General features: G+C 39.5%; 9 protein-coding genes and 1 long non-coding RNA gene across 19 annotated transcripts in view; 7 read left to right on the top strand and 3 right to left on the bottom strand.

Annotated features, from left to right (window-relative positions):
• Positions 1–6,700, top strand: part of epb41l2 (erythrocyte membrane protein band 4.1 like 2) — a 48,711-nt gene extending 42,011 nt beyond the window's left edge. For all 6 annotated transcript variants that reach the window (XM_054618852.1, XM_054618850.1, XM_054618851.1 and 3 more), the window contains 5 exons: positions 547–675; positions 979–1,077; positions 1,370–1,450; positions 2,831–2,945; positions 3,261–6,700. In XM_054618852.1, coding sequence (XP_054474827.1) covers positions 547–675; positions 979–1,077; positions 1,370–1,450; positions 2,831–2,935 — 414 coding nt within the window. In that variant the 3' untranslated portion in view covers positions 2,936–2,945; positions 3,261–6,700. The remainder of the gene's footprint in view (positions 1–546; positions 676–978; positions 1,078–1,369; positions 1,451–2,830; positions 2,946–3,260) is intronic.
• LOC129107374 (uncharacterized) lies at positions 6,692–12,002 on the bottom strand. The gene is made up of 3 exons (XR_008531872.1): positions 11,609–12,002; positions 10,410–10,597; positions 6,692–7,665 (listed from the first exon to the last, which is right to left on the bottom strand). It is a non-coding gene; the product is annotated as an uncharacterized LOC129107374 (long non-coding RNA).
• A 33,633-nt stretch (positions 12,003–45,635) lies between these two features.
• tmem200a (transmembrane protein 200A) lies at positions 45,636–61,952 on the bottom strand. Its single transcript, XM_054618864.1, has 5 exons — positions 61,700–61,952; positions 48,656–48,790; positions 48,098–48,396; positions 47,805–47,968; positions 45,636–47,192 (listed from the first exon to the last, which is right to left on the bottom strand). Exons 2-5 carry the CDS (start codon positions 48,781–48,783, stop codon positions 46,068–46,070), a joined length of 1,716 nt encoding a protein of 571 aa, XP_054474839.1. The 5' UTR covers positions 48,784–48,790; positions 61,700–61,952; the 3' UTR covers positions 45,636–46,067.
• Positions 61,953–67,441: 5,489 nt separating this feature from the next.
• tmem244 (transmembrane protein 244) lies at positions 67,442–74,222 on the top strand. The gene is made up of 6 exons (XM_054618648.1): positions 67,442–67,522; positions 72,120–72,205; positions 72,303–72,379; positions 73,046–73,171; positions 73,332–73,376; positions 74,113–74,222. The coding sequence occupies exons 1-6, from the start codon at positions 67,502–67,504 to the stop codon at positions 74,208–74,210; spliced, it is 453 nt and encodes a 150-aa protein (XP_054474623.1). The 5' UTR covers positions 67,442–67,501; the 3' UTR covers positions 74,211–74,222.
• A 957-nt stretch (positions 74,223–75,179) lies between these two features.
• On the top strand, positions 75,180–91,173 carry fkbp6 (FKBP prolyl isomerase 6). 3 transcript variants are annotated; one of them, XM_054618645.1, is made up of 9 exons: positions 75,180–75,415; positions 76,162–76,279; positions 76,371–76,460; positions 76,547–76,749; positions 77,103–77,222; positions 77,341–77,538; positions 78,245–78,354; positions 78,593–78,687; positions 91,097–91,173. In XM_054618645.1, exons 1-8 carry the CDS (start codon positions 75,341–75,343, stop codon positions 78,663–78,665), a joined length of 987 nt encoding a protein of 328 aa, XP_054474620.1. In that variant the 5' UTR covers positions 75,180–75,340; the 3' UTR covers positions 78,666–78,687; positions 91,097–91,173. The 3 variants fall into 3 exon arrangements, with proteins under 3 accessions (XP_054474620.1, XP_054474621.1, XP_054474622.1); XM_054618646.1 differs by lacking the exon at positions 91,097–91,173 and adding an exon at positions 79,013–79,376; XM_054618647.1 differs by having other exon boundaries at positions 75,400–75,437.
• arhgap18 (Rho GTPase activating protein 18) lies at positions 83,539–103,178 on the top strand. Of its 3 annotated transcripts, none has more exons than XM_054618643.1 (18): positions 83,539–83,840; positions 91,097–91,328; positions 92,592–92,730; positions 93,354–93,436; positions 93,721–93,873; positions 94,779–94,851; positions 95,379–95,497; positions 96,487–96,558; positions 96,760–96,853; positions 97,143–97,234; positions 98,227–98,304; positions 98,448–98,607; positions 98,699–98,781; positions 98,892–99,098; positions 99,861–99,995; positions 100,982–101,103; positions 101,245–101,300; positions 101,429–103,178. In XM_054618643.1, the coding sequence occupies exons 1-18, from the start codon at positions 83,707–83,709 to the stop codon at positions 101,518–101,520; spliced, it is 2,124 nt and encodes a 707-aa protein (XP_054474618.1). In that variant the 5' UTR covers positions 83,539–83,706; the 3' UTR covers positions 101,521–103,178. The 3 variants fall into 3 exon arrangements, with proteins under 3 accessions (XP_054474618.1, XP_054474616.1, XP_054474619.1); XM_054618641.1 differs by having other exon boundaries at positions 95,376–95,497; XM_054618644.1 differs by lacking the exon at positions 83,539–83,840 and adding an exon at positions 89,405–89,434 and having other exon boundaries at positions 95,376–95,497.
• Positions 103,179–105,199: 2,021 nt separating this feature from the next.
• On the top strand, positions 105,200–115,463 carry sel1l (SEL1L adaptor subunit of ERAD E3 ubiquitin ligase). Its single transcript, XM_054618150.1, has 21 exons — positions 105,200–105,700; positions 105,854–105,891; positions 106,808–107,003; positions 109,285–109,452; positions 109,696–109,801; positions 110,208–110,370; positions 110,493–110,546; positions 110,651–110,710; positions 110,804–110,885; positions 111,021–111,175; positions 111,690–111,746; positions 111,838–111,906; positions 112,302–112,379; positions 112,634–112,696; positions 112,926–113,013; positions 113,260–113,408; positions 113,532–113,697; positions 113,833–113,907; positions 114,044–114,216; positions 114,373–114,501; positions 114,674–115,463. Exons 1-21 carry the CDS (start codon positions 105,595–105,597, stop codon positions 114,953–114,955), a joined length of 2,457 nt encoding a protein of 818 aa, XP_054474125.1. The 5' UTR covers positions 105,200–105,594; the 3' UTR covers positions 114,956–115,463.
• Positions 115,464–120,282: 4,819 nt separating this feature from the next.
• On the top strand, positions 120,283–123,448 carry si:dkey-177p2.18 (phospholipase B1, membrane-associated). Its single transcript, XM_054619073.1, has 6 exons — positions 120,283–120,359; positions 120,963–121,044; positions 121,254–121,355; positions 121,610–121,705; positions 121,950–122,021; positions 122,947–123,448. Exons 1-6 carry the CDS (start codon positions 120,307–120,309, stop codon positions 123,070–123,072), a joined length of 531 nt encoding a protein of 176 aa, XP_054475048.1. The 5' UTR covers positions 120,283–120,306; the 3' UTR covers positions 123,073–123,448.
• Positions 123,449–126,805: 3,357 nt separating this feature from the next.
• chga (chromogranin A) lies at positions 126,806–133,588 on the top strand. The gene is made up of 8 exons (XM_054619101.1): positions 126,806–126,851; positions 127,175–127,224; positions 128,152–128,245; positions 130,001–130,069; positions 130,186–130,272; positions 131,218–131,532; positions 132,299–132,726; positions 133,505–133,588. The coding sequence occupies exons 1-8, from the start codon at positions 126,806–126,808 to the stop codon at positions 133,586–133,588; spliced, it is 1,173 nt and encodes a 390-aa protein (XP_054475076.1).
• Positions 133,589–135,965: 2,377 nt separating this feature from the next.
• ccn2a (cellular communication network factor 2a) lies at positions 135,966–138,768 on the bottom strand. Its single transcript, XM_054618284.1, has 5 exons — positions 138,508–138,768; positions 138,112–138,328; positions 137,747–137,998; positions 137,414–137,625; positions 135,966–137,297 (listed from the first exon to the last, which is right to left on the bottom strand). Exons 1-5 carry the CDS (start codon positions 138,568–138,570, stop codon positions 137,001–137,003), a joined length of 1,041 nt encoding a protein of 346 aa, XP_054474259.1. The 5' UTR covers positions 138,571–138,768; the 3' UTR covers positions 135,966–137,000.
• Positions 138,769–142,079: the final 3,311 nt, after the last annotated feature.

Genomic DNA, 142,079 nt, shown 5'->3' with positions numbered 1-142,079 from the left:
CGCCCATATTTGAATGTCATCTTTGCATGCTCGTTTACATATCAATCACCCGTCTTTTGTTCGCCGTTGTTCATTTCGGCGCCGCTCCTTTTTTTTTTCCACGGGCTCATGTGTTATGCATGTTTGTGCTGTGTCGTACTTTTGAGTCGCATGTTGACACCAAAAGATGTGTTGTTGTTTTTTGTAGTTGTGCTGCTGTTGTATCTATTGCTTGTGCACTGCTGGGAGTAGTCGTTGTTGTGTTCTGCATTTCGTGGTGTTTACTGGCATGATTTCTATTATTTTTTTTGCATGAATTTTGTTGCATTTACTCGCAAATGTTCTTCTTTTACTGCTATGTGTACCACTTTTGAGTATAATTAAGCACACATTTACATTTTTTCTGATAGTTTAACACAAAAAAACTGTAGAAATTGACTTCCAAAGTTAGTGCGTAGATTCCAACATGTTTCTTTATGCTTCCTTAACTGTCTCAGGATTAATGTATTAACCCTCTCTGTACTCATCCCTCCCCCCTCCTCACTTCTCTCTCTCGTCCCTCCCCAGCCACCCGTGGTAAAGACAGAAATGGTGACTATATCAGACACGTTCGCGGCCCAGAAAACCGAGATAGCTACAAAAGAAGTGCCCATCGTACATACGGAAACCAAGACCATCACATACGAAGCCGCACAGGTGCACGCTTGAGAAACACGGGGAGCTTTTGTTCATTTTGTCACTTTTTCGTGTGTCAGAATTCATATTGTATTTGTGTGAAACATTTAGAAAATCATTGTTATTTTAAGGCTTATTGATGTTCTGTTTGAAAGCATGTCCCAAAAGTCTTTCTTTCCTAGAAACATTGCATGCCGCCGTTATCTCATTCCTTCTTCCTCAGGGAAATCGTTTCTTAGTTTGTGACATAAAAACGTTCGACGGGGAAATTCTAATGCTGACGTACAGCTAAATGATCCTCTGTTTGGTCTCCTCTGTTATCAGCTGGATGGTAATGGCGATGGCGAGCCTGGAGTGTTGATGACTGCTCAGACAATCACCTCTGAATCTCTGTGCACTACCACGACCACACACATTACCAAGGTACACACACACACAAACAATGCAGTATGACATCACATCACTTTCATCAGACGCATTGATGTGTGAAATATATATATATAGACAGTGTTTGTATTCTTCTGTCATTTTTTTTTTAGTCAGTTTCTCTCTGATGTTTTGTTTTCCCTCTTATCTGCTTTGACATGTTGTCACGGCAACGCTATCCACTCAGCCGTATCCCACCAGCACCCTGAGCAGCTCTTAATAGTTCACAATAAACCCATTATAACTGGCACCAAAGCATCATTGTGGTATTTTTTTTTTTTTTTTGCAGACGTTAAAGGGCGGCCTATCAGAGACGAGGATCGAGAAACGCATCGTCATTACTGGCGACTGTGACATCGACCACGACCAGGTCAGTATTTCATTCACACGGCGTAAAAACGACGACTTGCTTGGTTTTTCAGCAGCTTGGTTGATGGGTCGCTTTATTCTGAACAAATGGGGCCGGTGTGAGACTCTGGGAGCTCTCAGACTATCATTTTGCAGAAGTTTAATTTTTTACCTTTTTACATTTTGTTTCCAGAATGATATATTTTTCTGGCAAACGAAGCTAGCTGTTGATGACTAATGACATTTGCCTAATGAAACACTTCTGGTGACATGTCTATAATATTGCCCACAGTGAGATTTATTAATCTCTTATTAGAGAAACCCACATGCCATTAGTCCCACTCAGACTCCACTCATTGGCTGTGATCTGCTACATCCATCTCTTCACTTATTCATCCATTCATCTAGAAAATGGTGTCCTAACCTTTTTCATTTTGCCTCGTCCTGTCTTGATTTTTGCTGCTCGTCTTTGTCTTTGATTGTCAGATTTCCACATGTTGTCCCAGATGTGATGAATGCTACATGCTACATGCTAAAGCTACTCTAAGGATATCACATCTGAGTTAGTGCACTCCCAGGTGTATTTGGGCAATGACACTGACATTTGTTCTATTCACAAGCATATTGCATATTCAGCTTTAATATGAGGATCAATACATCCTGATGAGTTCCAACAATATTTTAACCAATATAAGTGTCTCTGTCCCCTTATTATAGAGGTATTTGGGCAAATATGCAAGGCCTGTTTTGCAACCATTGACACTAATGCATCAACATTGGAAAGGAAGGTTTAAAATTGAGACTCAAAACAATATAAAATGTCTCATTGTCCATAAACATGCAGACCGCTTTAAAAGATTTATAAAACCTGGCAAAGTTGTTTTAAGACCCGATAGGATAGGATTGGGTGACTCCCTCTGCTGATACTTTCTTATGGGTGGCTTTCACTCGACAGGAAGTTGCATGCAGCACCCTGAAAATATCTGAAATATTTGAGATACAAAGAAAGAAATCTATTCCAGGTCTGGATCTTTATGCATGATCCCTCGTCCACCGGTTTGTGTATGTTGCCTGTCTTGTTTGATTTGCTGGATTTACATTTATTTTGAGATGGAAAACAGGATTTATTTTTGAATAATTATTTTCCCACTCGATGTGTCTGAAGGTATTTTACTTCATCCAGTTTACATCCGCCCCCCCCAAGAATGTAAACATTCAGTTAACCCAAAGAAGTAAAATAGCACAAGGCACATCGATCGTAAATCCAGCATTCTTTGTCATTTTCTTTATGCTTGTTATTTTTGATTTTTCATTTAACTCCACCATTTTCCCTCCCTCCACCTCCTCCACTGCCCCGCTGTGCTCGGTGCTGCCACTGTGTGGTTGCCCCCCGGTACTGCAGGCACTGGCCCAGGCCATTAAGGAGGCCAAAGAGCAGCATCCTGACATGTCTGTTACCAGAGTGGTGGTTCATAAAGAAACTGAACTGGCTGAGGAGGAGGATTGACAGAACGCAGGTAATAATAATAATAGTAACTCTTTATTATTATTATTATTCACGGTGAACGTAATATCGGAGGTCTTTATTAACAGCGGGGGGGATAATGTGGTTTGTTAACTGACGGCAAAAACTGAATATCAATGAGATGGAACAAAAAAACTCCCACACATGAAGGAAGAGAAAGGATTATTACATTTAGGAAGGTAGGCAGTGACTGATGAAGGTTTTTTGTGTGGAGGACAAAAGGGAATATTTCAAGTAGGAAAACAAATGTTGAGTACCAATCATCACACTACTCGCTCTGACTGCCTTCACCTCTTTTTTCCCCCAGAGTTGAAGGGCCCATCATGACAATTTTCTCTGTTGACGTCAAACGACCTCCATCATCTTACGACAACCGACCTTGACTGACTGAAGAGGAGGAGGAGGAGGAGAGCGGAAAAGCAGAAGCAGAAGGGGTAGACAAACGGGAGAGAAGTTGCCAATCTCTCTCCCCAAATCAGTCTCTCTTACATGTCTGTGGTGCGTTTAAAAAAAAAAACCCCACTCCAAAAAACCAAGTAAAACTAAAAAAAAATAACGTCCCCTCTCTCTCCGAGGGAACGAAAAAGAACCACTTCGTTAGCTTAATATTTCTAGCGTGTTTCTATTTTTTAATAGTGCTTTTTTTTTTTTTCTTTCTTTTAACTGTCTTACAAAATGAGATATAGTGTGTCTGTTATGTTTTTTTTGTTTTTTTTTCAAACCTTAAAGCTGCAGGAATGCACCGATGACCAATCCTGCTGAGATACGAGGCTAAAATATGATTATCGTATCATTGTAACAGTGACCTTCAATAACTCACGCACTCACTCAAAAGTCAAAGCAAAAACGATGTAAAGATGTGGGCGATCTGAGATAGAGAAAGCATTCTAATAGTCATTATTCATTTGTTTAAAGTTTAATTAATTTGACGCTGAAGTTTTTGTACTCTTTTGTTTGGAATTGGTGCATTCTTAATTATTTTTTTGTTAAATTACAGCTCCCTCTCACACTTCACTATGTTGTAAATGGAGAGTAACATAATATAACAGTCATTTTATAAATTGTTACAGTAACAAGTAGGACTGCAGGAACCACAATCACACAACCTGATTTTTTTTTTTTTTTTTTTACTATTTCAGAGCGTAACAAAATCAAACTAATTAAAACACATTCACTCTCAGATGAATTGTAGCACCAGCTGTGTCACATTATCACACTTTATTACTAACGATTACAATAAACAGGGAGCTGTAACTTAAAATATTGCGGTTAAAAAAAACAATCAACCATTTATTGTTTTATTTTTTTTATGATTGTCTCGTTTTTTTTCTTCTGTAAGTATAGATATTATTCATCCACATTCCGTGTGTGTCGACTGGCGGCTCAGTGAGTTCATTTTCAGTTCACTTTTTACTCGACTTTAAGAAGAGAAGACTTTTTACCATTTTACTGTAGCTGGGAATGGACATTGACATTAATTACGCTCGAGACGCCAGATGATGAGTTAATTCCTCGTGATATATTTGTAAGTTTTACTGTATTTTAGAGTAAATTTTTACTAAACGGACTGAAAATGAACTGACTTTAACGCTGGTGTATGCACCTGTCTGTACAGTGAAAATGAAGGTTATTAGATTGGGAGCAGAAATGCAGTTTTTTTTTTTTTTTCAGTAGCTAAACGCTCTCCCTGGGCCCGCCCACTTTGCGACACTAGCCATTCCCATTGGGCCACAGGGAGGCACGGGAGCAGTAAACTGACTTTTGATTGGGAGAGAGAACCAGTAAACTTAAAGCATAACTGGGAGATGGAGGCGGGGCGCTGTGTAGTGCCAAGTATAACAACGTGGGAGTGAAGAAGAATCCGATGCATGTTGCATGTTGCTCTCTAACCAGGGCAGAATTCAAACTCATTAAGTTATTTTGCATCCTGAAATGAGTTAAAGCTGTTTGGATTTTCTTGCTTAAAACACAATCTGCCATTCGAGCACAGGTACCAAAATGAGGACACACAGTTGGACGAACACTTCAGTCTAAAATTCAGAATAATGGGATTTCTACATATTTGCTAACTCTGCATCAGAGCCCGTTTTGTCGTCATAGTTCAGCACTTCATTTCACTCCCATGTTCTTTAAATACCAGATTAGATAAAAGCAACAAACCTTTTTTTTTTTTTTTTTTTTTTTTAGATACAGTGACACCTGGGATTAAAGTCAGCACGTCTTCACACATTTGAGCGAGTCTAGAGAGAAGGCTACTGTGTTGATTGGTTTGAGAAGTGTGTAGATAACAGATTATCTCGGCTCGTACAGTACGTCTCTAGATGAGATCACCTTCGACCCCACGCCGGCTGTGTTGTGACTGTTTTCACCGCAACCAAATATTCTTCAGCACTGAAGTGATTTAATGTTGTTTTTTTTTGGACCTGTTTCAGTATGACGTTCAGCTGTATTCTCACATCATTTTAACACACAAGAGCACAACACTCTAAAACATGCCGGTACACTACAGACAGACAGAAGAACGCAGCTTAAAGGGAAGTGTATCCGAGGGTTTTGAAGTGCTCTTGAAAACCCCTTAAATGGAATCTTGTGATCTTTTATTCATTTTTCGGTGGACACTTTTACTAAAAACAAAAAGTGACTTTGTGTAAATATTGGTGGCATTGAATGAGTTAGAAAGAGGTGCTTGGTTTAACGTATTGAGTCGACACATATTTTCAGTGTGAGCTGCGAAAAAAAAAAAAAAAAAACCTATTTTCCTGAAATTTAAACTGCTTGTAAGCAAAGAAGTGCCACAGATTGATACGAAAACATTCCACCTGTACCTGCCTGGAGTTGTCTTTACCCTGCAGCCACACTGGACATGGAGGCATTTTGAATTGGAGTAATTTATCTCTTTTAAATGAGGAAATATTAACACACACCCTCCACATTTGAAACAGCATGTACCTTGTATTTCAGCCCCAGTTTAAGGGTTTCTTTCTGGACAACCAGACGGTGGAATGGTAATGACTGTCCAGGCTTTTTATTGGGAAAACACTGCTCTGACCTCTACAATGCAGTTAAATCACATTCCAGATGAGGGGGAAGCTTTAACCTCTGACCCTCTTGCAAAGACACAAAGCAGCAGAAAAACATTTAAAAAAAACAAACAAACCGTGCAACATGAGGCAGCTTTGGAACTTTAAAAAAAAAAAAAAAGCATTGGTTATAATAACACAGCAGCTATATTTGTAGGTTTTCTGATAATTCGTCGTCTTTTCTCTGTGATCTAGTTGCGAAAAAGTGGGATTTATTGTGGCGTCCGCTTGGATATTTTATTTTTGACGTTTAAAGGTAACACCACTACAAATCAAGTTTTGAGCCACCATTTCATTTTTTTTTTGGTGCTGTTCGCTCCAAGTTTAACCTCTTTTTCGGGAGGTCCGGGCTCTGTTTTAACCAATCACAGGAGCTTTGACAGCAGCAAGGGGTTGGTTTTCCAAAATGTTGAATTTTTCATGATATAAATAAAGAATAAAAAAACTCAGAAATGAGTGTCTTGCCATCAGAAATCTTTATTTAGTTGAAAAAGATAGCACAGACTGAAAGAAAAGTCAAATGAAAGTTTTAAGTTGTCACCATGGCAACTCCGTAACGTCACACTAAGCAGCTGATGATGATTCTACGCCAGCTGATCATAATACTGTCAGGGATTTCAACGTGGTAACATTATGGAGGACAGTGTTATGTAAAAAAAACACTAAATTGCTATTCAATTAGATCTAATTAAAAAATGCAGATGAATTGGATGTTTTAAAAGTAAAATGATAATTGGACTACCTTCTTCTTTACAGTTATATCTCAGGCTTTGTACCACAGATGAGGCAGTGTCCACTAACACCAGCATCATTTTTGTATTTTAGCTACTTTAAAAACTCCCAGAAAAAAAAAAAAGACTTTGTACACAAACACATTTTGGAAAACCAACCACAGCTGCGTCATCGTTTCCTCTGTAGCCAACCAATGATCACCGGTAGGGTTTTTCTATCTAGCAGCTTGATTGTCTTGTGTCTCCCCCACCCACAGCCACTCCTCCCACCCTGTGTAACACTGTTTAAATAAAGGATTGTTATACTCTGAAATCTGTTGACCTGATCATTTCTTCATTCATTCATATAAACTTAAATCCTACATGTTCATTTTCATACAACTAACCAGAGTACAGTATTTCCAGCTCAGGTTGACTAATGATGAAACTTTAGTGTGCAGTTATACAATAATGATAATTTACAGTTTCTCAAACTTTGTAAAAAAAAGAATAAATACAATTCTAGAAATGCCTTTGTCCAAGCTCAATAATGTTATTAAAGAAGGTCACAGACAGTTGTCATGATATTTCCAGATGTTCCTGAGGGTTTTAAAGACGAATGGACAAATAATCCCACAGATCTGTGACAGGTTTTCTTTTTTTTTTCTTTACAGGCGTCAACAATTTTTTTTTTTGTCTGAGATGTGTCCCTCCCTGCTGGTGTTAAACATTGGTCACATTTCTCTGTAGAGTTTGTGTTCATTTCAGCAGGTTTCAAGTGTCTGGTCTGTTGATGCAGTATGTGTCTTCTGTCAGGTGTTGGAGTGAGAGCCAACACTCCTCGTCCTCTGGTGTGTACTTCTGCAGTTCTGCCTGTAGATGGCGTGTCTGTCTTGAGGAAGCCCCGACAGATCATTCTCAACTGTGGTGGATGAAAGGAATATAAAGTCAGGGTTGAAATGGGTCTCAAAGTACAAACAATGTGGATTATAGTTTATTATATCAATACACTTGTTGCCTAAGTGTTTTTTTCTTCCTGTTTTCATGTTTGAATAATATCCCCACCTCAAACAGGCTTACAAGATACCAACATTTAAAAGAAGAGACCAGAAAGCAAAGTTACAACCATACATAACAAATAATGATAGACAAGTAACCACCCTGGAGTTTTTCCAAGCTTTAAAATCAAAGGTAGCCAATTTATAAGCATTCAATAAAATAGCCATTCCATTGTCATGCTCAGTGCATTAAAACATTTCTGGATTTTGAACGGGCATTTCATTTACTATAGATATTCTTAATTCATCATAATAAGGAGAATTCAATAAAAAAATGTGATTCATTCTCAACCACCTAATTGGCATAATGCAGACAACCCAATGTCCTCTTGGTTGTCTTTAAATCTGACAATTCAGGCGCCAGAGGTTTCCTTTTCTCAACTGTGAAATTTAAGACCTTTGAAGGAAATATATTTGGTAACAAAGGTAACAGCCTAAAGTAGCCTGTTTCAACACTTTTCCTTGGTTTATTGCACTTTTACTATTTAATTTCAGCTTTGATAAATGACTAATTAGCTAATGAATTAGGTCCTCATAGTATATAAGCAGCATGTATAAGCTGTCACTTTGGCTTTCAGTTCTGCAAAACGGTAGATGATGGACAGCTAAAGTTTACTGTTTGGCATTGCGCAGTGAAAAATCAATCAACTCGCCCTACTCCCCATTAGTCATGAGAGCAGGTAATAAATGTATAATTTAACTTTTATTAAATTGAATGTGAACGGTTCCCATGTGAAAGCTACCAAAGAAACTTCAATATAACAATTTATTATAAGTTTCTAGCCCATTTTTTAATTTTATTTTAAGACTTTGCTCAGTTTACTAATATGATGCTGTTCACTTCCTCTTGCTGGAAACAGGCCTGTTTTTAGAAGACACACAGAATGGAGTTTAATGTTTTACGAGCTGGAGAGTTTCCCCTGTGGTTTGAGGAAGGCTGGACGTTTTCTCACAAAAATCAACTGGACGAAAGGCAACAAGGAGGACCTTCACATTACTGAGTGAGTTGATGTTAAAGTAGTGTGGTAATGTTATTTAAACCATCAATAACTCAGTTGAAATTCAACTTTAAAAAGATTTCTCATCAAGTCGGTAAAACACTGAACTCTAAATAGTTTTCTTTCATTTGAAAACCAGTGACAAACCCCTAAACTGCAGGTTTAAGATTATACTAAGCTTAATTGATAACAATAGGCCTCAGAATAAACAGCAGATGATGCACACAGAACATTCACACAGACACACTTGTTTGATTTAAGCCCATGTGTTTCTAAAGAAGAAGTTAATCTTTAAAAAGGTCACAAAAGAATGATAAGTTTGGATTTAAATTGACTGCTCATCTTGTTGATGGCCTCAGCCATAAATCAATATTGTGGTCACCATCCATCCATTTTCCGTAACCTGCTTATCCAGTAAAGGGTCGCAGGGGTGCTGGAGCCGATCCCAGCTGTCAATGGGTGAAGGCAGGGTACACCCTGGACAGGTCGCCAGTCTGTCACAGGGCTGACATATAGAGACAGACAACCACTCACGCTCACATCCACACCTACGGGCAATTTAGAGTCTTCAATGAACCTAACCTGCATGTCTTTGGACTGTGGGAGGAAGCCGGAGAACCCGGAGAGAACCCACGCTGACACGGGGAGAACATGCAAACTCCACACAGAAGGTTGTCTGGCCCGGGAATTGAACCCGGGCCCCTCTTGCTGTGAGGCGACAGTGCTAACCACTACACCACTGTGCAGCTTGTAGTCACCATGAACATTTCATTTTTAATAAAAAATTGGGGCTAATCAAAAGAAAAACTACATAAAAGTAATTTCCACTTTCATATATCCAGCAATGATCGGTCTCGGATGTGTCCATTACTGAGTGTTTCGGTATTTTTTATGTCAAAGCAAAGCACAGAGGTATAAGGTTCACCCATCAAAACACTTGTTATCAGAGCACACACACAGACAGATGAAAGAAAAGCAATTTCTCCATTGTGTTCATGCTTTGAAGGCACTAAAATCATCAGTAAACCGCTTTAACACACATTTATGTACGAACACACACACACACACACACACACACACACACACACACACACACACACACACACACACACACACACACACACACCAGGCCAGTGTAACTAATCGTCTCAGTGATTAGTATCTTCACAGTGAAATTTAGTTTCATCCTGAAAATGTCACTTTGTCAAGTTTCTTTCCTTGGAGCCTATTTTGGATGAATTTCATTATTTAGAGTGCAGCTTAGTGTCAGGGCCCCGAGACATTTCCTCTACCTGTGAGCAACATGAGCTGTCAGGCTATTGTTGGTTGCAATGGCGCAATCCATGCTTTTCTGTCAATGTTGTCATGAAATGATTATATTGTCCTGACAGTGGCATGGTTTGTAGTTGAAGTTTTCCCTTAAGTTTTATACATTTTTTATGTATAAATCCTTAAAATGTGATTATGCGTGTATGTATTTATAGGATGACCGCGGAGAAAGACGTCTCCCTGCGGTATCCACTTATCTACACAGCACCATAAATGTAACATAGCAAGAGGTGTGGATCATGGGCTAGACATGTAAAGTTAATGACATGACCATTGCCTACCCTGTCTGAGCTTCCAGCTGAGGTAGATAACCAGCTGCAGCATCAGCAGACAGACGCACAGAAACAGCAGCAGGCCGAACAGCCAGAGAGGAAGAAAGCTGTCCGTCTCTCTGTCCGTCTGCATGATAGTCTGTCGAAGGAGCAGAGCCAAGTTGGCCCAGGGGCCACTCAGCACCTCCATGATGCTCCTGCATGGGAGGAAGCAAAGGGAGAAGAGAGGAAGTCGGGATTAACTTATGATTTGATACCCGAGGCTGATAACATTAAAGTAGGAATTCATTTAGTGATGGGTAGGTCAAAAGACATCTAAGTACCAAGATTAAAATTGGGCTGTAAAACGTTCTAAAAGCAGAAATGTCTTCTATTTTTATGTCACATAACGCTTAAATAGCATTTAAATTATATTAATGTGAAGCAGGTCATATCTACATGTTGAAATAACTAGGGTGGGAATAAACCCTTTAAAATGTACTTCAGTAAAATAAACTTACAAATACAAAGTATTTCTAAGAATATACTGCAGCAAGCAGTTACTAAATATACCAAAAGCAAATATATTTGAATGTACTTTTAATCACATGGAGTAATTTGAGAAGTGTAACAAAGACTGTTAAATAAGGAAAAGAGTCTGAGCGTGGCACATATGTTCCTTTGAAAACCTTTGACAGATTTACCATTAAAGCTGAGACGGAGGAAATAATGTAGTTGTAGTTTCACATTATTGTACAATTACATGTAGAGTGATCTAGGTGCCTTTATTATTATGTTGATCTGAACTAAAGCGAATAGTTTATGTGGATTCCAGGTAGGAAATTAGAAAAAAATAATCCGATTATTGACTTTCAGTGGTGATGACGCATATTTTTAATGTACTTTAATGAACATCAGTTTGATGTAACTATGAGGTTCTCCATACATAAGACATATTGTGACATTTATTTTGATAAAATGTTCATCATCCCTTTTATTTCATTTATATCACCCACCCCAAATTAAAACATATTTTGAGAATAAAGCACTGTAGTTATGTGTCTTTTCCTTAATGTTTTAAGGGATCAGAAATAGAAAAAAACAAACCCCTTCATACTAGTGCAGGGTCAGAGTGACCTCAAACCAGTACATACACTCACAGGTACAATCTTTTGATTTATCAAAGGCACAGCAGCTGTTATTTAGTGTATTTCAAAACTTCTACTTACAGTTTTCAGGTTCCCCAAAAAGGCAGGTTTGAATGAATGTTGGAGGAAAGGACTTGCAGATGGCTATAATATTACCAGTGAGCTAATGCATAGTTGTCCTGACAGTTGTCCCTGCTGATAGGAAGTAGTCTTCAGTAGCCATAGAATTGAGTGGAGGTCAAAGGTGATGTTTTGTTGCGATGGGAGTCGGCAAAGTTTAAGACTTCAAAGTTTTTAAAACTTGTTCAGTGTCAATGTGTCACATCAGGTTTCACTGCTGAAGGTAGAGAGATAATCCAAGGAAAGAAACCCTTTGGGAATAAAGATAGTTGGTTCGGTCCAAAGGCAAAAGTTGTGATTTTCTCTTTGTCTCTTCTTTTATGTCTGTCTTTCTTTTTTATCCGTCTCTTTCATTTTCTTTACCTCCTGCCTCCCTTTTTCTCTCTCTCTCTCTCTCTTTCATTGGCAGAAATACCATCTCTGTTGTTGTCGATGACCATATGAACTTTGCTCTGTTCCAAAAGTCGAACCTTGTGATTGCTAAGAAGATTAGCAATACTGGCCAGGTCTACGTGTGTGTGTGTGTGTGTGTGTGTATGTGTGTGTGAGATACAGTAAGTAGATATATATGTGTGTGAGTGTATTGCTGGAGGTTTACTGAAGGTTTCAGTGTCCTCAAAACAGGAATATGTGGGAAAAACTGTGTGTTTGCTTTGGGGCCTCGAGTAATGTTTCATTGAGCATTAGACCTTTGTGCTCACCGTGTAATAAAACACACACACAAACACACACAAACATACATTTTTACCTCTCTGATTGGAAATAGGTTTCCAATTTCTTCCTCCATTCTCTCTCCTTCTCTGTCGTCCTTTGTCTTTATTTTCACCAACAGACACTTGTACCTTTTAATTCAGTGGCAGTATTGATTACTTTAAAACAGGAACTGATAGCATCAACCTTGACTGTATTGTTACAACACAATGGGGAGTAATACCAGTCATTTAAATACTAAAGCTCACATCCTGCCACAGTGTGACGCCCCCTGTTGGAAAGTCACACACACACGTCTTTGTTTCTAGTTTTATAAACACATGAATATGAAGTTACAATCTTAAGGGATCCCTGTTCTGTTCTTTTTGGCAGCATCTACCCTAACCCTAGTGATCCAAACAGTGTCGCTGCTAGTGATTTCTCACAGGAATGTTTTCATAGGCACAAAATCTTATTACTGCATATGAAAGGGCTTTCCTTAGAGGGCAAGAGGATAAATCACCATTATGTTACATTCATCAAAAGATAGTGACTTAATAGACTTAAATGATTAATACTTGACAATATGTTGGCTTTGATATGCGTTTTACAAATCACCCCATATCAAAGCTGCAGTGGAGGAAAAAAATGATTGATTAATACATTTTATCAACACTTTGTGTCAAATCCAGCTGTATTTTATTTATTGTTCATATTTAACAAAGCTTTTTTTTTTTCAATGCACATTTGCATTTCACTGTTCATGTTATGCTTTTCTTACAGTAGCAACTCTGAAAAATTAAAATAAAGGTATATAAAAGGTAGTTTATCAGGTATTGAAAGATAATAAAAAAATATCCGGCCATTATTGTCTATTTTAACTTTGATATTTGCAGCCTTTGTAGTCTAATCATGTCCTATCAGCGCTGACATATTATCATGGAGATCCATCAGAGAATTAAATGTACTCCACCCATGACTGAATTTATAAAACTACTGATGGAAACAGATTTGTTTTGATGTGGGTGTAGTTATAAATAAACAGTTAAGATATCTGAAGAGACAGATTTGGGTTACTTTTCTTCCACTCTACCCAGCTGTCAAGAGAGAAAAGTAACCCAGCTGTATTTATTTCACTCTGCTTTGTCTATTTTTGTCTGTTGTTTTGTTCTAAATTCACAAAAAATAACATATGATAATGCCTTAGTGGCTTATTTAAACATAGAAGTTCAGTAAACTATTGTTAAAAATAATAATAATCTGAATTTAAGTAATCGACTGGGTAAGTCTCTAAGTGATGTCTGTTAAAATTTTAACCGTAATCACCTGGGGTGTCTCTTTTTAACAACCTTACAAGCTGGTAGTAAACCAGAAGCAGGTCGTGTTTACTCTGAAGTAACGTCAGCTTCCTGTTGTGTAATATTTTGCAGCCGACACGTCTTTGTTCTCACTAGAAAAAAGCAGGAAGTGTCCCTGCTCTCTGTGTAGTTTGACACCAGCTCACTCAGATCTCAGCATCAGTACTCTTGTCACGTGGAGACTCGTTTAAGAACAGCAGTCTAATTTGGCTGTGGTCGGTGAGAAGTGCTCGCAAATTGATTGAGGCTGTCATCAACGTCAATAATATCGATCAGCTTTGTTGTTGCTCTGATTGATCAGGACATAATGGGTTCATTCTTGGAGAAGAAGTGTATGTGTGTTGTAGTCTTTTGTGTGTCTATTTCCCTTAGTGCTTGGTTTCTGAGTGACTGGGGGTAAAATAGAGCTATTTATGGAGAACATCTGTGTGTGTGTGTGTGTGTGTGTGTGTGTGTGTGTGTGTGTGTGTGTGTGTGTGTGTGTGTGTGTGTGTGTGTGTGTGTGTGTGTGTGTGTGTGTGTGTGTGTGTGTGTGTGTTTATGCTCTATGTTCAAAGAAATAATTAGCCAGGGATCAGTATTCTTGTATGTATGTGTGTGTGTGTGTGTGTGTGTGTGTGTGTGTGTGTGTGTGTGTGTGTGTGTGTGTGTGTGTGTGTGTGTGTGTGTGTGTGTGTGTGTGTGTGTGTGTGTGTGTGTGTGTGTGTGTGTGTGTGTGTGTGTGTCCGTCTCTCTTATTGATCCATTTGTGGAGGCTTGTTAGAGAAAGATGGGGGTGGTGTTGTTTTGCATTGGTTTGATACGAGTTGACTTTATATTCCAAAATGTCATGTTTTATTAAGCATTACATTACATTACATTACAGTCATTTAGCAGACGCTTTTATCCAAAGCGACTTACAGGAAGTGTATTCAACATAGGTATTCAAGAGAACTACGAGTCACCAGAAGTCATAAGTGCATCTCCTTTCTTAAACAAGCATCTTAAAGCATAAATCAGAGCAAAAGTATAGTGCAGAAGCAAATTACTACAAATACAATAATTGCTACAGACTAAGACGAATAGGATAAGTGCATCAAACTAATACGAATACAGTAAGTGCAGCAACTAATACGAATGCAATAAGTGCTACGAGGAAGGCTCAGGGTAGTACTTCTTGAAGAGGTGAGTTTTCAGCCTGCGCCGAAAGATGGGCAGCGACTCTGCTGTCCTGACGTCAGTGGGGAGTTCATTCCACCACTGAGGGGCCAGGACAGAAAAAAGCTGTGACCGGGTGGATCGGCCGCAGGGACCTCTGAGCGACGGGGCAACCAATCGCCCCGAGGCCGCAGAGCGAAGTGGTCGGGCGGGGGTGTAGGGCTTGACCATGGCCTGGAGATAGGAAGGAGCTGTTCCTTTCACTGCCCTGTAGGCTAGCACCAGAGTATTAAACTGGATGCGAGCTCTTACAGGGAGCCAGTGTAGAGAACGGAGAAGGGAAGTTGTGTGGGAGAACTTGGGGCGATTGAACACCAGACGTGCTCCAGAGGTCTGATGGCCGACTCCAGGGCTCCGGCAAGTAGTGAGTTGCAGTAGTCCAGGCGGGAGATGACCAGAGCCTGGATGAGCACCTGCGCCGTCTCCTCAGCACACAAAAGACACAAACTGTGTAAATATTTATTATTTATAAAACATGACTGTAAACTTAAGTGTGCAGCTGATATTTAACTGTGTCTTGTTGGAAGGAGGAAGTGAAACTCTAGTTTAGAAAAGTCTCTTCTGAGCAACAATATTTCTGTGTGAACGTTTCCCCTCCAGATCAGATTAGACTGCTCCCACGATGCCCGGGAGGAATTTTGGATCATTTAGCAAGCTTGTCTCGGACAAAATAAATAAATAAAAATAAATTAGGCTTGTTTTTTGGGTTCTCTGCAGCACCAGAGTTGTTGTCGGGCTAACAAGCCCATTTGACAGTTTGCTTTCTATCTCGTTATCTCTCATTTTCTCATGTGTACTGTTGCTGCCAAAGCGCTCATGGATGATATGTCTCAATTTCCACTGCATGGTTCAGATTGTCTCGACCCAGCTCTCTTTTGATACCAGTTAATGTTCTCTATTTTATTTCACACTACAGATAGAAGCCCCTCAGTGTAGGTTTGATTCCCAACAGATCGTCTTAGCGGCGCCACGTGAAACTGATAAGACATCATCTTCAACGCGACACTTGCTTAATCCTTGAATTGTTAAATCCACCTTCTAGTCTCGGCTCAGCTCGCTTTGAACCTAGACCCAGGTGGTACCACAAAAAGTACCAGGTACTATCCACATCTCAAGCTAACGGAAAACCAAAAGAGCTAGCTGAGTACAAAAGAATCTTGCCATGCAGTGGAAATGTGGCATTAGGAAGATTTCACCAAAAATGTACAAGCACTAAACAGAACTATTCATATCAGTTATTTATTGATAAACTTTTGCAGAACAAAACGAATCAATAGAAGCAGTTTGTGAAGCTGCTGCATCACGGTTGTGTCAGAGAAGATGTTGGATAGTGACGGAGGTCATACGTCAACCTCCTTTGTTTTTCTAACATTCTGCCTCATCCCTCTCTGTGTCTGCTGGCATGGTTACCAGGCAGCATCCACTTTGATAAGTGTTGTTGTGTGTGTGTGTGTGTGTGTGTGTGTGTGTGTGTGTGTGTGTGTGTGTGTGTGTGTGTGTGTGTGTGTGTGTGGTCTGATGTGTGGGTGGTTGGTTGTCTGTGTACATCCTCAGTACTGTGGGAACGGATCATGTGTTTCATTGATCGTACGGTGAGATGAAACGACCTCTCCGTCTCTCTCTCATGATACCAAGGGGCGGTCTAATTGATAGGAAACAGAATTATAAACTACTCCTGTCCAACAAGTAAAGAGACATTTCCTTTGTGTTTATCACAGCTGTAAATTGTTGCACATACATACCTGTCATAAGCCTTTCTGACTTGGGTTATGTTAGATGTTTGGTTGATTGATTTTTGTTAGTGATATGCTGCTTCCAAAACCACAAATGCACATAATTGCTGCAAAAACAATCTGTTTGATAATCATTTTTAGAATGCTGTTTAAACATGTGAGAAAAGTCAGATTTCTATGTCCCACAGGACTTTCACTGTTAGCTCCTGTCTTCAAAGTATCTTCTGAATTTCATTAGGAACAGGGCAAAGATTCCAACTCAAACTTTCTTTTCATGACCTACAGAGAGTTTCCCACTTTGATAAATTCTCTGTACTAGATGAAAAGCCGATTTGGACTCAAAATGTTGTACTTGTCCCAATCTTCGGGTGAATTCTTTTTTAAAGGGGGCAGATAACGGTATTGCAAGTTGTTTAGAAGATAGAAATCACGGTTACAGTTTTTTGGACTCAGCACATGTACATAATAGATGTGTTTTTCTACACATATGTAGAAGTGTTATTTTTTGCAAACTCTTCCAGCCCGTAATTAACTTGCAGAGAATGACAATATGCTGCAGGCAAAGTGATGTGTTTCAGCGTTAAAGTGCAAATACGTCCCATGTTTAGTAGCTTAAGTAATGTTCTTCATGCCCCTGGCTTTTATAAATAGTGTAGTTATTTCGTTTTCCTTTCTTGAATAAAGTGTTTATTTGTCATGGGACATTAGTAAAGGCAGAAGTGAGACATTTTGGTTAACAGTCTGCAGTTATTTAATCGTGTCACTATTTAACTGCAGAGCTAAAACAAGTAGTTGATTCAGCCATTAGTCTGTAACTATTTTGATTACATTTTTTAAGAAAAAATGCAAAAACTATAGCTGCTTTTCTCTCTCTCTCTCTCTCTCTCTCTCTCTCTCTCTCTCTCTCTCTCTCTCTCTATATATATATATATATATATATATATATATATATATATATATATATATATATATATATATATATATATATATTGGGAACTGTGTCTAAATATACACTCTAATTATATTTTCCCTCAACAGACCTCTCTTCTCTCCATGTTTCTATTTCTATTTGAGACTGAATCAATTTACTTACAACCAACCATCCATTTTCCAAATTCACTTTCCCTAATTAATTTACTTCTCCTAACTTAATATCATCTGTTTTCATGAGAAGAGCCTCTCTTGGGTTTTGGTCTGCGCCTGGTTTATGTCCTCCTCTGATGCAAAGTGTAATAGATTTTCTCCTTTGTCTGTGTGTGTGAATTGCATGTTTTTGACTTAATGCTAGGGCAGCTAAAGTTAAACATTGTTGGTTTTATTGGGTAGGTGTTGCAGGTTGCAATCAACGATCTGCTCGCTTATGACATGTAATAATACCTTGCTACATCGTAGTCCATTATTAAAAGATGAAGGAGACACTTCTCTTAATCTTTATCTTCTAATTAGGACACACAGGTGGCAGGAGGTTGTGACTGGTGACACAGGCAGGCCACTGGGAATATATAGGGCACAGGTCGGGTCACGTGATGCAGTGAATTTACACTCATTAGAAAACATGAAGACGATGTTGGAGATGGAGTGATATACTGCAGAGAGAGGGCATCTCAGGGAAATGATAATAGACCATGCAGCAGAACAAAATGTTCAGCTGTTGGTCCTAATCAACATTCATGTGAATTTTCTCTACCAAGCTGGAGTCAAGGCTGTCACTACAGTTTCCCTACAGCGTGTGTGTGTGTGTGTGTGTGTGTGTGTGTGTGTGTGTGTGTGTGTGTGTGTGTGTGTGTGTGTGTGTGTGTGTGTGTGTGTGTGTGTGTGTGTGTGTGTGTGTGTGTGTGTGTGTGTGTGTGTGTGTGTGTGTGTGTTTGTGTGAGTGTTGGTATACATGCTGGGGGATGGACCTGGAGCAGATGATGATGATGATGATAGAAACGGACTGGAAGAGACATTTTGGGTCGATGAACAATTTACTGCCACCGACCACTTAGCCCGACATCGTGATTTAAAACTGTCCTTAAAAAGTTACTCATCAACGATGCGCAACTACTTACATGATAGTAGTTCATTTATATGTTAAAAGAATGTCTTCCTATCATTTTCTTTACGTGAGTGGTTTCTGAATGCAGCGTTCAAGGAACCAGCTCCAACTTTCTCCCCGTCTCCCTTGTTTGTTGTCATAGCAACCTCTTGGCCTTCTTAGCATAAGTTACATTGGGGTCGACAATGAAGCACATTGCCATAGTTACTGGGGCTTTTGTTAATGAGATTTGGTGCTTCTGGCATTATGTAAAATACAATGTGTGACTTTTACCTATAGTCGCAGACACTCTGCTGGAGAGTGGATTCACTAAGATATTAGGGGTGACGGATGGACTTTCTTTCACTGTAGCAGAAATGATTATTTTTGTATGTATATATAGCAGATTTCTCTTTAACTTGCTCCATAAAGTGGCATAAAGCACATATTTACATTGTTTTTGTAAAAACTCCCACTGCCAGAAGCAAAAAGATCTGCACAGAAATATGTAAATTAATATGTAAATTGCAATTTAAACCAAGCTGTCTGTCTAACTAGTTAGCTATTTAGATATCACCAAATTTCTGGCTCTTGATATAATTTATGATTGTTATTTTTTTGGCCATGCTGACCAGTGTCCTTCAGGCAGTAAGAGTTATCACAAAAACACTGTCGGCATAAATGTTCAAATAGGCTTTTTACCCATATTATGATTCTAAATGGTTAATTTCTCAGCTGAAAACTTATTTAAACGCCACAACAGCTTTTTATAAAGCTTGAAAACTTGAGAAAAGTTGAAAATGATGAGCTGGCGCCTTCTGCACTAAAACAGAATAAGTTTAGAAAATGACGTAAAGTGAAAGCACTCTAGTTCAGGCAGAGAGTAAGGTGAATTGCTCCATGTTTTCTTGACAATCAACTTTCTTTTCTTTACCAGCATCAGAAACTTTTTGAAAAAAAAACCCCGAACAGCTCACACTGAATGATCACAGTTCTTGTTGTCTCCATGAGCTATCTCAGTGTTACCATCAGACTGTGGTTACATTTTAGAGTAAGTGAACATGAGCTCTGATATGACCATCGTACAGCGCGGAGACTGATAGTGAAGATATTGCAGCTAAAAAACATCATGTATTAAGCGTTGTTTTCTTGCTGTCAATACATCAAACTACATGAAAGAAAGAATATTTCATTTCAGCACTTGGAGATAATATATTCTATATATATATGAGACATATTTGTTGATCTCTACGGTAATCAGTAGCTCACTGAGAAAAACAAGACATTTATCGTCGTGTTGTTCCACCAATGTTGTTGCAACTCTTCCCGTTTGCTCATAAAGGCCACGTAAATGACTAAATTATGTAATCTAGAGAGAATCATTCACTCTTTGATCTCTTTCTCTTTCTCTCTCTTGTATTTACTGTAGCATTGCTCTTTTATTTTATTCATCATCCCAAACGTGTGAACATTTCCAAGTAGGTGCTGCAAACAGATGAAATCCTACCTCTCCAAGTCTCTTTGCACCTTTTAAATTGTTAAGGACAAGTTGTCTTAAATAGTATAGCATTTCTTACTCTCACTTTTCACACTATACTGTATACGCACTCCTGTCTGGGCTGTTTCTGCCTGTTTTCTGTAGAGCATAAATAAGGAAAAGAGCAGAGGCGAGATTGCAACTTGAGGAGAGCGAGCAGTCAGACAAAGACGAGCAGTGAGTGAAAGGAAGCATAAAATCAGTCGGTTCTTCTGAGATGTTCTTGGAGTTTTTCCTCCCGAACGTGCACTCAAACATCCATTACAGCACGTACGGTTCATTACCGCTCTGCTGCTCTTTCTCTCTCTCACAGACATCCACATCCTGGTGCTTGATTGTAAAGCTGAAGCATGAAGGACGGGGACAAAAGACAGTGAGATAAAGACAATTAAATTTAAGGGTAATGCTAATTAGCTTGCAGTGAGATATGAGTTCGAGAGGTTGGGAAAAGAGGAATGTGACCTAGAAGGAGGCAAAAAATCAGGAAATCTCTTTTACATTAATCTGGTCATAATTGGTAAAGGTAAAGAGGAATGAGAAAGTGTGTTCAGGGAGAGTAGAGCTGCCGAGAGACTAATAGCAAGACAAAAAAACAAAAAAGGATGGTGGGTGGAAGTGTGAGACAGAGGGAGAGGAAAAAGTGATGAAAGTGAAGAACAGCAAACAGGCAGAGAAATATTTGGCATTGTATCTCATGTTAATTAAATCTATCACGTTGTCAGTCAGGGAGATCGAGAGGAATTGACAGGGACAAAGGTGGGGGTGAGGCAGAAACTGTTAAAAATGATAATTAACCATTAATTAAGATGTTGTCTTAAAGAGAGAGATGGATTGACAGGGACGAGTCAGCTGAGGAATATCGGGGAAAGAGATGACGGTGAAACATGAGCGGTGGAAAGACCTGGTGGGCGGATGTGGCAGAAAGAGAGAGAGAGGGAGATGTGGTGAAAGAGACCTGAGGAAAGGAATGATACAGAAGGGGAGGAAGGGTGAGGAGAGAGAGAGAGAGAGAGAGAGAGAAAGCAGCTGGAAGTCAGGAAAGTGGACCGAGGCGAAGAAAAAGACAGAGAGAATGCACCTGCATATTTAATTTCACCCTAGCCGGTTTATAGTGAATAAAAGAGAGACGGAGGACAAGGGGAGGAACAAAGGTGAGGACGGAGAATAATGAAGCAGATAGAGAGGCCGACACAGAGGGGGGGAGACAGAGAGAGAGAGAGAGAGAGAGAGAGAGAGAGAGAGAGAGAGAGAGAGAAAAGCTTTGCAGCAGCTAATTCTGTTGCCAAGGCAACGATTTAGCATCAGGGCCGACAGGGTTGTTGCATAAGAGCGGCCAGTAGCACTCCTTTATTATGTTTACACACACAAACAGGCAAACAGCAAGGGTCCTCATCAGCCAGTCACCGCTGCATGTGTGTGTGTGTGTGTAATGAAACACACTGTACACACACACACACACACACACACACACACACACACACACACACACACACACACACACACACACACACACACACACACACACACACACACACACAGGTTTCATCCTTTAATCTGCAGTTCCTGGTCACAGATCTACTGTTGTAATCCCCGTGATTAACTACTGTCACAGTTGAGATAAACAGCATTAATATTCCAGATGGAAATGGGAAAACATTTTGAGTTTCACAATATCGCCCTCGGCAGAGATACGGATGAGCCGGTTGTCTTAAATGGATGAAAAACAATGAGCTGATATGAGAAACGTAAATTTGATTAAAAATGACTGTTTGGTTTAAAGCCTGTTGATGACATAATGCAGGGCAGGAAGCGTTTATCACATGAGTATCTGCAGAGTATTTACCCGCCGTATGATGTTTCTTTATCGTTAACAGGTTCATTATTCATGTTGCCCCAGAAAAGTCTCACAGTCCACATAATATAGTTATTGGCTAAATTGCCCATTGTCAATGGATTTTAATATCTACTAGAAGGAACAAAAATGAGGTGTAACACTTGCTCTGTACAGGAAAATATCTGTCTATTGATGAAGAGGGAGGGTTGGATAAAATCTGATATCAGTGGATGTCATTTTTATGCCGCCGCGTCTGGGATATGTTGTTAGGTTGTCCGTCTGACAGTCTTTCCTATTCTTATCAACATATCTCAGGAACGCCTGGAGGGAATTTCTTCAAATTTGGCACAAACATCCAATTAGACTCAAGGATGAACTCAGAGATCATGCTCACTGTGACCTCACAAAATACATTTTTATAACAACTCAAGAAATAATTTGCTATTGCTTTTTTTGACAATTTCACAAAAATGTCTAATAGTATAAAATGATCAAGTGATGACATTTTGGAGAGACACACATGGATATAAACTTTAACTTGACTGGTTGAGGAAGGCGTACAACTGCGAGGATGTTACTCGAGTCCATTTTTCAATTAAACAGAGAAACCATTTACAGATAAAACAACCAGATGTGACTCTGTATCACTGGCTAATCCAGTGGATTAAATACCTGACCTCATCACATTGATGCAACAATCCTGTAAATCTAATGTTGTCAGAAAGAGATATTGAAAAGGTAGAAACAGTATAGACACTCTCTTACAGTCCTATTCTACTGTTGACCCAATGTTCTGTATATTTCATGTATGCATAGGTTATGGTAAAAGTATGACAGGACTAAAAACATGAGTATGCTCTCTCTTCACGTTTTTTTGCTGAATTGAGAAAATGTTTAAATGATATAATCTTCTAATCTATCCATTTTGGGCCTAATTTAAGTAAAAAATTGAAACATTTGCTCAGGTAATTACATTTTTATTCTAACAAGTGGCCTCCCTGTAGAAGTCTAAACGCTAACCAGTTAACTCCACCCGCCTGATTAATTAAAACCTAATAATACAAAAGTTTGAAGCCACACCAGTGACCCTATGAGGCTTTGAATATCTTGACGGATATTCACTTACCTACATCAGTATGTTTAGCAACTATATATGTAAACATATACATATATATATATATATATATATATATATACACACATTTATTTTTTTCTTCCTTTTGACAATAAAAACTGTTTAAAATACATTTGAAAAACATGTTGATATATTTTTTAATACAAAAAAGAATGACCAAATATTTTTTAGTTGGACTCTAAGAAGCATGTTCACATTCTAACAATTGGAATTTCAGCAATATTTCATCTCATCTCAAAAGAAAATACAGTTTTGGCTCAGAAAAAGATTTTCTTCAATTGATGGAAGACGAGCCAAATCTGACAAGATGTCCACTGTCAGAGAATAAACGTTGCTTTTTCCATCACACCACCTTCAGGCCAGACTTTAACATTTTGCTCCGCTAGTGTTGAGGATCTAAGAAGTGTAACGTTGTCAGTTCATTTATTTCATCCATCCGTCAAGATATTTGAAGGCTTTAAAGCATCCTTTTAAAAACCGAGTGGCTGAATTAGTGTGTATGTCCGTCGGGGAGAGGAGGGTGATGAACTGTGCACACAACACTTCTTCACCCGAGGGTGCTGAACCAACAGTCCAGCAGAGAATGAGTCTTGTACTGCTGCCCAGAGACGAGCACATGATGAGCTCCAACAAGGATCGCATTAATTCAAAATGTTTTTCTGACACAACCACTTTGCTGAGGCAACCCAGAAGGCAACAATCTCTTTAAGGAGGAGAGAACATATGAAAAGATATGAATTATTCAATGTAATATTCATAAAACATTAATTTGTCTCAGAGAGAAAGAGAGCAGTGATGTGAAAGGGTGGATTGTAATTGAAGTCTCCTATTAGCTACTTTGACATTTGAGTCACACATTCACACACAGGCATCTAATGGAGAAGAAAGTGAGAGATAGAGTGAGGCAGGAATACATAAACAAAGAGAGGATGTGTCTGTGTGTGTTTGATAGATTAAAAGGATGGACTCAAAGGTTATCTAATCCACCTGATGCTGCTCTTCTGTTGAGTGGGGTCGGACAAAAGAGAGGAGTGTTCAATAAGAGGAGGGGAAATAATGGGGGAGTAGAGATAAAGAGAATGAGGAAGATGAAGATGGAAAATGGGATCAACTCTCGTCTGTCTCAGTTTCACTCGTCCATTTATTCCTCCCTCTTTTTCTAATCCACATTCTGAGTCCTCTCCATTTTTGTCCTTTCATCTCCCTTGTCGGCATTACACTTTGCTCTAATATTGAAATTCGGAGACAAGTGCCAAGCCCATTGCACGAGTTGTTATTTAAGCTGTAATGTCAAGTTACAACAAAAAAGACTATCATTTATACAGTGAGAAAAAATCAGAAAGCTAACATGCTAATGCTGCCAAGAAAATATCTCCATAGTCTGTTTAATCTCAAATGATCTGTGCCCATCCAACGGTGTGGAAAACAATTGGTTTCACTGGTTCTCGCTTTGCAGCAGAGACGCTGTTTTTCTTTCACAGCTGGAGACGTTACATTAAACCAATTATGTTGGTCAGCAATGTACACTTAAATGTCATAAATCTAAACAGGTAGAGGAATCTTAAATGCTTCCAAATGATTGCATTTAACCTTTTTCTCTGCATTTTTCTGTTCAGTCAGATAGTGGCTTTCATCTTGAACAGTTCAGGTTGGTCTCATCCAGCATTTATAGCTATACCTACAAAAAATATCCGGCATAATTCGTAGATATCCCTCTAATTATTGTTGTGTGTTATCCATGTAATCATCAACGATGTAGGATATAAAGACAGTAAAAGTTGACACAGGGTTGGAGGGAGTGGAGGTGGATGGGTCCAACAACCAGCGATCTTTCAGCCAGGAGATCGCTGTTTGTTCCAGAAACAAGAAGTCAACATTGATTTATTCTTCACGACACTTGCGTACTTCAGTTATGGCACTTCCGTAGTTACTTTAACTGAGTTGTTTCCTGTGATGATGGAAGTTTATTTGGAAAGACTGTCTGCAAGTAACGAGCGGAAATAGACGTGTTGCTGGCTTTCGTAGGAAAACACACAAAAAATGTTCGTAGGAAATTCATACAAACCGTTGTATAAAGATACGTCGAACAGTTAGGTTCATGTTAAATATTGTAGTTAAGTGAAAAAAACCCACAAGTGGATGGTTTGGCTCAAATAGAAAACAGTGAAAGAACCACCCAAAAGCAAAAATATAAAAAATATCAACCTCATTGGTAGAAAGAATTCAGCGAACCACTGAAATCAGTAAGATTCATCCCTGGGAGCATGAATATCCAAACACAATTTCCAAACAATCCATGCAATAGTTGTTGAGACCAAAGTATTGGACCAAATAGCCAACCAACAGTCCAACATTGCCATCCACACAGCCAACAGCTAAATAAACACAAACAGTAGCAAGTGAAGGCTCCACCCAGAATCAACCCAACCTAAATATCTATTGATCTAAAGTAAAGCCTTCATTTTCACAAAAGTAGTGAATCACATATTTAACATGTTGTACATTAAGTATCATAAAACTGTGCACATGCACAAGCCATGCGTATATGTTAGTAGATTCCTGTTTAAACCTTATTTGGATTAAACTAAATGTTGTTATCCACTAAAGCAGTTTTTTACTGAACTCAGTAGAATGAGATCATGATTGTTGAAAGAAAATGTTGAAGTAAACATTTCTCTGATGCTCTGAAAAGATTAAGCCTCCCCCCGAAAAAAAAAGTGTCTTCCAAATTCACAGCGAGACAGTATTCTGATAAATAAAAAGTGACTGTGTGGAAAAAGCTCTTATTTTAAAGCATTAGTTTTGTGTGTGTGTGTGTGTGTGTGTGTGTGTGTGTGTGTGTGTGTGTGTGTGTGTGTGTGTGTGTGTGCGTCATCTCGCCTCCGGACTGTTCCAGTTCATCTTTTTGCCTCTCTCATCCCTTTGGTATCTTTAAATCATCACAGACCGGGCAGTTTTCCAAGCAGTTATTTCTTGCTGCTTTTTGGAGCAGTGTGTAAAAAAAAAGTAGCTTTGTGCAGATTTATAGCAAACAGTTACTTGAGTCTGGCCAGTGATGATGGTATAGATAATTAGTTTGAAATTAAGCCACCAGGCACACACACACACACACACACACACACACACACACACACACACACACACACACACACACACACACACACACACACACACACACACACACATATATGCACTGACACATTCACTGGTGTCCTTTTATTTTTGCTCGCATTTAGTTTCTCTTTTGAAACAAAAGATATGAAGGTATCCCTATGATGAAAGGTATACCTTCTGTTAAGACCTGTGGGATTGCTTTAAAAATACATTAAGGATTAAACAGAGGATCACAGTTTCTCTAATCCTCTTTTGCATTTATTAGTAATTTGGGAGAGGATTTATAGAGGAGTGATAAAGGCATTTTTTTTGGAAGGAAAGAGATGAGAGAGAAGGAAGGAAGCAGGGATGAATGCAGAGAGGAGAGGAAAAGACCGAGTGAGAAGGAGATAAAGTGTTTAAAAAGGAGAGAAGCAAGTTCTTTGAAGGGGAATCTAACGGTGGAGGAAAATGAGGATATTTAATATTGAATGAATCACTTCAAGCCCTTTTGCTTGAATGAAAAATGTATTGATTTGCTGAAGAAAATAAGTAATTTGCACGTGAAATATTTTGTACAAAGGGATAATGAAAGGAAGTTGCAGAAAAATGTCTAAAAAGCAGTTTGTACATAGCTTGGTCATGATTTTTCTAATAATGTAACACTTGGCCATAAACAGCCTGTTCCATAAGATTAGTACAATTACCACTACTTTACTATTTTAGGAGTACTGTTTAAACTTCCACTGTTACTGCTACGCTAACTGCGATAACTACTGTTATTAATATCAATATTTCTCTTTCAGATTATCCAGATGCAGGAAACAGAAACAGGAACTCGGTAAGTATCCTGTAATATACTTTCCTCTGTGGACATGTGTTACAAACGGTGTCCGCAATACAAAGAGCAGTTTTTATTCGTTATGTTTTCTACATTGTATTCAGGATTGTAATCTTTTAAACCAGTCTCAGGAGGACTTTCCTGTTACATTTGTTTCTTATACACTGTAGTTATATTGACTGTGTGTTGTTTCAGAAGGACATGCCGTCTACTTAACACTTTTTATTAGCTATGATAGCAGCTTGGCCTGAAGGACGGCAATATCAGTCAGTACTTGTACAACTTGTACTATTTTCCTCTGCGTCTTGAAGGCCATCAATGCCAGCGCCGTCTCACCAAGCACTTCTTTTAGGGGGAAAATCCTCACACAACCAGACCTTTTTTGCCTTATGGGATTTCTAGAAACCTACAAATCTGTTTTTTTCATAGATAAATTGTATGATTGAGTGAAGTGAAGTCACTGGTTTCCTTGTTGGTGTGTTTTTCCCCATTGTGGTTCCATCATTTGGTTTTCATTTTATAGGTGATACTTCATATTGCATTCGTATTAGTTGTTGCACTTATTGTATTCGTATCAGTTCGCTGCACTTATTGAATTCGTATTCGTTTACTGCACTTATCCTATTCGTAGTAGTTTGTAGCACTTATTGTATTCGTATTAGTCTGTTGCAATTATTGTTTTCGTAGTAATTTGCTTCTGCACTATACTTTTGCTCTGGTTTATGCTTTAAGATGCTTGTTTAAGAAAGGAGATGCACTTATGACTTCTGGTGACTAGTAGTTCTCTTGAATACCTATGTTGAATACACTTATTGTAAGTCGCTTTGGATAAAAGCGTCTGCTAAATGACTGTAATGTAATGTAATGTAATATCGTCTTTCACCATCACTTGCTCACTACTAACTAAAGCCTCAGTTTGTGTGTCTTGTTTGCCACTTAGACAAAGAGAGAGAGAGCACAATATTCTGATTCAGTTTCAGGGACCAAAACAGAGACATTGTTAATGCTGCAGCTTCTACATCAGAGCAGCTCCCACCATATTACTGTTCCAGATAGTAAATTACTACGGTACATTGTTATTTGTCCACTGTTGTCTTCATTTGTTTTGCCCCCAACACTCCCATCCAGAAGGAAATATGACCGAATGTTTTATTGCCTCCTGCCTTTATTGCTCCAACTTGCTCCTGTTTCATCATGATGGTTAATATCAGTGTCCCGCTGAAACATTATTCTGTATGTATGAAGAGCTTTCACTAGTCTGACGTTAGGTTTTATTGAGGAGCATTTATTCGCTCACGGCTGCCTCATGCACAATTCAAGTTTAGTCAGAGTTGTCCATCATTATCATGTAGCTTATTTCTAGTTATTGCTTTTCACTGAAGGGCCAGAAGAGGCATGGAAGGGAAGCAGAATGCAACAGTGAACTAATGGGAGGATTTACACCTTGGTTTATCTTTAAATGAGGAAAGCTTAATTTTTTAATTTGCATGAAAAGTCCTTAAATCCCTTGGATATTTGTGTAATTGGAAAATAAATAACTGCTCTGTTTTATAACAGTTAATACAACATTTCAGCATCAGAGGCAAAAGTTTTTTTGACTTGCGCCAAGGCCATTATGTCAGTGTCATATTCAAGAATTCATATGCTGATTATGCAGCATACAGTGGGGCAAAAAAGTATTTAGTCAGCCACCAATTGTGCAAGTTCTCCCACTTAAAAAGATGAGAGAGGCCTGTAATTTTCATCATAGGTATACCTAAACTATGAAAGACAAAATGAGAAAAAAAAATCCTGAAAAATCACATTGTCTGATTTTTAAAGAATATATTTGCAAATTATGGTGGAAAATAAGTATTTGGTCAATAACAAAAGTTAATCTCAATACTTTGTTATATACCCTTTGTTGGCAATGACAGAGGTCAAACGTTTTCTGTAAGTCTTCACAAGCTTTTCACACACTGTTGCTGGTATTTTGGCCCATTCCTCCATGCAGATCTCCTCTAGAGCAGTGATGTTTTGGGGCTGTCGCTGGGCAACACGGACTTTCAACTCCCTCCACAGATTTTCTATGGGGTTGAGATGTGGAGACTGGCTAGGCCACTCCAGGACCTTGAAATGCTTCTTACGAAGCCACTCCTTCGTTGCCCGGGCGGTGTGTTTGGGATCATTGTCATGCTGAAAGACCCAGCCACGTTTCATCTTCAATGCCCTTGCTGATGGAAGGAGGTTTTCACTCACAATCTCACGATACATGGCCCCATTCATTCTTTCCTTTACACGGATCAGTCGTCCTGGTCCCCTTGCAGAAAAACAGCCCCAAAGCATGATGTTTCCACCCCCATGCTTCACAGTAGGTATGGTGTTCTTTGGATGCAACTCGGCATTCTTTCTCCTCCAAACACGACGAGTTGAGTTTTTACCAAAAAGTTCTATTTTGGTTTCATCTGACCATATGACATTCTCCCAATCCTCTTCTGGATCATCCAAATGCTCTCTAGCAAACTTCAGACGGGCCTGGACATGTACTGGCTTAAGCAGGGGGACACGTCTGGCACTGCAGGATTTGAGTCCCTGGCGGCGTAGTGTGTTACTGATGGTAGCCTTTGTTACTTTGGTTCCAGCTCTCTGCAGGTCATTCACTAGGTCCCCCCGTGTGGTTCTGGGATTTTTGTTCACCGTTCTTGTGATCATTTTGGCCCCACGGGGTGAGATCTTGCGTGGAGCCCCAGATCGAGGGAGATTATCAGTGGTCTTGTATGTCTTCCATTTTCTAATAATTGCTCCCACAGTTGATTTCTTCACACCAAGCTGCTTACCTATTGCAGATTCAGTCTTCCCAGCCTGGTGCAGGTCTACAATTTTGTTTCTGGTGTCCTTTGACAGCTCTTTGGTCTTGGCCATAGTGGAGTTTGGAGTGTGACTGTTTGAGGTTGTGGACAGGTGTCTTTTATACTGATAACAAGTTCAAACAGGTGCCATTAATACAGGTAACGAGTGGAGGACAGAGGAGCCTCTTAAAGAAGAAGTTACAGGTCTGTGAGAGCCAGAAATCTTGCTTTGTAGGTGACCAAATACTTATTTTACCGAGGAATTTACCAATTAATTCATTAAAAATCCTACAATGTGATTCCCCCCATTCTGTCTCTCATAGTTGAAGTGTACCTATGATGAAAATTACAGGCGTCTCTCATCTTTTTAAGTGGGAGAACTTGCACAATTGGTGGCTGACTAAATACTTTTTTGCCCCACTGTATATAGCATCTAATTTACTGATAACAATTGAACGGATGTTGATGTAAACTGCAACTTCACCTGTTGGCGGAGTCAAACAACCATGAGGCGGTTATTCAAGTTTTTCCTCAGACTCAGTGGAACGGTTCCCACAACATAACATATTCATTGATTTCAGCTCACCATGTCCATAAACTTTATTTATTATAAACATTAGATTAAGTTTGTACTGATTATCATGTAAAGATGAATTATTTGTGCATTTCCACCTTTATTGGATAGTTTAAAGTGGATCTTAAAGGAAAATTTGGTGTCTGAGAGATGGATGACATGCTGGGATTTGTTTACTGTTTACAGAATGTGACTCACCTGAACCAGCTGAGCCAACAGGACACAATCTTTGTCCTTCAGGTGTCAGAATCAAAGACCTTAGCCATCTTTGTGTATGTGACACACTCTCTCTCTTACACACACACACACACACACACACACACACACACACACACACACACACACACACACACACACACACACACACACACACACACACACACACACACACACACACACAAACATAAATACACAATGCAGCTTTTAAGTTCTGTGTAGGCTGCTCTGTATAATTCATAACTCTGACTTCAGATCAAATATGCATTTTACCAGTGGAAATAGAATGGTGATTTCTTGTGCGTGTGTGTGTTCGTGTGTGTTTGTGTGTGTCAGAGAAAGGGATGTAGACAGACAGAGCAAACGAGGTAGAAAAGGAAAAGGGACAGGGCTATAATTTGTGTATAAATGTTAACTTGATCTTCATTGTTTGTCCTCTCTGTTTCCTTTTATATCTTACTGACCTTCTTGAAGTACACAACACCACAAACTGGAAAGCCAAGTATGATACAACTGTGCTTTTTCTCAAATTTGATGAAAATAGAGGTAAACTAATGTAAGATGCACTGTGTCTAGGACACTAGCTTTGTTTTGAGCAGATTCATTCATCCATGGTAGATGAGCGGGGTAAATGTACTACAACAAGCGAATTTATCGTTATTTATTAATAAAATAAAATCGTAGCATTGGCCAACTATGAGCAGGATCTTTCCAGGCTTGTTTTGTGAATTTCAAGCTAGTAAAGGTTTAAACCGAAGTGTTAAAGTGATACCCATTACCCTGAGAGGTTATCATGATTACATCCCTTTGGAAACACTTTAGTTGAACTGCATTTTCCCTTTTAGATAATCTTGTAACCTTGGCAACTAATGCCGCTAAATGACTATTGAGCAAACACTCTCTCAGTGTGCATGTGAGAGGAATGTCTCAGAGAGCTGTAGTGATTACTGCTTTCAACCTAAAAACAACTCTATGAACATTAAGAGGCACTTACGGTTATCTGTAATGTCTGTGTGTGTGTGTGTGTGTGTGTGTGTGTGTGTGTGTGTGTGTGTGTGTGTAGCAGTGGGTGAATAGTCGTTGCCCCTAGTGAAACAATTATGGCAGGCAGCTGGAGACATGGTGAGACTGATATTTCTATCTCTGTCTGTCTCTCACTCTGTCTGTCACCATTGAGACCATTTCACTCCGGTCTCTTCCTCTAACTCTCTCCGCCTTTTCTCCGTCAGTGCGAAGACAAACTAGGCCTCAGCTCCACATCCCGGCTAAATCAAATCAAACATTCATTATTTATATTTCCACGTAGAACAGAGTCATTATCGTCACAATCAGGTTATATTGAACTTCTCTGTGATCTTTGTAAGAAAATAACTATTCTGTATATATTTGGGACGGAGCTCGCTTGCCTCTGAAATTCTAATTTTGGTGAAAAAGAGGTTGACAAAGCCTGAAATATTTAAACCTTTATCCTTAGCCAACGCTTTCCAATTTGCTCTAAACTAAACGCAGAATCCACATGTTTGGAATCCTGATCATTTTAACCACAATAAGATAATTTATTAAGGTTATAACATAATTTACAGGATAAGTGAGACAAAAGCCAGATCCAGAGGAGATAGGACAATATGCTGGCATCACATGACTCATGTTTAGTATGATCGAGTAATAAAATAAGAGATAAGATAAGATAAGATAAGATAATCCTTTATTAGTCCCGCAGCGGGGAAATTTACAGGATTACAGCAGCAGAGAGGATAGTGCAAACAAGAGAATTAGTAAAGTATTATAAATAAGTAAATAAGTAATAAAACAGTAAAGAATATTAAATAAGTTAAAAAAAGTAAAAAAATCCACAATAACTAAAATATTATATATACAGACAGAATAATTATTGTATTAATTGTATTGTATAATGTAATTATATGAGACCCTCAGTATTGTACCTGAGTTATTGTTTACCAAATTTGAAATTCAGAGTGTATCCATTGACTCCACATGGCTCTCAACATGGAGACGGCAGAGGAGGCGCCTCGCAGCTAACAGTGCTAACAGTGCTAACAGTGCCAACTACAGCAACATGGCCGACAGAGTTAACAGTGTTTAAATGACAGTAGGGGGAGCTTATCCTGCCTTCTAGCCGGCTGCTAAATTAGAACCATTAAACAACTTAATGCTTCATTTACACACTCTCCTCACAGAGCAGGAAAGCACATAACCATCGCCAGATAATCAAGCATCAACACTGATTCACCAGTTTTTGTAATGTACTCATAGCTTCATTTCCAGCACACAGAAAGGGCAGAAATGGGCTTGTGCTGTGCTGGGATTGAAATGATACACAGTTGTTATTAAAAAAAAGTGAAAAACAGGGTGGGGTGAGGCGAGGCGAGGGCGTTAACAGTCTTTTAAATAATGTAAAATAGAGAACATTTAAATGCCAGACTAGTTGGTCTGAAGAACAGCGTCTGCCTCTACGACCCCCGTTGAGACTTTTGGACTAGGCCTGTTTAAATATGCATAGTGGCCCTCCTCAGATCTGCAGCACAGCATTTGATCTGAATACCTAGCGACAAAACCAGATGTTGTGTGATTTCCTCCCATTGAAATCCAGGCCCACGAGAAAACACTACAGATGTTTTCTTGGATTGTGGAAAGGAAACTAATTTACTGGCAATTTGCTGAACATAGTTTGTCGTTGTTGTTTCTCATCATGAAATAAGATGCTTGACAAAAGCTTTCAAGTACACAAAAGACTACTAACTATGACTGAGGACATGTTTCAAAGATAACGTTTATATTCCTCTCCTCAAGTGTTCTGTTGACAACTAACTACTAAAGGACACTGATGAAGCTGCCATCAGGTTCCTTCACATCTGCAACAATCTTGGCATTCAAATAATACCGTCATTCCTATTATGCGTCATTAAACCCCATTTTACGTGAACACACCATCTCCACCAGCCTGTTCTGTTTACTCAAATCATGGTGGAGTCATGGATTCGGGTTATTTATGCCAATTTCTCAGCCCACTATCGGCATGTTAGAACAGAAACCAGCATTGTTTGTTGTCTCTTTCATTATCTTCTTCTGAGCTTATCTGGCTTGGTCTTCTTCTGCTGTCCATCTGCGCCAATGCGGGAGGAGTTGTTTGTTCAGATGCTCCGCTCCACGTCACTGTTTCTGCTGAGAGATGTTGTTCGCAGACTTGTTCCCCACCTGTTGGGTGGAAAATATTACCATTCTCCTCTAAATTCTCTCAGTATGAAAGTGTTTTTTGTTGTCATGGTGGCAAAACTGGACGTTTTCTGGTTCTTTGAATGTTTTTTGGTGAACACGAGGCATATGAGTCCATGAGCAAATGTCTCTCAGATGCTTTAACAGATGTTTCTCACCCAAACAATACTGTAAACCTAATTGAGTGGGACATATATTGAAGGAAAAACGGGTGACTCAATGGTTTGATGCGTATAAAAATGATATGAATCACCAGATCTCAACCCAATTTAACACCTCTGGGATAGATGGCTCTCTTCAGCACCATTTTCAGGGAATATCTGTTAAAAAATGGTGTTTCATAGACTTGAACAATCAGTGCCAGCTACCCTTGACACTGCTCATTAATAAACCACATCCAAAGTTGATTAAATTGTCCTTCCTTGTTTTGTAAATTCTTGACCTAGAGCAGGGTTTACCCACATATATACGGTAGCCACCTAATGTACTGCGTGTGTGGTATATACATAAGCAGAGGTCGAGATACAATCGAAAATTGTGATTCAAAAGACAGATATAGACTAACTTGTGCTGTTGTGGCAATGTTTCCATGCTGAAAAAAGAAATTGTTTAAGAAAAACCTAGTTTGAAGATGTGTGTGTCACGTACTTCTAGCAATATTTGAATCAGTCAATCAATCATAGTTTGGTGACTGGAAATCCATTCTGTTCAAACCACATCCACACAGTCCTGATGATGCAGAGTGGCTGTTTATTTATTCATTGAGCGGATGTGGAGAGACGTAGCATTCATTTGGAGTTATGCTTCTGACCAGCTGACTATCTTTGTGTCTTCCAGAAAAGCTGTGCTGGAAGAAGTACTCAGATCGAAGTAAAATTTGAAATATCACAGTGTAAACATACTGTGTGACATATAAAAGTCCTGCATTCAGAATCTTATATTACATTAAATCACTAATGCTGCAAATGTTAAAGATGGGGCTAATTTCAACCACTTTATATAATGCCTATTAATCCACAATAATGCGTCTTCATTTATTGGTTGATTTCTATTTTTTATTAATATTCAGAAATGAATAACTAGTTACTAATGTCGTCAAACAAATGCAGTTGAGTAAAAGTACATTATTGTCTTCCAATTGTAAGTATAAAGTCGCATTAAATGGAAAATCTCAAGTATTTCAAATTGTATTCAGTACTGTACTAAAAAAACTCTTTTGCGTTTGGTGACAATTCTCTGTGGGTTCATCATAACAAACTATTCCTTTCACATTAGCCGTAATCATTTGATCTATAATTCATGTTAAAATATGGATTAGAAAGTTGCTTTAAAGCTATAACAAACAATTTGTGATAAACTTTTCCTTTTACTCTAATCACATAATGCAGCAGTTTGAAAAATCTGTGTGTGTGTTTGAGTTTGTGTCTCTTATTGCCAATCTACAATTCAGCTCTATAACGAGTCAGATGACTGATGAGCCCAATTAAGCCGGTCAAAGCCAGAATGGATGAAGGACACAACGGCAGAGTAGCTGGAGAGGAAAAGAGAGAAACATCTGGTGAGACGGAGAGAAACGAGAGTAACGAGAGAGAAGAAAGGATGAAGGGTAGAGAGAGAGACGAGAAGAAAGACAAACAGCAAGAGAGCCACAGATGGGAAGATAATATATATAGAGAGAGAGGGAATAGCAATTAAAGAGAGAGAGAGCAGAAAGAGGAGAGGGGGGTTTAGTGCCCTGAGGTCGTTCCTTTCAGCAGCACTAATTTAATTGGCTCGTTAAGAGGGATGTGGGATGCTTCCTCCTGATTGGTTGAGTAGGCAGATGATGCCTGTAGAGACAGGAAATACAGGAGGGGGCGTTTAAACTTTTAACACACACACACACACACACACACACACCCATGCTTGTCCGTAATAGCGATACATTTGCTCCATAGGCAGACACGCAAGTCCACATTCACATATATGAACGTGTTTATGCGTGTGTGAATCATTACGGTTAGTACACACATCCATTAGGACACAATGACGACACACACTAGGGCATATAATTATACAGACGCTGAGAACACACACACTTACTGTTTATTTTTAACTCTCTTTTACACACACTCACAAACACACAGATTAGCTCATTCATGCATGCACTGTAGTTTATTAATGAGGACAGGGACCAAACATCTTCCTGCAGCGACCATAACATCAGCTGTGAGTGTGTGTTTGTGTGTGTGCGGCATGCTAAGTGTAAAGCACTTGTGTGGTTTTTTTTTGTGTGGCAAAGACATGCGGACATTGAGGTGTGTGTGTGTGTGTGTGTGTGTGTGTGTGTGTGTGTGTGTGTGTGTGTGTGTGTGTGTGTGTGTGTGTGTGTGTGTGTGTGTGTGGTGAAAAAGCTTTTAGTTTGCTGACTCTTAAGAGGCAGATAAGTCCCACTCGGAGACCACAAACATGCACACAAAGCAAAACACACACACACACACACACACACACACACACACACACACACACACACACACACACACACACACACACACACGTACACACACAGATAGTTGTGTGACCTCTCTGTCGATCTACCCACGCTCACTCGCTCTCTACTCATGGATGCGTCCGTCCACGAACCTCCTGAATGTCTTAATTTCCCACGAGTCTCTCTTCCTCTCTGTCTCTCTGCTCCTCCTGTTCTTTCATCGACCTGCAAACCCTTTAACATCTTATCCAATCAAATGAATTGCTATTTTTTTTACATTTGTACTTGCGTATTCTTGATTAAAATTGGAATTTGTACACAGACTACTTCGAGTCACCATAAAAAAAAAATGCTTTTACAGTAGCCCAAACCAATCGGACTAACCGTGCAAACAAACCTGAGTTTGATTTAACCAAACCAAACATCATACTATACATAACACCCTTTTCACGGTCATTTTGTAGATTTTTTTTAGATAAGATATCCACAAACAAATCTAATAAGAGCAGGTGTAAATGTTATCTATATTTGATCGATGATATCATTTTCGTAAACAGAGACAAAAGATAGCACAAAGGTGAACAATGAATAACGTAGACTGTACTGCTCTGGACAGATTTATCATCTAATCATTTGTACCGTTGTGAACTCATTAGCAGCTCTCTCCACCTGCCTGTCTGAGTATCACCCACTGAGCAGCGTGTGAAATATTAACACTGTCGGCCTCTCACCTCACAGTTCATGTTGGAGCTCTCTGCTAGTTTCTACTGTCATGTCATTACAAAGGGAGAGCGAGTGCTGAGACAAAGGAGGATTAGTGGAGGGAGAGAAGGAGGGGATCAGATACTTACAGCAGAGTGTGAAGAGAGAAACCAGAATAATAATAAAAAGAATATGGGCGAATACATGAACAGTGGGAGAGAGACACAGGGACAGTCAGTACAGAGAGACAGGAAGTAATAGAGAGGGATAATGAATGTGATGACAGAGTGTAGGGGGAAAGCAAGAAGAATCCACAAGAGAGAAGAGAAACTGAAGGGTGGAGAAATAGAAAGACGGAGACTGTATTTAGAAAGGAATATGGAGCAGATGCTAAACCAACCGGTGACTCACCTGGTGCTGGCTCTCTCTATGTGTGTCTAATGAGCATCACTGCGGAGGCCTCAGGTTTCCTACAAAGCACCATTAAAATGATTTTTAGACTTCCTTATATCGTAGTTAAGTTAGTTAGATACCACCACTGAAAAAGTAAAGACTATTAAACAGTTGGCAGCGGTACGGTCTCACATATTTAAGCCCTGATGCAAAGAAGATATCTGCTTTAATGATTTTGAATGAATAGAACAAACACAGTGATGTTTTTCTAATTTTTTATAGAAAAACAAAATGTATTATTTGCATAATATGAAGAAGAAACCTCCTGAGAGGAAAAGGGATGTGCCTCAAGCTCATGAGTCAAAGTGGCTTGTTTGAAGAGAAAGGTTATGTTGTCATACAATATTAATTTTTGTTACACTGAACCATTTAGTAGTATTTCTTGCAGGTACAGATAATGTACCTTCACAAAACTCCACCTTCTTTTCCATTTTTCCAGTTTCTCAAATAATCCAAGCAATCTTAGCCACCTCAAGAATAGATGTATTATTATTTCTGATTTACCATCCTACATGTGAGTGGTGAATGCAGTGAAACTACTACGACTACAGTATAATGATCAGATTATTATCAATACACAAAGCAATATTAATTGTGATAGGCTACTTAAAAAGAATACTCCAGCAATTTAGTGGTGCACTTCTGTAAAATTTGGGGATTTACAAGAGACACATTTAAAAAAAAAAATGGGGTGTCAAAATTGATGGAGCAGAGTCTGACGTTTCCTGACATTCAGGTAAACACAGATGATGCAATCCAAAGGTTCATGTCAATCTAAACTTCTAAACACACACTGGAGGAGTTGTATGTGCTGGTCCAAGAAACAGAAGTCTTTTATTTATATAAAAATAGATACCTGTCGACAAAATAGGAGAAAAAGGAAAGGTCCATTTCCAGACGAGTTGACACACACTGCAGCATCTGTCGCCTTCAGTCCTCAATATCAGTCAAACTCTCAAAACATCCTGGATAACACACTTTCCATAATGCAGCTTGATACCGTCTTTCTCTAGACTCACCCTGTATGAGAAATGGCCGCTACCTCTGTAAGGGGAACTCGCTACCTCTGTAAGGGGAAATACGGCGTATGTGAAATATTGTTTACAGCCAGGTACCAAAAAACGGTTTTGGTCTCTATAGCTAATAGTCCCGTTCATGACAACTGTATGGGGGGGATGATTTTTTATACAACTCACCCATTTAAGTTACGTTAAGGTTTAAGTGAAATGAATAATTGAGTGACAGGTCGCTTGCGAGTAGCTGTCTGCTCTAAAGCGTCACCTCTGCCGCTGTAAAACCAAACAACGTGATGAGTTTAGACACTTAAGCCTTGAGGATGAAGATGAAAAGGTCAAAGACAGATTTAGTACTTGAGAGCGGTGTAGTATAACAGGATTATTTCAAATGCTACTATCACTGAGTACATGTTGATGTTGATTCCACTATCACGGCACCACAATGCCAGTGGAAGGAGTCTCCAGGATTATAGTATGCATGTACTATGTTTACATTACTGCAGACTGCACTGTATAATCTTTACTACTGTGGCTTTTTCAGGACAATTCCTCTCCAGACTGACGGCTTAGCAAAGCAGCAGTGGAGCAACAATGGGAGTGAGGGGCCTCCTCTTTCCCTTTATATATAGAACAGAATAGAAAATATTCACACAGGTAATCCTCAGCGTTTTTACTCCCCACCAGCCGAGACTGGATAAATCCAGGTCAAGTGCATCAGATAAATTGTGCTGACATTGCCTAATCTGTCCATTAGCCACGTGGGAGCAGCAGCCAATAGGATTAGCTCCAGGATTAAAGCTCAATTTTACTGTTATGATTTATTTAATTTTTTTGGGCTTCTCTAGAATGCCCGGCTGTTAAATCACGGGTCATCATGTTTCTAAAATCTCAGTTTGTGCGTGTGGACATGTGGGTGAGAGAGTTTACTCTTCAGGCAGGGGTCCAGAGCACATCCCGGGCTGCTATGGCAACCAGGCTGGCACCCCCACTGCTGCCTCATAGCAAGTGTAGAAACGCACACAGATAGATGCATGGACACACACACACACACACACACACACACACACACACACACACACACACACACACACACACACACACACACACACACACACACACACACACACACACACACACACACACACACACACACACACTATCACCACAAGGCTCCTTCGGTGACACACACACTTCAGGGAGATTCAGTTTTCTGCTTAATTACTCAGTGCAAGGGGGGGGGGCGAGGAAAGACCAGGAGAGGGGTCAACATGAAGACAACGTGGCAGTGAGGTGATTTTAAAAACAATGATGGACGCAGTTTGAAGTAGACTGAAAGTGATTTGAACATTCTGGAAAGTGAAAAGAAATTGTGTGCGATAAAATAAACGTTTACTATTCCTTTCCTTTTCAGAAAATATGAATAATAGAGCGCTCACCGCTCTAGAAAACAATATGTTACCGACTGGATGACTCACGTCCGTTACTAATTCAGCACCGCTCGTCCCAAAACCACGATGCGTTGCTATTATCTGTGGCAGCTGTGCTAATGCAGTCATCCTCCTCTGCTAATGTGCAAACCATTTAATTTACCCTCCAGATGTGCCATAGTAATTAGTCAGCTTATTAGCTGATTAATCAGTTCACTGCCCACATATCTGCTGTAAAACCACAAGGGCATAACACACACGCACAGGGACGACAACATGGCACGTCAATGTTGTCGTCCCTGTTTATATACAATCTACAAACACACATGCATAAAAGAAACCCTGTTATTATCAAGAGAGAAGAACGAACAGAATGAATTAATTAAAAATCAATCCTATCTCTGCTTCCTGTGAACAGGGCGAGAACACCTGTGCCTCGGGTCTTCAAAGAGATTCTTATTTATTGATGTGGGTATAAATATGTGATATAGGCGGATGGAGTGATGGTCTGTGTGCCAGCGTGTATGCAGCCTGGTCTGCACATGTGCGAGCCACAGTGGTGTGTTTGTTCAGTGTACTATCCAGTTCTTATTCAGTTGAGTCAGGACTGCTGCTCTGTGAAATGTGAAAGGTGAAAAGCATCACTCTCTGCACCTCAAAAAGTGTCTGGAACAGCAAATGTAAGAGCTTTCATGTAAATAAGTACAGGTGGAATAAGTTGTCCTTTGCAAGTTGAAGGTTGAGGCTGTTTTTAGACTATATTTTTCTTCATATTGCCACAAACCTTATAAAAACACCAAAACCAAAAATTTTTTACTTTCTCCCCTGGATACTTTCCACACCCCGTCTTTGGCATTCAGCTACAATACATTCGTCCCTACGAAGGACATAAATCTTTAAAAACTGCACACAAATATACAGTTTCATTTCTAGCCAAGCTAGCAGGATACCTCTCGGGATGCCAGTCTGTTGGTTTGTTGACAGAAATTTTGAAAAAATATCCACGTTGCCCTGAGGATGGATCTTACTGACTCCGTGATTCCCTATCATTTATTCTAGAGCCACCAACATGTCAAAGTTTTCACTGATGCAGTTATTTTAAGGTCCCTAGAAGATGAATCCTAGCGTCTTTAATGATCACCTGACTTTTGCATTGTGACTTTTGACTAGTGGCATGATTAGGTTGACATTTGTGGTTATACGTTACATTTTTGACAACAATTATTAGATTTCCAAGCAATTTGGTTCAGATATTCATGTTCCCCTCAGGATAAATTGTCATAACTTTTGGAATAACTTGTGATAACTGGGTTCTCTGCTTCAGTACATCAATAGAAAATGAAAAGGTTCATCTGTTGCCTCATGCACATTGTGTAATTTTGCAGAATATGATAGTGACTGTGAGTCTCTCCAAAACGGATTCACAGTCCTAGCTGAAGTGTGTGACACAGCCGAGGAGGTGAGAAGGCGCGAGCTGTCTCTCCGTAACACATCGGGGCTCGCAATTAAACAAGTACCCAGATGATGTAGAGAGATGGAGAACGTTCGTGTTCTCTGCTCTGTTGTGTCCCTTTAGAAAGAGGAAACTGAGATGTGGAAGCACCACCTGTCGAAGCATCAAGGATCACGGAGAAGAGGCACTCGCAATTCAGATTCTTTGCACACAGTTAATCATTGGGAACAATTTGATTCAATTGCTTCCATTACTCAGCCATCTGTCTTGACGGGAGATGCATTAGCGACCGAAATGTGATTACAGGAAGTCCTGTAGAGCTTTTGTGCCATGACTATAGTATGACTTCGATGCAACACTCAGGGAAAACTGTGAGGTCTTGATTGCATGTGAATGGACTATAGAAGAGACACAAGGTCTATATTTTGACCCAATGTTTCCTGGTAAGATGCTCCAACATTAAAATTACAACACTGAGTTTTATGCTGAAAGGAAAAGACTTTCGCCTTTCATTTCATATTCACATTAGAATCCCAAAAAGAGAGCGAAGGAAAGCCTCAACAGAACAAAGTAATTTTAGTTCACTCGCTAATGTTAACTGGAAGTGACATCATCCATCTCTGCTGCCTAAATATGTTTCTTGCCTTCAGAAAGAGTTAAGATTATCATCTGTGCCCTCAGATACTCAGAGGATGAGACAGAACCAGCTGCCTCCTGCTTCTCAACTGCATGGGATGTGTGTATTTTTGAGTGTTTATGCTTTTGTGTATCTTTATATTTGCATTTGTGGAGGAATATGTATTTATGCTTTTATGTTAATACAATCTTTGGTCCTTGTGTGCGTCGGTGTGCATGTGTGCGTTGTTCACACACAGCTGTGGTGCATACGATAATTGACGATGACTCATCCAGACCTTTTGTTATTATTTATAATGCAGGGGACGAAGAGAGAAGGAGGAAGCAAGAGAGAGAAAGAGGAATTAGTCATGTGTTTGGGAAGTTGTGTTTAGGTGTGAGGTCAAACAGTTTGTTGGTGCTTGTGTGTGTTTGTGTGTGTGTGTGTGTGTGTGTGTGTGTGTGTGTGTGTGTGTTTGTGTGTGTGTGTGTGTGTGTGTGTGTGTGTGTGTGTGTGTGTGTGTGTGTGTATGTGTGTGTGTGTACGTATTCCCAGGAGATGCCGTTACCTTCCACCGACCCCTGAGAAGGGCTCTTATGTGAGAATCCTTGCGTAGGTCTCAGCGTTGGTTAAATGGAGGCTTCTTAACGGCTCATATATCCTAAAGATGGACAGCAGCAATGTCTTCACATGTTCAGACACACTGTGTCAACATGTTAATAAAGAAAATGTTTATTAGAATGTTGCTCAGTAGCTGAATTTCTTAAATCAAACCTGCAATTGTCATCACATGGGGAATATTTTGTACCAAAATAATAAAAAATAAATATAAATAAGATAAGTCGACAAACAGAAACTATAGCAAAAAAACAGCTTGGCTCATTTTTTCATATTATTTATTTATTTTTATCTAATTTTTTTAATGTTTTTTTTAGTCAAAATATTATTATTATATAAGTTATTTAATGGAGGAAATAAGATATTTGGGGAAATATCAGAAATGCTCCTTTTTTTCTCAGCCAGCTGGAAGGGCGTGTTGGTGTCACTGTTTGATTGACAGCAGCTGACAGGCTGCCAGAGTCCAGGGCTATATTTAAAACCGTCTACTACATTGTACTGACCAGTGCAGTATGCAGTATTTACACACTGCATACTGCATTTGTCAGCAGTATAAACTTTTAAATCAATTTATTTTGCAGAATGTGAGGCCAGGCTTTAACCTTTGAACAAGCTCTTAAAGCAATGGGAAAAAAACCTCATACCACAAAATCAACTTATTGAGCCTTTTTTTGTTTATGACCCGTGTTTATTGACTTTATAAGATACTGCTTGGTTTAGTTCCCCCACCCCTTAATTTATTAATTGATTTAGCTCATTGTGAAATAAAACAGGATCATAAATGAGAATGGACTGTAAATATAAAACATTGCTCTACAGAATTTGCTCAAAACTGCTTTTTCAGTCACAGCAACAAAACAGTGGAATGATATCTCTACAGTATTGAATGGATTAGTATCAGTCAGTTTAAAACTAATGTTAAAAAGGGTTGTGTTGTGTCTCTGCCATTTCAGAGGCTGCTTTGTCCCTCGCCTGGTCTGTGATCGTGACTGGCCGGCTGCCGAGATAACCGCAGGTTCTCCTTAATTTAATAATGGACGTTTGTGTTGTGATATTTAAACAAACCATCCGTCAACAGGGATGTAAAAGCCTCTTGTGTATGAGACCGGTCTCTTAAGAGAACTCCAGCCAGCTCACAGCGGGGTCGGCGAGTGTGACCCGGCAGGCTCTAACTTATTGTTGCAGGTTATGGAGCATATCAACAGCAAATATTCAATGCGCCAAACATTTTCATAAAACTGCCAATAATCTAGATCTACACGGTTGATTTCTCCCCCCAAAAATTCTCAGAAGTGAGTGTAGTGATAGACTATTATGCCCTATTATGTCCATTTTATCGTTCATATATATACTTTTGCATTTTATATTTATGTGAACATAGTAGTTAAATGTTAATCCGTTTTTGGCCATTGTTGGTGTGACCATAGACTGTATCATTCAAGCGCTTTGCATTGTGGGATACAGTAGGCGAGGTAGACTTGATCCTGAATTTTTTATTTTTTTTCAAATCAGGACGACATCAAGTTTTTAAATACTGTAGATTTTGCTTATGTTTGCATTCTGCATATTACTTTATAGCGAAATCAGTATGTACTGCAGGTATAGTATGTGGTTTTGAATACAGCAATTGATACACTGTGAAACAAGAGACAAAGTTAACTTGCTCTGTAGCTCTATATCACAGGCAGACAGCGTGTTTCTAGTGGAATTAAAGAGTAAGGACCACATCATGTGATGCAGCTGAGCAAACTGATGTTAACTCAACAAGTACATCAACAAGACACGTGTTTCTAATTTTTCAAGTTAGACTTTAGCAGGAAAGCTAATGTGGGTTGTTCAAGAGCAGATATGTATTCTGTAGCAGACAAAAAGACAAATGGTATTAATTTCAGCTGTAGCAGACAAAAAAAAGGCAATTCACTTTCAGTTGGACTTTACTTTTACAGCTTACTGGATTTCAACAGATAGCACAAGATGAATGAGTTCATGGTGACTAACTGTTGGCTGGAGTGCAATGGCGGTACATCACTCTCTTTTATACGGAATAAAAGAGTGCCAAAAAAATCGATGGCACTTTTCTTAATCAATTCTTATTATTTGGCGTTATTTTTGACATTTCATAGAGCGCTGATTGATTGAAATGAATCGCTGATCATCATTAGTTAGAGCCTTAAATGATCACACTTCTGGTCCTACTCAAGTCTGTGAATATTAAATTATCATGGCTTTCTTTAATAATTAATAGGTTTGTGAATAGGTCTACAAAATGATCAATATATAAATAATAGACTGAATATCCTGAGGGAAGCTAATAAAGACATTTTCTTCAGTTATATATAGGAAGCCTGTAGCAGAGCTACATTGTTATTACTTCTAGTTTTCAGTATTGGACTTACAAAACTTCTTACTATAGTTCTTTGGAAAGGGCAGCAATATTGTTACTGCAGGGCAACATGGACTCTGTTATTGTATTTTGTAGCGTCTCGATTTAACTCATATCTGTGCGGAAGCTTTCTGACATTATAGTAACTGGTTTTGTCTGACTTTTGTGGAGCTCTATATCCACCACTATAAACCACATAAACTGTGTTTAAAACTAATATTTTACCACTAATATCCAAGTCTTTTGGACTCAAGAGCCTTGTCGCTGCAGTATGCCATATAGATTTCCCCCAGGCTATTCTAAAAAAAATGATATATAAGATAATTATGGATGAGTTTAGTTTTTTGTATCTGTTTTGGACGGTAGATTAGATGAAAATGATAATTTTCAGCCTCAGTCCGTCTATACAACCCTATTAGGCAATTCAAAGGTGCCATGAAGAAAAATATCCTTCATATTACTGTTATTGTCTCTAAGCTTCTTCTTTTTGATATTCAACTAGTAATGTTCATTTCTCAGGTTGTGCCTGGACCTTTTGTGTCGCTGCCACCTGCTGAGAAAGAAACTTGCTCAAAGGGCTTCAAGTGTGTCCTTGAATTCAACAGCAGCAGCTGGAAGCGAAACCTTGAAACACTTTTTTAAAAGACTGAACATCCTTCTGCAAGTAGATTCGTGTTGTAATGTGATTTATTTTTATTGATCCCTGTAGCTGCCTCCACAGAAGTCACAGGTCAGGGTCAGATACAGCATCTCTGGACCTACAGTAGGCTTTCAGCTCTGTGCTGACATGAGGCCTGAACCCTCCACTGTGCAACATGGTCCATAACTTACTACTCCTCACTACTTGCCTCTAACAAAAAGTGTCTTTGAAACCACGTTAGAGTTTTCTCGCTCATCCGTTTCCTCCACGTAAAACGAACTGTACACTCGCACAGTCTGGAGAGCAATTTACAGAACAGGACAGCGTCGTCTTTGACCTTAAATCCAGCGTCTCTTCAGAATCGAGTCTCCGAGCTGCCCCTCTTCAGTGTGCTGCTGTTAAACTCGTCGTGCTCGAAACTCAGATTGTTATGCGACCTCGATATCATCAGCAGCTTCTCCCGCCTGCTGTATTCACGTCTCGCCATCGCAGATGCCGACGCATCCAACAGCCGCTCCCCTTGCTCCTCCCTGTCCTCCAGCCGCGTGTAGCCTTTGCTGCTGCTGCTGCTGTTGCACCGGTTGCCAATGTTACTACGGCTACTGTTGCTACGGTCCAGGCGGGGCCAGCTCGGGTGCTTCCTCTGCTCCGGGTGCACGCTGAGCATGCTCGGCCTGCGCTCCAGGTCCAGAGATTTGGAGTGGCTGCCGAGCATGTGCAGGGAGGAGTTGGAGCCAAAGTCACTCCTTGCTGCTCCCGGGGAGAGCCAGCAGCCTGAGGTAGAGGAGGGAGCAGGGGAGAGGGAGCAGGAGGAGACGGAGGAGCAGTGGGAGGAGGAGGAGGAGGCGGAGTTACTCCGGTGTAAACCAGGCGGCTTGGAGGCCTTGGCAACAGATGCTACAGGAACCACCAGAGACTCCATGGAGCTCAGAGGCTGCGACCTCTCCCCGCCTCTCCTCTCTCCTCCCCTCTCCTCCTCGGTGATCGCCTCCATCTCCGGTTCGTCGATAACACAGTTGTTGAGTTTTATAACAGGCAGAGTGAACGCGGAGATCGAGGAGGAGACGATAGAGCGTGCATGGTGTCCTCCCTTCTCCCCGTCTCCGTCCACCGACCACTGGTGGCGAACCGAGTCGGAGCGACCCAGCCTGAAGGGGTGATCCTTGTAAAGAGGCGCCAGCAGCCCCGCAAAACTACAATCCAGTTTAGCCTGACCTCCATGTCTGCGAAACTCTTCGTCCCCCAACAGCACCTCCTCCTCCTCTGCAGACCCTTCCCCTCCAGCGCCGCCTCCGGCCCGAGAGGAGAACGCCAGGAGGGAGTTGCCGGCCAACCGCGCTGCGTTATCCGCCCCAAAGGCTCGAAGATCCCCAACTTCTCTTGCATAGGTGCTGTCGCGGTTATGTAGCTGCTTTTGCTCCCTCTGCCTGAGGCGATGGATGTCAATGACGGTGGAGTACATGTCTCGCATGTGGATAATCTAGTGAAGAAGATAAATATATTAGTAGTAGTGGCGGAAGTATTTGGATAACATATAATTCTATAGTTTTCAAATTTGCATGCGTTTGGTGGATGTGACCTTGGAATACATGTTCTGCATGGATTACCTGGAAAAGGGGGTGAGGAAGGAGGAGGGGATAAATCAAATCAAGGAAGAGAGAGAGCAGAGAAAATGTGATCAGAGGAAAACTGCGAGGATAGAAAGGGAATGAGGTGTGCAGAAATATGATTTGCATGTTAGTTATGTGGAGATGATGAATATGGATGACTGCACTGTGTATGCCCCTTCATTTTGTAGAGAGTGGAGGAAGAACTGAAATGAGAATACGGAATAGGGGAGGAATATTAAAGACATCTTCTATTGACTCAGGTTTTGTGTTTTTTGAATTGTTAACCGTGTTCGAAATTGTCCTTTGGTAACCTTTTGAAGAACCAATTTCTGCACAAAATCTGTGTTTCAGACCTTTCAAGGCAATATCGGTTCTGTTTATATTTCCCGTTACAGCTTATTGGCTAACATGGAAGAGCCTTTAAGTCCACACACAAGTCTAGTATTTAATTTCACTGGTGCCACTTCTAGTTTCAGCCCTACCTTAGTTTCTCGGTCTCTGTTTTCATGGAGAATGGCGTTAGCACAGATGAAGATGAAGATCCCAATGCCCATGGTGAAGGGCCCGAACATCTTCATCCTCTCAGAGTGAAGATGCTGTTCCAGGAACCGTGACAGAGCGCCGCCCGTCTGCCTGGAGGGCGAACCTACACGCAGAACACATGGAGGGTGTGAGCTACTTGATATAAAGAATTAAAATGTATAAAACAAGGGGCAGCAAGTTAAAATTTTACTTGAACAACCCTTGTTAACTTTTCCGTCCTTCCTTCACTGACCTTGCACATCCTGACCCGTGCTAGAGTTAGCCACGCCCTCGTCCGTGACGGCCATCTCGGCTCCATTTCCTTCACCTGTTACAGATGTTTTAGCTCCTCCAGATGTTGCTGTCTTAGATCCTCTTCCAGCCGACGATCTGGCCGAGGTCGTGCTTTCGCTGTGCGGCCAGTAACCCAGGGTCGCCATGCCGATCCCTACGGCCAAGATGACCAATCCCAGGAAGAGGAAGAACCCGGAGGCGGAGTAGAGGCGCAGCCTACCGCGCACTATCACAACATCGGTGCGTCGTTTTCGCTTTCTAAAATAAAGGATGGAAAGAAAACAGACATGGAGGCATATATTTAGTGACATCATCACAGCCACCATACAAAAAATGTACAGAGATTGCAAAGCATTTACATGGACCGTTACACCTGGCATACATAATATTTCTACACTAAAACCATTTTCGCTTATAAATCACATAGAAATTAAACTGATACTAAGTTTCATGTTGCAAAAACTGGTTCTTTTAATCTTTGTTTTTATTTTGAATTTTTTGAAAGTAAGATTATTACCTTGGAGCAGGTTCTGGGCCGGAGTTTCCCACGCCAGCCGCTGTAGATAAGGTCCGGTTGTGGGAGCGGGCGGAGTCTTGGCGTTTGAGCTTTGCCAAGCCTGTCAGCACACCTGCTGCTGCAGTCATACTTAACCTGCAGATACACATGCAGAATCTAATTAGCAATGAGTCGAACACGTCCTGTGTGCCAGGCATCTGTTGCCTGTATGTTTTTGCAGACCAGCTGATCTTTTTTATGCACACTCAAAATAGATACAACTGAAAAAAACAACTTCAAAGAACCATTTGATAAGAGGCACGGATCCACATGCATTCACACAATGAAAAACATTACCAGCGACCACATTTAAGAACAGGTTTAGGGACGCACATATGTATTTCAGCATAACCAAAGTCTCCCAGATGCTCTGAATACAGTAGGTGTAAGACACTTAATATTCAGAGCACAGCAGTGACTTTTTAAATAGCCGCAGGTGATTTCCCTTAAAAGTGTGTCAGACTTTTCAGCCTCATTTCGAGAAATGCTGTTCACAGTTTAGCAGTGATACAGATGTAGGTACACAAACATGTACACACCAAGTACAATCTCCTCTGTTTACTGGTGATGTTTTTGCAGTTGGTTGTCAGGCCCTCTGGACAACATGGACAGGCGTGTGCATGTGTGTGCATGTGTGTGCATACTGTGCGTAGTCATACATTTAACCCTGCAGAATGTTTGTTTACTGCATTCCTCCTGTGTTTGACAGTGAAACTCAGGAAACAAGATGGTAAGATATATACAAATAGAATGAAAACAGACAGAGCGAGAAACACACATCCTGGCTAGTTTGTATTCATTCTAATTAAAATCCGTCATTTACATATTTTTGTTGGCATTGTTGTCGTTATTTGCGTTGGCGTTGCGGTTATAAAATTAGAAATACAGTGCTGCAATTATGACATAATATTCAAATGAATCATAGTCTCTCTACTCACCAGCTGCTCAGATGTCTATTAATAGTTTTTTTTAAAGGGACGAGGGGTTTTAAAACAAACACAAGCAGCCTTCATTTGTTTTTAAATGCCTGTTAATCTGGGCTCACATGAACATTAGCATTGTCCCGTTAAGCACTAAGAGGATTAAACAGACTCTTATTTGCATGTTGAATAACCAAGGTAGATGGCAATTTTTACGTATTCCTCTTCAGAGCCAATTCTGGCAAAGTTACTTTATTTTGTTGAGTGCCATGTTCGTATTCCTGCTACTACTTGTCACAACAGTGATGCCGAGCAGTTGAGATGTTGGCCACCTGTGAGTGAACATCCGTAAGATTTTTTGAATCAACACCTCAGCTTCAACACCACCTTCACATGGAATTCTACTGGTGTTGAAATGTTAAACCTTTTTATGTCATTCATCAATCACATTTAACATACTGACGCCTGATTTATACTGATGCGACTGTGCTTCTTTACGTTCTGTGCCGGCTGGTGCACCTCTCGCACCGCCAGGCCTAAATAGTATCGGGGCCAATTGCATGTGGCATGTATTTTATTTTTGTCAAATCCTTCGTCAGGCCGTCTTTGATTTATTTGATTGTGAATCAATAGTTTCTTTTAAGTTTTGCCCATCAAAACTCCTCAAATGGAAAAAAAACTTGAGGAGCTTTTGTGCCTAGAATGAATAACATTGTTCTCAGCTCGACATTAACCCACTATATCTTTACATTAATAGTTGTTTACTGCTATACTAAGGCTCTGAATATCATATTTAGCACCTCTATGCCACATTTTTTCATAATACTTTTTAGATCTTGCTTCTTGTTGTCTACGTATTTTAACTGGAAAAAGGGTTTAGTCAGTGAGCGCCTGGATCTTAAGTTAGTAAAGAACAAACTAAGCAAACACATAAACACATATTTTTTATGTGGAACTGCTTTGTCAGTGTTATTACCAGTTTTAAATCACTGGGTCTGTTTGTTTCGAGGAAAGGAGGTGACCTCTGGGGATAATTCAGCTCCCGGTAAAAAAAACTCTCTGAACAATGATCTCTAAAGGAATTCTATCAGGGAGAAGCTGACGACAAAGAAGTCAAAGCTGGTAAAAACATCATCTCCCATGATCCCAAGCTGCGTCATTAAAACAACTCTGTCTTCTGTTGTTGTTTCTGTTGTAAAACCCCTTTTACAACAGAAGGCGGGGCATTTCATATTGTGTGTTTTAAAAGGCAAAAAAAACCCAAGCCTATCAAGGGGTAAGTAGCAAAGTGGTTCTGAGGTATTTATTCAGTCACCAGATTTCTGTGCCGTGTGCACGTTTGTGTGTATGTGTGCACGTCTGCGAATATAAGAAGATAAAACAGATTTAGCATGGGAACGAGAACACACCCATGACCTTCGTCTGTCTATTTTTTTAATTCCTCTCTGCCTCCTCACTTCCACATCTCTTACCGTCTCTCTTTCTTCCTCCAAAGAACACCCTATCTGTAAATCGCCGCCTCTCTTACATTCTCACACTCGGTCTGTGTGCTAATGCGTTCTGGTTGTGAGCCTGAATAATTGTGTCCCTCCTTCATCCACCCCAGATGACCTTCTCATCTGGTTTCTCTCTCTGTTTATCTTTCTCCTCCCACCCTACACCCCCCTTCCGATCTATTTTTAATCTGTCTCTAATTTTAAATTCCTTTAATTCGGTCACTTTTATATTTCTCTCTTCCTTCTTTTTCTTTTCTTCGACAAATCACTAAGCAACAAAATTTGCTTTAAGACTCCAGAAACCAGAAGACAAGCTTTTAGTATTCAAAGTGAGTGTGAATCGCACACGGCACCAGACGTTCTCTCCTCCTACTCCTCTTTTTCTCCTTCTCACATCTTAATGTATTTTTCATGTCAATCATCCTATTGGTAATACTAGTGCTCTGCCACAGATGGTGAATCACACAAGGACAAACACAACCAGCCTCGCTTCTCAGGTTTTTCTCTCTCCCTCTCACTCACTCGCTCACTCTCTCTCTACAAGCACTCTCTCTCTCTCTCTATCGCTATCTCTCTCTCCCTGTCGCTCTCACTCTCTGTCTCTGTCTCTTTTCTCTCTCTCTCTCTCTCCCTGTCTCTCTCGCTCTCCCTGTCTCTCTCTCTGTCTCTCTCTGTCTCTTTTCTCTCTCTCTCTCTCTGTCTCTCTCTCTCTCTCTCTCCCTGTCTCTCTCTCTCTCTACTTGAATCTCTCCTTTTCACTCCTTGGTGTGCGTCGAATGGGAACCCACACAATGTTACAAGAGCAGGGGGAGAGATTTCCTCAGTTTACTGAAAGAGGAGAAAAGGATGGAGGAAAGGGAAGGCAAAAAAAATGAGAGATACGTTGACAGAAATACGGGAAAAGCAAGAGAAGATGTAAAAAAAGGAGAAGGATGTAGAAGCACTTATCTCCATCAGTGCAGTGGGTTTGGTACAACACTGAGTCATGACCGGAAAAATAAAAGCCTGTACAAAAAGCCGAACAGTAAAGAACAGCGGTAGAAAACTATTTTGAGACACACAAGTTGGGGTTGATGGGCAGACAGACAATACAGGCGAGTGCTTTTCTTTCCTGCCAGTGGTGACGGGACAGAGGCTGAAAACAAGCCAAGTGCATCTGTAGTTTTAACAAGACAGCAGGAGTGAGAAAGAGAAGAAAAAACGCCAACCTAACAACCCAAACCAGCAGCCTAATGAGAAACCACTCAGGCTGCGACACAACAAGGCTTTCTGGAGAACGGGTCGGACTTGTGCAGCGACCACAATAAACGAAACGTTAATATTCATTAACCTTGTGCAACATACAACACCCAATCAGGTCTGTGCATTTTGCTGATTCTGTAAGTGAACATTAGCTTTTGCATGCAGAATATCCATAAAGAAACCATTCAGTGAGTTATGTTTGAGTTAGAGAAATTTGCTGTTTTCTGCAACAACATTGCATTTTGTTTAAGTCACATGGTGATCATACACACTGTATGAATATTAATGTTTCCACCTTCTGTCACATACAACTTATAAATAATGCGAAATCCACCGCTCCATTTTTTACCTCACTAACTTAATAAGCAGTTTCCTAAATTAGCGTTTAATCAATTATGAATTAGCCTCCCTGTGATCACCTTTATACAGACTAAACTGCTCCTGATGTTTATCCGTGCATTCTCACAGTAAGGCAAGAAAACTACAGAAATAATTTAGCATTCCTCACCCCTCAGGGAGCAGATTTATTCTGTTACATTTGAACATCTACAGACAATCTTAACACGAGTTTCATATTTAAAACGTGCCTCACAGAGTAGAGATTCCTCCCTCTACATTGCGATGTCACGTGATGTATTGTCCCTATAGCAACTACATGTGCTGCTGCCAGGTGACACGTTTCTATAGCAACGTGCAGGAATGACAGGTATGTCTTAATAACTCTAAATCCTCTTAATCCAAAGGTGCATTTCTCATGTGTCATTTTCATTTATAATTTTATTTTGTGCAAAAATGAGCCTTTGCGTCCCGGCTTACGGTTCAGAATGATTTCACTCTACGTCTTCATCCATTTCACAGATGTGGATTGAGAGGGGGAGGAAAGGAGGAGACAGCAAAGGATGCTGGAGTAGGAAGGAAGAGGGGGGGATGAAATGAGAAGTGTGAGAGATGTGAGAGAAACCGATCACACATCTAACTACGAAGCAAGGAATCTCCGTTTGTCCGTCTGTCTGTTTGTTCCTCGCAAATCTGGAGACCCGCTCATCTGATCTACTTCACAACTTGGCAGGTGTGTTTCGGCAGACACCATGGAGGGCTTTGTCAAAAAATTGGCGCAATTTGCACAATCAACACGTTAAATATTAATAAACTTCGATAAATAAACAAGCACAGAGCTCTCTATGCTCCATCGGGGGCGGAGCTTCAGGGTTCTCCAGTGAAGCTCAGTGGAGTAGAAAGGTTCGTCCTTTAACCACAAGGTTGGCGGTTGGATACCCATCTGTCTGTCCACATGTCAAAGAGACACTGAACTGCTCCCTGTGTGCTCTACCCAGTCGTCTATCCAAACGCTGTGAATGGGTTGAATGCAGAGGTCAGAATTCATGCATGTACCTGTATGTATATATGATGTATACGAAGGTTAAGTCATTGACTGCAGTTATTTTTCTTGCTTGAGGATGGATATAGCCGGCTGCATGAATTCTGGATAACATTACAACCCTCACATCCCTGGAGTCAACAAACACACCATATATAGCCTGCAGGAATACGTTTTTGCCCCATTAACTTATAACTTTAGCGGCAAAATACCTCTACTCATCATGTTCTACATTTAAAATCTACTTTAAACTAATTATAACCGCGGTACTTGTGTCAAAAGCAAGCAATTAATATGCCTATTTGAAAATGAATACCTGCCCTTTCACAGATGTTGCAGCCATCACTGCTGGGCGTGTTTTTTCCCCTGTGAGTGAATTTCCCCGCTGTGAGACTTGATACTAACTCATAACACACCACCACCGGCAAAAAACCTGTTCCATGCTCTATTTTAAAACTACTGTGATTGTTTTTTAAAGCAAGCGACTGCTATGCTTATTTGGAAAATACCTTCGCTGACTGTACTTCACAGATATTTCTTACCAGAAGTAACCCCGAACTAGGTGTGTTTTTCAAGGCCAGATTTAGTGATTTGCGCTTTTTTCCTTTATTTTTCAACCTTTCACTAACCAGGAATGTTGATATTGGCTGTGGTAGAAACGGTACTTAAAATGTTCCTAAAGTACACCTATTAAGTATTATAATGACACTATTATTAACGCAAAGTATAAAAACCTGCATTCAAATGTTAGCTTCAAGTGAAAAAGAGGCATTATCAGCACTATGTACATACATTTACAAAATGTCCCCAAAATGGAGCTTTCAATTATATTATGATGCCGAAATGTTTAATCAATAATAATGCATCGTATTTCTATTGTTATAGTTAATGAGTTAAATCTGAATCTGCGACGTAACCAGTAACATTTCTCTGACAGTTGTAGTACAACAATGATTCCCTTCTTTTTTAAATGCTCTTTGGACTTTGTAATACATTTGGGGAGCTGTTTTGGGCCCTTTTAGTTGGGAGTCCTAGGCCCAGGTTGTCTAACCTTGCCTACTGGTAAAGTCTGCCCTTTTACATGGAGAGTGTTGAAAAGGAATAGGACAGGTGTGATAGAGAGACAAAAAAAGAGCAGAAGTAAGGTTTTAAAGATGCAAGAAATCAGGACCAGAGGAAGACAACCAGAGGGGGGAGGACTAGGAGAGAGAGAGAGAATAGAGGAGATGTTTTGATCTACATGTTACAAACTCCAGACTGTTTTTGACTCCAGAAGCACGCTGAGAAAAGGTTTGTCTCAAATGACTCACCTCGGTCAGTGAACTGTACGCTAACACGTCAGGCGTCAGGCACGAAAGGCTTCTGATATGGACACAGATTGAAGAAAAAGCGGCGGGGATAGATGTAATGAGAGAGGAATGAGATGAAAGATCAAAATAACATAATTATCATCCATTATGTCTCCTATTATAGTTACAATGTGTTTTTGTTTCTGTGTCATGAACTGCTCTGGTGAGGTTAACTGAGGCCAAATTTCTCTCATAAATGTAAAAAAAAACAAAAAACAACGATACGCCAGTGGCTCTATTTTCTTTCTCTTCCTCATCCCTTGAGCTGGATTTAAATGGAGAGACAGACCCCCCTGATGTTAAGGTCACCTTCCATAATATCTTTGAGCTGGGAGTCAAACATGTAAGAGGATGTATCGTGTCTTAAATTGAGTTTTTGGCAAATAGGTAATCTATTTTCTGTTTCTGCTTCAAAGAATTATGTAAATGACCTGCCTTCATAACGATACAAATGCAGTGAACAATATGTGATCTTTTAACAACCTGTTCTTGTTCTTGAAATACTGAAATAAGGATACTGTCGAGCACAGTCATTATAGACAGAGTTCAGTTTGTTGGAATAGATTGTTCATGGATGGATTTCTTTTGATCAGAATTGATTTTGTGTTATTTGTTTGACATTTATTTTCTTATTTAAATAAAATCTCAAAACACACCCAACTTATTCAGTTGGACAGCTTCATGTTAGGTCAAATAAATTGTAGTGTAGCATAGTATAGTATAACATAATACTGTGTTAAGTATTATATAGTATTGTAGAGAACTGTATAATATGGTATAGTACAATATACAGTCCTGTATAGTATGATATAGTACACTATAGTATAATATATAGTGTAAAATAGTATAATACAATGTAGCAAAACAATACAGTGTAATATAGTAAATTATAATAGTATAGTTTAATTATATTATTGTACGGTATAGTATGGTTCAGTACAATCTATAATTTATAGTATATTATAGTATGATAAAGGATAGGATAGTGGAGTCTGTGTTAAAGGATTAAACTGTTTTGCATGATTCAGACCATTAACTACAAATAGTGCTCACTTAATATTACAAATAATTGTACATAATCACTTTACCAAATGGGTGCCGGCCAGAAATGCTGTTACCATAAAAAATCCTCTTAGCTTGTGCCTTCCAAAAAAAAAAAAAAAAATAATGGAAGAAGTTCATGTGATCCCTTTTACAATGTCCGTGTTTGCTTTTTGTGCCTCGCAGGTTTTATCTTTCAGACATAAAAGCTCACAAATGTGATATTTTTGGCAGCAGAGTTGGACGAAATATGTTCCCACAGCTTCCATGAACACACTAACGTAGAGGAGTGTTCACATCTGATCTGCATACACATTACTAGACAATGATAAATCAACAGAATGTTTTGTTTCATCAAGTAGATTTCATTACTGCTGTGAAATTAATCTGAACTAAAACTCAACTACTAAACTAAAAAGAAGGTAGAAAGTCAAATTAAAGCCTGTGTTGTATGCTTTGTAAAATGGTCACCACAAACCACTATGATCCTTCGAAAGTATTTTTTTCCTGCGTCAGCCGAGAGGATGTGACAGAAAAAAAGACATCACAGAGAGACGAGATGATGTCACGCGATACCAGGCTGTGAAATAGATCAGCACACATGGAGAGCCTCGCAGCAGGAGAAGATCTGTTTTGGTTTGGGTTTGTTTTACACTAATTTACTCTGTTGATCCCTGAAGTGTTATTCTCTGTTTGCTTTTCCAGAAAGGCAAGGACATGAACCCTGAACGACTCAACTACCGCGAACACATCTGGAAACGTTGGAGAAACCACCATCTTGAATTTAACCCAGGGATCTGCCCGTGTGTCTCTAGGTGGTAGGTTGATAATATCCTTTTTAGCAGAAGTGCATAACTTACTGTATTATTTAAGACACATCCAGTTGTTGGGTGGTTAGTTAGTTTGTTTTTGTATTTAGTTTTGTTTTGTAAAATCAAGTTTGTTTGAAATAAATCTCTTGACTTCATGTTGTTGTCAACTAAAAATCCCTGCTAACTAGGACTAACTAAAGGTAGCATTACAAATAAAGAAAGGATTTCTATCATACAGTCAGAACTTAAGCACAAGCATATTTGCATTTTATGTTTATTTAACGCAACAGTGTGCAGCTTTAAGAGGGATCAATTGGCATAAATGGAATATAATAAGTATGCTTTCTTTAGTGTATGATCACATGAAAGTAAGAATCCTTATGTTTTTCTTACTTTAGAATGAGTTGTTTATATCTACACACAGAGCCGGCCGCCATGTTTCTACAGTAGCCCAGAATGGTCAACCAAACACAAACTTTAAAACAGGATCATTCGCGTTTACTCTTTTCTCTTTTTGACTCTTTTTGCGTCAGACGCCGTAGTTTTCCTACACGCTTGACACACGGGAGAAGATTCAGTTGGTAGAAATCTACAACCTCATTACTGGATGCTGCCAAATCCTACACACTGAACCTTTAAACCCTAAAATGAACCCCAATCTGCACAGACACACAGGTGTTTTCAGTTACTCTGATTTATTGCGTTGTGTTCCTGAGGACTTTGGCTGATATTTTGGGAGCCATATTTATCTGCTTTTTCTGGCATCAGAAAAATCCCAACTCTCCCAGTCGTTATCACAACTTGTACGTTGACTTTAACACGATTTAACAGAGTAAGAAATTGGTAATTAGATGAACACCTCATTAGCGCTCTTCTAAAGTTGAATGTGGGTGGAACTATGCTGGGAGTTATGAGTTATATAATGTCACCATATAACAACGTAACGTGCAGTGCATGAGCATGGAGAGTCAGGCCTCTAAAATCCCAAAGCAATGACCCCACAAAGGTCCCAGGACTCCAGTTTGGGCCCCACTGCCTCATAATGAGTGTGGGTGACTGACTGATAACGGGACACAGAGTGAGTCATTTTGTTAGAATCGACAGGGGGATCACACACACACACACACACACACACACACACACACACACACACACACACACACACACACACACACACACACACACACAGTTCTGGGAGGAGGTCTAATCAGGCATAAGTGAAAACACCTGTGCAGGGGGCTTTTGTGATAGAGCATGAGAAAATTGCATGCAGCCATCACATTTTCCAGTGTTGGTTCTCAATGTTAAACGTCAGAATTGAGGCCCAGAATCGACTGAAACTAAACAAGATGCCTACATGTTTATGTCCCGCTGAGACCTCAGGGTGAGTGTGATACAGCATCCTGAGTGAAGTCGCTGTCCTTCCTGTAGTTCTTTAAAGAAACCACACTGATATTTGATTTTCTTTGAGGGATGGAAAAAGTGTTTCGTATCCATTTCATTTGGTTCCAAAGATCACTGGGCAGGAAAGAGGCAAAGGAGGACTGTGTTTCAGAGGAAGGAGAATGAGCAAAAGATAAACAGATAGCGAGCGTGTGTTTGTGCATCGCTCTACTCCTACAGACTCCACGGTGAGTCATCTGTCTGGAGAATATGTCACTTTGTGTTTTTCCTGCTGACCTTTCCGGCAGCACATTTTTCTGATGCGAGCACTCGAGTGTCAAATCCCGCACCCTCATCACCATCTTGTTTGTGTTTTTTTTTTTATTTCGTCATTATTTTGATGATACATACTGTTTTTTTTTTTTTTTTTAAATAAGTCTTGCATCCTTCACACTGAATCATTGTCGTGTCATCGCCTCCTGTGATGAATTCAGCTCTACTCAACTGAATTAATATTTGAATTGAATCATCGGATGCTCTTGCCAGGCATGTGTGTGTGTGTGTGTGTGTGTGTGTGTGTGTGTGTGTGTGTGTGTGTGTGTGTGTGTGTGTGTGTGTGTGTGTGTGTGTGTGTGTGTGTGTGTGTGTGTGTGTGTGTGTGTGTAGGTGTGTGTGTTTGTGTGTACTGCCGTGATCCCCCTGTCGATTCTAACAAAATGACTCACTCTGTCTCCCTCACAGTCCCGATTATCAGTCAGTCACCCACACTCATTATGAGGCAGTGGGGCCCAAACTGGAGTCCTGGGACCTTTGTGGGGTCATTGCTTTGGGATTTTAGAGGCCTGACTCTCCACAGCTTTAGAAAATAATTGAATTCCTCTATGCCTCTATTAACATTTAGTTTTCCATAAACAGTTCTTTTTCAATTTGTCCTGGAGAGCTTTCCCAGCGGAGAAATTAGGGCTGAATTGCGTACAATTTTGACTTTGATTATGGATATAAGGGGGAATTATAATTTTAACATAATTAATCTTATTCTCATTAAAACACAAATTAACTTATCCCCAAACCCCATCCCTTGTAAAAACACTGAAGAATCAGGAATAGCTCCTCAACCATGAGACTTATATACATATTTCTGGTCTCCATTGAAAGGTAAGACGCCAAGGATGTAAACTTATTTATATAACCATTCCAGAGTAAATTTAGACGAAATTACAGAAAAAATATAATTGTTATCCTCCCTCCCTCATCACAGAGCTGGCCGCCATGTTTTAACAGTAGCCAATAAAGGACAAAACAAACACTGGCTCTAGAAAGGGCCATTCGCCTTTTTGCTTAGGCCACCGAAGTTCTCCTTCAGGCTTGACACACTGAAGAAGTTTCAGTTGGTTGCAATCTGTTTTTATGCAAAGTGCATTCAGGTGCATTTGAAAAATCTGAATTTCTACTTTCCAGCGATACAGAGTATGATATTGTAGAATGGCAAGAAAATGATTCCAGATCTTTTGAACAAAACTTTGGTGTATATTCATGAAGGTTGAATTTGTATGACCTCATTGTTTAAATACTTCGTTATGCGACATAGTTTGGTCAACCAACAGTTGAGACGCCATGTTTTTTATAATAGTATAACATGCATATCTTCTATAAAAACGCCATATTTCATCGCAATTTTTCTGTAATTTTGCCACAGTGGACACCGATACCGGGTCCGTCAGGTTAAACAGGTGTGATTTTTGTGAGGATTTGTACCAAACAATGTTTTCTTAATTCTGTTGAATATGATGTGTTGGAATGGATATCACCAATCTGATTTAAAATGGTATTTTGACAACATTTCATCCTTAACAAATATAAAACTCCTCCTGTGATTTGAAAATTGCATTATTGGCCACATGAGATTTTGATAATATTTCGATTGATTGTGCAGCCGTAACAAGAATTATGTCTTAAATAGGATAAACCTGCATTTTTTTCCTCAGACTGGGGATTCTAGGATGAACTCTGATTTATTTCTCAGGTGACGGTTTGTGAGCTTCACATTGGGAGTCTTTGGAGTGACAAAGCCCCCGAGGGGGGTATTTAAACAGGATTATCCAGTAGCTGGATATGTGTGAAGGAGGATTAACTGATATGTCGCCTGACTTCTTTATGAGTCTCAAATTAAACTCAGATACATTTCTGCGTAGTGTTTGGCGGCGGAGGATGTCTCACTAGGAGCCATTTGGCTCAATGAGTCACTCTCGTTCTTCAAAGCTTCAGCTCTCAAGGAGACAGTTTCTTCGAATTCACCAACATGTAAATCACACCAAAGACAATAAAACCAGCACCAGGGCCTCGGCTGTTAAAGCCTCGCTCCACAAATCTGGTTTGCTTCAATGTTTGATGTGTGAATTTCCCTCTGCAGAACGATGTATGTGCAGAGTGTTTTCACATTCGTCAGGTTTCTCTTTTATCACCTTAAATCTGAGTGAACGTGTACGTGCAGGATCTTGTGACATCACACATGGAAGCCAATCAGGTTTGAATATGAAAAATACACATGTGATGCTTACACTTGAGGCCTCCATTGCAGAAAGAAAAAACTCCAAGAAAATACTTCACAGTAAAGTAAGAGACATCTTGTGCCTGTCAGTTTCTGCATTGTTCAATGAGGGAGAGGGAGTCGATAAAATTTCAAGAATTTCGACAAAGCATTTTTCTAACCAGAGTATTTTATACGTCGTTATACGTCTATATATCTTTTATTTAACCAGAAAAGTGAGGTTTAGATACATTATTACTATTCTGCCAGGAAGTCCAGATCAAGATGGGCAGAAGGTAAACAGTTTATTGTACGATTAGAAACGGTGACAGATAATATTATAGACAAAAACAGGACTCAAGATGTTGAAATAATACGCAACGTTGTTCTGTAATAGCAGAGTCTAAATATTTTTAAACATGTAAAAATATAGATGTTGTGGAAAGACACTGTGAGGCTTTAATGATGACCTTTGACCCGCTTTGAAGGCATGAATATGGACACCATGCCTTGTTAGGCAACTAAGCAGTAAATTACAATAAAGACATAGCATGCTGGCATAGAGAGGTATTTATCTCCACCCTGGCATAATGAACAGATCACAGTATTCCCAGTATTTCAATAAATCCACAAACACACATAAGCATATATTATGCTGGACTAATTAAAATCATATTAAAGATTAAAACACAATCAATTGTGGAAGGAAGGCAGCTAATAGACTACCAGACTGCCTGGAGCTCACGCTAAACTTCACTTGTTCATCAAATATTGGATGGAAATTAAAAAAAGATCAGACTGTAGAGCTGTCAACTCCGGATTGTTTCAGAGTTGGAGAAGTCAAACTCAGTTCTTACCTTTGCAAAGAGCCGAGTGTTTCACTGCCACTGTGCCTTCAGGCATGGAGGGGGGTTAGGCTGTAACCTGGGGGGAAGTAGAAAGACATCCTCAGCTCCGGAAGGCTACTTCCACTGAGATGCCATGCTCGGAGGAAACACAGATGCAGGGAGGCGGTGCAGGGCTGCCACGGTCCGATCCGAAGTGTCTGCGTTGTGTTGGAGACTTTTATGGAGCTCGGAACACGTTTTCCTCCATATGGAGACGGACCGTGAGCTCTGGACAATGAGGACGACCCTGGAAAAAAAATCCTTTAAAAATCACTCCACCTATTTTAAAGTCGTGAACACTCTGGAAGAAAGAAAAAAAAGGAAGAAAGAAAAAATGAAATTCCCCTGCGTGGAAAAACTACAAAACCCTCTGATGTGAAGTCGCTCCTGTCCGCGTAAAAACTAGATATCCGCGTCCAGGAACTTGATTTCACGTCAAAGGAGAGACTTAAAACACACAAGTCTTTTTTAGGAAAACCTCAGCAGCAAGTTGTTGCGCTTTTAGAATAACGTTTTTCAGAGTAAACCGCAGAGGAGAGCGTGTTTTCTTGTATTCCGGAGAGAGACGCGGCTGCTCCATCCAATTCATCCAAAGAGCTTGTGGGAATGTGAGGGGCTTTCACCGAGGCTCTCTCTCTCTCTCTCTCTCTCTCTCTCTCTGTGTGTGTGTGTGTGTGAGAGTGAGAGTGAGAGAGGGAGGGAGAAAGATGGGGTGAATGGTTTGCATGGTTTAAGCGTGTGTGGGTTTATGGAGGGAAACAAGGCACTGTGCCACGCTTTGTGCAGGGGATGACTGGTTTTGAGGGGAACCAGACAGAGGGAGAAGCCTTGGTGATGCTCAGACCACATGGATCAGCTTGTGATTTCAACATGTGGATGCAGCAAGATTTGGGAATTCAGTATCAATATGCAAAGCTCAGGAAATACAACAACAATCCTGCAGAGAGACACATGCAACTTGTGAAAGAGCTGCTGGAAGTGTCTGACAGCTGCTGTGTTGGCAGGAGTGACTCCCTTTGTGTGCTTGGGAGATATACATGAAATGCACAAAGGTTAAGGGTTATTGGCACACAGAGCCTTGGGGTTTTTTATTCAACTATTTCAGCCTTTCTGTCTCAGGAGGGCATTAAAAAAACAAAAACGTTGCAGATGTTGGCATGTGTGTCATTTCCTGTGTTTACATGCTGGAGTTGATTTAATGAAATACAGCAGCTGAGGCGAGGTGAGGAGAATGTAACACAGACGTTTTTGAGCAATGAGCTATACATTAAGTGTGTGCGTGTGTGTGTGAGAGAGAGAGAGAGAGAGAGAGACACACACACACACACACACACACACACACACACACACACACACACACACAGAAAGACCATTATTTGTTCAGATGGCTGGCAAGAAATATAACACCAGGAGTGGCACAGCTGAACATTTACAGGCACATTTTGTACGTCACTGGTACTCCGTGTTGGCCCCTCAACCTTAATCCTGACCATGACGCCTCTGACCCCTAACCCCAACCTTAACTCTATGTATAACACACTCTATGCACCACACACACTAAAAACCAACCCTTATGGGGTCCGAAAGCATCCCCCCCCCCCCCATCTTTTGCTCGAGACTCGAGACTCCTGGAGCCTCTAATATTACACAAACCGTCTCCAACACATTGAAGAGACAGCGCGTTGAGATTTATGTTGGAGTCGTAGTCCTGCTGCAGTGGTCAGTCGGTTGCTGTATTTACATTCCATAATAGATCGAAATGAAAACACGCTGCACAGAGAAACAGAACGGGAGGAGAGGGTGTGGGAGAAAAAAGGAGAGGGGGGGAAAAAACAAAGCCTTACATTGTTGACTGCTGCATTTGATTGTTTATAAGCCCAGTTGGGATTATGGGATTTAGAAGAAATGTGTGGACTTTTTGGGGTATATACTTATTGTAAGCAGCTGTGGACAGGAGTCTAGAAAATTTAAAGGAAAATGGAAGTGATAGGGAAAGGATTTTTTTTTTGGAAAGAGAAGGAGGAGAGGAAGTGGGGGAGGAGGAAGAGGAGGAGGACATGAAGAGGCAAGGGGAGGAAGAAGGGTGGGAAAGTGTGTGGGGGAGAAAAGAGAATTGGTCCGTTTGAATGTTTTTATCATTTGACAAAATAATATCTAAATGGATCAAAGTGTGATTGACAGATAGGGGGCTCGATGGACCCCAAAATGAATGCTCAGTGATTGGGTGATTGGCTGGAAGAAGGCGGGACATGTGGACGAAAGTAGTTAAAGTATCCCAGAAACAAAGTTATGTCTTTGAAGCTTGTGTTAAAAGTCATAATTAAAATGATTTCTTTCTTTCTTATTTTCTTTCTTTCCTTCCTTCTTTCTTTCTTTCCTTTTTTCTTGCTCCCACTTGTCATGCAAACCACTTCCAGTTACAGCTGTAGTCTCCTGTTTTTGTACATTTTGAATTAATTATGAGGCATCAAACTGTTGTGTTTGTGTGACGTCAAAATCCGTACCACACACACACACACACACACACACACACACACACACACACACACACACACACACACACACACACACACACACACACACATAAACACACACTTAATGATAATTACAACCCCTCTGCTCCTACTAAACACATGTTGACATGTAGGTCAATGAGTTCTCATGAGCGATTGTCACGTTGATTTTCATAGAATTTAAAAAACAGATCAGGAGAACAGCAGAGACACAGCGTGTTCATTCCTCTGCTGCTGTGGATAGGACACAGATTGTTTAAAGCCACTCATGTGGTGTAAACACTCCCTGTAGATAACGGAGCACGCTGTTGAATCGTCTATCCGTCCCATTTGTCATACTCATAGTTCTGCTAACATGCTTCATACTGATATCTAAATGTTCTGCAATCTACTGTTTTGTTATAGTTATTTGCTTTAACTGGAAGAAAAAAAACCTGATACCAGAATTATAGTTTGTTTTAGTTTCACTGTTCTCCTTGGAAAAAAAAAAGGTCCTGTTGTTTGTCGTTTGAGGTTTAGTATGGGCTCAATAATTCATAAGTGCCTTGAAATCCATCTGCAAATACTTTTATCTTCAAATGTTTCCACTGTTCTTGTTAGTTCACCACAGCTGAGCTTCGGCTCTGTAGGGCTGAAAAGAGGATTTTGGTGAAAATGTGTGTTTTTAATTTTCATGTTTCCATCACAGACCTGATGTTGAGGCTTTATGAACGCTTACATTTTGACTAATATTACCGATACTTAGGTTAACATACACATATATAGGAACGGTGTGCAGCATTTAGTGGGATTTGTTGGCAAAAATGGAAGATACTATTAGGAAGTATGTTTTCTTTAGTGTATAATCACCTGAAAATAAGAATCATTGTGTTTTTTCTTAGATTGAGGTGTTTATATGAGCAGGTCCTCTTCATGGAGCTGGTTGCCATATTTCTACAGTGGCCCAAAACAGACAAAGCAAACAATGGCTCTAGATATGGCCATTCATGTTTTCGTGTCGGCCAACGAAGTTTACCCACAAGCTTGGCACACGGGAGAAGTTTCAGTTGGTTGCAATCTGCCCCCTCACCACTAGATGGCTCCAAATCCTACACATTCAACATTTCTGGAAATATGCTTATTCACTTTCTTGTATGGAAAGATAGATGCCTTCACGGTAAATAGGAAGCTGGAACCAGCAGCTGGTTAGCTTAGCTTAGCATAAAGACTGGAAGTAGAGGGAAGCAGCTAGCATGGTTCGCACAAAATGAAGGTAAGAAAATCTGCCTACCAGCACCTCCAAAGCTTTACGGGGTGTTATGTGCCTGCTAATCCTTAACCGGGACCCGTACCGTCCTTGAGTAAAATGTCGGAATTGTCATTTTATACTTATGATACGGGATCAAACAAACAAAATAAAACATGTACATTAGTGAGCTTTAGAGATGCCGGTATGTGGATTTTGTTATTGTTGGGCCGAGATTCCTCTAAGCCAGTGGTTCTCAACCTTTTTTCAGTGATGTACCCCCTGTGAAATACTTTTTCAGCCAAGTACCCCCTAACCAGCGCAAAGCATTTTTGGTTGAAAAAAATATGTAATACTAAGCGCTCTGCCATCAGTGTCTGATTTATTAAACTGTCAACACTGACGATTGCATTGTTGCATTAAATTCAGTTTATGAACTTACACTTAAACAAATAACAATTTTTAAAGGATTTTTGAATGGATGCTAATTTTAAATATATATTTTTTAAATCTCACGTACCCCCTGGAGTGCCTTCACGTACCCCCAGGGGTACACGTACCCCCATTTGAGAACCACTGCTCTAAGCTACGCAAACCCCCTGCCCGCTGTCGCTTCATATTCAGCACGCAAGCAAACTAAAATACATGCAATTTATATTGTTGCGAGTCAGAGGAAATATCTAGAGATATAAAAAGAAAAAACTGTTTTCTGTGAGCTTAACAGTTATACAATGTACCACTACACACACACACACACACACACACACACACAAACACACACTGGGGGGATGAATAGTTATGACGCCTACCTTGCTCTACATCCCCCTCCCACTCCCCGGCTCTCATCACTATGGAGACGATGATGCAGGTTACCGTGGCAGCCAAGTCAGCCTCTCACACAAAAGGTACATGTGCATGTGCTTTACCACACACACACACACACACACACACACACACACACACACACACACACACACACACACACACAGATATACGCAGACTGTGACGTTGAAGAGTTGAATAGAGTTCCTTCAGCTATTTCTGGAGGGACATTGTTGAACTTTCGTCATTCCAGACTCTTTTTTTTCCTCATCTGTCTTTACATGAGCAGATGATGGCTGAACAGATTCTCCCTCTCTTGTCTGTTCTCATTCAAGATCTCAAAGTTAAATGAAACATGGAGCAGAGTTATCTCTGACTCCATTATCAGGAATCCATACGTATGAATGGTGGATCAGGAAGAATCTTATCTGCTGCTGTCAGTGCTTGTGCATGTGGCTGTTATCTCTTGTTCTTGTGATGCTTCTTCATGGGTGGATTAACTTCTGGCTCTGCCTGTGAGGCTATGCTACCACCTAGTGTTCATACTGAAAACTGTAAGACAAGACTGTAATATTGTGTCTCTTAATCTTTTGTTGCAGATTTCTCTTAAACTGGACTTCCAGGATGAATCTCAGATCAAAATTGTCGTAAGAGAAGACATTTCAGGCAAGATTCACCCAGTCACACCTTCAAAATACATGTAGGTCAATTAAAGATGTTGTATGTTGTCAGTGTTGGTATCAGCAGCTCAGTCATACTAGGGTTTCAACTAATAGTTATCAACAATCACCCTTCATTTGGAGGTTATTTATTCATTTTCTCAATTAGCAATGATTTGCTTTGGCTTTATGTAGGGAAATAGTAAAAATGCAGATCACAATTAGCCAAAACCCAAATTGAACATTCAATTTTTTAAATGTTTTGTCCTACTAGCAGTCCAATACCAAATAATATGTAGTTAACATTATATAAGACAAAGAAAAGGAGCAGATCCTCATTGAAAAGCTGTGAATGTTTGGCATATTTTCTTGAAAAAAACCGAACAATTATTTGGATATAAAAACAGTTGCTGATTAATAATCTGTCCATCAGTCAACTAAGCATTTCATCTTGACGTATTTCATGCCAACGTATTCTTCTTCTGCTTTATACTTTAGTTTTGATGGCGAGAGGAGAGGTGCAGTATGTGAAAAAAGGAAAGAGTAAAATAAGATGGACACAATGGAAGAAACAGTAAGTAAAGAAATGGAAAAACGGAACAAGCAGAATGACATAATGAAGGGATTAGGAATATACCTGAAGGTAAGTACAATTAAAGAAATAATACTAATAGTCCAAATATAAATATGTGTCTGTAGCACTTCCTAAAGTATTTAGCCTCATAACAAACTTCCCTCTACTAGAGTATGTTCACCGTTATCCCTCATGGGATTTACTCTTAGTACTCTTCTTAGTAGTAATCCCATTTCTTCTAATCCAATCCTCCCTCCTCCTCCTCATCCCTCCTCCTCCCCAACATGCTCTCTCACACACAAACACATGTAGCCTACATTCTCTCATTTAGACCAGCAGCCATTCATGTTGTTGGACTACTGCTGTCGTTGTTTTGGATTCACTCTCATAAAGCGCCATGGACCCTTCTCCCTCAAGACTACACCCAGTGATACCTTGGTAAGGCCGCTGTACGATGAGTTTTCTGTAACGGAGAGGATTAAGGAGGCAGAGTATCTGTGCACAGCGACGTGTTTACAACATGTCTGGAGCTAAATACTTGTAACCAAGTTTATTCCCTTTTTTTGTAAAATTTCATGAAATATGTCATCCTTATTACAGTCATAAACAACATTTAACTGAGTAGTTTATAAGGTTTATGTCCTAATGTCACAATTAGACTGTTGTTTACCCTTTACAAGCATACTTTAGAGTAATCTACCAAAACTCAATTAAAAGTCAATTTAAAGCCTCAACGTTTTTTTTAAGTGGTCTATTGTGGAGATGACAAACAAAACCAGGCTAGCCAAGGTGTTTAGCTTTCTCTTAAGTATTGGCATGAGTTAAGCTACTTTACTGGCTCCAGACAAACCCATATCCTGTCTGAACAGGATATGGGTTTATTGTGGCCACCATGTGGTTTAGGGGGCCCACAATAAAATGAAATGTAGGTCAGTTTAAAAAAAAAATGCATTCCTTTTTTATTAACAACCTAAAGATAAAGATTGAATTTTCTCAATACTTTTAAAATGCTGCTTCATCCCCCCCCGCTACTTCTCTGCTGCAATTTTTACAGTCTTTTATGAGATGTCTTTGTTTTTATGCTTTAGTTAATTATTGGTTTTACTAAATTATTTTACTAAATCATTTCATTATATTATTTTACATGTTTTTTATTTATTTTATTTGTTAGTTAATTTCTATCGTATCAATTGGTTTTACCCTGTTAAATATTGTACTGTTTTATGTGGGTTGGGGCTTCATTGTTGAGCTTTCTGTTGTTTTCTTTCCTTGCTTTTTCTGCTTTGTCTGTAGAAAACTTTGTAAACTCTATTTTTAAAGGTGCTATATAAATTAAGTTATTATTATTATCTTAAGAACAACAGTCGAGCAAAAACAATGTCAAACACAAGTATGCAAATTCAAGAAACTCTTTATTGCTTTGTTTGTTTGCAACAAAGCAGTTTATTTGCACATACAAGGAATTAGGCTTGGTGATTGGTGCATGACAATAAACACAGTTACAATGCGATACATACTGTAGTAAGGTTTGCAAAATAAATGCAATTATACATAAAAAGTTACAAATATGTGTTTCACTGATCGAGAATGTAATCATAAAGTCCAATAAGACCTCATTCCAGTCCACTGATGTCCAGACTGCGACAGAGCAGGGATGAGTTAAAGAGCTTGATGACTACTGGCGTAAATGGTCTCCTCTGCCCTGTGCACCTGCAGTTTATCATTGCATTGAAGCCTCTGAGCCTCTCCAGGAAGTTTGTGGAGGGCCCTAGTGTTCCCAGCCCACTATAGTATTAGTAGTGTCTCTGTATCTATAGGAGTGAACCACCTAGACATCCTCCCCCTGAATGGACACAGGGGTCAGAGGCTAAAGTCCTTTGGATGTCAACCAGCAGTTCCTTCGTCTTGCTTATGTTCAGCTGCAGACGGTTCAATCTGCACCGCCCAACAAAGTCAACAGAAAGGAAGGTGGGGAGGGTAATGCCCTGAGGGGAAAACCCTGTGTTGCTCATAACAGTTCCTTTACCCGTAGTCTCAAAGTCAAAGTGTGGCCCGCTGGTTAGTTAATCCATTATTCATGACACTTGCATGGCCCTGAGCTCCCAACAGCAGAGGCTCTATGGTGTTAAAACACTCGAGAAATCATGATCTTCACTGTGGTATCTGCCTTTTCCATGTGGGAATAAGCCCAATGTAGCAGGTAAATGATAGCGTCATCTACTAGGGGGTTCAGTGCTGGTCTGACGCTGATGTCATGCCAACAGATATCCTCTCATTAGCGCTGAAACGATTAGTGGATTACTTGCTTAAGCAATTAACCAAGCAATAACAAGCCGCATGGGCACAGTGGTGATGTGAGCTAAATGCTAATGTCAGCATGCTAACATTCTCCCAATGACAGTGTTAACATGTGATATTTGTATTAGCAGGTGTGTTCACCAGCTTAGTCTAGCTTCTTGGCATGCTAACATCTGCTAATTAGCAATATTGTTAATTTTGCAAGTATTTGGTCATAGGAGGACTAAAAGTATGAGAGGAAAGCTGTTTGTCAAGTCAGCATTGCAGAGTTTTGGATGATTGCAGATCGGAGGTTAGATAAATGGATTGACAAGGTAAATGAATGTGGGGGAGTCCAGAAATGCAAAAACCAATAGAAAGACCAAAGTAACAGGGAAATATGTCATCCTTATTACAGTCATAAACAACATTTAACTGAGTAGTTTATAAGGTTTATGTCCTAATGTCACAATTAGACTGTTGTTTACCCTTTACAAGCATACTTTAGAGAAACTAATCTACCAAAACTCAATTAAAAGTCAATTTAAAGCCTCAAAGTTTTTTTTTTTAAGTGGTCTATTGTGGAGATGACAAACAAAACCAGGCTAGCCAAGGTGTTTAGCTTTCTCTTAAGTATTGGCATGAGTTAAGCTACTTTACTGGCTCCAGACAAACCCATATCCTGTCTGAACAGGATATGGGTTTATTGTGGCCACCATGTGGTTTAGGGGGGCCACAATAAAATGAAATGTAGGTCAGTTTTTAAAAAAATGCATTCCTTTTTTATTAACAACCTGAAGATAAAGATTGAATTTTCTCAATATAAAAAGACTTCTCTTGCAAATCTTTCTTTTAAATCATTTTTACAATGAGATGTCTTTGTTTTTATGCTTTAGTTAATTATTGTTTTACTAAATGATTTTACTAAATCATTTCATTATATTATTTTACATGTTTTTTATTTATTTTATTTGTTAGTTAATTTCTATCGGGATCACCAAAAGTCTGGATTCACCCCTGGGGACCATGAATGTCTGTACAACATTTATCGGCAAACCATTAGATAGTTTATGAGATATTTCAGTCTGAACTTGGGCTGAACTGTTTGATATGCTTCTTTCTCTGTTTTATAACATAATAAATGTAATATCTTTGAGCTGTGGACTTTAATTTGATTGACAATATAAGCCAATCAAATTAAAAATTACTTTGGACTTAAGGAAAATGCAATAGGCGTATTTCACAATTTTCTGACATATCATGGGGCTGATAAAGACTGATCAATAAGTATAATAAATAGTTAACAGATTCATCTTGTAGTCGCAGCCTTAATATTCACTATGTATCACAATAAACATGTAACTAAATGACCCCAGATTTAGACACATATTTCCTTTGAACAGACAGTGTAGTGAAAGTTATTATCCATCTTATCTTTGGTCTTCATCACAGCGGACGTCTGACTTGGCGCAGCAGGAAAAAGCACCGGTGTAACTAATGAGATTAATGATGCCATTTCATTACCGCGTGCCTGTAAACCACCATGCCCGGGCCCTGGACCCGGGCACACCTGACTGGAATGCGGCCCATTATTAAAGTAATCAGCTGCACCTGTGTTTGACAAGCCGAAACGTCAGCTGGGAGGAAAAGGGTCTTTTATCTCTCCTCCGAGGGTGTCGTGTAACCCATTTCCTGTAAAGGCTTCAGTTAATCATCTATGAAAGGAGACTTTAGCAGGCGAGCAACGACTGAAAAAGAGGAAATTGAGGAAATGAACAGGGTTTTTCAGTTAGCTTTGGGAGACTCACAATGAATAAAATAACGATGATGTCTTTCCAGTAAATATCTCCAGATGTAGAGCTGTCTTATCACATTAAAATCACTTAATTAAAGGTTTATGTTTCTCTTGTTATTTATAGTCTTATTTTTTCTGTTATTACCTTGTTTATTACCTTGTTTATTCGAAGCAAACACAACAAGATGGACAACGGAAGACGTTTCAAAAGCCGAAATGCATAGAATTGCATCTACTCATTGTGTAATGGTTCTCATTTATGTAACTTTAATGTTGTATTTTGTAAAAAGTCAGCAGTCAAATTAAGGAAAAAATTAAATAACTATGTTAATATGGTGTCAGGAACATACGGCTTACATCTTATTCAATATCAGTAACTGAATATAGAGATAAGACATTGTCTGTTTCTCACATTCCCTCAGAAAGAAAATCTTTGAACTGCTGCAGGTTTCATGTCAAATTAAAACCACAGAGCATTATTAATAAATATCTCTCCTTGTCTCTTTATCTCTCCGTCTCCTCCAGGTTGTCCTGCAGAATCTGTTGATGTGCATGGTATGCTTCTACTCTCTCTACTACGTGGTGGTCAGTCTCTGCATCGGACTGCTCAGGTACACAAAAATACTGCAATAACAACGTCAATGTCAAAGAATAAAGGCAAATCAAAGTGGACTTTTACTGTTTAATCATCTTTTGGTTTGTCTCCAGGGTTCATGAGATCAACAGCTTGTTGGCTCCATTTGACTACACAACACAACCGTCATGGCAGAACCCCAAATACCTCGGTGAGGAGCACTGAAGGAATGTAGCTCCAGTAGTTTGATTCAAGGGTAGTTGAGTATTAAAATGTTCTGCTACTAGAGTATGAGGTTTTTTATTTGTTCAATGTACATTCAGATATTGAACAGCCTTCTAAAAGCTTCTGAGAAATTTAAGTTGTTTACATGATGTTGAGATCTTTCCTGGTTTATACTCCACCTCTCTTCAGATGCAACTATTGTACTTTTTTCTACACTATTATCAATTTCAAAGTTTTATTTACTAGTTACTTTGCAGATTTAAGTTTTACATACGAACCATGTGATAAACTTGTAAAATATGAAGCACTGTTATAGATACAAGCTTCACCTCCACCAGCAACAACTTTAAAAAGCTGCCAACACATTGATGCAACAGCAATAATAATCCAATTGTATAATACGGGTTATGATATTAATATTTTGTATTACTAATGGTTGTGTTACATCATGAGTACTTTTACATTTGATCATTTAAGTAATTGTTTTAATACGTACATACTTTTACTTAAGTTACATTTTGAATGCAGTATTTTAAAATTGCACTTATGGTACTTTTACATAAGTAAAATGTCTGAAATCTTCTTCCACCACTGGCAAGAAGGATCATCAAACTGGTTGTTGGTTGTTTTTCCTGCCTCCTCTTCCCTCCAGTTGGTGTAATTTCCACAGAGGTGACGTATGTTTTGGGAGGGCTGGTATTCGCCTGGATAGTCGAGGAGTGGGTTTGGGACTACGCCATAACTGTCACTCTGCTGCACATCGCCATGACTGTGGCAGGTAGACACACACACACACACACACACACACACGGATACACACAAAGTGGATCAATAGAGCAGAACAGCCTGATAGGATTAGAGGCCTGATTACGTAACTGAGTATAGTGGTGTGGCTATGTATAGGCACACACAATACACAGTTTTTCCTGTTTCTGCAGTGATGTCAGACTTCCCTTCAGCTGAGCACTGGTGGATAGCTCTGGGTAAGATTCGACTTTCTTTTTCTTCTCTCTACGCCTCCATTTGTATCCTTAGCAGTCTCCAGCCTCTAATTCACTCTGTCTGCTATTCATCTTATTCCCACTAGGGCTGGGCGATATTTCTTTTTTCTTTACTTTTTCTTTTGCATTTTTAACAAAACAGAACAGTCCCTGACATTTGACCTGTAAAAAAAAAAAGGCACATGATTGATGAAAAATATAAGCAGTAATGATAGTAGTAATATTTTAGCTAGCCGCTGTACATATCTAAACATATATACACCTACTCATACATGCATGTATTCTCAATAACATAGATAGACACATATTTCTCTATGCATCTGCATATAGCCACCTGCATACCAATACATATACCTTGGGTGGGCGATATTTCAATATGATAATTTATTACCTTTCAATGGAATCTTATCTTGAGGAAATCAGATATCAGGATATTGTGATACATGATTAATACATGACTAAATCACATACTAGCACATACTAACTAAAATTTGATTCTTTTGCACTAAAGTTGATGATTAAATAAGGTTATTTCATATGATCAACATGCCATATCGTGACATATATACTGTTATCGAGATAATATATTTTGCCAAATCGCCCAGCCCTACTCTTCTCACATCCCTTTAAATTCAGGCCTTTTAAGGACAGCTGCTGGCCGCGAACATTCCTTTTAATTGATCTCTTTTTCTTAATTAATAAATCCCTCTCCCTGCAGGTTCAGGCCTGGTGATGATGATATTTGTAGGACAGCTCATGGCCCACAAACTCTTCAGAAGCAACTTTGTCTATCCAGCTGAACTACAGAACTTCTAATGAACTCAATGACGAAAGCTTTTAATTGACTTACTGGTTATCTCAGATCCGGATACATCCAGTGGGTTCACTTTTTAAAGATTGTACTGCTAGGTTTATGTTAACATCGATGTGAGCAACTACAGTATGTCTAACAAGAATATACTGTATTATTAAATAAAGCAACAACAATAAACACTGTCTTATACTAGATAACTTTGTTTTTTAGCTGATAGTCACATCCCTCCTTGTACAAATGGCCCAATTTTGTCTATTTTCTAAAGCATATTCTGTACAGTTTAAATGTTTTGTATTGTTTCTTTACTAACTTAATACAAATAAAGGAGATGCCACTCATAGCATTCTATAAAAGACTGGATTTACATCTGCTAAATAAAACAAATCTACTGACTGATATTTATCCAACGCTGAGTTGAGTCAGCAATGTTACTGTTGTAATGTAAGTGTTGTATTTATACTGTATGTGTCACATTTCAAGTTTGTAGACTGAACAGTATCGTGTTGTCTGATAAAGACAATTATTATTAATTCTGGTTGTATATATTAGTAAAAACTGGATTTACATTAAATACTTTAAGAAAAATTGTTGTTTTTTTTCCGTGTTTGTGTCTATGTGAAACTAGAAGAGGCCCGGTTAAAGTGGCACTTGCCTGGGTAACAAAGACAGACCCATATCTCCTGGATCTGAAATGAATGTATAAACATTTATCGGTCAAAGTCAGGGATTGGAGGAAGAATTTGGGGCCTACAGGAAGTAAATTTATTGTTTTGAAGCATCATATATTTTTAATTTTAAAAGAAAATATAATTATATTTATTTATATTATTTATTATTAATAATTTTAAATATTTTATATATTTATAATATATAAAAACATGACAAATTGGGGGTAATATCAGCAGCAGTCATTAAAGTGACACACATCTTGACCTCTGTGCTGCCCACAGATGAACTCCGCCTTCCCGCGCTGCAGCCAGTCACGTTGCTAGGCGATGGAGTGACCCCCCCAAAGCCTGGCGCCAAAACCAAACCAAAACAACTCTAGCTCTCAATTAAGCCACGTGTTCAACTGATAAATAAATAAAATAAAAACCTGCTTAACAGTAACCATAACCAACCCACCGACTGAATGTCAGGGAACGGGTTAATATCCAGCATCCGGCGGCTAATAAGCCCCGAAGAGCGGCTCACGAGTCGACTTCCGGTAAGCTAACACGTGGAAGATGGTGGGTTAGCATGGCTAGCTAACTAGCTTGCTAAGCTAGGTCATGTGCGGGCCACCGTAGAAAACACGCGAACATTTGAAATCAACATTACTGCATTAATGTTACTAACAAGTTAAACCAGCTTCTGTCTTTTCTAAAGCTTAGACATATTATTATTATTATTATTATTATTATTATTATTATTATTATTAGCATGTCTATGTGGCACAGTTAATAAGTTATATAACTCTAATTAGGTGAAGCTAGTGTGTGATCATCAAACCAGCATGCAACCATAAAGTTTAATTTAGCCTAGTTATGTGCAACAACATTAACTTTATCTTTTTTAAAATTGATTGCTGTAGGTAGTAAGTTGAGATCAGTGATACACTGTTAAACAGTGATGGTATTTTAAAGTATACAAATTATGCATGTGAACCAAATACATATTGGAAAGTAAAAAAGTCTAATAATCCATGTACTTTGCTTGGGACAAAAACAAACAAGAAAAGAACAAATAAAAAAATAATAGCTGTCAAAATGCTGTTGAAACTTACTTTTTGAGCTGTTTCTTTTTATCAGCATGTTTGCAACTACTGTAGATGTGTCTTTGTTTAAAAGCCTCTTAAGTAGAATGAAAAAAAAAAAACAGTACAGTTGCATTCTTGTGCTTTGATAATAAACACTGGAGATACCTAAGTACTGCAATGTGGAGTTATTTCAAGGCTTTTCTTGGCCTTTGTAGAGTCCGTTCGATCAACTTCGCCTGCAGATGAATGATGTCCTGGGAGATGGAGGGATCCTGAAAGAGGTGGTCCAGTCTGGAGAGGGCCCACCTGTACCTGACAATGCTTCAGTATTGAGTATATACAAGTTCAATTTTGTTCTTAAAACTCCTGTTTGCCAAATGATTTTGTCCTGCTGTAACTTCTCCTTCTTCTCCTTCTTCCACAGTCCATTACTCGGGATTCCTGGAATATTCTGACCGGCCTTTTGAAACCACCACGCACCTCAAGTACCCCCGGATGATGAAGTTAGGGAGAGGTCAGTAATTCTTTGTGCAGGTTCAATATAAGTTTTCTCCTTGATAGAAAAAAAATCACACCTTTTGAACTGATCATTTCAAACAGATGTGACGCTGGCCGGACTGGAGCTGGGTCTGCTGACCATGCGGAAAGGAGAGTTCTCTCGTTTCCTCTTCCAGCCCCAGTACGCCTACGGGGACATGGGTTGTCCTCCGCTCATCCCCGCTGCTGCTGTGGTCCTGTACGAGGTTCAGATCCTGGACTTCCTCGACTCGGGACAAGTGGACAACTTCGTCACAATGAGTCCGGTAGGGAGGCTTCAGGAGTCCCGTTGTTGTCACTGTCTGAGAATACTGTGAGGTCAGGAATCACACAACACATTGTTCTTCCACTTGACAGCAAATGCATACTTTTATCATGCTACTAAGATGTGATTTATTAATATTTGCATGCAACTGAAGAATCTTGCTAATGGTATTGTTGCTTTATTATGATCATGCTCCTTGAAACATGTTTTAAAGCTTATAACCTGTTGCTTTTTTCATAATACAACTTTTTAATGGTCAAAATAAGACAGAAGGAGGTTGAAAAATTGCCTTTGGAGGATTTATTTTTGTATTGTTTGCTACTTTGCGTTTATTTCTACATTCTCTGTCTTCAGGAAGAGCAGAACACAGTTCCTCTTTCAACGCTCCTGGAAGTTGTCAGCACACTACGCAGCTTTGGAAACCGTTGCTTCAGCCAAAGCCGCTACGACAATGCCAAAGATCGCTATAAACAGGTAAATCTTAGAAGAGTGTGTAAAGGAACAATGCTCTATTTTCAAGTTCTTGTTGCCTTTTTTTGTGTACTTGTAAAGGTGAAAATTCATTAAGCAATGGGCTCTGTGCTTGGCCAAGGCAACGCTGCTGCTTGGAAACAGGGAAACACAGAGCAATGCAGAGACAGAGAGGATCAAGACGGCACTGCTTCCTCTTTATCTGAACCTTTCTCTCGCTGAGCTCCGTCTGGACAGCCCACATAAAGCCCTGAAGTATGGCAACAAAGCCTTGGAGATAGACTCCGCCAACACAAAGGCTCTTTTCCGCTGCGGTCAGGTGAGACGGGGCTTTTTTGTTGTTTGTTTTCGAAACCGTCAGATGAAGATCCTCACAGGCTCTTGGAAGTCTTTTACATGTATCTGATAGTAAAGGTTTCAGGTCACAAAGGAGGTTAAAAATAGGGATGATAACAGCACAGGAAGAGCCAGATGCAATAGATGTTCAATCCTTGGAGAATTGTATCAAGATTGATTGAAGAGCAACTAATGATAACAAAACTTTTACAACAAAACTTTAATAATTTTTGAACATTTGGTTTATATATATATATATATATATATATATATTTTTTTTATATATATTTTATTATTATATTTTATATTTTTTTAATTGACACTGTTAGAGCCTCAACTGCCGCTCGGCATCCATGGGCAGTTTGTCGTCAATTATTTGGTTTAAAAAATGTCCATCCCAGTTTGTAAAAGTTCTCCTGATGACTTTAAATGTCTTGTTTTGTCCATCCAGAGCCCAAAGACATTCAGTTTAATATGATTATAAATGAGAGAAAGGCAGCAAATAGCTGAAAAACATGATTTGGCCTTTTTTTGCATGAGAAATTAGTTTAACAATCAGTTGATTATTAAAATAGTTGGTGACTATTTCTCTGTTGATAGACTAATCGTTTCAGCTCTACTCCGCTGCTGATTGCTTACACTCTAGATAACAATTAGTCCATTATTCAGACTGATGTCATCTCTGTCAGGCGTATCTGGAGCTGCACGAGTACGAGAGCGCTCAGGATTGCCTCATAACGGCTCAAGCAAAGAAGCCATTTGACAGTGACATCAACAACCTACTGAGGAAAGTGGCAATGTAAGATGAACTTTTGTTGACAAAAACAGGAAGTTTAGAATGATTATTAGTCATTAGTTTATGGATGAATTTATAGATGATAGAGTTATCAAGCTTGTATTTTTGTCTTAGGAAATATGTCCTCGCTTATGCTTATAGTATTGCATGTTTGGAGTTTTAGTTTAAAACGGCAGTTCTTCCCAAGGACAAAAATCACTTTGAAGATATTCTATGTGTATAAACTGTGTCCATGTTTCAGATGCTATAAGGACAGCCTGGACAAACAGAAAGACTTGTACTCCAAGATGTTCAGAGACTTGACGGGCAAGTGAAGATGTAAAGATGAGTGAAAAGGTAAGAGATCCTGTCTGTCTGTCTGTCTGTCTGTTAGGGGGTCATTTATTTTCATCCAGTTTTATTAATCTTTTATCATGTTATGATGCAAAAACAATTATTTTGTCTGCATTCCACAACTACAGCTCCCATGATTCATGGCAGTAGTCAGACAGTATGTTGGACCAGACTAGTGCTGTCTTTTGTTATATCTTGAAAATAATCAGGTGCTCATATTGCCCAGTACAAAATGATATCCTTATTTAACCTAATCTAAAAGATCAGATGAAAAACACTGCAGCTTTTCAGAAAAACTGATCTCATTTTAACTGCTTGTGTGTTGCAGATGACAGGCTAAAGAACAGCTCAATATCTCTCCAGTATAGCAAATTCTGAAAGTTAAACTTTTTTTTTTTTTGTATATGTTATAAAAGGGAAAATGTTGTACCGATGCATCGTTATTTTCCTTGTAAAATAATTTAAGTTCTTTAAAATTCTTGTTTGTTAACAATGTAGCTCAACAGTTCTGTTGGAGGATATGCTTTGCGGTATTCGTTTTTCGCCTTGAATACCTAAATATGTCGGCTGGAAGAAGATTTGCATGATCAGTCACTGGGAATCTAGAGTTTTCTATAAAGATGCTACCTCTCCTTAGATTGTGTTTATGAAGACTGTCTTTGCTGGAGTGTTTAAACAATTGCACTGTGTCTGATCACTCTTGAGGTAATAATGATAAACAAATTAAATGTTTTTCACTTCCAAGATATCTTGTCTTTTTTTTTTTTTTTTTTTTTATGAATTGAAAATTGCAAGTTTTCACGATCTGTTATTCTCAAAACGAATATTGACACTTGGCTCCTGTTTGATTTAGAAGATAATTGCATTACTGTTCCTTCATAAGTTGTTCTTGGTGTTGAATTACTGTGAAAGAAATGACCTCAGCTGTAGAAATGATGGTTGTCAGTATGAATTGCTGTGTTTATCTGGTGACTGCATAGTGAGTGTGTTTGTGGCAGATAAATAATAGAGTTCATGGCCACTTCATTTCTTTCTTGTTTGTTCATTTAACATGCTGACTTATGGACTTCATAAATGCACCTTAGTGGATAAATAAGTGGTGTTGGCTCCTTTCAGTCTTTTTCTTTTTTGGTCCCACATGAAGTTTTTGGATCACAGCACAGTAAAAACCAGACACCTGAGAGCAAACTGTGACTCTGCTAGTTCAGAGAATCTGCGTCGGAGGTTTAAAGTACTCGGAGATCATTTGCATTTTGATTCAAGGGCTGCTAGTTGTTGTGTGTACCAAAATACAACAGCAGGGGGCGTACTTTAACAATCTGTCTCCAGAACAGCAACCTGAGCATGAGAAGTACTAAAGTCAAGCTTTGGTGGAAAAACTCTGAATACAACTAAGATGTGAGATATTTGATGATTTTAAAAAACATTTTTATTTTTTATGTTAAAGTTAGATGTCTAATAGACTATTTGGATATATTCTTTTCCTTTTTTTTTCCTTGGTTTCTTCCAGAGCTACTATAAGTAGCCACCACCTCCCTGTCGGCGTTGCAGCCTACTCCACTGTCCTCATTAACTGCCTTATTATGCAAGAGGTTTATATTTGGCACAGTGCAGCAGAGTCTCGAGAGGGAATGGAGTGATTGGTAGTAATTGGACAGACGGAGGAGTGGAGGGAGGTAATGGTAATGATGATGGGCGGGGTAGGGGGGTTGGGGGGGGGATCAGAAGTGCGGAGGGGCAGATGGAGGAGTAGAAAAATCTGATTGACCTCTGCGGCTAATCCGCTTGTCACAGTGGGTGAGTGTTGTGCCGTTATCTCCCAGCATATGGTCGGCAGGTCATGCTCTGGTAGACACTGAGTGAGCGGACTCAGACAGACACACACAGACAGAGACGGACACGATGGTCTCCAGACTCACCTGCTACCTTCATCTCAGGTGAGGAACGGGAGAAGGAGACGGCATGTGTGTGTGTGTGTGTGTGTGTGTGTGTGTGTGTGTGTGTGTTTATAATCCTTCTTATTCGTTTAAATGTGTGTGAGGCTGAACTCTCTGACACGTGTCGATGTTTTAGTGTGATATTTAGTATTCTTACAAAAAAAGAAATGGCATTTGTTCCACATTCAGGTGACGATATTTTGAAATTCTAATACTTCACATTTCAGCAACACCTGGAAATGTGTAGTTCACTTTGTTGTGTGGTGAAAAATGAACACACTCAGGTCATGTGGGCTCAAAAAGTTGACTGAGTCCATTTCCTGATTTATATTGTTTAAGCGTGTAATATTCTGTGCTATAAGTTTGCTGTGATAAACACTATCCAGAGCTTTGGTTTCAAATCTAGGCGGTGCATAATATGAGTGCATAAAATATAAGTATGTAGACAAGAAAAATGATTTTGCTTTTAGGTTTGTTTATAACACATTTACCTGACAGCTGTGTTGTTAGCAGGTACTTTGGAATATTTCACCTGCAAGATGTTTGATAAACAAACAATAAATTATTATTCATTAAAAATAGATCTTCATTTAACACATTACTGATTTAAGACACCGTTCTTCACAACGATGAGTGCGTTGGATGATTATTGATTTCACAGCTGATGCACTAAGTAACCGCGTCACGTTTCATATCGCAGTTTGCTTCTTTGCTTCTTTGAAAGCCGGAAGCTGATAGTTTGAGTAAAAAAGGAAAATAAGCCTGTTGAGGCCTGCATTGAAGCCACCTTTTCTTTCTTGTTTTTGTTGGTTTTTTTGTCTTCAGTCTGGCCTTCAGGAAGTGATAAGCATGCTCACTTGCTTTGACTTTGACACTCAGGGACATTTCTTTCATTTGGCCCTAAGAATCTCCTTGTTTTTTGATGACTGTCCAAAAAGTGGGAAAACATATTTGTGCAGCAGCTTGTGACGTGGCTGTGCACTTAATAAGCAGATGCATTATGTCATGATTTGAGTGGTTCGTTGATTATTTATGAAAGCATATGCTCATTTTTTAAGTGGCATCCATTGAAGCATTGCTGTGATGAACACTATCCAGAGCTCTGGTTTCAAAACTAGAGGTGCATAAAATATAAGAATATAGAGAACAAAAATGATTTTGCTGTGAAGTTTTTCACGTTTGTATTTACCACATGTACCTGACGGCTGTATTGTTAGCGGGTACTTTGGAATATTTCACCTGCAAGATGTATAATAAACTCATAAAATATGATTCATTAAACAAGAATCTGAACCATCTATTAAAAATAGATCTTCATTGACACACTAGTGATTTAAGACACCATTGTTCACAACGATGAGTGCTTTGGATGATTATTAATTTCATTCACGTAACCGTGTCACGTTTCATATCGCAGTGTTGCTTGTTTGCTTTGAAAGCTGATAGTTTGAGTAAAGAACAATAAGCCTGCTGAGGCCTTCATTGAAGCCACCTTTTCTTTCTTGTTTTTGTTGGTTTTTTGTGTCTTCAGTCTGGCCTTCAGGAAGTGATAAGCATGATCACTTGCTTTGACTTTGACACTCAGGGACATTTCTTTCATTTGGCATTAAGAATCTCCTTGTTTTGTGATGACTGTCCAAAAAATGGGAAAACATAAGATAAGATAAAATAAGATAATCCTTTATTAGTCCCGCAGCGGGGAACTTTACAGGATTACAGCAGCATAGAGGATAGTGCAAAACAAGAGACATAGTAAATAAATTAAAAAAACACAGATCAAAATAAGTATTATAAATAAGCAAATGAGCAATAAAAAACAGTAAAGAACAGTAGAGAATCCACAGTAACTGAAATATTATATATACAGACAGAAACTATTATAAATATTGTATTGCACAGTGTATTAAACATGTTTATGCAGCAGCTTGTGACCTGACTGTGCACTTAATAATTAGATGCATTATGTCATGATTTGAGTGGTTTGTTGATTATTTAATGCTCTTTTTTTTTTAAGTGGCATCCATGCTATAATTCTACTGTAATAATTGCTGCTGTTATTATAAGTAGTCTTAATATATGAATCATTTATGTCATATACATTGAATGTGTTGTATCTCTGTTATGCTGTTCATTCTGTACACATGACATTTATTGCATTCTGTCCATCCTGGGAGAAGGATCCCTCCTCTGTCGCTCTCCCAGAGGTTTCTTCCTTTTTTCTCCCTGTTAAAGGGTTTTTTTTAGGGGAGTTTTTCCTGTGCCGATGTGAGGGAAGGACAGAGGATGTGAGGGTCTAAGGACAGAGGATGTGAGGATCTAAGGACAGAGGATGTGAGGGTCTAAGGACAGAGGATGTGAGGATCTAAGGACAGAGGATGTGAGGGTCTAAGGACAGAGGATGTGAGGATCTAAGGACAGAGGATGTGAGGATCTAAGGACAGAGGATGAGGATCTAAGGACAGAGGATGTGAGGATCTAAGGACAGAGATGTGAGGATCTAAGGACAGAGGAGAGGATGTGAGGGTCTAAGGACAGAGGATGTGAGGGTCTAAGGACAGAGGATGTGAGGGTCTAAGGACAGAGGATGTGAGGATCTAAGGACAGAGGATGTGAGGATCTAAGGACAGAGGATGTGAGGGTCTAAGGACAGAGGATGTAGCATGTGCACAGATTGTAAAGCCCTCTGAGGCAAATTTGTAATTTGTGATTCTGGGCTATACAAAATAAACTGAATTGAAATTGAATTGAAATTGAATCCATTGAAGCATTGCACCAGGAAGTAGTGCTGTTCCCTCTTCAGCCAGCAGGGGGCGCCACGCCTCTTATGATCCTTTTCCCCTGTGGTTTCAGCCAATCCCTGTGCAGCATTGTGTCAGTAATCCAGCCCCTGTCCTGCCTCACAAACACTCAAGTTGTGGAGAAAGGCGAGAACTAAAGGGAGAGAAGAGGGAGAGAGGGAGGAGGAGGAGAGTTTATGTCAGAATGAGTCAGTGGTCATACTGGGAATGACTGGTCAATAGATGGTCTGATAGATCTGGTGCACATGTGAGTGGACAGACAGACTGTAGAGACCTTAGAGGGAAACATGAGCCGACAGCAGCAGCAGTCCCAGGGAGTGGTTCTAACGGGTTACCACAGCAACGCGGAACTGCTGCCGAAAACCGGACCGTGTGCGACCAGCTGTGCGACAGTCCAGGACCAAGAGCCCAGCGTGCCCAGGTGTGTGTGTGTGTGTGTGTGTGTGTGTGTGTGTGTGTGTGTGTGTGTGTGTGTGTGTGTGTGTGTGTGTGTGTGTGTGTGTGTGTGTGTGTGTGTGTGTGTGTGTGTGTGTGTGTGTGTGTGTGTTAGTTTGTTTGTTGTGTTAGTTTGTGTGTGTGAGTTAGTTTTGTTGTGTGTGTGTAGTTTGTGTGTGTGTGTGTTGTGTGTTTGTTGTGTGTTAGTTTTGTTTGTGTGTGTTTGTGTGTGTGTGTGTGTGTTGTGTGTGTGTTGTGAGTGTGTGTGTTGTGTGTGTGTGTGTGTTTGTTTGTTTGTTAGTGTGTGTGTGTGTTTGTGTGTGTGTTTGTTTGTGTGTGTGTGTGTGTGTGTTAGTTTGTTGTGTGTGTGAGTTTGTGTGTGTGTTTGTTTGTGTTTGTGTGTGTTGTTTGTGTGTGTGAGTGTGTTGTGTGTGTGTTGTTTGTGTGTGTGTGAGTATAGAGTGTTAAAAGGAGCTGCAGCTGAAGGAGTGAGAGGTCAAAGGTCACAGTGATAGTGTTGTTGTTTTTTCTCTGATCAGAATAGGGTTTGAATGGAAGCCACCATGCTTCTGTGTGTAAACTAGCTCCTGCAGGAGAAACATGCTTAATAGCAATTTTTGTTACTTTTTTTTTTTTTTTTTTTTTTTTCCATGATGAGGCCAACTCCGCCCTATCTTGGCCTTGAGGGTCTGTTTTTCCTTTTGCCACATTCCTAATCAGCAGAGCAGCTGGTCAACCTTGACTTTGTTATTACCAGTCCAGATTTTTTTTCAAGGTTGCCTATCTAACTGTTAATGCACCATTACAGGTCTAATGATAATCTTTTTTTTTTCCTAGACTGTGCCAACATACAGTAGCAGTCAAAAGTTTGGACCCACCTTCTCATTCAACTACTTTGAAGAATGTCAAATATAAAACATATTCTGGTTTGTTGAGCATTTGTTTGTTTACCACATAATTCCATATGTGTTCCTTCATAGTTTGGATGTCTTCAATATTAATCTACAATGTAGAAAAAAAGAAAAACCATTGAATGAGAAGGTGTGTCCAAACTTTTGACTGGTACTGTAAGAACCTTTGCTCTGAATCAGTGTTGAGTGTCTAGGTTGTTGTTGCACTATGGTTGAAAGTATCTAGAGCTGTGTATTTATTCAATTAGTCAACAATTGATCATTTTAGTCGTTTCTCAATCATGTGACGGTCCCAGCTGCAAAAATATAAGGATTTCCTACATTTTGACTACAGTTGAATAAAAGAAGACATTTTGAGACATGGCCTTAGGCTTTGGGAAATTGTTAAGGGCTTTTTTTGGACTATTTTCTGACATTTTAATCAACAAAATTATCAATATTGAAAATGTATCTTTAGTTGCAGCCCTAGATGTTTGGGGAAAACAACCTTTAGGAGCAGCATAGTATGTTTTCTAGCAGCAGGACTACCGGGTTAACATGAGTTTGATTTCAATCATGTCTCTTGATGCAGTCAAACTTACTAAGTCTGCAAGTACTCCTTATTTTCATTGTGAATTAACACATTAACATTTTTGCAATTAATCTGCAGTTAAGTCCCTTCAATTTGTGAAAAATGCCCATCACACACTCTCAAAGCCCAATTTGACATCTTCAGATGGTTTGATTGTCTGACCAAGCATCCAAAACTCAAAGATATAGAGATAAAAAAAACACAGGAAAGCAGCAAGTCGCCGCATAATAGAAGCTAAAATCAGCATGTGATATTTTAGCAGAGATAAATACATGGTGTTTTCACACAGAACAGCATCAATGCTTCTCGGAATACAGATTCTCAGAGTCTACTGGAGGGATAAACACCATATTTCCAAAACATACTCCCTGATTTGGTGTTTTTAAATGCTAGCAGTTGAGAGTAATGACCGACACATTGGATTCAAAAATATCCCAGTGAGCCCTGAACTGTCTAGAAGAATTTGCATTTGTGAGGTTTCTCCATTCATTTATTACGACACCGTCACATCATCTGTTTTCATGGCAGGATCTGCCATCCTGGCGCTGTCACAGAGGAAACACTGAATGGGACCTAAGCTCACATGGAAACAACTGTACAGATTAAGTGTTTTATTTATAACAGCGCACACGTTGTTTATCCGCCCGGGCTGCTGCTGGGTGTGTGTGTGTCCAGTACATGTTTACATCAGCAAATAAACTGCTGTCAACAACCGTGGTGTGGTGAGAGTAAACCACTCACAGAGAGACCGTCCAGCTGGCATTCACACATACACACCTGCCTGTGTGTGTGTGTGTATGTGTGTGTGTGTGTGTGTGTGTGTGTGTGTGTGTGTGTATATTCAGTATATGTGTGTGTGTGTGTGTGTGTGTGTGTGTGTGTGTGATGGCTTGACCAGCTAACTAGAAAAAAAAAACAGCATCACGTTTCAGTCTGCCTTTGTCTCACCTCCCACAGCGGAGTGTGTGTGTGTGTGTGTGTGTGTGTGTGTGTGTGTCCTGTCTAGGTTGACGTGGAGGCTTAGTTTTGTGGTCATTGTTTTCCCTCAGAGTCAGGAAATGAGAGACAAGGACAGACAGAAAGCTTTTTGCATTTTACCAGAAGGGGAAATCCGTCTCCCATAGGAGCCGTGCACTCGGACGTTTAGGTTCTCTGAGAAGGAGAAGTTGAGCTTTTAAGCTAAAGGGAAGCATGCTCCTGTTGTGTGTGTGTGTTTTCCATTGTTGTGTAGGAACCAGTGCTTCGTCTTTGTAGTGTGACTTAGTCAGCGGACACACATGGTTTGGATTAATTCACTGTGTGATGCAGTCTGACCCCCGCAGCAGAAATACAACACTGCACAGGAAGTGACATCTGCAGGAAGGAAGGCAAGGCGTTAAAGGTTACAAGATGTCAGAAAAGACTGGGCTGCAACGAAACAGCCATCTAGTGACATTTTGTTTGACAAAAATAACAACTTGAGCAAGAGTCACAGCCCCAAAACAGAAGCAATGTGGTGTCTGGCAGAGATGGAGGCAGGGAGATTAACAAAAACAAACTGGCAGATTCATCCGAACTTAACGCAGATGATTTAATTCAACCAGTGTGTCGTTGCTGAGTCCAGTATCTGTGAAAGAGAGAGAGAGAGGGAACAGAGGCAGCTTCTGTTTTCCACAGAGGGCAGCTGGCACCTGTTGATCTGAATGGGAATACCACACATCACACACACACACACACACACACACACACACACACACACACACACACACTTGTCATCCTCTTTCCCCCTACTTGTCCCGGCCGCAAAACATCCTCAGCTGCCCATTGTTCACTTTTCGAAGCTGCCGAACCATAAAAATATATCTGAACTTCCATCTCCAGCATCGGAGGAAGTACTCCGATCCCTCACAAGATTATTCTTCACATTCTCAGAAATAGCGTTCTTTTTAGAATAAGATTAGAAGATTGATACCACTCCCTTATGTACAAGTAAATATGAAGCTTCTTGTTCGTTTCATACTTTTTGTACGGCTGAAACGAACAAGATATAACTCGGTAACTAGTGAGCAAACCAGGCTCACATGTTTCCCCTCTGTTTCCAGTCTTTATGCTAAGCTAGGCTAACAAGTTGCTTGCTGTAGCTTCATATTTATTGTACAAACAACAGAGTGGCATTGATCTACTCATCTTACTCTTGGAAAGAAAGCAACACACATTTCCATAAATGTTGAAGTATGCCTTTTAAGTAAAAGGATCTTTTAACTAAATGTTTAGTTGGGAGCTTTGTCATCTGGTGGTATTCTATAAACACTCTCGGGTCATGTGGGTTCAAAAAGTTGACTGAGTTCACTTCGTCAGATCTTGACTCACATTCAACTCATCAGGGCTGAGCTCGTTCTTTTTTTTGGGTGATGCCGTTTCATTCTATTCCTGTTTGCCCCTCAAAGTGTGGGATTTACTTTTACAAGCTGATTTATTTCCCCCCCCACACACACACACACACACACAACCACACACACTCGATCTTAGTTGCCAGCTCTAAGCAGGTGATAAAAGGTGTGCAGATAAAGGTATAAAGACTAAAACAATAAGACACACAGCTGCAGCACCGTTTTTCCTTTGAAGGTGAGAAGGTGTTTGTTTTACTCACGAGGGCAGCCCGCCTGACCTCTGTGTGTGTGGAAAAGAGCTAAGTTGTGTGTGCTGTTGTTTGTTTAGCCTTTAATAGTTTGTTTGCATTATTGAGGGCGTTTTTCTGCACTATTGATGCTTATGAACTGGGAAGGCCGCACTCCAAAAAACACACACAAATATCTCATTATTTTGACCGATTTCCTCAGAGGAAGTGTGCCTGTCATGCTTTTGAGGTTGACAAATTCGTCGATTACTCAACAATAATTACTTGGAAGATGCAAAGCTTAATTTTTAACTTGGTTGTAAATATGTTTTTACTACAGGATCAGAGTTAAGGTTACGGTGTCTTAGCCAAGTTCAGAGCAAGTGCCAAGGGTTTCATCACAGTGTTCTATATCCAGCCAATAGTTACACATATTTCTTGTCAACTTTGCATCTTTATGGTGTGTTAGACAAATTTCATAAGGTGTTCAAACTGGGAAGTTAATTTACCTCCAAAAAGAAAAAAAATGATTTGCTGAGTTACAGACATCTCTTTGTTAATGTTGGTCCATTGGGAAACTAGTTTTTTTTTTTAGAAGAATGGTATCATGTGACCGACTCAATGGCGACTTGGCCACTATGACAAATTAGCTTCAAAGCCCCACGCTCTTCCTAGGGTTTGATATTTAGACACTAGCATTGGCAACATCCTCATGTTTTCAGTGTTGATGCACGTCGATGTTTAGTAGGTCTACCATGTTCTCGGTCGTAGTTAAGCGTGTTAGCGTGCTGATGCTAATTATCTGTAAACCCTAAAAACAGAAGTGGCTGAATGTCATCAGTATGGAAGCATTTAATAAGCTAAAATATTGAGGAAAGAAAAGTTTTGACCTGGTGATTGTGATAGATAAAAAGTTAAAGGGATCACCAAAGTGATTATTTGAACTACCAACACTGACAAACTAATAATGTGTGTTAGTATGTGTGTGTGTGTGTGTGTGTGTACGTGTGTTTGTGTGTTTGCTAATCTGTGATTTATGGTTTAGTCAAACCGTTCTGTACTACCGGACTGTAGCTCTGGATAAAGGTTAATGATTAACTCCTGGGAGTTCATGTGTGTATCTGCCAGGTTTAAATCTGCCTCCAAGTTAAACAAATCTTCTCTGGTATATCAAAAAAACAAGGACATTTTCCCCATTCCTCTCAAATGAAAACATTTCAATTGGTGAGAAAGAAATAGGGACAGAGAGGAGTCAAACAGCATTTCTAGTCTAGTCTAGTCTAGATCCTACTGGGAGGAAGGGAACAAAGGAAGGAGAGGAGATGGTACCAGAATGAGAGAGAGATAAATGTAAAAACTGGTGAAATACAAAGTACCAACTAGAGAGGAAAAGGAAAGACTCAAGTCCACGGAGGTATACGAGGAGAGATAATAGATGACGAGGAGGAGGAGGAGGGGAGCAGGAAAGAAAAGAGATTGGCAGAAGGAAGAAGAGGAATGAGGTAATTTGTTGTTAAAATACCTGATGTTCTTTGTAACGATAAGATCAAAGTGTTCGTCTATATTTACCAGTGTTTTTATGGTTTTCTTACACTGTGTGGGTGCGTGTGTGTGTGTGTGTGGCAGGAAGTCAGCTGTGGTATGTGGCTCAGCGTGAACGCTCAGTGTAATGCGCCGCTCATAATTCCAAATTAATTAATATGCTGTTCAGCCCGACTGCCTGACTGCCTTAGAATTATAACTTCCATGTCCTAATAGTCTTATAATCAATTGAAATCAAATTGGTTGATAGAGTTTATTTGAAACATCATTATTGTTGCCTGAATGGCTTCCATTTTTTAGTGACTTAATTCGAAATCTTTCTCAAGTTTTTGAATTTTTTTACATTTACTTAAAGCATTACTATCAAGCGACTCTGTGTTTTTATTTCCCTTTTTAAACATCAGACAACATCATATGTATGTTGTTTTTAAATGTGTGCCAGAACCGTCTTCAAAGTTAAACCGGCTAAATGGTTTTACGTGAAACCTTTTATGAAGGTTTTCTACCAGGAACAAAAAAGTTGTTTTTTTTTCCCATGAGGACAAGCTGAAGAACCCAATGTAGCTGCTCACACCAGAATAACTCTGAACTGCAGCTTCAAGTGGAAGAGAAACAGGGAGAGAGAATGTGCTGTGTCAGATGTTACTTCCTGTCACAACAAAGGGGGACATTCAGTCGGACATTCAGTCAGACATCAGCGAAGCCAAAGGAGTGAGACTCGTATTGAATCACATTTTATTACCCTTTACCAACAGCTACGCTTCATATTTTAAAGCACTTCTATTGTTGTTGGTAATGTGTACAACTCCATCTAAATGGCCTGGGGGAAATGAGTTTTGACCAACTTCTTTGTTGTCACTCTTTAACATGTTCAAATTCTTAGTCTTTGTAAAAGCAGTTTTATGTAGGAAACAGTCAGTGGATTGTCTTGAGTAACCGGGTCAAGATTTCTAGAAAAATATGTATTCTTTTGTCGCTTTGGGCACCATAAGCCCAGTGCTATTCAGTTCCATTATATTCAGGAGAAGGCAAACATCTCTAAGGCCAATTTTCTAAAACTAGGCAACTTTCACCAGAACAATCTATATTTATAAATAGAACTACAGGTAAAAGGAAACGTATGTATTTAACTGTCCCTTTTAAGGTCTCCCATGCACTAACTATTGAAGCTATGACATTTGTGTCACAACAACACTAGTATACTGTGTGCTGAGATGAGCTGGCAGTGTGAGAGCTGCTATTCTTAGTCCCTGCTGATGTTTTTTCCTCGTTAGCTGACTGACTGGGAATTCAATACACCATCTGTTGCTACATGAACCTGAATCCTAGCAAAGTGAAAAACCTGCCTTTGAAAACGTTGCTGCACACACTTCTTTTTACGGAGCTCAACACAAGGCGTTATCAGCCAATCTAACATTTATGATCCAGGGATATTTTTATGATAGCTGCTGGTTATGAGGCATCTATCACCACGTCACTGGTAAACAAGGTGCAAAGTGCACAGCTGTAAGACTATTAGTTTTGTTATTGAATGTGACATGTGTTAGACATTCGTATTGACAGATCAGCAGGTTCTGAATCTTTCTAACTGTCTGACTTCCCTTTCTCCGTCTCTCTCGTAGCCGCAAAACCGGCCACTACACTGTTCAACAGAACCAGAGCACACATCATGGAGACAGATCTGGGACTTCCACCACCAACAGTGTTTCAAAAGCCACCAGCGTTGACCCACCATCACTACTCGCTCGCCGCAGCTCTCAGCCCTCATCCAGCCCTAAACCAGGCTCCAGTCCCAGACACAGTCCCAACTCTAGAGCCAGACCGCGGCCGCCGTGCAAGCGCTGCAACTCTCAGGTAGGCTGAGAGCGATGGGAGGGAGTCGTTGTAGTACCTCACTCTTGAGTTGATTTTTTTTCCAACATGGGATTCTTGTTTTGGAGGAAATCTGTGTTTTTCCAGAGAGAAAGTGCCAATGAAACTATGTCCACTCTACTATATTGATCTGCTGTCGGTAGTTTCTCAAATGTTGTATATTTGCTGCTGTATATGATTTTAAAATGGCAGACAAACAACTACGAAAGAAAACACAAAAAAAAGTTACCACCATTTAGGCAACAATGCAAAATATTTTTGTGTATTTCTGCATAATTAAACATTTACATTACATTACAGTCATTTAGCAGACGCTTTTATCCAAAGCGACTTACAGGAAGTGTATTCAACATAGGTATTCAAGAGAACTACTAGTCACCAGAAGTCATAAGTGCATCTCCTTTCTTAAACAAGCATCTTAAAGCATAAACCAGAGCAAAAGTATAGTAGAAGCAAATTACTACGAAAACAATAATTGCAACAAAATACGAATACAATAAGTGTATACGAATAGGATAAGTGCAATGAACTGATACGAATACAATAAGTGCTGAGAGGAAGGCTCTTTAAACAAATAATGTATAGTTCCATAAATAAACTATTAATGGAACAAATAATAATGCTTGAATGTTAATTACCAGCCCTGTGTTGTTGTTGCATTTCTTTTTCCTCATTGGTGGTTGGATTCACAGGCAACAACCTTTTTCTACTGTTGCACTAACTCAGGATAAGAATGTCAGCTGTAAATGTCTAAATCATAACCGTTAACATTTTACAGGGGGTTTGGTCGGCAGACGTACAATATGTTTGAAGTGATTTACAGCTCTCTGGGAGGCTGTGCTTTCAGTCTAAGTAGTGATTGCTCTGAGAATGAGCTCAATAACAGCATGGAGACTCGGTAATAACTAATTACTTCACATGAAATGCCTTTTTTGGAAAAGTAGAGGGAACTGGGGAAACAAGCTCTGATGTCTGTTTAAATTCCAGGTGTTTCATGTAAATGATGTGTGTTTGTTCAGTGTGTTTATATCCGAGAGAAGTTGCACAGCCAGTTTAAATTGAGACTTGTCCAAACCAGCTGTAAATAATGTTTTCTTTTCTTATATTTGCATCATATCTGATCAACAAAAAAGCTACTGTTCAGCACAGAAACAAGATATGAAACACGAATGGGAACTTGAAACCAAATGGCGAGACCCTCATCTGTATGTTTGTAACGTTTGCGTATCTTCACACGTCTCGCAGGACTCTCTGGAAGAGCTGGAGATGGACGACTATTGGAAGGAGGTGGAGAATATCACCAGCTCAGGAGGGGAAGCGGGGAGGGGAGAAGGTGGAGGAGAAGGGGAGACGCAAGAGGAGGAGCAGCAGAAAATTCCTGAGGGTAGGATACACCGTGTCCATGGAGAGACCTGAAAGAGACACACATTTTCTCTTTTGCTTTCATATGTTTGTGAACATGAACGCATTGTGCATTTTTTGATTCTTGATTTAGAGCATTCTTAGAGGGGAGAGTTTGATGATGGGCTAATTTGGGCATGTGTATGTTTCCAAACATGGCCGATTATTACACAATGGGCCCTTGATCACAGACATGAACAATGAAAAAGGTAGAATAGAGAGGTAGAATGATCTGGAGATACTGCTATGAAATGTAAATACCAGCTGTTTATCAAACTCACACGCCAGCTCAGACTCTTGTGCAGTCTCGTGTTTCATAAGAGGTATGTGTGTATTTATGTGGGCCTTATTTAACCTGTTTATAAAGACTATTGTTCTCTGGAGCAAACGCACACTTCCTGTATATAATGTTTGTCCTGCTGTGTCTTTGGCTACACCTTTCCCTTTCCTGCATCCCACATGCAAATACATATAGACTTCTGTCATCTTTAAAACCAGTCTCCCCTCTTTCCTTAATTTTGAGTCACAATATTGTGATAGCGATGTACCAAAAAAACAAAAAGCAAAAATAAAGCCCCTTTATCTCCCTCTCATTTTATCTTTCAGAAGGCGAACAGGAGGAGGCGTGGCTTACAGAGGCGGGACTAGCGCGGCTGTTCGATGATTCACTGGCAGCTGACCAGGATCAGGTATCAATGATCTGTCCCTTATTTAAGTAGTTGGTCCAGGTTGTGTCATAGATTATCAGTATCATATTTGCAGTTCACATCTTTCAGAGATCATAATCTTTAATGTTTACTTATGTCATGCTTTGAACCTGCTCATACGAGTAAGAATAAATTACATAATGCAAATATAAATGTCATAAATTTGACAAAAAAAGACTGAAGAAGATGGTTAAACGGTGGAGGGATATACTGTATAGATATTAACCCTATTGACTCAAGCTTCACTTTGATTGATCGACCGACAGGAAGAAGACAACGCAGTGTTCCTGTCCACGCTGACCAGATCTCAGGTGGCAGCGATAGAACGTCGCGTGACATCACTACAGCAGACGTTGCTACGCCGACGCAACCGGCAACACGTTCCCGACGTTAGGGATATATTCAGACCTCCTGAAAAGGTTAGGGGATGCACACACACAAACAAAGACTAATTATATTGTGTCAACATCAAACAATCTGAGAGTATACAGTAAACTTGGAATGCAAGAGAAATGACATTTACAGTTATGTTTACTTTAATGTGTCACACATTTTAATCTCAAAATGTCAGTCTCCATTAAAGCTATAGTTCTACATTTTGGCAATTGCACTAATTCACTTTCTTGCTGAGAATTAGTTGAGAGTGGTATTGATCTTCTCATCACCTCTGGGCTAGAAAGCGGATCGGTGTATTTCCTAAAATGTTGATTGCCGATTCAAGTTTCTGATTATTATTTTCTTTACTGAATTTTGTTAATTTAGGTCTGTTTGAATCTGACAGTTGATGATGAAGAACTTGATAATGTTTTTACCTTCTTGATCTCTTCCCTCTTCGATAGCATGAATTAAACATCCAACCACAACACACAAACAAGACATTTCCTTTTTTTTTTTTTAAACCACAAAGGAAGTGGTCACAACTTCTTTATTAAATGTGCGTTTGTTGTTAATTCTCCATTTTAGCTGCAATCTGTAACTGATTACCAAGCTGGTTTTGACACCACCAAATCCCGGTCCATTACTGCATAATCAAGAACTGACCGGATTCATATACAACATATTACATTTATATGTACTTTTACCAATTTGGGTAGATGTAAAAGTACTACTGCTACTCCAAAACTACTCCGGTCAGCCGAAAAAACTGTTTTGAACCGAGAGTCTTGCACATTTTTTCACTTTGACACACAGTTTGTCCACTAATTAACAGACAAGATAATATGTAACATGAAAAATGTAACGAGGAGGGGGGGGATGGGTGTGTGAACATGTTACTGGTTGAACATTACTCTGCATGTGAACAGTTATGTTGTCTCTGTGTTAGCTGCCGCAGGATGAGGAGCCCAGTAAACTCAAAGGGGGAAGCGAGAATGGACAAAAAGATGTCACTTCAGCTGGTGCGTGCAACATACTCCTGCAGAGACACACACACACACACACACACACACAGATATGTAAAGTGTTAGTCACAATAGATAATGACCAACTGAGGCCCAAATAAACATCTGCCTAGCAACTCACACACACTTCTTGGAAAAAATGTAAAAGAAGTCATTAAACGCGATTGGTTATGTGAATGGAAAACAATAAAACACAAGTTTTTTTTAAGCTTGCAGAGTTCAGCAGATGTTTAGAGGAAGGGCTGTTTATATAATGGATAGTAATAGTAAATCACCTAAAAATGGGTGGAAAACTGAAGTATAAATATAAATGTAAATGTTTGGCTTCATCCACCAATAGAGAAGTTGTAGGCACAGAAAAAGCACCAGGCCTCTCTCTCTTCCTCTTTGTGCTGCAGTGACTTAAACACTGTTGCCTTAGAGACAGTAAAACACATGTAATGGTCTGTCTCTGTGTATGTACAACTGTGCTTTGCCTTCAGTACATAAACACATTTGCACTTCACTTCTTCTTGTCTCAGCAGAAGCGGAGACAGAACTGAACGTTGAGGTGGCGTTTTCAGAGCAGGCGCTCACTTACAGGGACAACCACCAAAGGTTAAAGGTCACCACTAGCCCGAGCTCACCTGACGACAAACTACCAGTGAGTCACATACCTGCACACAAGGGCTATGTGCACATTCACCTCCTCAGCTGTTATGTGTTTGTTTAATGATCCAATGAGCTGATGGTGAAGCTACGATAAATAAACTGCGTGTACTGATTTAATGCATTGTTCTGCAATCATAGTCATCAATCAACACTTTGAATTGCTCTTTGCATTCTTTAGTGCAGGGTCATGTTAGAGCTCGCATTGATAACTTATTAATTGTTGTGGGTCAATGATTACTAGAGATAGCAGAAGGACATCTGACAACAAAAATTGATGAACCTCACACAGGACCTGCACACCTGCACAGGATAATAATTTTACTGCTCACTGGACACGTTTAGGTGTGAGGAAGTGTCTTTGTTGCACCTGAATGTAATGTAATCAGATTCATTATTAAAATAGTTGGGAAATAGCTAGGGTCAAATGTTTGTCTCGCAGTTTTACAACCAGACAATTATCTATTTCACGACCACTAGTTTTACATTTTGTTCAATTTACACGGCAACAACTTGTGTTGAAAAATGCTATTTTTTAAGTTCGAGTTTAGTCAGGTTTTAATGTGTTGCTTTGCTTTGCCCTGTAATGTTATACAAACATGATATAGAGCGGAGAAATGTTAAATCCAACAACATACATTTGAATATTGTATGTACAGTTAGTCTTTCATTGAGCATACATTATGGTATACACAGTGTAAGAGCAGAAAGCAGCATTTGTGTGTGAGCAGTTTGAGTGTTTGTAGTGACATCTGGTGGTGGAAGCTGGTATAACAGATTAAGACCACAGTGGTCTGTGTTCATTAAAGTATACAGTTACTTCACATGCATTGCATTGAATTCAGTATGATATAGCCCACATTCAGCGTTCAGTGAAAATATATTCAACCAGAAATTAATTTGGCATGGTGTTTATTATTAATGTTCTTTCCCACAGTCACTGACGCCCCTTTGTCTCTCTCTCCCTTCGTCTTTCCTCTCCAGAACTTTAAGCTTCTCCGAGACAAAACCGGTCAGACCAGAATAGGAGATCTGTCTCCTCTGGATATGAAAAAGGTAAGTAAGAGAAATATGTTAGGACGATCTGTGGATGTATTAATGTCTCTGTTTATTTCATGATTTATGATTATTTTTACGATGCCTTCATGAGACAAACTTCCCCATAAGATATTTGTTAGTTGAGTTGAGCCTAAAACCAGCTACTATTTATAGTCATTGTCTTGTATACATTTCTGTCTGTTTGCAATGTTCTGTCAGGTGCGACGGCTGGTGCTTGTGGAGTCGACTGCTCTGTTTGACACAGCTGGGATAGACCTGAAGGCGCCCAAAGCTGTCAAAGTAAAGACTAAAGGTAAACACGAACACACACACATAATAAACAAAAAGAGTTAAAAACTGCTAACAAGAGCTTTACGCAAACACAGGTCATTAGAAATAGCCAAAAGGAATATAAATTACTAATTCTTCCAGGTAAATATGTGCAGTTAATGTGCTGTATGGAGATATTTCTGTTTGGCTAAATATTTGTGTGTGTGTGTGTGTGTGTGTGTGTGTGTGTGTGTGTGTGTGTGTGTGTGTGTGTGTGTGTGTGTGTGTGTGTGTGTGTGTGTGTGTGTGTGTGTGTGTGTGTGTGTGTGCAGAAAGTGGTCTTTTTGGTGTTCCCCTCGCCACTTTATTGGATCAGGACCACAGGCGGGCTCTTGGGACCAAAGTGCCATTCATACTGCAGAGGGTGAGTGAGCAGGCCGGCCAGTCACGCTGTCAGTCTGAGACACGGAATAGGATTCAATCAAACAGCAGCTATGCATTAATAAATTCATCCTACACTATTTCCAATATGAATCTTACGCTTTAATTTACACACAGTTCAACCTGAATCTAAAGTAGGTGGGGCTGACTTTACCTTTTCTACATGAGATGTTTTACCTTTGCACTGTTTTTCACAAGTTTGGAGTCACATAATATATTGGTGTTTTTCTTCTTTCCTTCCATAATTACTATTTTAAGACAAAGAGACTATAATTCAGACACCAAATGTATTATTTACATTTGAAATAGTTTTGACCCCCAAAAAATAAGAATTAATGAATAGAACTTAATTTTAGTCGATGTTCCCACATTGTTACATGGCAGAGAGAATACTTTTCTTCATTTTTCCCACAAATTCTCTTTGATTTTTTTAGTTTGTGCCAGAAAAGCACATGTGGCCCTCAATTATTCAGCTTCTTTTTGGGCTCTAAATAATTTCGGTAGCCGTTTTTCTTTTGGCCCTCTGCAGTCTTCTCACTATTTTCGATTGTAGAGGTTGAAACTGTGAATCATCAGTATGCTCAGCTGATAATCCAGTTGTGCTAACCCTACACCAATCTTTCTATTGTGACGTTTTCAGAATAGCTTTGCTAGACCAACACATCTGATAATATTCAAGCTTGTTTTAGGCATTATCCGGCATTTGAAACTGAAACAGGAAATCTTTTTTCATGCTAAGCTTCCAGTTTCTTTTATCAGTTTCTTTTACCAGTGACTGGGGGATCTTTGTCTCTTTATGCACTTTCAGTTTCCAGTCTGGTTAAACCATTCTAAAGCGTTTTGTTCTCCATGTACAAACCAGCCCTTCATGCAAAATAACATATTTGTAAAGACGACTTTTCGCGACCTAAAATCATGAAAATGGAGCTTTTGTGTCAGGCAACCCTAAACTTTTTCTCCCTCTTTCATTCTCAGCTTATTAGTCATATTGAGGAGGAAGGATTAGACACAGAGGGGCTGCTACGGATCCCTGGAGTGGCCATCAGAGTCAAGGTGGGTCAAAGCATTTTCCCTCCACCTCTACAGATCCATTATAATATTTTAAATGTTTAGGTTTCTATGTGTAAAGAAAGGTTGATCCTTGTCCTTGAGTAGTGAAACAATCTTGCCTCTGTGTGTTTCTGTCCCAAATCCAGTCACTGTGTCAGGAGCTCGAGTCCTCATTCTATGACGGGGGGTTTCCATGGCAACAGTTGAAGCAGCACGACGCTGCTAGCCTTTTGAAGCTGTTCATCAGGGAGTTACCCCATCCACTGCTGACTGTGGAGTACCTCAACGCGTTTATCGCTGTCAACAGTACGTTTCATGAAGTATTGAGGCTTTTCACGAGAGCTTTAAAGCCATGTTTACTTGCATTAAGCATTACTGTGCATGTGTGTGTTTAAAGAGCTCCCCACAAAGAAGCAGCAGTTGCAGGCTTTGAACCTGCTGGTCCTTTTGTTACCTGAGGCCAATCGGGATACCTTGAAGGTAAATGCACACTCAGTTTGAAAAGAGCTTCATGTTTCACTTCAGTCATATAAAAAAACAAAACCTTTGATTATTTCTATTGTAAATTTGATTTCTCTTTGCTCCCACAGGCACTAGTGGAGTTTTTCCAGGGTGTGATCAACCACCAGGCCAAGAATAAAATGACCCTCAACAATGTCTCCGTTGTCATGGCGCCCAACATCTTCATGTTCAAAGGCTTTCGATCCAAGTTGACGGAGCAGCAGGAGTTCTCCATGGCAACCAGCACAGCCAACATCGTCCGGCTGCTGATTCGATACCAGAATCTTCTCTGGACGGTAAGTATCAGAAAGAGCCCGTCTGGCTTTATACATGCAGCCATTTAAATCAACACTGTATACAAACTGTAGATTTGTGAACATGTCAACGCTTGTATAGATGAAATCAAAGGATACATTATTTATTAATTCATCATAATTACATTACATTACATTACAGTCATTTAGCAGACGCTTTTATCCAAAGCGACTTACAGGAAGTGTATTCAACATAGGTATTCAAGAGAACTACGAGTCACCAGAAGTCATAAGTGCATCTCCTTTCTTAAACAAGCATCTAAAAGCATAAACCAGAGCAAAAGTATAGTGCAGAAGCAAATTACTACGAAAACAATAATTGCAACAGACTAATACGAATACAATAAGTGCTACAAACTAATACGAATAGGATAAGTGCAACAAGTGCAACAAACTAATACAATAAGTGCTACGAGGAAGGCTCAGGGTAGTACTTCATGAAGAGGTGAGTTTTGCGCCGAAAGAGCCTCTGCTGTCCTGAAAGATGGGGAGTTCATTCCACCACTGAGGGGCCAGGACAGAAAAAAGCTGTGACCCAATTAGACACAGTTATTCCCAAATCGTCTAGATTATTTTTCCATTAAGTATGGAGGATGGCACAGTGTGTACCGAGGGTATAAAATCTCCCTTGTGTGTGTCTTGTGTGTGTGTGTGTGTGTGTGTGTGTGTGTGTGTGTGTGTGTGTGTGTGTGTGTGTGTGTGTGTGTGTCTGTGTGTCTGTGTGTCTGTGCGTCTCATCTCCAGATCCCCAAGTTCATTATGACCCAGGTCAGACATCAAAACATGGAAAGCCATCGGAAACAAAACAAAGAGAGAGCTGTGAGAAAGCTGCTGAAGAAGATTACCATCGACAAACCATCTGATAAAGTTGTCCCTGAGGTAGGAGATTTATTTATGTTTTTTTTTTATGTTTTTGTATGTTATTTATTCATTTATTTGTTTGTTTGTTGAATACCTACTAAGAAATGTGCTTATGAGAAACTGCAATTTTAAGATTCACACTAGGTATTTTGATTCTTATCAAACCTACACACCTACTACACATTATTGTGACACGTATTGTTATTTAGGACTACATAATAGTATGATTAGAATTTAATGATTTATTTGACACCCCTATCCAGCTTGTTTCAGAGCAGAGCACTGTATGCCTCAACTCCATTGTCACCAGTAAACAACCAGTAATGGTGTCAGAGCCACATGAAGCTAAAGCAAGTGCTAGATAAATAACTTATAGCTAAGAAGAAACAATTAAAACCTTAATATTTGCAATTTAATACCAACCAATACAGTCTGTTGAGAAATAGTGACAGCTAGTGGTGATATGTAAGAATGTTTCTTCTATGCGGATACTTTAACAGACACTTAACCCCATAACACTGGTGCAATGTTTTTCACCCTTCCATTGATACAGTATATTTAATTTTAATTGGATGTATTTGGAATTATCTAATGAGCACAACACAATTAAAAACATTTGATATTTTTTATTTTGTGGCGCTCTTACAGTCGTTTCTTGTAGGTCTTTTGCCAAACAGGCTACTACTTTCTAATACTGAAACACAGCTAGTCCTGCAGAGTACAGTAGGATTATAGAGAGTACTGTTCTCCTTGACAATATAGTCGTGAGTGAGTAACCACGGCAACACTGCATGCTCAGCTATGTGCTGTGAAACCAGACAATGTTTGGAGTTTATTAAACAAAAGAGCAGGAATTCATCCAAGTCCACATTCTTTTCGTCTGAAGCCTCTTCATCTCTTGTGAGTGTTTGTGTATGATGAAGACTGTGTTTTTAATTGTAAAGTATTCATGGCGGTGGGATTGACTGCATGTTTTCTCGTTCTCCGTCTGTGTTTGCAACCAGGAGAGTTCTCAGGGATTCATTCGAGTTCAAGCACCGCAGTTTAGTAAAGTGTCGATGGCCCTTCAGCTCACTGAAGAGCTGCAGGCTGCTGAAGTGTTAACACGCTTCCTCAGCCAGGACAGGTAATGTGAATACATACAGTACTCGTACAAATACACAAACACAATATTTGTCTTGGCTGTACAAAAAAAAACACCTGCCCTCTCTTTGCATCTCCTTGACTCTTCCTCTTGCTTTATTTCTCTCTCTTTTTGTCCTCCCAGTTCAGTGGCAGTGAAACGGGAAGAGCTGTGTCTCTATGAGATTGGTGGAAACATCAGTAAGTCCTGCTCCTATTAAAATCTAATTATAACAATGTTTAGATTTTGCGTATTCTCTGCTTATAACCCAGCTAGTGAGCCAACAGTCCTAATGGTAAACTCTCCTCTTTATCTGTCGTCCCCTCAGAGGAGAGATGTCTGGATGGGGAAACGTACATGAAAGACCTCTTCCAGCTGAACCCGACAGCAGAGTGGGTCATCAGATCTGTGCAGCGATAAACTGCTTCCTACCATCATGCACTGCTGGATAATGGACTGCTCCGAATTGTCCCTACTGAGAAGAGACGTCAGCTGGTTCTCTGCTGGTTTTGGACGCACTCGCACCATTTACTCGTTGCAAGTCAAATGGCGTTTTTTGTTTTTTTTAAACGTATAACCCCTTTTAATGAACTCTGTGTTGGAATGATTTCTCCACTTGATTGAACAAGCAGATTTGTTAGACAAGAAAAGGGGAAATGATGTGCATGGATTAACAATAACGCAGACTTTTTCCATTTTTTTCGCCCTGCTTTATGCTACATGTATGAATTTGGGGCCTGGCGTACCACTGGCATAAAGTATCAGACTGTTGTCCAGGTGAAAGAAAGCCACTTGACCTTCACATCTCTGCAGGACAGACAAACCACTTTCGTACTGTGTTGGGAATAAACCATTTCTCCCACTTTGTCACCGCACAAGAGCCACAACATTGTGATTCTTAATATTATGTGATACTGTAAGTATTGCAGTTATGTACTGTGATTTATTGCCACTAATCACTTTGTTCTTGACTACAGTAATAAGCTGAAATTAAATAGTTTGGGACGATGAATAAATATAAAAATTCAATTGAATCATGACTAAATTACATAACATAAGTACACATGTTTTCCGTATACCCTAATTTTGAGAACATTGGCTTTTATTTATATGTATTTTTATTAAAAGTCCTAAAAAGTAAATATGTGGTCGTAATATCGAATGTGAATTTATCAAAGGACTTCACTGTAACCACGAGGGATGAACATTGGAGTGAATGGTTTTATGTTAGGGGGTGGAAAACTGGATGGGGGTTTCAGAGAGAGGAGAGGTGATAGAGTACTACTGTTCTGTGAGGGAGGGAGACCCCAAGACCTTTTATAATAATAATGATGTCACTGAGGACTAACCAGGGCACGCAATGATGACATCCCTGTTTTTATGCTACATTAATATTGCTGTTCATAATAACTTCATAAACCGTTGATGTTGGAGTGTGTTTATGTGTGATCCATCTTCAAAAACACATTTTTATATAATATATACATACAGTAGCCTGTGTGTTTGCAGGCATGAAATTCATCACTTGCCTTACAAGTTTTCTACCAAAGACTTGAACATTTTACAGATATGTTGGACTATTTAAGTGATCATTTTAATGAAATAAATTGCTGAATGTTTAAATTGCCTTCTTCAGTGATATGCTGTCACATGATGGGTACCAAAAGTATGTGGACACTAATACTTTTTTTATTTTTAATTTTTGTCTTTTGTCAAGTCTTGATATCCATTGATATAGAACACTGGTGAAAGTTGTATTAATCCAGGCATAGAAAAACCGCCATTTTATCTTTTTTGGCACATAGCTGTGCTTCTCTTGGCTTTCAACAGAATTCTAATCTGATTCTGTGGTTTCTCAGTTTCAACAGCCTGTGGAGCATCATATCTGCACCACAAAGTCAAACAGCACAGATATATTTCTCTTGTGGAAAGTTGTGGAGTAGAAATGAGTCACTCCCTGCCTTGTATTGTCTTGTTTACTGTGAATGTTCTTTCCCCAACAAATGATGTCTTTGTCTTATTTTTGCCTCTGAAATGACCACTAAAGCAGCCTGTAAATAAAAGTGCAGTTATTAACTACCGTGTCTGCTGGTACGAGTGCTTATGTCTGCAAAGGACCTAAAAGAGTGCAATATTGAGTGTATGTGTGTGTTTTTTAATTTGGTCATTACTTTGTCATACTCAATAATCTCCACCGTTATATGCACAGATCTCCTAACAGTAACTCCCTTCTCTTCATAAGATAAATGACAGCCCTGATAATTTCCTGTGAGAATTAATGGCCCCAGTAAGTCGAATGGTCAGAGTGCTAATGGTTTTAGTGGGGCTTAAAGACCCTGAGCCATAGTGCACTGGTTGACTATGGGTCAGAGACAGACATCAGATTTAACAGAGCATAGTCCGCTGTTCTTGTCGAAGCACTCGAAGTCTATCCTGACTGCAGTGGTCGTTAGTGTTTTGCATTAAATTGTGTAAAATATTATTCATGCTGAAACCAGACGGCAACAGGACAATATTACAGCCAATCAGAAAAAGGACAATAACTATATATATTTAAAAATACACAATTTAGGTATGTTATTCTTTACTTGATACAGGGCCTTCCATGAAACAAATAGATACTTTTGTAGTCTGCCATTTTAACAGATATATAAGTAAATCTATACTCGTACATTTTATAATAGGCTACTTGTGTTGGCATTAAATCTTTGTAATAGTATCTTATCTGTTTTATTCTCAAACATTTTGACTAAGCTCGAGAAATACAAGGCTATCAAGTCTGTGGTTATTTATGTTAGTAAAAAGAGTTGTATATTTCTGCAGTAAAGTTATGTAGATATACTTCTATTATACATCCATCGGTTACAACAACTTATAAAGCCTTCCCACAGCTTGCATTGAATATAGTGACAGTATACCATAATTAAAATCACATAACTGAATATGAGACATAAAATATATATTTTTTAATACTTTTATAATACTTTTACAATTGTTATCCGTTAGATTTGTCAGTCTCATACCAAACCTCAAACTGTTCAGAGCCTGATGGTTTACAAACAACCTAGTATTTTGCTGCTTTTTTTATTTCCTTGAAGCTCTCATAGGGTGTTTGCATAATAACAACCGCTTGGTGTCATGGAGATAAGTGACAGTTGTGCAGCATTGACTGCATAACAAATTCAGCTGGTGAGGAAAGCAAGCTCTGTGGTCAGTCTGGAGTCAGTGGGTGAGAGGAGGATGAAGGCCAAACTCAGAGCCATCATGGACAATCCGAGCGCTTCTCATTATTATCTACCCAAGATCTTCCTTGTTGCCAGTGTTTTGGTACTTTTTGTAAAAAGAAAAAAAAACAAGTTTAATGAAATCTTAAGTAAAGAGGTAAAAAATGAAACACCAATTGCAAGGGCCTTCATCATTTCAAGTGTTGATTGTAGAAAGAAATGTTATGTTATTGTAGAAAGAGCGCTTCAGACGCTCATTTGTGCCCACTGCCATCAGACTGTACAACAACAGCAGAGACCACCATGTGGATATACTGTACATTTTATTTTTTATTTTTTTTTTAAATTTTAAAATTTAAAATTTAAAATTTAAAATTTAAAATTTAAAATTTAAAATTTAAAATTTAAAATTTATTTCTTATTTTTATTGTATAATATGTTTTATTTTTTTTATTATCTGTTTCTCTGTAGTTGAGCTGCTGCAACACCCGAATTCCCCCCCATGGGGATCAATAAAGGAATATATCTATCTAATTATTGGGCTTACTGTTATGACACATGTCATACACATTTTATATAAAGCTACCATATATATTTTTTAGTCTATATAAATAGTTTAACTTATATAATTCTAGATCTATATTACTAACTTGCCCTCCATATGATGATAGTCTTCATATCGTGTGTTATGGTGTCGTGGACGAACCATTGACTGTACATAAGAAGGGGGCAAACCCATCAGCGAGAAACATAATTGTGTACGCACCTGATTGGCTGACACATCTATGCGACGCGCTCATTGGCTGCTGTCAAACTAACCGCGACGTGATTGGTCGAGCGGCCAGAACAGGAAGTGTCGCTCAGTAGTAGGGGGGCTTAACATGGGAAGCTAAGTAGTATCTGTTTCATATCATTCAAAGGCGAAAGCTCTCTGCCAGTCGCTGTTAAACTCTCATATTTAGGAGTACATAGAGAGGTACTCGGCCACCATTTTTGACACCGAGGAGTTGCGTGTTTTTGTAAATATCGCGCTACTTGGTTGCTCGTTAGCGTGTCTGTGTGAGCCTAGCTTGTTAGCTAAGCTAGCGTAGCTTAGCGCTGGAGATCTGCTAGCTAGCTTGTTTCACAGCAGCTGTAGCTCCAAATCAAACCAGGCTGTCATTAAGAAAGCAACACGGTGCCGTTTGGAGTTTATTTATGCTGCATATCAAAGTGTGACTGAATGTGTGCTGATAGAAAGAGCAGCAGCTACAGCTAGCACAGTGTTAGCATGTCCACAGCAACAACAATGGGCTTTAAAAGGGGTTTTAAAAATGCAAGATCTGTTTATTTGTTGACCATTCTGCTGATAGTCTTCGTCAAAGCAGTATCAGCTGGTAAGTATGGTTATATATCTATAATATCTGCATGCACATAAGTGTCTGAGTCTCTGTTGCAAGCAGCTGTTTATATTTAGAGAGCAGCTTTTGCATCTCAAGTTTACTCTGTGTTTACTCTGTGTTTACTCCTGCTGTGTTAATACTTTACAGATGAAGAGCAACAGGGGGATGACGGACCAGAGCTGAAGGTAAGCAGTGAAGACATCTGATATTGGTGTTTGATTAAACACAGAGAACCCTGAAGATGAATGTGACTTGATTTCTGTTTAGAATATATAATTTACAGTACCAGTCAAAAGTTTTGACACACCTTCAAGTTAAACTACTTTGAAGAATCTAAAATATAAAACATATTCTGGTTTGTTGAGCATTTGTTTGTTTACCACATAATTCCATATGTGTTCCTTCATAGTTTGGATGTCTTCAATATTAATCTACAATGTAGAAAAAATAAAATAATAATAAAGAAAAACCATTGCATGAGAAGGTGTGTCCAAACTTTTGACTGGTACTGTAGGTGTGAAGGGAAGCAGACCACTATCTAAACTTTGGGTGTCATCTGCTACCAAACTAAAAGCTTATTTTCTGTTGTACTTTTCTAATGCAGTGAAGAAGAAGTGAGAAGACAACCTTGTTGCAAGATGACCCATAAAAAACAATCTTAAAGCCACTTCAGACAAGTGTGTGATTTGTTGAATGGGCTATTTAAATAATATAACTTGACTTGTAGTAGATAGAAATCTCTCTTAAGCCGTCCATACCTTTTGCCTTTTGCAATTCTATTTAAACAAAAAGCTCCTATTCTGTTCTGTTGTACTTTTTTTTTCTAATGCTATAAAGAAAAAGTGAGCAGACAACCTTGTTGCAAGACGACACCTAAAAAATCTGTGACAAATTTGTGATTTGTTGAATTGGGCTATATAAAGAGTATTTTCTTGACTTGACTTGTAGGAGATAGAAATCTCTGTCAAGTTTACAAATAATCTATATCACCAGTTTGCTTTTCTTACTTATGCAATTGTGTTCATCCCCTGTTTTTAATATGCAAAGTGATTCCTCACTTTTATCCATTCCTTTACAACAACTTCTCGCTCGTCCCTCCAGTCCTACCACGATCCAGACGCTGAAGAGGAAGACGTCCGCTTGGCGACAGAAATTGCGGCCGGTGCCTCGGTGACCTCTGGTCAGGAAGTCTCCCAGCCAGAGGAGGAGAAACAGTCACCTGTGGATCTACTGGAGGGGGAGGAGAAGGAGGACCTGCCTGAGCAGCCTCCTCCAGTCGAAGAGAAACCTAAAGAGGGTACGGTGACTCAAATTCTAGCTCAAGCAGTGAGCTGTTAACACTAACAAAGAAAAGCATGATAACTGGTTAGTTGGTTAACTTTGAGTATGCTCTCAGGTACTTGAAATCCTTAAACATGTCTCATTGTTGTATTTTAATGTATTGATTCTTATAAATTGACTTTTGAGCTTCTTTGTTTTAAATACAGAACACGCGCTTTGCTTTTTTCTGGCCATAATTTGTTGTCTTGGGTTATGTATGTGTCTTCAAATGTCCGTGTGGGACAAAGATCATGAGCTGGCACACTTTCTGGTAGCACACTGACTTTAGAGCAGAGTGGTGGTCCAATCAAAGCCAGAAATGGATGCAATGGTGGAAATAGCTAAAAGCACTGTGGCTCCTCCAGCATGCAGTTGCACATGGACACTCACTAGGACACCCCTAAAATATGATTATGATGAATGATAGCTGGTTATATCCGTTGTTTATCCTGTAAGGCTTCACATGGCTGTGTTAAGAAGGGTTGGTGAGCCACTGGGTATCAGATTATGACCTTGTAATGAAGTGAGATTTGAGGTTGAGGCTTATATAAGCACTCAGGGCTGAAGTCGCCGGCCTGTAGCACTAATAGTCTGTCAGTGGCTTTACTGACTCCATGATTCCCTGAGGTTTTCACTTTGTCTTAAGTCACATCTGTTTTTGAGAATGAAAACTGTCCTTTTTTTATTTTGTGAGCTTTGTTGAGTCTTGACACGTTAACCTGTTTTCAGTTTTGCTGACTCTGAGCAAAGATGTGTGTGGTTTCATGGCAGCGCCACATTGGATAAACGGTTAAACCCCATGAGAAATCAACAGCTTCTGCACCTGTGGCTCCTCTTGCAGCCAGTTGCATCATTTTACTTAGGGATTGTTTGTAATCTTGCTGCCGTCTTGCACAAGTATGAACAGAATTAACAGTGTTGTTTAACAGAAAAAAAAGACATCACAATAGACATGGTAACATATTTCTTATGTTTTTTTTATTCTCCTCTTTAGATTTTTATGATGATAATCTACAAATGATATCAAAGCTTTTAAGAAAGGCTGCTGCTCTCCCATCTTAAACAGATCTGGATAGTCCTCCAATCAGTTACCTCTCCAAAGCAGGATGGTTTGCACGCTTTTCAGATTGTCAAGATTATTCTTTTTGCGGAGAGGCATCCCAGCCTGCAAAGATGGTTTGTAGGAAATGAGTGAACCGCTTCAAATTTCTGGTCCGGCAAACATAACAGAAGACATACTGGGGAATTTGCATGCAGCGTGTCATCATAACTGAAACTACCTTAGACCCAAAAATGTGTGCTTCTGGGCATTACCACAACAGATGTAACAAAGAACGTCTGCTCCCAAAACCATGCCAACATTTGCCAGGATTAGATTGGAAAATCTTTTTTTGGAGTAATCCTATTTAAGATCTGCACAAAATGTTATACTGAATTACTTTACATTTCACACAGTTGGAGGACTTGATTTTTTCCAAACATATTGGCCGTCTTTACAAGTTGGGGTTTAATTCAGATTCTTCTCTCATGTGAGCTGTGAGGTGCAGTAGCCGTCAGGTGATGCACACAGGCTAATGATCTAAACATATTGGCTTCTGTATGTTTTGAAGGAGGTGGCATGTTTTGAGCATGAGGCAGGGTCATTACCATCCTTACATTACTGATAAGAAAACCATCACATCAGTTGGTCTAAATGTTTGTAAGTCAGCATTATTGTAGCTATATATTGGCCCAACAGTCTTAATACCCTTAAAGGTACAGTGTGAGGATTTGGTGGTTATTGATTGCATCCAGCTGAATACTTCTCCGCTCACTCCTTCCTTTCCAAGACTGTCATTGACTGCAAAACCACAGTAATACTGTTGGTCCACCCTTGCCATAATAACACCATGTTAGGAGCAAAGGAAGTCTCACAGCGAGTGACTGTACCACGGTTTTGCATACAGCAGCCTACGTAAACAGCAGTATTACAAGCATGGTGGAATACTACGGTGGCCTTTATGTAGTTTGAAAACGCAAAAGGCTCTTGCTAAAGCCAGTGTTTGGTTTGTCCGCTCTGGGCTACTGTAGAAACATGGTGGTACAACATGTCAGACTCTGTGAAGAGGACCTGCTCCCTATGTATTCGTGCTATTTATATGCTACATATTGCATATGCATTTTTATGTTATCATACCATATTCAGTTATTTTTTTCTTTATTTTTATTGTTTTTTTTGTATATTATCTATTATAAATTTATATATATTTTTTATACAGTTCCAGTGGTGAATGGAGGTACAGCCCATGGAGAGCCCTGCATCTTCCCCTTCCTCTTCCAGGGGAAGGAGTACTCGGACTGTACCACTGATGGACGGGGGGATGGACGACTCTGGTGCGCCACGATCTATGACTATGATCGGGAGAAGAAGTGGGGTTTCTGTGAGAGTAAGTCTTCAACTTGGCTGTCAAAGCAAATGTGACAAATTTATAACTACCTTTTAGTGTCCTGTTTTGAAGCTTAAATACAGATAAAATGTGACAGAATTTGTTCTGTTATCATTATTCACCACCATGAGAGGGCATCACATTTCATTTCCAGAATGCCTCCTCTGCTGCCAAAGGTTTTTTAACCTTTTTTTTTTTTTTTCATCTATATGTTCTCATTGGCTTCTCCTCTCTTTCCCGTAGCGGAGGAGCAGGCACAGCAGCGACTGCAGGCCGAGGAGGATGAGGAGCAGTATCAGACTGTCCTGCGGATGCTCAATGCCACCAACAGGAGGACCCAGAAGAAAGAGTGAGTTTCTTCCTTCTGATTTATTCCATTGATTATTCATCAACCTGCTTTTGTCTGTCTAGTACAGAGTATTTTTTTTAAGATGCATTTTTCTTTTCTAACAAATTATGCTTTGACAAAAATGCTATCATTTTGTTCAGGCTAAAAAAATAATAATAAATGTCATCCTATTATGTGGCCTAAAGCTTGTCATTTACCAAGCAGTCAACATGATCTGTAAATGTAGTTTTAGTATGGCTATAACAGTTTAATGTGTGCTTTATTACCACATGACTTAGATTAGCACATCCTTATTTGCTCTCGTTGTCATCTCAGTACTGTTTGTTATGTACACATCATATTTATTTACGCCTGTTTTAAACTGCCTTCACTCACTGCACCTTTCTTTATCCAACCACACTTTCAGATTGTACGAAAAGCTGCTGAAAGTAGCAGAGAAAGGCCACCAGAAAGCCATGGAGAAGGTGGCGTACGCCATGCTGTTCGGAGACTACATGAACCAGAACGTGACCAAGGCCAAAGACATGTTTGAGAAGCTTGCCATTGAGGGCTCGCCTAAAGCTCAGACGGTAAAGAGCTCATCCAAAATGTTAATGTGTCACTTGAGCAAAGTTAAAGTTTTATCAAATAAGCTGATCATTGGAGAATCAGTTGTGTAACACTGTGCTTGCTTCGATTACTGTTTTCACAGGCTCTTGGCTTTCTGTACGCAGCAGGACTTGGAGTAAACTCAAGTCAGGCTAAGGTACTTTTTTAATATTCTGATAGACTGAAGAAAATAAGATTATGTCATGTCTGTCTCTTTTTCCCCCAATTGTTCTCATCTTACCTGCATGCTCTGTTTAACAGGCCCTGGTTTACTACACCTTTGGCGCACTGGGTGGAAACTTAATTGCTCATATGATCCTGGTGAGTTGATTTGTCGGTTTAGCAATGCGCAGTCACGTTATTTTCTTAATGTGCATTAAAAAAACATGACATTTCTTCTTATTGTTTCATCAGGGATACAGATACTGGGGAGGTGTGGGCGTTCCCCAGAGCTGCGAGTCAGCTTTAACACACTACAGACTGGTGGCAAACCAGGGTGAGCATTTACTGCATATTTTAATATAATATTCAAGTGTGAATTATCTGGTTGTTGTTGGACAAATAAACTGATCAAAACTCTCTTCTCTTCCTTCTGCTTTTTCTCCACCCTTCTCTCTGCCACCACCTCCAGTGGCCAGTGATGTGTCCCTGACGGGGGGCTCAGCGGTGCAGAGGATCAGGCTGCTGGATGAGGTGGAGAACCCGGGATCTACCAGTGGGATGCTGGAGGAGGACTTGATCCAGTACTACCAGTTTCTGGCTGAGAAAGGAGATGTTCAAGCTCAGGTAAACTAATGTCATCATCAATAAGTGTTCCTTGATCAATGCAGCAACTATGTTTGTATATGATAGCATGAGATGATATTACTTTCCAATACCATACATTTAGCTTAATTAAATGTATTAATCATATCAGGGACCGCTTTAGAAAAAAAATATAATACAAATCTGTAGGAATTTATTAGAACTTCAGTATATAAATTGTTATAATAAAAACTAACACAGTGCAATGCAAACAGACCACATGGAGCAGCCTTATGTGACTGAGAGTGAGTCAAATCTATTTTGTATATTCAAATTTCACTGGTAATTGTGACTTGGTTACAGAATATGTTCTGCCGAGTTTCACAGTTTTTGTATGCAAATATCTACATTTACATAGTTTGAGGCAAACGAGACAAGTATCGATCTGAAATGTAATTTTCATTTTTAATTATCCAATACTATATTATAACATAATAATTGATAATACTAATTATGTGTCACTGAAGTGAAAACGTTTCTTTGTTTTTGCTGTTAGGTGGGATTAGGTCAGCTCCACCTGCATGGAGGACGTGGAGTAGAACAGAACCATCAGGTGACTTTCCTTTTTCCAAATATTGATTTTTAAGTATTTTTCTCTTTTATTTGCACCATTTAAATGTATTTATTATTCTCCTTTCCAACAGAGGGCGTATGACTACTTCACCCAGGCTGCAAATGCCGGGAACACACACGCTATGGCTTTCCTCGGCAAGGTGGGTGAGACGCCTGTGGTGACCTTTGTCTCTCTATTAGCCGGTGGAAACTGATTTATTTGTTTGAAACATCAGTCAGTTTTATTACAGCTCGTTCTTCTGTTTACACTGACAAGCTTGCTGGACATTGTCCCTTGGAATCAGTTATTTTTACCCATCTGTTTCACTTCTCTATTTGTAAACATTATAAATATGTTGCCCGTACTGTGTGAGAACTTGTGAGAAGCAGTCAGCGAGTTGGAGAGCTGAGAGCTGTTATAAATGGAATCCAAAATAAATAAGGCCAATAATTTGGCATCACTGTTATAACCGAGGGCTGTGCAGTGCATTTATATTTTAGGCGGTGCATCAAGTTTTTGATTTCTAAGAAATGTCTCTCCCTCTGTCCTTTTTAGATGTACTCAGAAGGCAGCGAGTATCTCCCTCAGAACAACGACACAGCCCTGCAGTACTTCAAGAAGGCCTCCGACTTGGTAAGAACGAAGCTGTAGCCTCATTTCTGTTATTTCTATCTGAACTGGGAAATTTAGTTTTAGTGTTTGCATGAGTATTTATCATTTCAGGTATTCTTTAAGAGAAAGTATCTTTACTAATGCCTCTGAAGAGGAACAGCTGTTACTCTACACACTTTTACCTCTTAGCTGATGTGTATTATTCAGCTATCATTTAAAATCATTAGTTGCTTTAATGGAGTCCGTTTCATTTATGTGTTGCTTTTTTAATCCAGGGTAATCCAGTGGGACAGAGCGGCCTGGGCATGGCCTACTTATATGGGAGAGGTGTCCCAGTGGTAAGAAACCTTTACATACTACAATCTTTTTTTTAAATCATGTCTAAGTTAAAGATACATTCTCAGATTTTTCATTTCCAGCTTACTCTGTGGCAGCTAAATATTTTGCCAATAGGAATAATGTTAAAAAAAGTGTTTGGTATATGAGGTTGATAGCAAGATACCTGAGTGTCCCTCGTGCTGAAATCAGGGCAGCCGTTTGAAACTTGTTTGTTTTTTGTGTCTTCAGAACTACGAGCTGGCACTGAAATACTTCCAGAAGGCAGCAGAGCAGGGCTGGGTGGACGGACAACTCCAGCTGGGCACCATGTATTACAGTGAGTGTTTAGACCTGAGCATGGTGTGTGTGTTTGTGGTACACAATGTATCATGGCCTCCCGCCAGAGTTTTTTCCATTTTCCTTGTTGTCTGTCTGTTAAATATCTGAAGATTCAAATAATCTGTTTCTTTAACCCGCAGTCTCTCTTACTCTTCACATTATTTTGGCTTCTCTAGACTAGAATCCGTCTTTTCTCCATTTTATTGACCGTTTTTCTTTCTCTTCTTCCCTTTCGTCCCTCCAGATGGCATCGGTGTAAAGCGTGATTACAAGCAGGCACTCAAATTTTTCAACCTGGCCTCACAAGCGGGCCACATCCTGGCCTTTTACAACTTGGCCCAGATGCACGCTACTGGTACTGGTGTGATGCGCTCCTGCCACACTGCTGTTGAGGTGAGGCGCTCGGTTCTCTGCAGATCTATTCTCTTTTGGTTGTGACATCACTGTGTACCCCTGTCGCATACAGTAGACCCGGTTTACGGTGAGTCACAACGTGTGTCTCTATCTACGTTGCAGCTTTTCAAGAACGTGTGTGAACGTGGCCGCTGGTCGGAGCGTCTCATGACGGCCTACGCCAGCTTTAAGGAGGGCGAGTCTGATGCTGCGCTGGTCCAGTATCTGCTGCTGGCTGAGCAGGGCTACGAGGTTGCCCAGAGCAACGTGGCCTTCGTCCTGGACCAGAGTAAGAGGAACCGTAGCATTAGTGTCATTAAGTGAAAATGCACATCATTCCCAAAGGTATTGACAAAACACCACTTTTGGGAGAAGTAACATCCTGACCTTTGACTGTTTTATTTGTGTGGATTGTAACAAACAGAAGGAGCAAGGATCTTCACTGAGAATGAGACCTACCCTCGTGCTTTGCTCCACTGGTCAAGAGCTGCAGCACAAGGTGAGTCCACACACTTTCTGCTCCTCAACCATTTCCTTATTTTAATCAGGAATCCATGTTTGATTGGTTTGAATAAAGAAAAGTGATTGAATTTTGCTGTTGAAACTGAGTTGATGCATATAATTATCACTCCCAGGTTACACTGTTGCAAGGATAAAACTAGGGGACTACCACTTCTACGGCTACGGGACAGATGTGGACTATGAGACAGCTGTGATCCACTACAGACTGGCATCGGAGCAGCAGCACAGTGCCCAGGCCATGTTTAACCTGGGTTACATGCATGAGAAAGGCCTGGGCATCAAACAGGTTGGCACAGAGTCACACTGGTGACTCTTAAACATCAGCTTGCTTTTAAGGCTTCACTCATATCCACTTAGTCGCATTGATTTAAGAATGCAGAGTGCAGTTAATGTAGTCTTTGGACTCATTAGTGATTCAGAAATGTCTCATGTTGTTCTGCAGGACATTCATCTAGCCAAGCGTTTCTACGACATGGCCGCTGAAGCCAGTCCCGATGCCCAGGTTCCAGTTTTCTTGGCCCTGTGCAAGCTGGGCCTGGTTTATACTCTGCAGTACCTGCAGGATCTTAATGTGAGTACATCATCTTACATTTCTCAAGCTGGACTTGTGACAAGTTGGCTTTGAAATAGAAAGAATTGTAATTCAACCGAGGTAAAAGCTACTTCATCAGAGGGAACTGAAATGAATAATTTGTGTCTTTGTCCTCTGCCGTCTCCCCATTTGCCCTTTTGGCTCCTCTCAGTTAAAGGAGCTGATCACTCAGGTGGACCTGGACCAGCTTCTCGGCCCGGAGTGGGACCTCTACCTCATGACCGTCATCGCCCTGCTGCTGGGAACAGTCATCGCGTACCGGCAGCGCCAGCACCAGATCATAGTTCCCCCTCGGCCACCTATCCCTGCTCCAGCGCCCCCACCTAGACCTCCTCAGGAACAGTCGCCAGCCGAGGCCGAGCCCCAGGGCCAGGAAGAAACACAAGCCCAGGGCCCGGCCCAAGAGGAGGAGGAGGAGGAGCAGCAGCAGTGAGAAGAAAGCCAGACGGAGCGAGGGCAGTGAAAGACGGACAGGAGGCTCTGCCAGCCCGCCCCGTGGAGCAGCCGGTGCTTAGTAGCTGGATACCTGCCAGTCTGAGTACCTCTCACTCCACATGCTAAAAGAAGACTAAGATGGCTGCAGAACTGTGCAGTCTCACAACTCCCTTTCTCCATTTAAAATATGCTGGTCCTGTGCTGAAGAGAGACAGTGGGGGTTTATGAACAATGCTTACAGAACAGAGCGTTGAGAGGATAACACAGACTTGGGACTTGCTAGTCTGTGACTCAGGATACTGCCAGAAGCTCAAGTGTCCACACCATGAAAAAAAAAAAAAAAAAAAAAAAAAACCATGTGGTTTTCAGATTAAAGGCAGACTAATCAACATAGTTGGAATTTAAAATGTGCATTAGTTTCTTCTCACTTTCCCTTTTTTGAGAACATCACACTTGGCCTCAATCCTAATTTAGGAACACGTGAATTCAAATAATTCTATTTGCTATTTGGTAAAAAGAAAAAAGTCTTTTTTTTTGCATGTTTTCTCTCATTTTTGACTTTAATTTTAGGCGCTCTTTTTCAGAGATTTGACTGAACAAATTTTACATTATTTTTTGCATTAATTAGTTACTTGTTTGGTCCGTATGATGAGTCGGTACTTTTTTCATACCTGCAATTCACTGAGAAAGATTGATTCGTGTTCTTTCAACATTAGTAACAGTGCTAAATTGTACTCAAGTCATGTCGTGTCAATAGTATGAGAACAAGAAACCTGTTAAGCAGTTTACTTTGATTAATAGAAAAGCTGTTAATTTAGTTTTGAGCTCACACATTGTTTATGTTTTCAACATGGCAGACACAAAGGATGAGAAGCTGCTGATGTCAAAGTCACTACGCTGTCAAAGAATCCTCATCCTTGATGCACATTGATTTTCAAAAAAATCATACAGACGCTTCTTTTACTCTCCAAGCAAAGTGAAATCAGAGATAACAGGCTTTTAAAACTGAAACAAATCTAAGGAAAAACTGATACGTAAAATGTATACAGTCCAGTGAAAGGACACACAGAACAGTTTTTGAAGACGTTTGTTGGTGTGATGTGTTTCCATCAACAGGCTGTGATTTCATTCTAGTGGTCGGTAGCTCTATAGTTCCTCTAATCCCACAGCCGCCTGTCTTTTTAGCCTCGAGTTAGCCGAGGCAGAAATTGGAGCAGCCTTAAATATAACAGCGAACTCAAACTCTGGATTGTTTCTACATTACAGGAAATGGATGAGTTTTTGTGTGTCTGTGGGTGGGTGTGTGTGTGTGTCTGTCTGGTTATACAACTTCAGCTGTTGTGAGAATTTCCACCCCCTCACCAAAAGTCCAAGTTGGAGCTCTGCCTACACTTTTCAGCTAAGAGGGACCTACATTTGAGAAATGAAACCACGGTCAGGCCACACAGTATTTATCAAAACTAAATTCGAAACTTCCTTCTTATTTCTTTCTTTACACATGCATTTTTTTTTTTTTTTTTTCTCCAAAGTTCCATTTGTTCAGGTCCACAGTACGTGCTTGTTGTTAGTGAGAATTGATCTGTCGACTCGCCTGCATGAAGTGTATGAAGTCAAAAAGGACGATCAGAAATGATTCCAAACTGCATTCACACATCAATACCTTCACACCTCACAATTTGTCTGAAATGAAACAAGCACTGGTCAAGAATGTCGAGAAGACTGCATTTTTACCATCGCAAATACAAGTTTATAAAGAAATTAATAAATGATATATGGATATTTAGCGGCTGTTTTGAATGTTTTCTTCATTGTGGTGGTGTTAAAATCAAAAGACCTTGTAATGTAGGAAAACCTGAACTGGTGTTATTGTTAAGAGGTATTGTGTTGCTGACATCGGGCCGTCACTCAGCTTTAGAGGGGGAAAGTGAGGGGGGAGGGGGAGACAAAGTGACAGTGCTGTAAAGCCGAGCATCACATTGTGCAGGCTGCAGGGTCGACCCATTGACTGGCCCGTACGCACTACTATGGAGCGGCTTTGGATCGCCGTGGCAACATGTATGCTCACGTCCTGCTCTGTCAAAGGTAAGTGCTAGAACAAGCACACGTGAGGCTGTGTGCCTGTATTTATTGTCACTACAGCCTCTGAAACAGGGATTTATTTTAGACAGATTGTTTATGGTGTGCAGTATATTATTATATGATAACAAAAAAACATGTAGGTAAATAAATTCCATTCAAAAAAAGGCCAATGCCATGCTAAGAAGTGGCTTTTTGGGCCATTTTCAGATGTTAATAATCCTTCTCTTTAAGGCAACGACTGGTGGTGGGAGTATGAGGAGGGGATACGACACTACAGCAAGGAGGCCCTCAACAAGGTACTGTGTCCACCTGGTTCCAGCTCTGAACATAAATATACTGTCATTTTTAGACACAAGATAATATATTATCTATAGCCTATTGGCTCCAGAATTTATTTTAAAGTCCTTTTAGTGGTCTATAAAGCTAAACGGTTTAGGACCGGCCTTCATCACAGACTCCCTGTTGCTCTATGTTCCTCTACGAACCCTTAAATCCTCCACTGCTGTGTTTATAGCACCTCAAAACCGCTCGAAAAAAGAAAGTTGCAGTTGCAGCTTTTTTACTTATGCTCCCAAACTGTGGAACAACCTACCCCCCCCAAAACATTAGAGAGGCATCTGCAGTTGACATTTTCAAGCATAATTTAAAAACACAGCTACCTCGCCAAGCCTTTCTTTTTTATGTGCGCTCCACATAGTCCCACATCTCTCCTTCAAATGATCTTTGTGTTCATTTATTTAATTATTTGTCATATTAAATGTAAAATGTTCTCCTTAGTCTTTAATCATCTGTTGAATTTTTACAAAAAAATTGAATTTTCTGTTTTCATTTATTTTATTTTTATTTTATTTTTAAATGTGCAGCACTTTTAGGCACATAGTCTGTGTGAAATGTGCTATTTAAGTAAATATTTTTATTATTATTTTTAATTTTATTTTTAAAAGCTCTTGGCAGACTGTTATTTAGTTATTTGATTTAAATATTGTTCGGCATTTAAACAAGAAGAATTTGACGAAAAAAGGCCTTGACTGACAAATTTATTGAAAAGACACACAATTGGACAAAATGAAAACGACAAAAACAATTATGAGTATGAAACAATGGGTAACCTGTTTTTAAAATAAGAGGCAGGTTACTACGCCAGCATAGAACAGCAGTCAGAAAGGGTATTCACACAGCAAGCATAGCTATGTCAGACTAAAGACAAAGAGCAAAGCAAGGGTCAAAGAGTGAAAAAGATAACGTTTGTCAAGTTACAAAGAAAGAGAAACTGCCTCTTTGGACAAATATTAAATCTGTACCTGAAAACAAATGGATTTAAAGGTTCAGTCCTGACAGTGATGGGGTGTCTCTCTCTCTTTTCTTTCTCAGGAGTTTCCAGAGAAAACTCGACCTCTGAGCTTCAAACATCCTGTGTTCCAGTGTCCAGACATGAGTCCTTCTCCCTCTGTCCCCTCCTCAGGTCTGTCAAGGTCACATCATAATAAAATATCTTGTCCAAGAGAGGAAACTGTTGAATAATATATTCTCTTTCATTTCCATCTTTCCTTTTTCACCCTTTGGTGCAGTTGAATTTGTGAAGGCGGCAGATATCAAAGTCATCGCTGCGTTAGGGGATTCACTGACAGTAAGTGTTATTTGTTTTTTTTTTCTTCAGCTTTAATGGTAATACAGTTTAAATTATATGATGTGCAATTAAAATCACAATGACTAACTGTTGTAGTGACAATAGTGTAGCCAGATTACTTGGCATTACTGTTCTCAGTTAGAAAATTGTAAAATAATAGTTATCCACATTTACAGCATATTTACAAAGATACAAGACCTCCTCAAAATGCAGTAGACAATACCAGAAATTTGATGGTTGTCATTTAAATTTAAAAAAATCAACATTCTCGTTACAAACAATTAAGATTTCTTAATTTTTTAAGGGGTTCTGATCATATTCTCCTCAGATGTTGTGTCGTTTTCCTTTTCCAGACGGCCATCGGCGCCAACGCCACCACCGTCCTCGGGATTCCTATTGAGTTTCGTCACGTGTCGTGGAGGTGACAGAGATATCGTGTGTGAAATCTGTAATGGATCTCATGCACGGATCATAACCTTGTTTTTAGAGGTCATGCATGTAGCCAGCTTATGATGTCATAAATATTCATGTGCATACTTTCGTCATGTTACATTGTTAAAAAAATCAAATGTGTTTTTATATAAGGGATTGGAATTTCTTAATCATACTGTTTAAGATGTTTTTTTTTATCATTTTGTAACCAGTGCATTAATTATAAATAAACATGACATCTCTTCATGTTGCAGCATCGGAGGCTATGAGTCATATCAGCATGTCATCACTTTGGCAAGTAAGGTGTTTTAATCACTGACGACATTATTGTGTTGCATATGTTCCATATAAACTACCAAAAAAAACACAACAGTACATCATCTTTTCACGTTTCTTTTCCAACTGTGATTCTTAGACATCATCAAGCTGTTCAATCCCAATCTGCTTGGTGCTGCTCCGGGCAAGACGGTTCACGGGATGCAGGCTCACATCAGCGAAACAGGCTTCAACCTGGCTGTGACTGGACACAACACCTTGTAATGACTCAGCAGTGTGACACAAACAGTTTTATGTGTTACTGATTATTTATTACGATGCTTCTCAAAGAGCTGATGTTGTTGTTCGGTCTTTCTAGCAACCTCCCCGTCCAGACGAGACATTTGATCGACACACTGAGAGGTTATGAGGTACGGTGATGCCAGAGAGTTAAGATCTGATTCTAAAAGCTCAACAGAAGGAAACTGAGATATCCTGCAGCATGATGCTGTCCCTGAACCTGTTTTTATGCACCAAATTTGAACTGTGACCTCTTTGTTGTCTCTTTCTTTAGGGTCTGAACTTTGAGAAAGACTGGAAGCTTCTGACCATTCTCATGGGCATGAATGACATCTGCGATTACTGCAAAGATAAGGTCAGACTTTTTCTTATTAAAATGAGATTAGTTCAGTAAAAAAACACTTTTTGCAGTATGACAAATATGTGATTAATCTCTGCAGAGTGTCCGTGTTCTCTCTAGGCTCTATTTTCAGTGGATAACTTCATTCACTATATCACCGTCTCCTTGGAAATGCTCATGAATGAGGTAGAGTGAAAGGAAACGAGGCACATTTGGTCTTGGTGAGGTTTCACCGTGGTGCTGGAATTCACGGCGTCTTCTCCATGTTGTGCTTCAGGTTCCTCGTATGATCGTTAATATCGTTCAGATACTTCCCATGCAGACTCTGAGGGAGGTGCAGAAGCCCACCCCGGGGTGCCGGCTCCAAAGGTGAGCCGCTCAGTCCTAACATTAACATTTACGTGAACCTTAAAGCCCACCCTCTGCTCAACAATATGATGTGTTTGTTCTTACTTCACTGTGATGTATCACCTTCACTCTGTGTTTGATACAAAAAGGCCGTTTTTGCATTTGTCTGCTGAAGAGAAATGAAGGTTTTGCTGTAAAACATTAAATCTGAGTTCAAGACATGAGCAGGATTTTGCGAGCACAGGATCACAACTGGCTGGGAAACCAATCATAATCTAATATTCAACTTCTATAAGTGTGCTGTTGAAACTTAAACCGTACGTGCGCATCTCAGTGACGTACAGTATAGAAACATCTTGTGTCAAGTATTTCAAGTTTTGAAAATAAATAAATATTGTAATTAAATTAATAAATGGAAAAACAAATGAATAAAATATAGAGATGAAAGTGAAAAAAAACAAAAACATTTTCGTGCTCTTTATCTTGCAAACTTTAGAAATATAAATTCATCACATGAATCTTGCCAGTTATTTTCAACAACTCACAACATTTTTATTTATTTTGTCTTTACCTGATTTTTCTCCCCCATGCAATCTGCTCCTTTTTCTTTTCGCTCTCATTTAGATCTTTCTGCTCGTGCCTGATAGAGCCAGAAGCCCGTTCTCCTGAGCTTCAAGAGCTGGTCGAAGTCAATCTGGAATTCCAGGTGCAATTTATACTTCTCAATTTATATAATGTGCTTATTATCCATAACGGGAAACATTTAAAATCATTTAATTCATCTGCTAATCAAACGTAATGTACAATGTGGTACATGGACCCCAAAACAGTTCATATTGATTTCATGTTAACTCCTCTCTGTAAGTAATTCCAATGATTGCTGTTGCTATAAATTGTTTTAACTCACATCCACAGAAAAGACTGGAGACGCTGCTGAACAGCGATCGTTTCTTCAAAGACGACTTCGCCGTCGTTCTTCAGCCCTTTCTGAAACACGCCGACCCTCCTCGCCTCCCGGTAATCTATCCTCACTCCAGAGGCCACAACAATACCAGCGTGGCAGAGGTGTCTGCTCTCAGGAGATGAATCAGTGTGAAACATTGCACAGTAACTAATTGAATCATTAAGGTCCTGAGTGTTACAGCTGTAGTATTTGGCTTTGTTAACACAAGGCTGAAAAATGAGAGAGAAGTCACGTTACACCAACAAGACGCTCCATCAGTAAATCTACACCTGTGTATGTTTTTTGTTTTTTCTTTCTCCCTGAGCAGGATGGGAAGATCGACACGACCTTCTTCACCCACGACTGCTTCCACTTCACCATCAAGGGGCATGAGGAGCTGGCTAAGGGACTGTGGAACAACATGGTGAACAATGAGTCACACTTGTATTTAATGGGACAGGAGGCTCAGGGTCAACAGTCAACCCCACTGGCATTCAGATGGTCACAAAATGATGTAGTATAGTGAATAATCTAATGGGAAGAAGCTGTGGGGAAATTAAGGACACAGCCTTTTTAATCAGTATTTTTGCACTATGACAGCAACTTAAAAAATGATTTGTGTTTTTTGCAAATGAATTCCTACTTGTCTGTCTGTCTTCTGCTCACAGTTTCAGCCTGAGGGGGGAAAGATGATTGTGAGCAGCTTCTCTGACCCCATCAGTCTCATCTGTCCATCCATGGTAAGGCACCTCTCTATCTGACAGTGTTGCTAAGACACCAGAGCAACAGTTACCTGGGTCTTTAACCTTAAAGTTTCAGGAGTTTTTGATAAAAACTGCTAAACTAAACAAGAGGAAACTGGCTTCTTAATAACAGACTAAAAGCTAGCTGCAAGAACTTTGTTGAATCTTATAATACTTTCATACCCTTTGATGTGACAAATTGATTCTTCTTATAGCAGCACAGAATGAAAACTTCCTGCAGAGGTTTGAAAACGTTTTAAGTCGGTTCCAGTTTAATCTTTAAAGCCATTTATGTTTGTAAAAGTTACACAAGACTAACTAACACAGTTGCAAGCAGGGACTCTTTTGAAATATTTCTCTGTTAGTGTGTTCAAAGATGCTCAGACGTTTGAGTCAGTTTTTCAACAACAAACTTTTTAAATGCTCAATTTGACCAATTTCAAAGCATCATTTTCAGTGTATTGACATGCTTGCTTATTATCTGTTTCCTGAGTTTGTTTTTTGGTGTCTGACTCAGCTGTCAGAACATCTTAAATACACCAACAATACTTTTCACAAAAACTTGGGTCTTTAAGAGGATTTGTTTGTGGTACTTAACCTGAGCTCATACATTTTTAGCAGTGAATACTCAAAGTTAAAAAGGCAGCACACTCACAGATCTTCAGGACAAAGTCATCACAATTTAACAATTTAGTCTGGCCATGCAACAGTGATATGAAAAAGACTTAAAGGAAATAATGAAATAGAAGTCAATTAGATATTAATTGCAAGTCTGCAATGCATAGAAACCAGTGGTTTTCTAATTTATAGACCATGTTAAGCTTTAGGAAATGTTCCCTATTAATGTGTAATTAAAGAAAAATATGATAATGTATTATGCTACATAGATGCACATCTCATACTCTCCATGTCTCATCTGTAGGAACACCCGTATATCTTCACCAGACCGATAGCAGCCCAGTCAGACCAGCCTCCTCTGCAGTCTGACGCTCTGTCACGGGCCGCCGTCCTTCTGCTGCTGCTCCTGCTTCTTGTGGGTTTGGCATGACTTGGATTCATGTAGCTTTCCCTTTGATGGTCTATTTTACAAGCATGCCACTGCTCCATGGGTTTCTGTTGAGGCGATACAGTGAATCACCTGCAAAGGGAAACACTAAAAACTTAACATGTCTGTGGTAGCAGCATACAGACAGTCACTGCAGTTTTTAAGCTCTCAAACTCCGTAAATGATGTGCGACCTAAATATTTAATCTTAAGAGGCAGTTGGAGGTCGCTTGTTGCTGAGAAGCTTTCTCTGGATGAAACTATTGCTGCTCGGAGCAGAAAGTTTTCATTTTGCTCTTGAATTTGAATTGTATTACTTATGTAAAGTGTAGATTTTGTAAGAAGCGTAGCATGAAGTAACAATTTTGTGACATTTATACATCCACACATTAAACATTAAACTAATCAGACTTTGCCCAAAACTGAACTGAATGTCTGTTAAGTGTTTTCTTTAAGAATCCTGAACCCTTTACTATTTAAATGTTTCTTTATTTCAACTTTTCTGATATTCAATTTTGTTAAGCTGACATTAGAAATGTTGTCAAATATTGCATCAATCACCGCATTGAAATTGAATTTACCTGGGAGGTTGACGGAGCTCAAATTCTCACATCCAGCAACATGCAGCGTTGCATGAGGCCCTGATCAGCTCAGTAAGAAAAAATGGAAAGATGGAAAGATGGAAAGGGATTTGTCAAATGTAAATGTTGCCAGAAAGCTGTGACTTTTCTAACCAGAGACAACTTAGTCACACGTCTGTTCCTCAGATCTCCAGGCTGCTGCTGGCCCACTTTCACTTCTCTGTCCTCCCAGAAGCTACATCATGTGCTGAGCACTAGAAGAGACAAAGTAACCCGCCACACTGAACAACACTCTGAATATCGAACAGGCTACTGGATGGTCTTTGTCAAGAGTGTACAGAACATTATGTATTGACTTTAATTAGTAATATTACGGGGGCAGGTGGATGCTATATTAAGCACAGCTCTATTTACTTTGGTTTAGCTCTTGAATGGAAATGAAAAACCATTCAGTGTGTGCTTAGCATTGTAGGTTTCAGTTAGAGTTGAATGGGTTGGTTTTCAAGGTCTTACATAATGCAGGCAAAAACCCCTTTTGGACTTTGAATGGGACAATTTAATGTGTTTATTAGAGAACACTTCTCCTGGATGTAGAAACGCTCTAAGATCTGAAACATACATTTCCTGTTTCACCGTTTTCTACCATTTCTCTCAAGCTGAATTTCAATGAGTCCTCGTAGCTGTTGGATGTCATAATGACCTTATTATTGCATTCAGCGAAAAACGCTTTTCATGTTTAAACAAAGCCGTCGGGCGAGACAAATACGGATCTGACGCAAATGGGCCTTTATTGTTTCTCTGAAAGCACAATGAGGTCTTTGGGATCTCAGCGGACGGTACAGTAGGAAATTGGAAACGGCAAACAGTCCAACCCACGACTCTGAAACCTCTTTATCTGCCTTTTTATTGAATGTGTCAGTTACAAAAGAGAAGATGACCTTATTGGCTCATGTACATCTGAGACGCAGCAAACACTTTTAATGATGTTTCATAGGTTGGTTGGTTTTATTCACAACGAGTCTGTTAATGGAGAGAAACACCTTCATACAATGACACTATAAAACATAACTCAGTTCTGCATCATGGGTTTTATTTAATTTTAATGAACTTACTGTAAGCACTTTGGTGACACTTTATAAGAGGTTTCAATGCACATGCTGAAGTAATATATTATACAATTCAGAATCATTATGTAATGATTAAGTTACTTTTATTTCATACATTTATTTATATATTTCCCCCAAATTAGGTGGAATCTGTCTCTGGATCACGTTATACAGAAAAAAGGCATTTCAGACGCAAAGATCTACAAGTTGCTGTATTACCCATTGGTTAAAATAATCAATATTAATGAAGACAAGTCCCAAACAGATTCCTGACACAACATCTATACCCATTGTCTTTTTTCTCATTGTATTACAGTAATAATGCTTAAAACTGACGTTTTAGGTTTTACTGCACCACTCTCTCCCGTACACAATTCTTTTAAAATAACTTAATATAATGATCAAATAAAATAAAATACTCACATTCCATCCCATAAATTGTAAATGTGACACAAACAAAGACAAGTGGGTCATGCAAAATTTTGAATTTTAGCAATTTTGTACCAAGTTCTGTGCCAAATGCGTCCAGTAGACATTTGGTTTTGTATAAATAAATGTATGAAATAATTGTGAATTAACATTCAACATCCATTAAGTGTTAACGAACCCCATAAAATCACAGTTATTTTGTATTTTGTTTTAATAGTGATCGACAGGAATTCATGTCACATCCTACATTAATTCATGCTTTACTTATTCATGTTTTGTACTCTTATTATATAACGCCATTTGCAATTTAATCTATACATCTTTAATGGTCCAACAATGGATTCTCCAGAAGGAATCCACCAGTAACCGCTTTCAAAATGGTCATGACAGTTAACAAACATCTGGAAGTGCACTACATCACATATTAGATACAATTATTTAAGTATTTATCAACTCACAGTTATAATTACTAGCTATAAAATGATTAACATATACTGTATATTTTATAATATGTTACACAGCCTAAATTCTGATCCCATCTTGTCTTTGATAAGAAGGGTAAATGCTGCTTTATCTTAGCTTATGAAACATGTAAAAGGACTTTTTTTTTTTTAAAGCCATTCAAGCCACCTGATCCGAGTAGGCACAGTAGCAGCCATGACATCAATAATTTTCAATAAACCATCACCTAGCAACACATTCGGTCCATAAAGACACATGTTCAGCAAATACAGTATGATGGCAGAGCTTTGTCCTGGACGGGAACACAACATAATGGAGACACAGACGACATGAAATCTGTGCATCTGTATTCAGAATTAGACGCAAAAATATTTTTTCACATTCACATGACCACATGACAATAATAATTTCATGACAATAAAAACCTGTGCAATACATTACACATTACACTGTGCAATAATAGTTAAAATAGTTTTTTTTTTCTCTGTCTGTAAATATAATATTTCAGTTATTGTTGTTTTTTCTACTGTTTTTTTTTTTTTTTATTATTGCTTATTTATAATACTTGTTTTATTTTATTTTTTATTTTTCATTTTTTATTTTTTATCTTGTCTTCTTCTACTATGTCTCTTGTGTGCACTTTACTCTACGCTGTTGTAAGCCTGCAAATGTCCCCTCTGCGGGACTAATAAAGGATTATCTTATCTTATCTTATCTTATCTTATCTTATGTCACTGCAGAACAGACAAAAACCAGGAGACCAAAAGTTTTATGAAATATAATAAAAAAAATACAATCCCTGAATCTGCTGTAGTAGTACACATGATTAATAACATGATGTACTCTGAACCTAGACACTCCCTGACAACCATGGAGGTATGATCAGGTACCAGAGGATGATGTCACTTCCCCTCTCCTCATCTTCCTATAAAAGCGGACCCCGTTGCGGCTCGGTGTCGGTGGAGAGACCGGAGAGGACGGAGGCTGTCGGGTACATTTAGCTCTCCAGAAATACCGAAAGGCGACTAAGTTTAGTTCAGGATGCGTCCGTGAATGCACCGACTGTCTCCTAAAGGGGTAAAGTCACACCTTCTGATATAAGCTTCACTATCTTTCTATTGCTGGAGAGCTTAATGCGCCTTGTTTCCACACAAAAAACATGATGGGGAGAGGACTCTTCGTTTTGACAATCCTGTCTAACTGCGGTAAGGAAAATAAAATGAAAATGATTGTGGAAGTTTAGTGACATCATGTTTATTGGGGGGGTCTGGTGTGTTGAGAGAGGAAAGCTGCGTTGGAGATGCGACTGCCTGGATTCAGCACCAAGGACAGCGACACACGTCTTTGATTGGAAGATGGAGCACATTCACCTGAACCTTTGTGCACATTTAGTCCCCTGTTGAAACAGCCGGTGTTTTGGTGACAGTGAGAATAACATGATAGGCTACATCTTCGGGGATTATATATATATAAAAATAAAAAAATGATAATGATAAAATGATGCATCTTTCCTTGCTTTTTCCTGCAGCTCTGTCATTGCCAGTGACTCACAGTCAGCTGGAGAATGAGGACGTAAAGGTAAAGCTTTTTGTCATTATTAACACCATTTGCAATACATCTGTATTAATATTAGTATTATTGTAGAAGTGACAGTAGTATACAGTAACCTGCTGCTGTTTTATGTTACCCAAATGCTCCTTTGTTTCAGTGTGACTAGTCCTTCTGCTTACAAGCAGTGATTATAAATACTTAATCCAAGCAATTTAACCCACTTGAGTGCCTTCTCTGCTAGTGCAATCTCAGCATGACCTTGTTTAAAATGAATTCTGAGAGCAACAGAGCCTTTACCGCCAGGATTTGGTATTGCTGGATCCATTTCACATGGGGATGGATGGAGAGAGAGAGAGAGAGAGAGAGAGAGAGAGGGAGAGAGAGAGAGAGAGAGAGAGAGAGAAGGAGACAGAGAGAGAGAGAGAGAGAGAGAGAAGGAGACAGAGAGAGAAGGGGTTTCTAGAAAAGGGTTTGGAGAGATGAGAATAAAAAGGGGAGATGAGGACGATCTGGCTTTCATAAAGCTTTTATAATAAATAAATAATAAATAGTGAAAAGAAAAATCATCAGGCATGTGGGATTGGCTTGACATTGAAAGCACAATGGGAGTTGAAAAATGATTTTGATCTCTCATCTGAGAGTTTCACATCTTTTGAATTAGTGGGCGAGTTGGCACAAGAGCAGCATTCAAAGAGAAGCAGATGGATTTTAATTCTAAAAAGCTGTAGATTTATTCCCATATAGCCCTCACCAAGGAATATTGTTTTAACAGAATGATCCTTAATTTATTCTGATTGTAGTAGCATCCTAGTTTACAGTAGCATCACTGGAGTACAGAATATTATTGACTCATCAAAGTTGACAATTTAAACAATTATATTAATAGATGTCAGAGGCACAATCCAGGTAAATATGAGAACATCAGTCATTTTTGTGCACTTTGTGTGTCTGCAGGTGATGAAATGCATTGTGGAGGCGCTGGCAGATGTGCTATCGAGGCCCCACCCAATGCCCGTCAGTCAGGAGTGTTTGGTCACACTGAAGACAGGTGAGCCCCACCCAAAGGACCACAGACACAGTTTAGTCTAGAAATTATTTTGATGGAATACTTGAATTTCGATTGTGTTAACGTGATTTGGCACATTGACTGTTAATGCATTCATATGACAGAATATCTATTTTTCAAAATGTATTTAATGTTTATTTTTTTAAGGGACAAGTATATTTACCAATGCTAGTAAATGGGCCTTTATACAAAGTACACATAAGTCGTGTGTGATTTAGGTGAATCTGAACTAACCCTACAAAACCCCCAAAATCTCAGTGGTGAAAATATTTAAATATAGTGTACACTTTGGCTGCCGTCCCAGTCCACAGCAGTACATTTCTTTGCATCGTGCTGTTTCTCCTGACTTGGGCGTCCTGACCGTAATCTTCTGTAGACAATATGGATAAGTACCTTATATCATCCCACTTGAAAAAATCGGAACTGTCCCTTTAATGTCCTTACATCTTAAATAAAACTGCTTAAATACAGTTATTTCCCTGCTAATTGACCATGTAGACAGTGTTTCAGGTTTTGGTTATAAACTATATTCCTGTGTTTCAATATGAGGGATTATTCAGATATAATGTATTTTTTGCATATTTGTATTGCAAGTATGTATTATAATGATGATTAATTGAACAATACCAAATATGCAATCATTTGGCATTTAGTGAAGGCTCCTTCTTTATAGTTGTTTAAACGGATCTAAAAATGAGGTTGACGCAAATGTTCAGCATTGCTTTGACCATATTTTTTATCATCATCATCCTGGACACTAGAACCAAGACTGAAACAAATCAGGCATCACTGTAGGAAAGCCGCCTGTCTAGGAGAACCATTACGTATTCTGGTTTTTATCGAGAGCATGATGCCTCCATCATAAGATTAATGGGTTGATGCGATGGCTGCCAAATAAAAAACCTACTCCTTTTAGATGCAGTGAGGTCGCTAGCACTGAGTGAAGAGTATTCAGTTACATCGCCAGTGTATTACCTTCATGCTGTCCTTGTTGTAAAAAAAATCAATCTGTGCATTACTCACCAAGTGTGTGTTACTGAGAGAGAGAAACCGTACACCACCAGAGGGATGTCAAGGAGAGAAAGAAGGATTGCTGACTGATATCAGAGCACAGTACAGTACTTGTCTCTTTTGTGCTTGCTGCGTACAGTATGCAGTACTGTTTGTGGGTCAGCAGAAAGTACAGTGCTCACTGCTGCTGCAATTCACTGGGGGAGTCTCTGTGGGCCAAATGATTAATTGTGCTCTTGCTTTGAAAGCAGTAAATGCCAGGGCTATTAACTCTGACGAACCACTGATGCAAATTTGCTGAGTCCTTTGAAAAAGTGAAGGGGAAAGACATATACCTGTGTTTTACCCTCTATTCTTGCTCGTTGTCTCTTCTTTTTACATTGACATTTAACCACTAATGTGCTTCATTTTGATGTGTGTTTGTTTATAAGATAAGATAAGATAAGATAAGATAAGATAAGATAAGATAAGATAAGATAAGATAAGATAATCCTTTATTAGTCCCGCAGCGGGGAAATTTGCAGGATTACAGCAGCAGAGAGGAAAGTGCAAACAAGAGACATAAGTAAAAAACAAGATCAAAACAAGTATTATAAATAAGTAAATAAGTAATTACACAGTAAAGAATATAAAATAAGTAAGTAAAAAAAGTAAAAAAAATCCACAATAACTAAAATATTATACATACAGACAGAATAATTATTGTATTGTTTGTGTGTTACGCAGACGACAGACTGGTTTCTATCCTTCGCCATCAAAACTTCCTGAAGGTGCTGCAGGACATCGCTGTTCAAGGTGAGTCACAGATGGCACACAGCTGATGTCGGTTTGGATGCTGGGCGCGCTTGTTTACATGTGTGTGAAGAGCACAAATATGGCAGAAGGCTTGACTCACTCATTTTTAATTGCAGGTCATCAGGAGAGAGCTCAGCACCAGAGAGACGCTGGTACTTCTGAACAATCAACACAAACTCCTCAGGCTGCAGACGATGTCGCTGGTGAGTTTCTCCAGAAGCTCAGATTCATATTTTCCTGCATTGTTATGCTGTTTTATTTCTAATCACAATTCAACAACATTCAGGCGCTTTCGTTTTGAGGAAAATCTCCAATCAACGTTTTTAAAATGCACCAGCTGTCAAAATGATGTATCGCTTCTATTATTATTAACCGTCAGCAAGGCAGAGCTGATAAACAGAGGAGATATGCTGAGTTGAATTCAAACCTTTGTTCTGGGGACAGAATCAGGACATACACAAGCTTCGTACACCCGACAGCACACCTGGCTTTTTAGAAGTGAAGCCAGACTCCCTGTAAAGCAGAGAGTGGGCGAGTAGCAAACCAAGAACAAGTTCAGTAATGATTAATAAGGTCCACCAACCCTGATCCTCTTCATGTTCTCTGACAGCTACACTTAAGGGCTGCTGATGAACTGATAAAATGGTATTAAAGGAGTTAAGGGTTGCAATTGAGTTTTCAGAAAATGTGTAACACCATATGAAAAGATAGAATGAAGAATGCACTAAAAATAATGTAGTGATTTTAATGGACTATATCTATGTAAGTTATTTAGCTCTGTGATGCATTTTATTTAATGAAGTAACTATGGTATGTAAGTAAACATTAATTTGGGTATGGCTTACGTAACTGGCATTGTATATTAAAACATTTATATTTAAAATACTATATTTATATGTGTCTGATCAGGGAAGATTTTCATATTTTCAAATTCTGTTTGGACAAAATACTGACGCTAAATTGTATTACTGTTACATAAAATCTGACATTCTGACCCACTCCATTAAGCGAAAACACACACATTCTGTCACGACACAAAACGACCCCAGCAATAAACTGTTGTGCTTTTGTGTAAGCACCTTCTTTTAACATAACAGGAAAATCAATCTTCTCTAGTAAATTAAATTCCAACCCCTCCTGGTTTTCAGATCGATCCATGTTGGAAGCTTTAGGAGGCCCAGGTGAACAATCCATCCTGTCCCAGAAGAAGAGGACAGGAAATGGAGACGGAGAGGAAGAAAAGGAAGACAGCCTGGTAGATGGAGAGTCACAAGATGACAATGGCGTTATTGAGGAGGTAAAAGAGAAGAGAGAAAACGACAAGAGTCCAGGAAGCCACATTTCTGCATCTGTGGAGGAGTGGAGAGAGGGCAAGGCTGAAAAGAGGGAGGAAGAAGAAGGAGAAGATTATGACGAGAAGAGAGCTAATTCAGAGGAGGAACACATGATCAAGGATAAGAAAGGCAAGTAGATATCTTCTTACTTTATGCGTTCCTTTAATCACAATTCCTATTAGTTACAATTTAAAAAAACACAAAAAGAGTAAAAAAACGGGAAAGAAACCAATAACATGACAGAAAAACATGCATATTAATAAGTACAGCTTGATGTTCTAAGTGCCAATCAAGTCAAATGTATTCTTTTTCAAGAAATAAATGACATCCAAGCTAATTAAAATATGCAATAAAGTTGACCAAAGGCAGATAGCAGCATCTTAAGATATGGAGAGCTTTGTAGACTAAATCCCCTGCTGCCACAGGACTTGCTGATTGATGGGAGTGCTTCCATCTACGTGATGAAATCCCCCCCGACAGCTGGCAAACTGACAGCACACCAACAGAAATGATTAAATGTCTCCATGTCCCAGAATTCAAATAAGCTGATGTGCATGATTACAGCTATCCTTAGATCAAGACTGCAATCAAGATTTAGCTTTTTTAACAGAGAGGTTTTTGTTTTTTTCTCTGCGCTAAAATGGCAAAGAACTATGAAATATCTATTCCATAAAAGGGATCCTTTGCCAAGTCATCTGATTGCTCCAGTCATGCTGTTCAATCCCATAAAGCACAGCTAGCAGTACTGGATGCAAAGCTGCCAGCTGGCAAGAAATATTTCATTACAAGAAGTGGAATTTTGCGAATGGAGGCCAGTTTCTGACTTGGTAGGTGTTACAGCAAGAAAATAAAAAAAGATATTTCATTCTTTATTTTTTATTTTCCACATTCCCAGGTGCTGGATTTGGTGAAAAGAGAGATGCACCCAGAATCAAATCAAAAGAGAAGAAGTTTGATGAAGAAGATGAAGAGGAGAAAGACAAGAGATCTGCATATTTATCACACAGGCCTAAACAAGAGGTGGAAAAGGAGGAAGAGGAGGATGAAGGAGAAATGAAGAGAGAGAGTAAGGAGAGCCACAAGCGATGGACCAAGAGGGGGAAGTCGTCGCCAATGAAGAAGAAAGCAGTCGGAAATGAGGCGCAGCAGGAAGTGCCACATCACTCGAGAGAGGTCGCAGAGGAAGAGGAGGAGGAGGAGAAGAAGAAGAAAAGGAACCCACAGAGGAGTCCAGAGGAGAAGGAGCTGCAGATGATCGCCAGGGGAGGACCAGAGGAGAGGAGGGGGTCGGAGGAAGAGGGGAGCGCCAGCCGGAAGTCAGAGGTGTGCTATCCATCACTTTATCTTTATAACAAGTGTTGTCACTTTGTGAAGCAGCAAGTTAAATGAGAAGATTGATACCTCTTATCAGAATCAGAATCAGAATCAGAAGCTGTTTACTGCCAAGTACGTTACACATACAAGGAATTTGGCTAGTTGATTAATTGGTGCGTGTAGTAAATAAATAAAAATAAAGTGCAATAATAAAGACATCATTTGAAAATAGAAAATATGAAAATATACAATAAAATATGGTAAACAAATAAGTATTTTAAATCAGGTATATTATATTATTAAAGTGTCAAGTAACTCTTGACATAATAAATGTATTTCCCAGGTTGTCTAACTATATTCCTTTAAATAATGACTTCAAGCATTATGTTATTTTTTACATAACAAGGCTAACTCTTACTTGAGCTCTCAAGTTCACTAGCTCAAGCCCAAAAACTGAAGAGGTTTCTGTGTTTTTACTTTCAAAAAAATAATGAGGAAGAATCCTTTCTGCAGCCTGAATCCCATAAAGTTAGAAAATGGCCCTGGTGCTTCTTGGCAGCGCGCTCTAAGGAAGCTCTTTAGACTGTGATAGCCCTAATGGCCACAAACTGTTTCATGTTTGATGTAACAGTGAGGCTGGTTGTGAAGTCTTGCTAACAGCGGAAACATCAATGCATGGAAGGGTGATTATGTCCAGATATTTTTAGAGCTCTTGTCCATATATATATATGATTGCCTGCACTCTAAGTATATTTTCCTTCCACTTCTCCTCTCATTATATCTGCAGGAGCCAGAGATTGAAAGCCTGGCAGCCATTGAGTCAGAGCTCGAAGACGTTGCCCAGAAACTCCATGAGATGCGGCGAGGCTGAGAGAGAGAGCGAGATTGGTAAAAGAAAAAAGAAAAAAGTTGACAGAGCAACCTCCTCTGCCTCCTCCGCCTTACCAGCTGCCTGGTATCCACAAGTTAAAGCGTTCAGAATATGTGACAACATTTGATCTTTAGCTATTTCTCCAGAGGATTCTTGCTGCTGCAGCCTCCCTTGTGACATCCTGTCCCTCACATAGATTAGTAGATGCTGCTAGACATGCATACTAAAAACAAACAAATGCACAAGTTCAGTGCATTGGAACTCATGCAAGGCTCCTAAAGGAATAACCTTTCTGTCAGTGAAGGTTGACAGCTTGTTTTCCTTTATTGTCTCCAAAAATTGTCTCTCTCTCTTTCTGCAAATGTATCTCGCCTGCTTTTCAAATTATTTTAACATTGAGCTATGTGAACGGTTGAGGCAGATCCAGGAATTAACACACCAACAAGGTGAGGTTGTACAGTAACGGCATGTATACATGTACAAAGCTCTTTCTGGGATGCTTGCTATCTTATGGGGAATCGGTAGAAGAAGACGTAGATGCTTACTTATTATAGATACTGTTGACTCAAAATCAAGTCAAGGCAATAAGTGAACGTTTTTAGCAGATTAATGAAATGTAAGTAATTTATGTAAGAAAATTAATAAATTGAATAGTTCAACTGGAAATCTCTGTTTTGGTAGATCATTTTAATGCCTCTGAAATCAAATGAATATTTGCATAAGACAATTAATGCAATAAACTTGGCGTACTAACTAATTTACACCTGTGTAGTTATCTTAATGGATTGTTTAACTTGTTTAACAATTGATGGGTTTTGAATCACTTTCATTAGAATATATAAAGATGATAAACTGGATAAGATTACCAGAGTGAAGATTCATTCAATACTGCATAACACATATACTGTATTTTTACTCACACAGCCCATAGTGAAGCTGGCTCCTCACTGTAAAGAGAGAATGAGTCACACTGCAGGTACGCTCTGCACTCGGTTGTGTTTGTGGGCGAAGAAGCTGAGAACATGAATCATCACTCTGACACACAAGCTTTTTATACAGTATATTCAAGACAATAACATTTTAACCTTTAGTTTTGGCATGAGCATTACATTGTTCAATTGTTGCTACTATTGAGAATAAAACGCCATGTGTGGTGAATCATACAGTGCGGTATTAACAGTTTTTGGTTGAAAGCTCTTGAAGGTAACGAAAAAGTGGAAGAGGAGAAACTGAATATATGAATATATATATATTTATATTTAGCTGCTGTAGACACAACTGAAAACTGAAACTGATAAGTAGATCTCTGTCTATGTACAGTATGTTCCATCCAGCACCAATAAATGCAAATACAGTGAGTCTTAAAAAGTCTGAATACCAAGAGAAAAGTTTTCCCCTGCATGAGAAGCAAAGCATTGCTAAAAATCATAACTATTTGAAGGTGGTTTCATATTACACATTCATTATTAACAGAAGTTCTAACACACCATGAAATTGGTTGAATTACGGTTGACAAAGATGGCGAAGAAGAAGAATGAATTGACTTTTTAGTTTACTATTGGACAATAACCACAAACATGGTTGTTATTATACTTGTTAGATATGTTATAGAACTTTCTGCAGAAAACCTTTATGCTGTTTGATCAATATCACACCTGTGAATCAGAGAGATTCATTTAAGGTTGTCCTCCTTTTGAGATTTACGTGTGTGGGTGCCAAAACCAGCTGAACATTTTGTTTAAAAAAATCCATGACAACAGAATGAAAAGGGCACCAGGTGGCGACATTAGACTGCCTCTGTCCTCTCAGTCCTTTTTTTTTTTTTTTTTTTTTTTTCAAAGTCAGCTAGAGAGATTTCCCTTTTGTTCCTTGGAACCCAGGTTCATTTATTTCCATCTGTTCTTATGTAAAAGTTAGAGAAAAACAAGCAGGAATGCTTTGTGTCAAAGCTTGAACTTTCTGCTCAGCTAGCAAACCAATAGGGAGCAATTTAATAAACAGCCCCCAATTATGTTCATTATTCATGTTGTTTGCTGTAAGAACTCGTACATTTTTTAAACTTCTTTGTTTATTGAAGAAGGCATTACAGTATTGTTACATAAACCTGAGTGGAGAGTGGAGGAACAAACCAACATATGTATGTTACTCCTGAAGTGGAATAAAACAGTCCTTATGCTTTAAGATAAGGAAAACTCCCTCCTCCCCATGTTATTAACTTAGATATGTGTGTTAATTACTAATTAATACTTTCCCTGGCTAAGATGTCAAAAGTTAACATGAACAATTGATGGTCTAGTAATGCAGATCAGTCACGTGTAAGTGTGCTTAGTTTGTTAGTTTATAGACCAAACAGAATGAAGACAGAATATCAGAGAACTAATGTTTGTATAAAAAATATAACGTTTTATTTCCAGCTACAAGGTGAAACATGTAACATTTTTGTCACACTTCTCAATAAAATAGTAAAAAATACTGTCGACAAAAAATACACTATCGATACATTTTGAAGCACAGGACAAATTTGGCTTTTAAATTAACTTAAACTGTACAAATATATACATCATTTACACATCAACAACATAAAAAGGAATGAAATAACAATTCTTCCAGTCTTTTTTTCTATTTTTGTACAAAATAGACACTTTGTTCCTATAACCACTTGGTTTCGTCCTTCTGACCTGAATCAGTAATAAAATCAACATGTCATTTTTTTTTTCTTTTCCTCAGTGCCGTGGCAAAGCCCACTGTGTTGCATATCTAACCTTAAACTCAGCACGCTGCTTGCTTTCTCATCCACATACTGGGCAGAAACTCTGACCTTTCCTCTACTCTGTGAGCAGGGTGAACTGCTGAGAGGCAGAGACAAGGCCGGCATTCAGGCCTGCGCTAACAGACACACTCACACACACACAAACTCACACACACAAAGACACATTCAGACCTGTTTGCATAGGGGAACACTGGCCCGCTGTGGTCTGCGTGCTACATCTACAGCTGCTTAAAGTTTCCAGGTCTGGTCCAGGCCCCGAGGGTGGGGGGAAGTTATTAGACACTCATTTAAGGAGGACGTCAAGGTTTGGATAAGGTTTAAAAATGCATACAGTAAAATGGACGGGTCTGTAAAAAGGGATTTCAAGGGGAATGGGCGGCAACCTGGCAGTAGGTTTGTCAAAAAATAGAAGTTATAGTGCAGGAATCTCTTTGAGCTGCTATGCAACCCTCTGTCTGAGTCTATGTGGCTGACGTGTGCCAGCTGTACAAAACACACAGACACTTAGATAAGCGTCTGGACTACTTTAACAATGAGAAAATTAGAAAAGAAAACAAAAAGAAAAAAATATATACTGAGCTGCAAAATGAGATGGAGTTCTGTTTGTTTTCAAGTCATAAGCTGTGGTCGTCCTTCAGTGACTCACGCCATGTCTCCCATCATCTTCTTGTAATACATTGACTCGAAGATGTCGTTCTCCCCGGGGCAGTTGTGGTGGCAGGCGCAGGACTTGATGAACATCATGTGCTTCTTCATGACCTGTCCGTCGGGGCATTTGAACTCCATGGGCAGGGTGGTGGTTCTGTGTGGGGTGCAACAACGGCCATCCAGGCAGACGCCGCAGAACTTTGGCCTGTAGGACTTGGTGGTGGTGCAGCCGGAGATCTCAAACTTCATGGGCTTGGAGAGTCTGGGAGTACGGATGCATTTCTTTCCTTTCTGTAAGAGGAAAAAGAAGAGAGAAAAACAACTTAATTAGGCATTCTTTGGCTGTTTTAGGGCAAAAACTGTATCTGTACAGTCCATGAAAGCAGTGCAGAATAACAAAAACTCACCCTAATGCTCTGCTCCAGCTGGGACTCGCATGGTCGCACCATACACAGCCGGGTCTGTTTCTCCAGGCGGCATTCGCGGTTATCATTGGTGACCCTGGTGGAGATCCCGAGGCCACAAGTCTTGGAGCAAGCACTCCATTCAGTAGTCTGAACCAGGCAGTTCTCCCTCATCATGGAGGGATCTGGGCCATAGGTCTCTTCTTCTCTGTAGGCTGCAAACACAGGAGCAAACACTGGATTAGAAATACCATCCTGATTGTTATCTGCTCCTTATATAAAGACCAACAAAGAAGCTACAGTATGTGCTTAAAAAGAAAAAGGAGAATAACTTACCAGCCAGAACTGAGCCCACAAAGCTTTGTCTGTTGGGAGAATCACACTCCCATTCCTCGCAGCACTTCCCTGGCACCTTGACACGTCTTGGCATGGGGCAGTCGGGGCTGGGCAGCCTGACGTCCATGGCGCAAAGCGGGACACAGCCCACGGCTCCATCCAGACAGGTACACTGGTACTTGCAGCTGCTCTGGAAAGTCTCTCCGCTCTTGTACATCATGCCTCCGAAAACACAGGTGGCTCCATCTCGAGCTGTGGGGGGGGAATGAAGATGGAAAGGTCACTATATGTTTCAAACTTCAAGGACAGCTAATGATCCACAGCATGGCAAATCACAGGGAAAACAGCAACTTTCAATAGCTCACCTGTGCACACTCCTATGCGTCTGTTGATGGGGGCTCCGAAGTCACAGTAGAGGCCTTTGTGTGGGTCACAGAGGTCTCTCTCGGTGCACAGCTCCCCCATCTGCTTGGCGCACACCCTGCAGCAGCCGCAGCCGTCCAGCACCAGGCTCACTCCTGGGGGGCACTGAGGGGGAGTGGAGGGGCACGAACACTGGTTGCCGCACTCCTGACCATCAGCCTGAGCAAATCACAGACACATGCTTGGTTAGATATCTCCTCAAAGTGTATACAAGTGACACAGCCAGCACATGGAGAAGGCTAGAGCTTACATGAGTAGGTTTAAAGACTCAACAGTGCCCATATGTTTAGAGCATCAGCTTCTAAGCCTAAGCAGTATGAAGTGTTTTTTTGACTTACCATGTATGAGAGCATGATGCACAGGAAAGGCACCAAAATCATTTTCTTCATTGCGGCAGACATGTCTTCTTCCTTGTAGTAATAGATTCTAGTTTTTCCTTAAGTCTCGTTGAGAAAGTCTTCCGTTAGTCTCAGAGTTTGAGCTTGAGAAACCGTTTCTGATCAAGTTGATCTCTTGTCTGGTTTCGTCTCGTAGAGTTTCTCTGCTGCTCCGGTCACAGGTTTTCTTTCTGTCTTGGTGAAAGCTAGAGTTTAGCTTCGGTAGAGGAGCTGATCTGAGTTCTGACTGCAGAGCCCTGCTCCCTTTATACTCACTGGCCCTCGCAGCACGTCACTGGGGGCTGAATGGAGAGCCAGCCCTGGACAAACATGGACATACTTGGCATTCTTTCCTCGCTTCCTGACCCCCACTCCAGACATCCCACATTCCTGCTGTCTGAAGGCAAGGCTCTGCTGCTCGGCCAAACAACACTCTCTCTCTCTCTCAGAGCGGCTTTCATCTGGAAGGGGAGGTTAAGTCTGGTTGGAGGCTTGGGACCCCACACTGGGAATTCCTAAAGACTGACTTCACAAACAGACAGCCGGTACCTATAAATATTAATTTAAAAAAAAGAAAGAAAAAACTTCAGCACGGTTCAAAAGTGAAGGCAAAAATAACTTTTAATGAAAGAGGAACACGTAAAAAAACAAACAGGTAGCAACTCATAAAGATGCATCAACATGTGATGATCACATAAAGTGATGATGTGTCAGCTCAGGCTTCAAAGTCGCACAGACAGCTTGTACTCTGGTAAATTAACAGCCAGCTGTGAGGGAAATGAGGTTCATTTGAGTCATTAACTTGAGCTGGTTATCTAACAGGTTGCTGAGACTTGGCAGCCGTTGTATGCTTCTTGTAACTTTGTCTTCCGTACTTGTGCGGTTACATCTGGGACACTGAAGAGGCATTTTTGTGCACTGAAATCAGAGGCTGAACTGCAGATTTGAGCACTAAACATTAAAACACATTATGAACATATTATGATCTCTTTTGCATGAGTGGAGCATTTTGTTCACAAATACTTCCCCCGGTCATTTTCTACGATACACCTTATGTAAGTTATTTTGACATGATCTTTTTCCCTCGCGACTTAAAATATGTTCACAACATACAGCCCCTTTAAAAAGTAGCATTGGTGGAAGAAGTGTTCTGTTCTTTCACTAGTATTTTAGTCCAAGTTTCCAAAATGTCGGGGTCTGTTCCCCTCTAAAGGGTCACAAGATTCATTTGAGGGGTTATGAGATGATTAATGGGGCAGAGAAGTCAAAAAAATAAATGTTCTGATACACAAATTTGTATAAATATACCTATACATATATATTCTCTGCTCAGGTAGACATTTGTTCACTATATCTTTAAATAGCAAATAGACTTCTGATGCTATATTGATGCTTTGAATGTTTAATACTGCTCCTTTAAATTATTGTGACTATTTGGTCTTCTAACATTCATTTAAATTACACTAACTGAAAAGTTTACAGGGTGAATCTGTCCCTAGTAATAATAACAAACAACTGCTTACAATTAAGGTTTTAGCAAAAATAGAGGTAGGGAACCACTGGTTTATGTAGCAATTCATTGCATTTTATTGACCTATATAATTGTAATGTAAACTCTTAATCTGTTGTAAAAGAAGTACAATATTTCCTTCTAAAATGTGGTGGATGGGAAGTATTAAGTAGCATACAACATATATACTTAAGTGAAAGACATAATACTAATTGATAATATGTACTTGTCACTTTAATACCAACTTCTTTAAAATGTTCTTATTATTGAGGCAAATAAATGATCAAAAATCACATGACACAAAAAGTTTTAGAATGATTAATAGGATATGTGTTACGTTTGTCATTTTCGACAAGATGATCCTGATGTTCTTTTTCCTGAGTTACCTGAACATACCACTCTGCCAAGGTATGCAGGACAGGTATTTAGAGGACAAAAGACTAATGTTCTCCGTTAATGGAACTTCCAGTAAAGGATGTTTGCTGAGTGGAGCATTAGGCCGCTTTTCTTACTTCCCGAAAAAGGAGGATTCTGTTGAAAACAAAAGATGAGGATTTGATTTCACATTTGACTGAACGTTCTGACTCCTGGGCTCTTAGTCAGGACAAATCAAGATTAAAAACCCTGAGTCGACTTTAGTGAAAGTGCTGCCCGGCCCACGAAACACGAGGGGCAGATACTACAGGAACAAAGGCTACATGTTCTCTGGCTTCTCACCTGCCTAATGAGGTTTAGTCTGTGCCCAACTTAAAAAGGCCAGGTGTGCCCCGTCCCTGGCCGGGCTTATTTTACTACATCAAAACCCCAGAGTAGAGGATTGCAGGAAAGAGACTAGACGGAGGTTTGTGTATTATTTTTTTTGAAAAAAGGGGATCACACACCGGGCCAGACTCTTATGAAAGGCGGCCCTGCTCCTTCTTCTGCCAGCGAATCGGAAATGAAAAACTCCCAGAGAAACCTGGAGCTGAAGGAATGTGAGTGAGAAGCCAGCAGACAGGGCTGTTACTACAGAGGAAGCTTTTCCATATATGGACGACTGCTCTTTTCCTAATATGGATATGTTCTCTCTATGCTGGCTCAGTACAGTAGGGACTCCTATTAGACCCATTTGAGCAAGGAAAAACACAGACGTGAGTGAAAGTGTGTGCATGTGTTTTGAGTGTTCTGTCTAAAAACAGACCAGAGAAAGTGTGTGTGTGTGTGTGTGTGTGTGTGTGTGTGTGTGTGTGTGTGTGTGTGTGTGTGTGTGTGTGTGTGTGTGTGTGTGTGTGTGTGTGTGTGTGTGTGTGTTTGGAGTGTGGAAAGTGTGTGTGTGTGTGTGCTGTCAGTCCAGTCATTGCAGCCTCTGGGCCTAAAAACCTCAACTCCATGATATCTAAAGGAAACAGCTTGATGGAGGAACGTGCTCCGGCCACGCTGCAAAACAACACTCAAACTTGGCTGACAGTTTTATCCTACGTTCATGGAAATTGAGTTTCTGTCAGCTTGTTTGTCAAGTCACTTTATCTAAGATCACAGGCAATTGTGTTTTTAATTGGTTTTAAGGGATGTTATTTGGAGATAAAGTTAAACCTTGTAATTTCTGAGCTATAGTTTATTTAAATCTTTGTTTTTCCACAGATAGAAGAATATTAAAGGTATATCTGAGTTGCATACTACAAACAAAACAAACAAAGTAGTCTATTAATGGCTAGATTATAAGAAAACAAACAGAATATTGTTTTTTTCCTACACGGTTGGAACTATAAGCGAAGTTGTTATTATGCTTTTGGTTGTTTTTGCTCTCAGACTGAATGTCTGACACTGAGCTCAGTCCGTCAGTCTCAGGATTTCCTCTGGTGAATATCAGCGGGCTGACTGGCCACATGCTTCACTGTTCTGCAGATCTTGATGTCTGGATGGGTTGACAAAGGAAATATTTGTCTCTGTGTGTGGTAGGCCTAGATATGTCAAGGCTAAGTATAGACCAATATATTTGTCTAGGAGAGTAGCTGTGGGGTATAATCAGTACTGTAACTGTGGT

Source organism: Anoplopoma fimbria, chromosome 18 (genome assembly GCF_027596085.1).
Source record: "Anoplopoma fimbria isolate UVic2021 breed Golden Eagle Sablefish chromosome 18, Afim_UVic_2022, whole genome shotgun sequence".
Classification (NCBI taxonomy): domain Eukaryota; kingdom Metazoa; phylum Chordata; class Actinopteri; order Perciformes; family Anoplopomatidae; genus Anoplopoma; species Anoplopoma fimbria.
The sequence above is the reverse complement of the archived record's forward strand: the minus strand, read 5'-3'. Positions and strand labels throughout refer to the sequence as shown.

What these genes read in the sequence shown, in the direction of transcription:
- sel1l (XM_054618150.1), top strand. Translation starts at nt 105,595, where the DNA reads ATGTCCACAGCAACAACAATGGGCTTTAAAAGGGGTTTTAAAAATGCA. An exon ending in CGAAGAGAAACCTAAAGAGG is followed by an intron (nt 107,004 to 109,284) that starts GTACGGTGACTC and finishes TTTTTTATACAG; the next exon opens with TTCCAGTGGTGAATGGAGGT. An exon ending in GAGTAGAACAGAACCATCAG is followed by an intron (nt 111,747 to 111,837) that starts GTGACTTTCCTT and finishes CCTTTCCAACAG; the next exon opens with AGGGCGTATGACTACTTCAC.
- ccn2a (XM_054618284.1), bottom strand. Translation starts at nt 138,570, where the DNA reads ATGTCTGCCGCAATGAAGAAAATGATTTTGGTGCCTTTCCTGTGCATC. An exon ending in GCATCATGCTCTCATACATG is followed by an intron (nt 138,329 to 138,507) that starts GTAAGTCAAAAA and finishes TGATTTGCTCAG; the next exon opens with GCTGATGGTCAGGAGTGCGG. An exon ending in TGTGGGCTCAGTTCTGGCTG is followed by an intron (nt 137,626 to 137,746) that starts GTAAGTTATTCT and finishes CTGTGTTTGCAG; the next exon opens with CCTACAGAGAAGAAGAGACC.
- chga (XM_054619101.1), top strand. Translation starts at nt 126,806, where the DNA reads ATGATGGGGAGAGGACTCTTCGTTTTGACAATCCTGTCTAACTGCG. An exon ending in TGGAGAATGAGGACGTAAAG is followed by an intron (nt 127,225 to 128,151) that starts GTAAAGCTTTTT and finishes GTGTGTCTGCAG; the next exon opens with GTGATGAAATGCATTGTGGA. An exon ending in GCAGGACATCGCTGTTCAAG is followed by an intron (nt 130,070 to 130,185) that starts GTGAGTCACAGA and finishes TTTTAATTGCAG; the next exon opens with GTCATCAGGAGAGAGCTCAG.
- fkbp6 (XM_054618645.1), top strand. Translation starts at nt 75,341, where the DNA reads ATGTCAGGGAACGGGTTAATATCCAGCATCCGGCGGCTAATAAGCCCC. An exon ending in TGACAATGCTTCAGTATTGA is followed by an intron (nt 76,280 to 76,370) that starts GTATATACAAGT and finishes CTTCTTCCACAG; the next exon opens with TCCATTACTCGGGATTCCTG. An exon ending in CTACTGAGGAAAGTGGCAAT is followed by an intron (nt 78,355 to 78,592) that starts GTAAGATGAACT and finishes TCCATGTTTCAG; the next exon opens with ATGCTATAAGGACAGCCTGG.
- tmem200a (XM_054618864.1), bottom strand. Translation starts at nt 48,783, where the DNA reads ATGACTGCAGCAGCAGGTGTGCTGACAGGCTTGGCAAAGCTCAAACGC. An exon ending in GGCCCAGAACCTGCTCCAAG is followed by an intron (nt 48,397 to 48,655) that starts GTAATAATCTTA and finishes CCTTTATTTTAG; the next exon opens with AAAGCGAAAACGACGCACCG. An exon ending in ACAGAGACCGAGAAACTAAG is followed by an intron (nt 47,193 to 47,804) that starts GTAGGGCTGAAA and finishes CTTCTTCACTAG; the next exon opens with ATTATCCACATGCGAGACAT.
- si:dkey-177p2.18 (XM_054619073.1), top strand. Translation starts at nt 120,307, where the DNA reads ATGCAGACTCTGAGGGAGGTGCAGAAGCCCACCCCGGGGTGCCGGCTC. An exon ending in AGGGACTGTGGAACAACATG is followed by an intron (nt 121,706 to 121,949) that starts GTGAACAATGAG and finishes TTCTGCTCACAG; the next exon opens with TTTCAGCCTGAGGGGGGAAA. An exon ending in GTCTCATCTGTCCATCCATG is followed by an intron (nt 122,022 to 122,946) that starts GTAAGGCACCTC and finishes TCTCATCTGTAG; the next exon opens with GAACACCCGTATATCTTCAC.
- arhgap18 (XM_054618641.1), top strand. Translation starts at nt 83,707, where the DNA reads ATGAGCCGACAGCAGCAGCAGTCCCAGGGAGTGGTTCTAACGGGTTAC. An exon ending in CAAGAGCCCAGCGTGCCCAG is followed by an intron (nt 83,841 to 91,096) that starts GTGTGTGTGTGT and finishes TCTCTCTCGTAG; the next exon opens with CCGCAAAACCGGCCACTACA. An exon ending in CGCGTTTATCGCTGTCAACA is followed by an intron (nt 98,608 to 98,698) that starts GTACGTTTCATG and finishes GTGTGTTTAAAG; the next exon opens with AGCTCCCCACAAAGAAGCAG.
- tmem244 (XM_054618648.1), top strand. Translation starts at nt 67,502, where the DNA reads ATGGACACAATGGAAGAAACA. An exon ending in CTCTGCATCGGACTGCTCAG is followed by an intron (nt 72,206 to 72,302) that starts GTACACAAAAAT and finishes GTTTGTCTCCAG; the next exon opens with GGTTCATGAGATCAACAGCT. An exon ending in GCACTGGTGGATAGCTCTGG is followed by an intron (nt 73,377 to 74,112) that starts GTAAGATTCGAC and finishes CTCTCCCTGCAG; the next exon opens with GTTCAGGCCTGGTGATGATG.